The 144,179-nt window shown below is 45.1% G+C and overlaps 1 protein-coding gene across 2 annotated transcripts; it reads left to right on the top strand.

Moving 5' to 3' along the window:
* Positions 1 to 2,169: 2,169 nt before the first annotated feature.
* RPL7L1 (ribosomal protein L7 like 1) lies at positions 2,170 to 84,375 on the top strand. 2 transcript variants are annotated; one of them, XR_003941388.1, is made up of 8 exons: positions 2,170 to 2,257; positions 2,999 to 3,107; positions 22,919 to 23,082; positions 43,495 to 43,632; positions 56,628 to 56,737; positions 63,737 to 63,946; positions 84,072 to 84,131; positions 84,168 to 84,375. XR_003941388.1 is itself a non-coding variant. In XM_030195678.1 (7 exons), exons 1-6 carry the CDS (start codon positions 2,244 to 2,246, stop codon positions 63,943 to 63,945), a joined length of 744 nt encoding a protein of 247 aa, XP_030051538.1. In that variant the 5' UTR covers positions 2,170 to 2,243; the 3' UTR covers position 63,946; positions 84,072 to 84,375. The 2 variants fall into 2 exon arrangements, 1 of the variants encoding a protein (XP_030051538.1); XM_030195678.1 differs by having other exon boundaries at positions 84,072 to 84,375.
* The last annotated feature ends 59,804 nt before the right edge of the window (positions 84,376 to 144,179 follow it).

A 144,179-nucleotide genomic window follows, 5' to 3' on the forward strand; every position in this document is an offset into this window, starting at 1 on the left:
TTAGGCTCACTTCCACTCCTGTCTATTAAACCTCCTTGCAGCAGCTCATAGGTTTGCTTGCTTTGTTTTGAGTGTACTAGATATGACGGCTACACGGGAGAGTGGAAACAGAGATTAGGCTCACTTCCACTCCTGTCTATTAAACCTCCTTGCAGCAGCTCATAGGTTTGCTTTCTTTGTTTTGAGTGAATGGCAATGATGGCTGCGAGGAGGCGTGGAAACAGAGAATAACCAAATTGGCTTCCTTGCTTACAGTGGGCTAGATAGGCTCACTTCCACTCCTGTCTATTAAACCTCCTGGCTGCAGCTCATAGGTTTGCTTGCTTTGTTTTGAGTGAATGGCAATGATGGCTGCGAGGGGGAGTGGAAACAGAGAATAACCAAAGTGGCTTCCTTGCTTACAGTGGACTAGATAGGCTCACTTCCACTCCTGTCTATTAAACCTCCTGGCAGCAGCTCATAGGTTTGCTTGCTTTGTTTTGAGTGTGCTAGATATGACGGCTACACGGGAGAGTGGAAACAGAGATTAGGCTCACTTCCACTCCTGTCTATTAAACCTCCTTGCAGCAGTTAATAGCTTTGCATGCTTTGTTTTGAGTGTATAGAAATGACGGCTGCGTGGGGGAGTAGAAACGGAGATTAACCAAAGTGGCTTCCTTGCTTACAGTGGACTAGATAGGCTCACTTCCACTCCTGTCTATTAAACCTCCTGGCAGCAGCTCATAGTTTGGCATGCTTTGTTTTGAGTGTACTGGATGACGGCTGCATGGGGGAGTGGAAACAGAGATTAACCAAATTGGCTTCCTTGCCTACAGTGGAGTAGATAGGCTCACTTCCACTCCTGTCTATTAAACCTCCTGGCAGCAGCTCATAGTTTGGCATGCTTTGTTTTGAGTGTACTGGATGACGGCTGCATGGGGGAGTGGAAACAGAGATTAACCAAATTGGCTTCCTTGCCTACAGTGGAGTAGATAGGCTCACTTCCACTCCTGTCTATTAAACTTCCTTGCAGCAGCTCCTAGGTTTGCTTGCTTTGTTTTGAGTGTACTAGATATGACGGCTACACGGGAGAGTGGAAACAGAGATTAGGCTCACTTCCACTCCTGCCTATTAAACCTCCTTGCACCAGCTCATAGGTTTGCTTGCTTTGTTTTGAGTGAATGGCAATGATGGCTGCGAGGGGGAGTGGAAACAGAGATTAACCAAATTGGCTTCCTTGCTTAAAGTGGACTAGATAGGCTCACTTCCACTCCTGTCTATTAAACCTCCTGGCTGCAGCTCATAGGTTTGCTTGCTTTGTTTTGAGTGTACTAGATATGACGGCTACACGGGAGAGTGGAAACAGAGATTAGGCTCACTTCCACTCCTGCCTATTAAACCTCCTTGCAGCAGCTCATTGGTTTGCTTGCTTTGTTTTGAGTGTACTAGATATGACGGCTACACGGGAGAGTGGAAACAGAGATTAGGCTCACTTCCACTCCTGTCTATTAAACCTCCTTGCAGCAGCTCATAGGTTTGCTTGCTTTGTTTTGAGTGTACTAGATATGACGGCTACACGGGAGAGTGGAAACAGAGATTAGGCTCACTTCCACTCCTGTCTATTAAACCTCCTTGCAGCAGCTCATAGGTTTGCTTGCTTTGTTTTGAGTGTACTAGATATGACGGCTACACGGGAGAGTGGAAACAGAGATTAGGCTCACTTCCACTCCTGTCTATTAAACCTCCTTTCAGCAGCTCATAGGTTTGCTTTCTTTGTTTTGAGTGAATGGCAATGATGGCTGCGAGGAGGCGTGGAAACAGAGAATAACCAAATTGGCTTCCTTGCTTACAGTGGGCTAGATAGGCTCACTTCCACTCCTGTCTATTAAACCTCCTGGCTGCAGCTCATAGGTTTGCTTGCTTTGTTTTGAGTGAATGGCAATGATGGCTGCGAGGGGGAGTGGAAACAGAGAATAACCAAAGTGGCTTCCTTGCTTACAGTGGACTAGATAGGCTCACTTCCACTCCTGTCTATTAAACCTCCTGGCAGCAGCTCATAGGTTTGCTTGCTTTGTTTTGAGTGTACTAGATATGACGGCTACACGGGAGAGTGGAAACAGAGATTAGGCTCACTTCCACTCCTGCCTATTAAACCTCCTGGCTCCTTCATCTGCGCTTTGAAAACCCTCTCGCGGCACCGGAAGTGAAACCTGTGCTATTCTTCCTGTCCTGAGTCTGCGCACTGTCCTGGTGACGTAAGCAAGATGGAGGAACACGAGTAAGTATGGCGAGTTGGGTCAGCTCCAGGGCAGCGTTTTTAGTTCCAGGCAGTCTGTCTTCTGCCGCGAGCCGGGTGAGAAGTGGGCTGAGAAGTGGGCTGGAGGCTCGGAGTTATTCATGTAAAATGTTTGTAAACGGGAAAAACGAAGCTCTGGTAGAAAGTCAATGGGTTGAAATCCGTTTGCAGACATTTGTATTGTGATCTTTGGGAGGAAATAATGGTATTTTTCGGGAATTGTCCCGTTCAAAAGGAGAGATGGTGCAGGGTCAGAAGTCCCTACCTGCTTCTTTACTTCTATGGGAGGAGGTGGTAAGTATACAAAGTTTTGGATAGACAATCACCACTCCTCCGTCCGAACTACTTCTACTCCGTTTCACAGTCTAAAATCTTGTTTGTAGCCTAGTAATTAGGACAAGCAGCCGAGAACAGGGGAGGCCCTGTTCAAATCCCACTGTGGCTCCTTGTCACCTTGGGCAAGTCACTTAGTCCTTCATTGCCTTGGTTACAAGCTTACATTGTAAGCCCTCTGGGGATAGGGAAAATACTTACTGTACCTTCATATCTCACCTTGTGCTACAACTGAAAAAATCATGAGCTAAATATAAATTAAAATAGAGCTACATTCAAAATCCTTCCTGTGGTTAAGCACTCCACTTGGGGAGGTAATTTAAAAATCCCTTTAGCCCCCAGCAACTAAAAAGAGCAGCTCCCTTCTTTCAATGTGATGTTTATTTGCAGATCCAGAAGAAAGATTGTGTTGGTTCCTGAGAACCTGCTAAAGAAGAGGAAGACTTATCAGGCTATCAAAGCTACTCAAGCAAGACAGGCGCTGCTGGAAAAGAGAAAGGTAGGGTGTCCAGAAGATTTATGTGTAATTTGGCCTCTGAGACAGGACTTGCATAGCTGAAAGTTTAGGAGCACTGTTAGGAAAGAGGAATCATTCTGTCCTGAAACAGAGGGTGTGTGATGTGGTCACACTATCTGTGAGAAGGCAATGCTGAGATTGGGACAGGAAGATCCCTGGGTGAACAAGAGGTGGGGAGCTGCCTCCATTCATGTTAATAATAAATATTAGGCCTTAGCTTGGAGAACAGACAGCTGACGGGAGACATGATAGAGGTATATAAAATATTGAGTGGAGTGGAACAGGTGGATGTGAAGCATCTGTTCACGCTTTCCAAAAATACTAGGACTAGGGGGCATGCGATGAAACTACAGTGTAGTAAATTTAAAACAAATCGGAGAAACATTTTCTTCACCCAACGCGTAATTAACTCTGGAATTCATTGCCGGAGAACGTGGTGAAGGCGGTTAGCTTAGCAGAGTTTAAAAAGGGGTTAGACGGTTTCCTAAAGGACAAGTCCATAAACCGCTACTAAATGGACTTGGGAAAAATCCACAATTCCAGGAATAACATGTATAGAATGTTTGTACGTTTGGGAAGCTTGCCAGGTGCCCTTGGCCTGGATTGGCCGCTGTCATGGACAGGATGCTGGGCTTGATGGACCTTTGGTCTTTTCCCAGTGTGGCATTACTTATGTAATGTACATTTCTGAAGTAGACTGTGGAAAGTGTAAGGCTGTTTATAGCTATTCTGCATGCTGTTTTGGATTTTTTTAGTTTGTATTTCTTATCCATTACTTTTTATTCTTTAATTTTTTAGGGCTACATTTTAATTAAAATTTATAATCATGATTACTCACACGATTGATCGCATAATTAATGGTATGTTATGTACTTATTTTTGTTCCCACTACAGCTTCTTGTGAATCTGGCCAGTGGAGGGTTAAGTGACTTGCTCAGAGTCACAAGGAGCTGCAGTGGGAGCAAAAATAAACAAACAGCATACCTTTAATTGCGATTAAAATTTTAATTGAAATGTAGCCTTAATAAATATAAGCCATGCTGAATCGGACTGAAGTCCATTAAGCCCAATCTCCAACAGTGGCCAGTTCAGGTTCCACGTACTCAGCAGATCTAAAAAAGCAAATCCATTTCTTCTACTACTCCTACTTATCATTTTATAGCGCTCTTAGACGAACGCAGTGCTGTACGTTAAACATATATGAGACAGTCTCTGCTCAACAGAACTTACAATCTATTGTAGACAAACGGGACAAATTAGGGATTAGGGAATGATTAAAACAGACATGAGTACTGAACAAGTGAATAGGAGTTAAGAGTTAAAAGCAGCTTCAAAATGTTGGCTTTTAGCCTAGATTTGAATATGGTCAGAGAGAGAGCTTGACGTACCGACTCATATGTTCCACCATGATAAAAGGAACAGAGTCTGGATTTGGCAGTGGTGGAGAAGGGTACAGATAAGAGAGATTTACCTGATGAACAAAGTTCCCAGGGAGGAGTGTAGGGAGAGATACTGAGGAGCTGCTGAATGAACGTACTTGTATCTACTACTACTACTACTATTTAGCATTTCTATAGCGCTACAAGCCGTACGCAGCGCTGCACAAACATAGAAGAAAGACAGTTCCTGCTCAAAGAGCTTACAATCTAATAGACAAAAAAATAAAGTAATCAAATCAATTAATGTGAACGGGAAGGAAGAGAGGAGGGTAGGTGGAGGCGAGTGGTTACAAGTGGTTACGAGTCAAAAGCAATGTTAAAGAGGTGGGCTTTCAGTCTAGATTTAAAGGTGGCCAAGGATGGGGCAAGACGTAGGGGCTCAGGAAGTTTATTCCAGGCGTAGGGTGCAGCGAGACAGAAGGCGTGAAGTCTGGAGTTGGCAGTAGTATAGAAGGGAACAGATAAGAAAGATTTATCCATGGAGCGGAGTGCACAGGAAGGGGGGTGTAGGGAAGGACAAGTGTGGAGAGATACTGGGGAGCAGCAGAGTGAGTACATTTATAGGTTAGTAGAAGAAGTTTGAATAGGGAGCCAGTGAAGCGACTTGAGGAGAGGGGTAGTATGAGTAAAGCGACCCTGGCGGAAGACGAGACGGGCAGCAGAGTTTTGAACCGATTGGAGAGGGGAGAGGTGACTAAGTGGGAGGCCAGCAAGAAGCAGATTGCAGTAGTCTAAACGAGAGGTGACAAGCGTGTGGACGAGGGTTTTGGTAGAGTGCTCAAAGAAAGGGGCGGATTTTACGGATGTTGTAAAGAAAGAAACGACAGGTCTTGGCGATCTGCTGGATATGAGCAGAGAAGGAGAGAGAAGAGTCAAAGATGACCCCAAGGTTTCGAGCTGAGGAGACAGGGAGAATGAGAGAGCCATCAACAGAAATAGAAAACGGGGGGAGTGGGGAGGTGGGTTTGGGGGAGAAAATGAGAAGCTCGGTTTTGGTCATATTTAATTTCAGGTGGCGTTGAGACATCCAGACAGCAATGTCAGACAAGCACGCTGAAACTTTCGTTTGGATGCAAGGTGAGATATCAGGGGTAGAAAGGTAGATTTGGGAGTCATCAGCATAGAGATGGTAGGAAAAGCAATGGGATGAGATTAATGAACCAAGGGAAGAAGTGTAGATAGAAAAGAGGAGGGGACCAAGAACAGAACCCTGAGGTACGCCGACAGGGTTTGTTTACTCCTTCAAAGAATTGAAGTAAATTGGTCAGGCAAGATTTCCCCACACAAAGCCGTAAGCCCTCTTGGCCTTCTTTATCTGCGCCTTGCATTTGCTTTGACACTCCTTATGCTGCTTCTTGTTATTTTCAGACGGTTCCTTCTTCCATTTTCTGAAGGCGTTTCTTTTAGCCCTAATAGCTTCATTCACCTCACTTTCAACCAGGCCGGCTGTCTTTTGGAGTTCCGTCTTTCTTTTCTAATTAGTGGAAGCCAAGTTTTCTTTTCCTGTGGGAATGGTATAGAAAACAGTCTTGGTAAATCAGGCCCTACAGGAGCTGTGGCAAAGGAGAGATTTCAACACAATGAAGGCAGTATGCACACAGATCTCTCATATGAACATTCATTAGGACATGCTAAAACCTGACCTGTTTCTGACCCTCAGATTCAACTTGTGCATCCATGCTATAATGTCTACAGCAGTGGTTACATAAGTATTGCCATAATGGGACAGATCAAAGGTCCATCAAGCCCAGTACCCTGTTTCCAGTAGTGGCCAATCCAGGTTACAAGTACCTGGCAAAATCCCAGAACAGCAAATTTTATGCTGCTTATCCTAGAATATGCAGTGGATTTTCCCAAGTCCATCTTAATAATGGCTTATTTTATTTATTGCATTTGTATCCCACATTTTCCCACCTATTTGCAGGCTCAATGTGGCTTATCCTAGAATATGCAGTGGATTTTCCCAAGTCCATCTTAATAATGGCTTATTTTATTTATTGCATTTGTATCCCACATTTTCCCACCTATTTGCAGGCTCAATGTGGCTTATAGAGTTTGGTTATGACATAATCATTCCATGATATCAGATACAATTAGTAATGTACAAAGATTAAGTGAGGGAGGAAAAAGGAAGGTGTTAGGCAGGATAGAAGGTGGACTTTAATAACTGGGTGGGTTGGTGAGGTAATTTTGTAAGGCTATGGGTTCTCTTTGTAGGCCTTGTTGAAGAGATGTGTCTTCAAAGCTTTGCGGAAGTTGGTTATTTCGTCAATAGCTTTCAGGGCTGTAGGTAGTGCATTCCACAACTGCGTGTTCATGAGAAGGTGGTGGCATGTATCAACTTGTATTTTAGTCCTTTACAGCTGGGGAAATGCAGATTGAGAAATTTGCGGGATGGTCTTATGGCGTTTCTGGGAGGCAAGTCCACGAGGTTTAGCATGTAGATTGGGGGGTCTGCGTGGATGATTTTGTGTACAATCGTGCATATCTTGAACGCAACGCGTTCCTTGAGTGGGAGCCAGTGAAGTTTCTCTCTTAGGGGTTTTGCACTTTCATATTGACTTTTTCGAAATATGAATCTGGCGGCGGTATTCTGGGCTGTTTGGAGTTTTTTGATAGTCTGTTCTTTGCAGCCAGCGTATAGTGCGTTACAGTAGTCGCAGGTGACTTATTACCATTGACTGCACTAGGGTACGGAAGATATATCTTGGGAAGAAAGGTTTTACTCTTTTGAGTTTCCACATAGAGTGGAACATCTTTTTCGTTGTGTTCTTCACGTGAGCATCGAGTGTGAGGTTTCGGTCAATGGTAACTCCAAGAATTTTTAGATTTTGTGCGATGGGGAGAGAACAGTATGGTGTGGTTATGGTGGAGTAGTTGTTTTTGCTGTGTTGTGAGGTGAGTACAAGACATTGTGTTTTCTCTGCGTTGAGTTTTAGCTGGAATGCATCCGCCCAGGAGTGCATGATTTGGAGGCTTTGGTTGATCTCGTTGGTGATTTCGTTTAGATCATGTTTGAATGGGATGTAAATCGTGACATCGTCAGCATATATGTAGGGATTAAGGTTTTGATTGGCTAAAAGTTTGGCTAAAGGTATCATCATTAGGTTGAAGAGAGTTGGTGATAGGGGGGAATCTTTGGGAACTCCACATTCAGTTATCCATGGGGGTGATATGTCCGCTACTGGGCGGTAGTTGGTTAGGTCCATTGTGCTTTTCTTAGCATCTTTTGGCTTATGATCAGTTTGGAGAAAAGCACATCTGTTTGTTCAGCATTTTCTCTGAACTGATCACTCCGTGACTCTGTTTGTTGCTTGGTGTCCATTTCTGAACACTATTGTGACCCCTGAGGTAGGCCTTCTTTAACGCCGAAATACAGACTATGTCGGGTCCTTTATGTCCAAGTAGCGAATAAAGCATCTTTTAAAGCACCACCTCCTGTGTTGGATTGTCCTTTGGCCAGCCTCTACTCCTTTGCTGAGGTACTGAGGAGCAGCAGAGTGAATGCACTTGTAAGTCAATAAGAGGAGTTTGAAGTGTATGTGGAAATGGATAGGGAGCCAATGAAGTGACTTGAGAGGGCTAATATGAGCATAGCGACATTGGCGGAATATAAGTCGTGCAGCAGCGTTTTTTTTGGGGTAATTTTTTATTGAAAGCAAGAAAACAAGTCAAATTCACTTACACCATATCATAACCTGTCACTACACTCCAGAAAGAATTGACATACGTATTATGAACCCCTCCCTGGACCCCATCCCTCCCCTTCCGCCCTATCCCGGTGGTAGTTATTCTTGATCATGTATCTGTTCATATAACTGCCAGACTTTAGTGAAAGACATCATGGAGCCTCTCCGCTGTTAATTTCGACATTTGGTGTAGGAAGTCAACTTTCTGTGTCACCATACGCATTTCTTGCGGTTCTAATTGCTTCCACGCGTGTGCCAGTGCTAATTTCGCTGCAACAAAGTACTGGGTTGCCAGCCTGTGGCGCCAGCTTGGTATTGAAGCAGGCCGGAAATGGAGAAGACAGTGCTCTGCCCCAAACGGGTAAGTCTGCTGCAATACTGTATTTTATTTTATTTTTTGTTACATTTGTACCCCGCGCTTTCCCACTCATGGCAGGCTCAATGCGGCTTACATATTGTATACAGGTACTTATTTGTACCTGGGGCAATGGAGGGTTAAGTGACTTGCCTAGAGTCACAAGGAGCTGCCTGTGCCTGAAGTGGGAATTGAACTCAGTTCCCCAGGACCAAAGTCCACCATCCAAACCACTAGACCACTCCTCCACAACTTTAGTCCAGTATATTTTCACTTTGGGACACTCCCACCAGATATGGAAGAATGTCTCCCTGTGGCCACACTCCCGCCAACATTGGCCAGAAATTCCCGGGTACATCTTTTGCAACCTTTCAGGGGTGTAATACCACCAGTATAACATTTTATACCCATTTTCATTTACAGTTTGCGCTAGAGAAGGTTTAAGCAAGTATTTGTAATTCCTAGACCATATTGTTCTAGTATATGTAGTCTGTAGTACCTCCTCCCACCTTGCAAGGCTTGCTGAAGCTAAGGACACTCTGTGCTCCAATTATTCCCCTTCTATCTCGGAGATGATGAGAAGGGAGGCATGCATGGCACCAGAAGTTACCATTTCCAAGGTCACAAAGAAAAAAAAAACAAGAACTCTTCTTGCCCATGCACAGGACGGTACAAGAGGATAATTGGTATCACCTGACCGAGAGGCGCTGGAAGAACGGGAAGAGTTGGGGAGTTAGTTAGTCGGAATCCTTGGAAGAAGGTGGAGGTGGAAAGAAGACCAGTGACCTAAGAAGGTCCACCAACTGATTGAAGAGTACCGTGTGGTTCAGCTACCTACAAGGTGACCTGTGCCTTTGCTGACTGCTGCAGAGTGCCGGTCGTGGCTCTGACGAAGACTCGTTGATCTCTCAGCTTGAGTCTGGGAAGTAACCTGTGCTACTCGTGAGAGGCGTCCCCGGAGGTTGCCTGGTGAGAGACACAGTGATCTATCTCCTATTAGTCTGGGTTAGCGAGTGGTGATTACCTGAGCATAAGGCTGGTGTTAGTCATAACCTTGAGCGGGAAAGAAGCTGCTAATTACCATACTACCTCGTAACATAGTTATTGCATTCTAATCAGTTGTGCAAGTTTACCTAGCAACCAGTAAGAAATGTGGGTAGTGTGAGAATATAGTTGTAAGAATTACTGCCAGTATTTTTGTTCAGCCAAAGCTTTGCCAAATTTCTATTTTGTATATTTTTTTTATATTATCCATAATAAAGCTAATATATATATCAGCCTGATTTCTCAGCTCTCTCTCTGACCGAAATAGTGGCATGTAGGGCCATAGCCAAGGTTTTCCCTCTTCCCCTAGACAGAGAACAGAATATTTTGCTTGCGGATAGTTCTGTTGGAAAACCTTGTTTCAGGTAATTTATTATCTGGGAAATCCGCCTACATACCACATAAATTAGAGAACCAAGAGGTGAAAATATCCCACCCGGACATGTCTAATAGGCCCTTGTAAGTGTCTGCACCAATATGAGTAACAGCTAACATGTCTTGTACAGCATTAACTACAATCTCAGACTTAAAATTAAAAAGGGTACAACATGTGGAAGAATTAATCACGCCACATACGACTCCCCGTGTGCACAAGGAGCAGATCTACCATGAAGTGTGTGTCAGTAACATATTGAATGATATATATATATATTTTTTTTTTTTGTACCCCGCGCTTTCCCACTCATGGCAGGCTCAATGCGGCTTACATGGGGCAATGGAGGGTTAAGTGACTTGCCCAGAGTCACAAGGAGCTGCCTGTGCCGGGAATCGAACTCAGTTCCTCAGTTCCCCAGGACCAAAGTCCACCACCCTAACCACTAGGCCACTCCTCCACTCATTAATTTGGGTTTGAAAAGCCAGAAAGGCCTTACTCTGGTGCGCATTGATTTCTACCACAGCCTGCAAATGCCTAATAGCTGCACCATATTCAGCAGTACATTCAGGGTCCAAATGGCAGCCAGGCTGTGGGAGAAATTACATCATGAACTTGTTTAGACAATGGGGAAGTAGTGTTTACATACTTGTTCAAGGGTAAGGGATACTTTCCTATCCTCAGCGGAGGGCATAGCTGAAGGAATGTATCTGCGCACTCTGGCATGAACAGGAATTGGATTAATCTTGGTGTATGAAACAAACGGAAGGAGTTGGGCCAAATAGCAAGTACCTTTCCATTTCGGGGGTAAGGCCTGGTAGGCCCAAGAACCACAAACCCAATAGTGGCCCACTAAAGCCTCTAATCCCTCCGGGAAGGGGAGATGGGGATCATAACCTAGCGTGTGCATTAGCTACATAGACAATGCAACAGATGTGCATTCATTCCAGAATCTACAGAATAAAGTGCAAGGACTGCTGGAGGAGGTATAGAGCAGGCCTCCAGTATTGGACCATAGAAAGGCCAGGGGTTACCAGTATGGACATTGTGCATATTAGAGGCTGCCAAGCAGGCAGTGAGGGGGGTCTAGATAACTGGAAAAGAAAGCAGAGTGATTAAGAGATGGCTGGGACTGCCACGTACCATTAGGAAGAAGGTGCATCAGACAGACAGAAGTATCAGTATTGCCCAGAGCAGGGCCCAAACCATAGTTGGTAAAGCAGAAAAGAGTGGGGGTAGTTGGATCAAAAAAAGAAGCAAAAGAGAACAAATTAAAGGAAGACCAGAACTGAGCATGTTCATACACAGAACCACTATGACATGAGATAGAATGTAAGTAGGAAAAACATCTGTAGAGAGAAACCAAGTTAAATTACTAGAGATGGACTAGGAGACAGGGGGATAGCCAAATTAGAACTAGGCACTAAGGGTGCACAGCCCACACAATCAGAGAGATGTGCAGAACTGGCCAGGCATGGGATATACAGGTCATTTTTTTTCTCCAAAAGTAGGGCAACAAAAAGGATAGCAAAGGGAAAGATAAAGGTGAGAATACATGACAGGGGTAGAGGGACGAGCCCCCAGGATAACTTGCATTTTTTTCTCACATTAGATGTAATACAAAAGGGCAATGATAATTTGAATAAGTCCATTAAGTCCACAAAGAGCAAATAACATTCTGCAGGAGTAGCGTATAGATGTTCAAAGCGTAAGATCAGTCTGGTGCAGGCTGTGCAGCGTGGAAAGGTAGTAGCAAGCATCAGAGTTCTGGACAGCAAAAGGTGTGGACTTGCAGACTTTCAGTGGACTCTTAAATCAAGGCTAGTTCATAGGCGGGATCGGTGGTTTCTCAGGTAGGCCTGATCCGCAAGTTGGTAGGGACAAATTGGCACCAATGGCAATTCTGGTTCTGGGTATTATTGAGAAATAAAGAGACACCATCAGTATTCTTGGAGACAGATTGAGAAAAGGTGGGGCAAAGATATCCTCCAGGTAAAAGGTAGTATCAGATACAGGTATACTTTGGAAAGGGAGAGGCCTTTTCTGTGCAGAGTGTGGGAAAGAAAATATTACACCCTGCCTGTGTTCACTAAAACTGTTGATTAGTGACAGAACACAAGTAGTTAATGAGTTTAGTGGGGCATTAGTAGAGAACACTTTTGTTAAATTTCACACGCAACCAATATGTACTCAGGAGAGAAACTATTTCTATATACTGATTGTGCTACCCACAAAATTAAAAGATCAGAAATGTCACTTATACTGAATGTATCTGATGGGTCCCACAAAACACACACACAAACAGACAAAAGACAAAGTTTGAGGAGGCCATATATCAGATCTGTCTTGTTGGATTCGGGAGTGGACTTAATCTGCAAGTAAACACAGTTTTCTCCGAGGACAAGCAGGCTGATTGTTCTCACTGATGGGTGACGTCCACGGCAGCCCCTCCAATCGGAAACTTCACTAGCAAAGGCCTTTGCTAGTCCTCGCGCGCCCATGCACGGCCGTCTTCCCGGCCGAACCGGCTCGTGTTCGTCAGTCTTCTTTTGTCCGCGCTTGGTACGGTCGTGTTTGCGCCGTTCGTGCCCCTTAAGTTGACCCTCGCGCGTCTTTTGACTTTTTTGCTCTTAAAAAAATAAATAAAGGGATTTCGGAGAAGGACCTTACGGTCTTTTTCCCTTCCCCGTATTTCTAGTTTTTGGCCCCGATAAGTTTTCTTTCGTTTCGGGGTAGGCCCCTTTGAGGCCTCGGGTCGAGTTTTTTTCTCCCCCTCTTTTTGGTGCCTTACCGCAGTTACGAGTTTTGATTTCGCCGGCATGATTTTTCCGCCCATGTCATCGAAGTCTCCCAGCGGCTTCAAGAAGTGCACCCAGTGCGCCCGGGTAATCTCGCTCACTGATAGGCACATGTCGTGTCTTCAGTGTCTGGGGGCTGGGCACCGCCCGCAGGCCTGTAGTCTTTGCGCCCTTTTACAGAAAAGGACTCAGGTAGCGAGATTGGCCCAGTGGAACGTTTTGTTCTCGGGCTCTTCGTCGGCATCGGCACCGGGAGCATCGAGTGCGTCAACGTCGACAGCGTCAAGACCTCCGCCCTCGGCCACGACTGTATCGATTGCATCGAGGCATCGACCCTCTGCATCGTCGGGGCCGAGACATCGGAAGGCTGCGTCGGTGGTACCGGGACCTCCACTAGTGCTGATGCCTTCGGGTGGGTCTCCCCCTACCCTGAGGGCTCCTGCGGTACTGCCCCCCCGAGACCGACCTTCGGCCTCGGCCCCGAGGAAGCGACGGCTGGATTCTACGTCCTCCTCGTCGGTACCGGGAAGCTCCTGTGACATGCTTCGTTTGAAAAAGTCAAAGAAGCATCGACACCGGTCTCCTTCCCGCGTCGGTACCGAGAGCTCTGGGTCGCCGAGGGAGTCGGCACCCAGCAGGCATCGGCACCGGGAGGACCGCTCACCCTCTGTTCAGGAGGTGTCGATGCGCTCCACCTTGGACAGCCCGGAACAGCCTCCATGCCCGGAACAGACTCCGACTCCTGCATCGGCTTCCATGTCTTTCTCCACAGCCGCCCTGCACGAGAGTCTTCGGGCCATTCTCCCAGAGATCCTGGGAGAGCTGTTGCGCCCTTCCCCTCCGGTACCGGGGGTGCTTGCGCCACCGGTACCGTCGAGTGAGGCGCCGGCTGGCCCCTTGCCCGGGGTGAGGTCTCCGACATCGGTGCCGCTTGCGGTACCGACTGTGGTCGCCTCCCAGGAAGGCTCCCCGACGACATCGGCGGAGGGAGCTTCGCTGGTGCGGGCGAGGGAGTCTACCTCTCGACGCTCCCACCGTGGCCGTGGTTCCACGGAGTCGAGCCGGGCACGGCTTCAGACACAGGTTCGTGAACTTGTGTCTGATACCGATGGTGAGGCCTCGTGGGAGGAGGAGGAGGACATCAGATATTTCTCTGACGAGGAGTCTGATGGCCTTCCTTCTGATCCCACTCCCTCCCCTGAAAGGCAACTTTCTCCTCCCGAGAGTCTGTCTTTCGCGGCCTTTGTCCGGGAGATGTCTACGGCCATCCCTTTCCTGGTGGTTGTGGAGGACGAGCCCAGGGCTGAAATGTTTGAGCTCCTGGACTATCCTTCTCCACCTAAGGAAGCGTCCACAGTACCCATGCATCATGTCCTGATGTTGTGGATTTGGCCCTAAAGAAGGCTAAGAGTTCTAGAGAGCAAGCTTCGGCGCCCCCGGGCAAAGACTCTAGAACCTTAGACTCCTTTGGGAGGAAGGCCTACCATTCCTCTATGCTCGTGCCCAAAATTCAGTCTTACCAGCTCTACACGAGCATACACATGCGGAACAATGTGCGGCAGTTGGCGGGCTTGGTGGACAAGCTCCCTCCTGAGCAAGCCAAGCCATTTCAGGAGGTGGTCAGGCAGCTGAAGGCGTGCAGAAAATTCCTGGCCAGAGGGGTGTATGACATCTTTGATGTTGCGTCCAGGGCCGCTGCTCAAGGTGTGGTGATGCGCAGACTCTCATGGCTGCGTGCCTCCGACCTGGAGAATAGGATCCAGCAGCGGATTGCGGACTCGCCTTGCCGTGCGGATAATATTTTTGGAGAGAAGGTCGAACAGGTGGTAGAGCAGCTCCACCAGCGGGATACCGCTTTCGACAAGTTCTCCCGCCGGCAGCCTTCAGCTTCTACCTCCACAGGTAGACGTTTTTATGGGGGAAGGAAGACTGTTCCCTACTCTTCTGGTAAGCGTAGGTACAATCCTCCTTCTCGACAGCCTGCGGCCCAGGCTAAGCCCCAGCGCGCTCGCTCTCGTCAGCAGCGTGCGCCTCAGCAAGGCCCCTCGGCTCCCCAGCAAAAGCAAGGGACGAGCTTTTGACTGGCTCCAGCAGAGCATAGCCGACATCCAAGTGTCAGTGCCAGGCGATCTGCCGGTCGGAGGGAGGTTGAAAGGTTTTCACCAAAGGTGGCCTCTCATAACCTCCGATCAGTGGGTTCTTCAAATAGTCCGGCAAGGATACACCCTCAATTTGGCCTCAAAACCTCCAAATTGTCCACCGGGAGCTCAGTCTTACAGCTTCCAGCACAAGCAGGTACTTGCAGAGGAACTCTCCGCCCTTCTCAACGCCAATGCGGTCGAGCCCGTGCCATCCGGACAGGAAGGGCTGGGATTCTATTCCAGGTACTTGTGGAAAAGAAAACAGGGGGGATGCGTCCCATCCTAGACCTAAGGGCCCTGAACAAATATCTGGTCAAGGAAAAGTTCAGGATGCTTTCCCAGTGCACCCTTCTCCCCATGATTCAGGAAAACGATTGGCTATGCTCTCTGGACTTGAAGGACGCCTACACGCACATCCCGATACTGCCAGCTCACAGACAGTATCTGCGATTTCAGCTGGGCACACGTCACTTCAAGTACTGTGTGCTACCCTTTGGGCTCGCCTCTGCGCCCAGAGTGTTCACGAAGTGCTTGGCTGTAGTAGCAGTGGCACTTCGCAGGCTGGGGGTACACGTGTTCCCATATCTCGACGATTGGCTGGTGAAGAACACATCCGAGGCAGGAGCTGTACAGTCCATGCAGATGACTATTCGCCTCCTGGAGCTCCTGGGGTTTGTGATAAATTATCCAAAGTCCCATCTTCTCCCAGTGCAGAGACTAGAATTCATAGGAGCTCTGCTGGATTCTCGGACGGCTCGTGCCTATCTCCCAGAGGCGAGAGCCAACAACTTGTTGTCCCTCGTCTCGCGGGTGTGAGCGTCCCAGCAGATCACAGCTCGGCAGATGTTGAGATTGCTGGGCCACATGGCCCGCCTTCACATGAGATCTGCTCAATGGACCCTAGCTTCCCAGTGGTTTCAGGCTGCTGGGGATCTAGAAGACGTGATCCACCTGTCCACGAGTTTTCTCAAATCCCTGTATTGGTGGACGATTTGGTCCAATTTGACTCTGGGACGTCCTTTCCAAATTCCTCAGCCACAAAAAGTGCTGACTACAGATGCGTCTCTCCTGGGGTGGGGAGCTCATGTCGATGGGCTTCACACCCAGGGAAGCTGGTCCCTCCAGGAACCCGATCTGCAGATCAATCTTCTGGAGTTGCGAGCGGTCTGGAACGCTCTGAAGGCTTTCAGAGATCGGCTGTCCCACCAAATTGTCCAAATTCAGACAGACAACCAGGTTGCCATGTATTACATCAACAAGCAGGGGGGCACCGGATCTCGCCCCCTGTGTCAGGAAGCCGTCAGCATGTGGCTCTGGGCTCGCCGTCACGGCATGGTGCTCCAAGCCACATATCTGGCAGGCGTAAACAACAGTCTGGCCGACAGATTGAGCAGGATTATGCAACCTCACGAGTGGTCGCTCAATTCCCGAGTAGTGCGCCAGATCTTCCAGGTGTGGGGCACCCCCTTGGTAGATCTCTTTGCATCTCGAGCCAACCACAAAGTCCCTCAGTTCTGTTCCAGGCTTCAGGCCCACGGCAGACTGGCATCGGATGCCTTCCTCCTGGACTGGGGGGAGGGTCTGCTGTATGCTTATCCTCCCATACCTCTGGTGGGGAAGACTTTGTTGAAACTCAAGCAAGACCGAGGCACCATGATTCTGATTGCTCCTTTTTGGCCGCGTCAGATCTGGTTCCCTCTTCTTCTGGAGTTGTCCTCCGAAGAACCGTGGAGCTTGGAGTGTTTTCCGACCCTCATCACACAGGACGAAGGGGCGCTTCTGCATCCCAACCTCCAGTCTCTGGCTCTCACGGCCTGGATGTTGAGAGCGTAGACTTTGCCTCTTTGGGTCTGTCAGAGGGTGTCTCCCGCATCTTGCTTGCTTCCAGGAAAGATTCCACTAAGAGGAGTTACTTCTTTCTATGGAGGAGGTTTGCCGTCTGGTGTGACAGCAAGGCCCTAGATCCTCACTCTTGTCCTACACAGACCCTGCTTGAATACCTTCTGCACTTGTCTGAGTCTGGTCTCAAGACCAACTCTGTAAGGGTTCACCTTAGTGCAATCAGTGCTTACCATTACCGTGTGGAAGGTAAGCCGATCTCAGGACAGCCTTTAGTTGTTTGCTTCATGAGAGGTTTGCTTTTGTCAAAGCCCCCTGTCAAACCTCCTACAGTGTCATGGGATCTCAATGTCGTTCTCACCCAGCTGATGAAACCTCCTTTTGAGCCACTGAACTCCTGCCATCTGAAGTTCTTGACCTGGAAGGTTATTTTCTTGGTGGCAGTTACTTCAGCTCATAGAGTCAGTGAGCTTCAGGCCCTGGTAGCCCAGGCCCCTTACACCAAATTTCATCATAACAGAGTAGTCCTCCGCACTCACCCTAAGTTCTTGCCAAAGGTTGTGTCGGAGTTCCATCTGAACCAGTCAATTGTCTTGCCAACATTACTACTACTACTATTACTATTTAGCATTTCTATAGCGCTACAAGGCATACGCAACATTCTTTCCCCGTCCTCATTCCTGCCCTGCTGAACGTCAGCTGCACACATTGGACTGCAAGAGAGCATTGGCCTTCTATCTGGAGCGGACACAGCCCAACAGAGAGTCCGCCCAATTGTTTGTTTCTTTTGATCCCAACAGGAGGGGAGTGGCTGTGGGGAAACGCACCATATCCAATTGGCTAGCTGATTGCATTTCCTTCACTTACGCCCAGGCTGGGCTGGCTCTTGAGGGTCATGTCACGGCTCATAATGTTAGAGCCATGGCAGCATCGGTAGCCCACTTGAAGTCAGCCACTATTGAAGAGATTTGCAAAGCTGCGACGTGGTCATCTGTCCACACATTCACATCTCATTACTGCCTGCAGCAGGATACCCGATGCGACAGTCAGTTTGGGCAGTCAGTGCTTCAGAATCTGTTCGGGGTTTAGGATCCAACTCCACCCCCCCCCCCCCCAGGCCCATGTTTTATTCTGTTCCAGGCTACACTCTCAGTTAGTTGAAAAATTGTTAGGTCAATCTCAGTTATGTCCTCGCCGTTGCGAGGCCCAATTGACCATGTTTGTTGTTTTGAGTGAGCCTGGGGGCTAGGGATACCCCATCAGTGAGAACAAGCAGCCTGCTTGTCCTCGGAGAAAGCGAATGCTACATACCTGTAGAAGGTATTCTCCGAGGACAGCAGGCTGATTGTTCTCACAAACCCGCCCGCCTCCCCTTTGGAGTTTTGTCTTCCCTTGTTTTGTCTTGCTACATATGGGACTGACGAACACGAGCCGGTTCGGGCGGGAAGACGGCCACGCATGGACGCGCGAGGACTAGCAAAGGCCTGTGCTAGTGAAGTTTCCGATTGGAGGGGCTGCCGTGGACGTCACCCATCAGTGAGAACAATCAGCCTGCTGTCCTCGGAGAATACCTTCTACAGGTATGTAGCATTCGCTTTATACAAAATAAAAATTAGGTATGGTATCCAGGTGGATACCAAGACAGTTTTTGTGAGCTCATATGTGCACAAATGAACAAATGCATAGCATAGCCATTCCAGAAATAGAAAAGGTACATTTTTAAATGGTCTTAAATGCTCTTTAGAGAATCTTTTACCTCTGTAGCTGGTAAGAGAAGCTCTTTGGAGCGCATTCAAATAAAATTAAAAGACAGAAAATATTTCTTTATATTAAAATTATCTGGATGGCAATTATGAATGAAACCCTGATTCCATAAAAAAAACTCCTAAATTTGTAATTTGAAGTCTGAAAGAGAAAAAAGACTCGGAAATTAATTCACAAGGAGGCATATTTTCAAAGCACTTAGCCTTAGCCTTAGGTTTCTATGGAACTTTGGAAGGCTAAGTGCTTTGAAAATATGCCTCTAATTATAGTCACATATCTCCACTGTTATGGCTATTTCATTCTTAAGACACTCATTCACAGATTTCTTCATACTTTCTCTGATCAAACAGGGGGAAACCACCATTTCTTCCAAAGTTAGTATATGAACAGCAGTATGCAAAAAATCCCTGTGAATCAGAAATAAAAAAACAAGCCGCACAAGTCTGATGACTGAGCAACAAATTATTCAGTGGGTTCCCCTTAGTTTTTTTTTTTTTTTTAAGTACCTCTGTCTGTAGTCAGAAACTTTTTATCATAGGATACCAGATGCCTCTGCACACAAATAATAAACTTTAACAAGGTAGGTACCAGTAAAAGACACAAAACCTGCCTGACAGAGGCAACAATAAATACAAAATTTAGCTGAAATGTAGCATAAACCTTTCCAGTTTCCCAGCTCTGTTGGCATTTAACACTCTTTTAACATATAAGTGGCAGGGCTGCTTGCTATATGCAAAACTCTACAGAACTTAATTTGTTTTTAGGAAAGCGCTTAGTACCAATTAATTCTTTTATCCTGTTAGTCTAATTTTAAAACTAAAAAAACTCCCTATAAAAGGGATGGAACCACATATTTTCTATCAATCTTGCAAAAACAAACTTAATCATACTGGAATGTGGACCAATTAATTTCCTAATAGCTTAAATACATTCTGAAAGTGACACTTAAGAATCCTTAAGCCTATCATGAAACAAAATTTTATCTAGAAACCGTATACACAAAGGGACAAAGTGACATCAAATAAACAGCAGATTTGACTAAGACACACTGTTTAGCTGTTCAGGGGGGCAGAGCAAATCCTGTCCCTGTCACTAATAAAAGAAACTTTTACAACAAAGTCTCAAAATACATATGGGCTGCACAAAGGTAAACAGAACAAAGAGGAATTCTCCTACTGCTTCAGTTCAAAGGTGTAACCAATATTTAAACTTCACAAAACAAACTGTTTCCTGTAGTGTTTTTCCTAATATTAAAAAAAAAGGGGGGCACACATAATGTCTTACATAATGTCTGAGGTATTATACAAATCATTTAACCCAATATTCAAGGGGAGTTTACGGCCAATAAGGCATGCGTTTAGCCAAAACGTCAATAACATATGCAAAGTCACAAAAAAACATTAACAGCTGGTACTGATAATTTGGGATACTAAAGGGTGCTCCTGAATCATTTAGTAATGCCAGCAGGATCTGCAGGTCTCTCTACCAGTTCTGACTCATTACTTTCTTGTCCCTGATTACCACTCTGTTCCCCGACCCTGTCCTGCTGCTCCTCCTCTTCATCTTCCTCACTCCCATCATCTTCATCTCCCTCCTTATTTACCTTCCTCTTTCACCCACTATTCTACATACTTACCATCACTAAGGGTCCCCATAATCCTGTAAGATTCAGGAACCCACATGCCCTTGTCCTCATACTATTGCCCTCATCTGTGTTGGGATAATTAATAGGCACCTGCATTGCTGCTCTTTTAGGGGGATTAGGGTAAGTTCCCAGATCACACTGAGCTGCCTCTCCTAATGTTATGGGTACAGAGGCAGTGGGAACCGGGGCTGCTTGCCTTATAGATGGCTGCATCTCCAGCATTTCTCTAGGCTGTGCTGGCAATTCCTTTTCAGACCCGTCTATAGCTGGGGCAGAGGGTGTTATACAATTAAACTTTTTATCCCCCATATCCAACATAAATTCAGCTTATACAGCCACCACCTATTCCTTCCATTACCCCCTCCCCCCCCACCCAATGACCAAAAATAACATGCTCCATTCTCCCATGGAGTCATGTTCCTTGGAGGACTGGCTCAAATTGCCAAATATATTACCAGCCTGCTAAGTTCGTCTGGCCATCTGTCCATTGCTGAAAGTGTCCATCGATAGCCATTTTCATAGCTGTAATCCACCTGTTTGTATTCCATTGGGGAGCGCTAGCTCAGAAGCCTTTATCTGCTGCTATTAAGCGCCCTGACGCTTGTCTTCTCAGGTGTCCTCGCCCCTGCGACACTCACTGCCATTTTGATTTGTTAGTCTTGGAGGAGGTAGCTGCAGCTCGAGATTGGGAGGGTTCTGCAGACGCCTCCGGCCCTAAAAACTCCTGGGCCTCATCCATCGATACCACCCGATGTTGTTACCCTCCTTATAGAATGCCAACGCAAACGGGTGCTGCCATTTATATTTGATGCCTTATGCCCTTAGCCGCTCAGTTAACGGGCGCAGTGCCCCTCTTCGCCTCAGAGTCGTGGCTGACAGGTCTTGAAAGAGCTCAATGGGATAGGGCTGATTGCTCTTGCTTTGCGCATCACTTCCTCCTTTAACTTTATACTCGGAGAAGCACGCCACTATATCTTTAGGCACATTAGCCCTGCGGGATCCTAGTGCCCGATGCGCACATTCTATCCGGATAGTAGCTGGAGCGACTGTGTGCTCTGATGTGGAGAGGAGATGCGCTGCCAATTCCTGTACCACCTGTTCACAATTAGTGAACTCCGGAAGTTCCGGTAGGCCTCGAATCCTGATATTCGATCGCCTACTCCGATTTTCAAGGTCTTCCACCTTCTCTGTGAGAAACTTCACCTCCGATTGATGTTCCGTCATTTGTTTTTCAAGCGTGCTTACAGTTTCCGCATGCTCTTCCAATCCCGCCTCTGTTTCATTAACTCGGTTCCCCAGCTCCGTCACTTCCCCTCTCAAGTCTCCAGCCAGCAGAGCAAAGTCTTGGCGCATCTCCTTAATGTCTGATTTTATCCTGGAACCATATTCGAAACTGTTCCCATTTGTCCTGTTGTTCCTCGTGCTCGCTGTCATCTCTTTCCTCTCTGCCATTTTCTACTGACCGTGGCTGCGTGGCGCTCTCCCCCATCTCCTTTTCGCCTGCCTTCATGTCTGGTGCCGGCTCCCGTTGGCGATATGCAAATGCCACTAAATCAGTTGTTTTAGGCTTCGAGTTTGACATCGTTAGGAGCGCTTTCTCTTCACTGCACTTTTGCGCTTCCCCAATCCGCCCGATGGCTTGCAGCAGCATTTTGAACAGGTTGAAGGGGAGAAAGATAGTTCAGTGTGAGACCTGTGAGAAGCAAATTGCAGTAGTCTAAGCGAGAGGTGATAAACTCGATATGATGCGATATCCACAATCTTATCTTCTTGGGCAGACTGGATGGACCATACAAGTCTTTATCTGCCCTCATGGACGATGTTACTATGCTGTGCAGAATTCTGTGAAGCTGCCAACATTGGGTGTCTCTCCCCAGCCCCTGCAGCAATCACACAGAAGAAGGAGGAGGAAATAAATCCCTCACATTGGTTCACATACACAATTGGATTTAAGCCAGCAGAGGAGGAGGAAATGATTTGATGTGCAGTGGTTCACTTCCTCCCATTCTTGCCATTTGATTATTGCAGGGGAGGGGGAAAGACCCAATGCTAGGAATTGTGCCTTGGTGAGGGGAGGGTAGAGTAAGGTAGGTGTGCATTGAGGAAGGGAGGGAGGGAGGGGGAAGAGGGCAGAACAAGATGAGTGTGCTTTGTGGGTGGATAAGAGGGCAGAGCAAAGTGAGGAGGGGGTAGAGCAAGATGAGTATGCCTTGATGGGGGGGGGGGGGAAGCAAGGTGTGTGCCATAAGAAAGGTAAGGGGAGGCAGGTCAAGGTGAATGTGCTGTGGGGAAGTTGCAGGGCAAGGTGTGTGCCATGGGGAGGGTGAGAGAATGATAGCTGGGGGAGGAAGAGAAATGAGAGGTTGGGGGTGTGTAGTTGGGGGGAGGGAGAATGAGAGGTCTTGCTGGTAGTTAGAGGGCGAGAGAACTGTAGTTTGAGTGAGAGATGTAACTGGGGAGACTGGAGCTCGAGGAGGGAAAGGGCAGGAGGGAATTTCAAGCCTTATGATGGGAAAATATGATCGTATCACCCAGTGGTGTAATACTGTGTTCTAAGCTGAGGTTTCCTAAAAAATTTACATTTTGGGACTGCCTCTCTAGTTGTTGGAAGAGCGTTTTTTTCTAATTATGTTTGTGAAGTGACATAATCTCACATGTAAATGTTATCTGTTGTTGTTCGTACTAACTAGACATTTTCTTCTTTAGCTACAGAAGGGGAAGCAAATCCATTTTAAGCGTCTTGAGACATTTGTACGTCATTCTCGGAAGAAACTCCGGGATGAGGTGCGACTTCATCGCCTTGAGAGGAAACCTGGGGGTGTTCTTGTTCCTGAAGGACAGAAGTTGGCCTTTGCTGTCCGGATTGCAGAGTGAGGATATTTTTTAATCATTGTTTTCTTTTAATATTTTTCTCATTAATGGAATAATTCTGCCTACACATGTTTTCCTGTTCTCCTTTTTTCATCCCTGCCCTCCTAGACTCCGTGATCTATAGCAACTGGTTGTTCAAAGGCCTCTTGCATGTCTGCTGCTTAGCTATGTGTTGGTGATATTGGCCACCATGTTCCACAACCTTCTCTCTCCCTATGCCCCCCAGTAATGCATCCTAAAAATAGGCAAATCTTATTTCCTTAGAGTCCTCACCAGACCTGTCCAGAACCTGGGGAGTTGTGTCCATCAACCAGTGGATGGAGAGAAATTTATTTTATTTTATTAAAACATTTCTATTCTACCTACAATAGTTCTGTATGATTCGCCACTTAACAGCACCATGCAGCCTTAGCTACTCAGTACTTTTCTCCAGCAGATGGTGATAGGCAGACTGTGCAGATTTCAGACTAGTTACCGAGGCTGCTCCTGCGCCACTTGGCGAACTGGGCATATGTTGAGTAGCAGGGTACCTTAATTGAGGTTTTAAGTGCCAAAAAAAAAAAAAAAGAATAAATCATTTGAATTGAACCTGGAACAGGGAGGAGTCCGATTTCTTCCCCCCCACACCCCTTGTTCCAAGTTTAATGAGAATTTACTATCCTGCCCATCAAATACGATTTGTCTGAGTGGCTTTCAAAGCTAATATAGGGTAGAGTAAGATAGATTCAACATCACTGACTAGAGAGAATAGGAGAGGATGAACTACAATATTTGATAGGACAGAGGAACGAGTCGGCACAATAGGAATCGGCTATGTCCTTCAGACCTACACTGGCAACTTGAGTGGGAAAAAAACCTAATTTTATGTAAAAGCATCAGTAAAAAGGAACGTCTTAAGATTTGCTCTAAACTGTTTTTGGGAGGTTTGTAATTTGAAGTGCTGTGGCAACACATTCTAGTGTTCTGTGCCTTTAACTGAAAAAAAAAAAATGGAACGTTGTGCGCTTGTGATCCTCAACAATCTCCCTGAGTGAGGGAACAAGCAAACGATTTTTCTGAGAAGATCAAAGAGATCTTGATGGGACAGTAAGGTACTTGCGACCTGGCTTGGCCACTGTTTGAAAAGCATGATACTGGGCTAGATGGACCATTGGTCTGACCCAGTATGGCTACTCTTATGTTCTTATGGACCAAAAAGGGCAAAAGATAGTGGATCAGCAGTTTGAACAACTTTAAAGGTCAGAAGCAAGGTTTTGTAAGTAATATGATGGATTACTGGTAGCCAATTGGCTGCTTTCTGGAGTGGGGTTTCATGATCGTATTTTTTTGCACCTACAATTAATTTGATAGCAGTGTTCTGTACTAATCGTAATCTCCAGAGGTCTTTTACTCGAAGTCCTTTGTAAACAGCTTTACAGTAATTAATGAGCTAATAATCAAGGAATGAACCATGATATTTAGGGCTGATGGTTGTAATATATATTTTTTGTTTTGTTTTGTTACATTTGTACCCCGCGCTTTCCCACTCATGGCAGGCTCAATGCGACTTACATGGGGCAATGGAGGGTTAAGTGACTTGCCCAGAGTCACAAGGAGCTGCCTGTGCCTGAAGTGGGAATCGAACTCAGTTCCTCAGTTCCCCAGGACCACTAGGCCACTCCTCCATGGCTTCTTTTCCCTTGGAAAGGGTTTAACTAATTGGACAGGAAGTTGCTTCCTCATCTCAAAACATTAGAACAATTACAGTTATAGAACTTATAGGCCACCAATCCCATAAATCTGGTTCTATGCAGCAAATAACCAAGAAGCAGAGATTAAAAATGGGTTTCGTAGCGTCCCTCCGGACCGGACCTGGATTGGACTGATGGGTTGTGCTCGCCTACCAGCAGGTGGAGACTGAGAAAAACTCTAACTCTAGAGAGTCAATAGGAGCCCTGGCCATGTGACCTTAGCCTCAGTATTTTCTCAGTCTCCCAGCAGGTAGGAAGCGAGCCCTTTTAGTCTCTTTCTTTCTCTCTCTCTTTTAGAGGCTAATAATAAAAACAATATTGCTACTTCTCCTTCTGTGCCTAGGAATTCTCTATTAGACGCTGGACAGATAAGGTTTTCTTTTCTTTCTTTTACAGCCTCTGGGGGTGTTACACTCGGGTGCCCCGAATCCCTCCCTCCTATCCTCCCCATCTCCCATACTTAGCTGGGAAGGACTACCCTTTGGTTACAAGGTGTATGGTCTTTGGGAGAGGCAGCCATTTTAGGAGGTTTCAAGTATTTTCTTTCCCCAGCTTTTTAACGAGCAGACTTAGCTGTTTAAAAAAAAAAAAAAGACAATCCCCAGTTTTCTACCGGGCAGACAGCTCTGGGTTATTCTTTTGTTCTTGAGTGTTTTTTCTTTGCTACTTTAGCTGTGTAAAAAAAAAAAAAAAAAAACAACAAGAGGGGGGAGGAAATGGAAGAAAATAATGTTGACGGGGCCTTTAACGAGCCACTTTCTTTCTCAGAATTTCTCCCTCCGTTCCCTCGCGTTTGGACAGCGGGCGCAGGCTTATAAAAAAAAAATTGGGGCGCGACAAGTTTTTTTTTTTTTCGGGTGGCGAGAGTATCGCCAGTCAGGGGAAGCTGCAGCCGGTTTTTCGCAGCGCCGGACTGTAAACGCTCTCGGCTCCTTCAAGTTTTCTGCGAATACCTGTGTCTTTCGAGTTTCTTCATTTGGCGCTGTCAGCAATTTTGTTCTTTTATTTTGGCGCGGAAGGCCGCCTTTTTAGGCTGCAGCTGCAGTTTCTCTATTACGGAGTTCTGTTTTATTCGGATTCTCTGTTTTCTCCGGTTTTTCGCGGCATAGTTCACTGGCTGTTATTTATTTTTCCTTTCTTGACGTTCCGCCCTATTCCGCTTGTTACGGAGGTGTCAGGCGCGCTTTCGGGAACCGCCACTGTGTAAATGGTGCGAATGGCGCCCATTTTTATTCACCCTCCATTTTTTTCTCAGTCCAGAACTTTGATCTCTGTTGCAGGCTATGCTGCATATCAAAGTGTAGCTCACCTTCAAACTGTTTTTTTCCTAATCATCTGTCTCCACACGTGTGTGAGGTAAACAGGACTCTAACACCCACATCATATAAGCTGGCAATATTTGGATTAAAGGGTCTCTTTCATATATAGATATCTCTCACGGTTTTCTGGCTTTAGGTTTTAAATTTATAACTTGGCTATTAGCTCTGGTATTCGTAGTACACAATTTTATGGTTGTTTTGTTTTTTGTGTCCTTTTCATTACCTGGTGCAAAGTGCAGCATTGTCTTTAATAGTCAATTGACTGGGACTCTACAAATCTTGCCATAATAACTTCATTCCTTTCAAGAATCACTCTCAATGGCTGTAGTGTTAAACAGTGTTTTCTTTTTCAGACTTTAAGAAGCCTTCTCTATAGGCATACAGTAGATTGTTCAGATGCCATGGGGATATATCAGCTCTCTCATATTCTTTGAGGGACAGTCCTGTGTACCAAGCTCCCAATCACTCAGCTGCCTTAGCAGGCATGCTTTATTCATGTCTTCCCTTCTTTTCCAACTGCCTTGAAGCCTCTCATATTTCATTTTAGCTTTCTTCTGGTACTTACAGGACATATGGTCACTTAGAGAATAAGGTCATCCTTTCATTTTGCATATTTCCCACTTAAAGATAGTGGAAGGTCCTCAAACCATCTACTTGTGTTTGTCTCTATCAGTTCAGCATTGGCAGATTATAAACATCCTGGTTTGGTCCAGTATGCCTATACATACTATCTGCTATCTCTTCCTCTTCCTTAGAGACCTTATGTTGTCTCAAGCTTCCTTGAATTCAGATACAGTCTTGTCTACACTGCCTTCACCAAGTGGCTGGGGTACAACTTCACTTTTTTCGTTACAGGTATTTTCCAAGTTTGTCCTTTTTCATTTTCATTCTATGCGCCTTCACTCCAGAGTTTTCTTTGGAAGGGGATTCACTCACTTCCTGTGTATTTATGCTGGGAAAGGCCTAAAGTCCATCAAGTCCAGCATTCATATCTAATGGGTATAGGTACATAAGTTTTGCCATACTGGAAAAGCTCAAAGGTCCACCTTTCTACAATCAGAACAGCATTTAAAAAAAAAAAAAAACCTCTCACGAGAGTGTCGAACAGAAACCTCTGCTCCAAAAGCAAGGCTTTTTAGTAATTCTGCAAACTAACACATACAATATTTGCCATGGCTGACCACCACTAGGAACACCGGGGACCCTGAGCCTAGGTTCTGTGTTTTAACCTGAAACAAGCTCAATATTCATATCTATTGGGTGTGAGTCTGGTACATCTCAGTGAGGGAGGAAGCATGACCGTGGTACGTGGATTAGGGAGATCCAAGAAATTACAGGCCGGTGAATCAGACGTTCATACTGGGACAATTGTTTCTGTCCGGAGCGTACTACCATAGCTGGTGGACTCCTATATTCGGAACTTACCCAACTATGGAACGCCACAGAGATAGGGCTGGGGTTTGTAGCCCTATTTAACTGGTGTCCTTGGTCACCCTTCCTCTTCTCCTCAGGTCCCAGAGCATGGCTAGTTTTTTGCTTATGCATTAACCGGTCATTTTCAGCAGTACTCTCCCTTCCGTTCTATTATAGATCTAAGAGGATGTTCATTGCGCTCTCAGGGTCATTTCATCCTTACCTAGACGACTGCCTAATTGGAGAAAGTCTTATCAGCAGAGTTCTCAGGTCACGCACCGGGTGTTGCATTTCTTACAGTCTGTAGGTTGGGTGGTGATTGTAGCCAGGCCTCTCATTTGATCTCTCATCAGATATCTCTGATTTTCTCTTTGTTTAGTCAGGTTGGCGCACAGTCTTTTGTCTCCTCTGCAAACATCCCAGTTTATATTTTTCTTGGTGACCTTGGGCCTTCGGCCATTTCCTCGCTCTGTTCTGCAGAATGCAATTTTACTTTCTAATTCCCAAGAAGGAATTTTCCTTCATCCTATTGCAAATCTCAGAGTCATCAATCGCGCTATTTAAGTGTCATCTAGTTATCACAAGAACCTTAGTTCTGTCATAGGGATGCTTCGTGCAGTACACTTTTTGGCAGAAGCTTGTTTGTATATATTTTTTTCTGGGGGACCACAGCAATTCGTCTACTTTCGGGTGAATTTTGTTTTCCCTACTGACAAACAAGGCGGAGAGAGCTATTTTGGTCTTTGCCATGGCAATGGGTTATGTCATCCGCCAAGGAGGAGTTAAGAGTATACTCTTGAGTTTGTAGTCATTTTTTCTTAGTTGTCTCACCCTGCATTCAGGTGAATGGACTCTCATCTTTTCAGCCTTACTTCCTCACTGCGACACTTCAGGGCTATCTCTTTTTGCCTTCAGGCTCACGAACATTTCTTGCTTCTTCTGTTCAGCAACAGTCTTGATGGAGACGGGACAGACGCCATCGTCCAGCAGGGGTTTTTCAACCTTCTATATGCGTTTCTTCCGTCAACTCACTAGGTGTTGGCTTATAGTTTAAAAAAAAAAAAAGAAAAGAAAAATTCCATCTTTCTTCCATATCAGGCTTTATTTGGTCATCGGTTTTGGCTCTGCTTCAGTAGTTCTTTCTATGCGGCGGTTCATTTTTTGTTGGTTTTCATAAAGGATTACTCTCTTTTCTCTTCTCCTGCAGTTTGCAGTTTTTTCCTGTTTCTGAGGTCCGATACGGCCTCGTCTTTTTGGAAGTTCTCGTTTACTTTAAGGTTCTTAGTCTCCTTCGCCCGACAGGCCGAAATCCTCTTCAAATCACAATCTTAATCTTTCAGCTCTCGTAGGTCCTCTTTTTGGGCTGTTTTTTCTTCTGGTGTTCTTTAAGGTTTTTCCTCTTAAAGCTCTCTTTTCTAGTAGCCATTGGTTTTTTCTTTAAGTTCTTTCTCTTAAACCACTGTTTTCTAGTAGCCATAACTTTTTTTATAAAGTTTTCCTCTTCAAGCAGTGTTTCCTAGTAGCCATTGCAGCAAGTAGATCTATGTGTGGAATACTTCTACGGTTGGTAACTTCTTTTTGGTCTGCTGTAGTTTAGAGTTTTCACCTTTCCCAATCGGTTTTTTTCTTATTGGTTTTGTCCTTCTAGCCAGTAGGCATAAGGGTTTGATTGTTTCTAACCCGCTATATCTCGACGGATCAAGGAAATGAGAATGTCTATTTCTCTTCTCACTGAGAGGGCAGTTCCACAGCGTATTACAACATATTCCACAACTTCAGAAGCGGGCTCTATTCTTACTACAGCGATTTTTGGTGCTCTCGGTGCACATTGGTAAGGTGGCAAACAGTCCTAGTTTCATTTTATTTTGCTCATTGGGACACACTACATGTTAGTTGTCGCCAGGTGGCCTATGCAGCATGAATATTTCTCTGCAGTTTTCATAGGGGCCCTCCCTTCAGATTACTGCTTTGGTACTTCCCATCAGTCCAGTCCTGGTCCGGTCCGGTCCGGAGGGACACTAAGGAAGGAGAAATTAGATCTTACCTGCTAATTTGCTTTCCTTTAGTCCCTCCGGACCGGACCAGGCCCCTCCCATGTTCTCTCAACTCTTTAGCTTCTTTTATTAAGTAGGAAGTGTATTCATTCGTTTACAATTCGTGGAACAATACTATATATATACAAAACTTTACGTGGTCCATACCACTTCTCTGGTGGTTGCTGGTGAGCTCAGTTGCTGGAATCTATATATAAAACCTTAAATACGCCATACCACTTTTCTGAACTGTCACTGAGCTCAGTTGCTGGAATATCTATAAAACCTTAAATATGACTTACCACTTTTCTGGTGAGAGTTGCTGGTGAGCTCAGTTGATGGAATATATATAAAATCTTAAGTGGGCCATACCACTTCTCTGGTGAGAGTTGCTGGTGAGCTATAAGACAAGTGAGCCATACCACTTCTCTGGGGAGAGTTGCTGGTGAGCTATATTATAAGTGAGCCATACCACTTCTCTGGGGAGAGTTGCTGGTGAGCTATAGTACAAGTGAGCCATACCACTTCTCTGGTGAGAGTTGCTGGTGAGCTGTAATACAAATCGAGCCATACCAGTTCTCTGGTGAGAGTTGCTGGTGAGCTGTAATACAAATCGAGCCATACCAGTTCTCTGGTGAGAGTTGCTGGTGAGCTATAGTACAAGTGAGCCATACCACTTCTCTGGTGAGAGTTGCTGGTGAGCTGTAATACAAATCGAGCCATACCACTTCTCTGGTGAGAGTTGCTGGTGAGCTCTGATACTTGGCATTGTCGAGTGCTTTGTGGCTGCTAGGATTCCATACGGCACAGAAGGTCTTTCTTTCTTTCCTGCTTTGTTATTCAAATACTGAGGCTAAGGTCACATGGCCAAGGCTCCTATTGGCTCTCTAGAGAGAGTTTTTCTCAGTTTCCGCCTGCTGGTAGGCGAGCACAACCCATCAGTCCAATCCGGGTCCGGTCCGAAGGGACTAAAGGAAAGCAAATTAGCAGGTAAGATCTAATTTCTCCTTAGACAGTTTCCTAAAGAACAAGTCCATAAACCACTACTAAATGGACTTGGGGAAAAATCTACAATTCCAGGAATAACATGTATAGAATGTTTGTATGTTTGGGAAGCTCGCCAGGTGCCCTTGGCCTGGATTGGCCACTGTCGTGGACAGGATGCTGGGCTCGATGGACCCTTGGTCTTTTCCCAGTGTGGTATTACTTATGTACTTATGTAAGCATCATAAAACCATGTACAACAATTTGATATAATCAAGTTACAAAAAATAAAACATAAGCTCTTTATATTATAGACAGTAAATATTATTTTTCCTACTTCAAGAATTTCTGAAATAAATTATTTTACATGTTTATGAAACAAAACATAAGTAGGCAATTGTTTAACATATATAATAGGATCGAAGTCCAATTTCAAGCTACCTGATAGGAAAAAGAGGGTATTGGAACAAAGATCTTGTGTATGCTTTTTACTATAGGGTTCATGGGGAGATCTTTGGTGGAAGCCGGGCCTTTGTTTAATCTGCTAGAGAGACAGGTATATTGGAGAGTAAAACATGATAACCCCTCAGTCTAACTGAAGGCAGTAAGTATGCCCTCATAGTCTTGAAGATTGTTGGAGGGGGGTGGGAAAACTGGTTAGAAAAAGACTAATGGCTGCTCTATTAAAGCAATGTATTGTGTGTTACTTGCTATACATTATTGAAACTGTTGCGATGTTCATTACGCTGTACTATCAATAAAAAATAGTTGAAACATAAATCCATCAACCATACCGGAGAATCTCAATTAATAATTTAAAAAACAAAACAAGATATATGTTTAAATCTATTTTATTGACGATAAGATCAATACAAACCATTACGAGTATGTACATAGAATATATCATAGTACAAAAGCCCATCAACTGACATTCCCGTAAACGTCAATGAATTTTTCTTTTTCTCTCCCCTCCCGCATACCCACTCCCTCCCTTATGTTATACAAAGGAAGGGATAACAACTCACATAAGTACGCCCCTATCAGAAACATCCCCTGCTTTAAGAACCAGCCCCCCACCCCAATATTCTTCCAGAGACCTTTATAGATCAGAAATTACACCCGCTCAGTGAGTTCAGCATAGAAAGCACACCGGTCTGTTCTTGACAATTTACAGTCTGACGCACCAACTACAAGGGGGTTGTCTTGACTCTTATGACATCCCCGGTTATTTGCCATGGATAGCTGGCAAGGTCCAAGTTCATCCACCCCTCCTTCCACGCAATGACTCCGTGCCCCATTCCTAAAGCGATCAAGTCATACCCGATCTTCGTACAGCGCATGCGACCGGGGCCCTCCCCCCACTCTCTCCAAGTCTTCCCATGACCTCTGCCCCTCCATACAGGTAATCCCGCTAAAAGGCATTTAAAACTAAACTACGGGCTCTTTGAGGCAGAGACTGGAGATATTTATCCCATGTGGCCAAAAACATTTGCTTCCGTTTGTATGAAGAACGCGCATATTTCTGTTCTAGTAACAACAGATTATGAAATCTTTTTCCTCCATTGCCAATAAGAAGGTCCTTGATCGCCGACCCATATTCCCAGGATAGTACGTTTACCCAACATCCCTGCTTTGCGAATCAGTAATTTGAAATAGCGATCTTGTACACCTAAACTTAAGGAAATTATTAAAAACCCACCTCTTCAAAAAAGCATATCCCACCGATCCAGCATAAACCCCCACACCCAGCAACACAATATAATCAATGATCGTACTGGACAATTTACTATCCTCCTTCTCCTTTACCCCTAACCTCTGATTCACTTCACTTCTTTTTTTTTTTTTTTTTTGTTAAATTTAGATTTTTTTAATTGAGTATTTTAACATTTGGAACAATCAAACCATTAAATACAAGAGCTTATGTTTCCGCCTCTTTACATTGTCTCAACATACAGTCTTTCCAACTAACTGTTGCAACTAGAGATCATCACAACCCGTTAATTCCAAACTATTCACTTTAATCTATTCCCTCTAACCATGTTCCCCCCTGTGTTAACCCCAGCTTAACTATTCGCTTATCTACCCCATGTGGTACAATCAACATTGCCCCCAATACCCCTCCCCCCCATCCTCCCTCCCACTCCATACATCCCCTTGGTCCCCTTATACAACCTCCCTTCCTCCTCCTCTACCCGTCCCCCCTGGAATGTATCCCAGCCCCCTCTATAGTCTGCCAATTCTTTAATCACAGCAGTCACCAAGAAGACCACTCTCCTGGTAGAGGGTGGCACGGCGCTTAAGGACCCTCAGGATCATAAGTTAGAGGCATCTCTGAAGCTCTCCTTTGAAGTTGCAACCCTTAGTCTCCAGGCTTCAGTGTGGGGCTCCTATGCAGCACGGCCATTCCTGTTGTGGGTGCAGAAAGCCTCCTCTTGGAACTGGTCACCTTTCTGCTGGCCTTGGAGTCCAACTTGGCTTTCCTCACTGATCTCTTGAGGGCTTCGGCTAAAGGTGTTTCCCTTGTGGTCACCGCGGGCTGTTGTCTTTGGTTGTGGCTTGGGCCGCAGACGTGGCTTCTAAGTCGCGGCTGGAAAAGCTCCCTTTCAGGGGAAAGCTTATTTTTGGGGCAGACCTCTAAGATTGTGAAGGACCTGGGTCACTCTAAGGGCCAGCGCCTCCCTGAGGAGAAGTCTAAGTCAGTTCGACCGGCAGGGTCTAGGCCTAAGTTTTTCGAGATACCTGGCATTACTGTCCAGGTCGCAGGGCCTCCTTTCAGAGGGCCCGTTTCGCTCGGAGGCCTCAGCCCTTTTGTAGTGACGGCGGGCCCCACTCACTGGTTCCAGAAGCCAACCTGCGGCCAGGTCCTCCCGATGAAGTGGCCCTGGTCCTTCTCCTGTCGATCATCGGGGGCAGGCTGTCCCTTTCCCTGGCAGAGTGGACCAGGGTGTCATCCAACGAATGGGTCTTGGAAGTCATCCGAGACGGCTACAAATTGGAATTTGCTTGGCTTCTAACAGACTCCTTTCTGGAGTCTCCTTGCAAATGCCCCGCGAAAGTGCGGGCAGTTCGACATACCCTATTCAACTTTCAGCACCTGGGAATGGTCCAGTGGGTGCCTCCTGCAGGAAAAGGGTGCGTTCATAAGTACATAAGTAATGCCACACTGGGAAAAGACCAAAGGCCCATCGAGCTCAGCATCCTGTCCCCTCAACCGTCTCTTCTCCAAGCTGAAAAGCCCTAGCCTCCTTAGTCTTTCTTCATAGGGAAGTCGTCTCATCCCCGCTATCATTTTCGTTGCCCTTTGCTGCACCTTTTCCAATTCCACTATATCTTTCTTGAGATGCGGCGACCAGAATTGGACACAATACTCAAGGTGCGGTCGCACCATGGAGCAATACAATGGCATTATAACATCTTCACATCTGTTTTCCATACCTTTCCTAATAATACCCAACATTCTATTTGCTTTCCTAGCCGCAGAAGGTTTCAGTTTATTATCAACGACGACACCCAGATCCCTTTCTTGGTCTGTAACTTCTAACGCGGAACCCTGCGTGACGTAGCTATAATTCGGGTTCTTTTTTCCCCACATGCATCACCTTGTACTTGCTCACATTAAACGTCATCTGCCATCTAGCCGCCCAGTCTCATAAGGTCCTCCTGTAATTTTTCACAATCCTGTCGCGAGTTAACGACTTTGAATAACTTTGTGTCATCAGCAAATTTAATTACCTCGATAGTTACTCCCATCTCTAAATCATTTATAAATATATTAAAGAGCAGCAGTCCTAGCACTGTCCCCTGAGGAAGCCCACTAACTACCCTTCTCCATTGTGAATACTGCCCATTTAACCCCACTCTCTGTTTCCTAGCCTTCAATCAGTTTTTAATCCACAATAGGACATTTCCTTCTATCCCATGACCCTCCAATTGCCTCTGTAGCCTTTCATATGAGGTACCTTGTCAAATGCCTTTTGAAAATCCAGATACACAATATCAACTGGCTCCCCTTTGTCCACATGCTTGTTTACTCCTTCAAAGAATTGAAGTAAATTGGTCAGGCAAGATTTCCTCACACAAAAGCCGTGCTGACTTGGTCTCAGTAATCCATGTCCTCAGATGTGCTCTGTAATTTTGTTTTTAATAATAGCCTCTACCATTTTCCCCGGCACCGATGTCAGACTCACCGGTCTATAATTTCCCGGATCTCCCCTGGAACCTTTTTAAAAAATCGGCGTTACATTGGCCACCCTCCAATCATCTGGTACCACGCTCGATTTTAAGGATACATTGCATATCACTAACAGTAGCTCCGCAAGTTCATTTTTCAGTTCTATCAGTACTCTAGGATGAATACCATCCGGTCCAGGTGATTTGCTACTCTTCAGTTTGCTGAACTGCCCCATTACGTCCTCCAGGTTTACCGTGAATTCGGTAAGTTTCTCCATCTCGTCCGCTTGAAATACCATTTCCGACACCGGTATCCCACCCAAATCTTCCTCAGTGAAAACCGAAGCAAAGAATTCATTTAATCTCTCCGCTACGTCTTTGTCTTCCTTAATCGCCCCTTTTACCCCTCGGTTATCCAGCGTACCAACCGATTCTTTTGCTGGCTTCCTGCTTTTAATATACCCCAAAAATTTTTTACTATGTTTTTTTGCCTGTAATGCTATCTTTTTTCGTAATCCCTCTTGGCCTTCTTTATCTGCGCCTTTCATTTGCTTTGACACTCCTTATGCTGCTTCTTGTTATTTTCAGACGGTTCCTTCCATTTTCTGAAGGCGTTTCTTTTAGCCCAAATAGCTTCCTTCACCTCACTTTTTAACCAGGCCGGCTGTCTATTGGACTTCCGTCTTTCTTTTCTAATTTGCGGAATATGTTTGGTCTGGGCCTCCAGGATGGTATTTTTGAACAGCATCCACGCCTGTTGTACAGTTTTTACCCTCTCAGTTGCCCCTCTAAGTTTTTTTTTTCACCGTTTCCTTTTCCCTTTCTCTTTTCTACATGGAATTTCAACCCACAATGATTCAAAGATGTGATTTGTGTCGTGCTGAATTTGTCATCTATCTGAGTCAAGGCTCTCATTAATATACAATGCTACCCCTCCACCAGTCCGGTCCACCCTATCACTACGATATACTTTGTACCCCGGTATTACAGTGTCCCGCTGGTTATCCTCCTTTCACCAGGTCTCAGTAATGCCTGTTGTATCCAATTTTTCATTTTGTGCAATATATTCCAACTCTCCCATCTTATTTCTTAGACTCCTAGCATTTGCATATAGACATTTCAGAGTATGTTTGTTGTTCCTATTTGCACGATGCTTAGTGCTTAACACTATTGATTTGCCATCTTTTGTTTGATCTTTAGATGTATTTAAGGGCACCTGGCCTTCCACGGTCTCTTGTGCAACCTCACTATCCAGAAACCCTATCTTCCCTGCTTGTGGGGTATCCTTGCAAGATACCTTATCCCGAACCATGCGCTGTTGTGCGACTGTTGGCCTTTCCCCCATATCTAGTTTAAAAGCTGCTCTATCTCTTTTTTGAATGCCGATGCCAGCAGCCTGGTCCCACTCTGGTTAAGATGGAGCCCATCGTTTCGGAATAGGCTCCCCCTTTCCCAGAATGTTGCTCAGCTCCTAACAAATCTAAAACCCTCCTCCATGCACCATCGTCTCATTCATGCATTGAGACTCCGGAGCTCTGCCTGCCTCTTGGGCCCTGCGCATGGAACAGGTAGTATTTCAGAAATTGCCACCCTAGAGGATCTGGATTTGAGCTTTCTTCCTAAAAGCCTAAATTTGGCTTCCAGAACCTCTCTCCCACATTTTCCTACGTCATTGGTACCCATATGTACCAAGACAACCGGCTTCTCCCCAGCACTATCTAAAATCCTATCTAGGTGACACGTGAGGTCTGCCACCTTCGCACCAGGCGATCCTCCCGTCCACCAGCCACCCAGCTATCTACTTTACTAATGATTGAATCGCCAAGTATGACAGCTGTTCTAACCTTTTCCTCCCGGTCAGCCATTGGAGATTTATCCTCGGTGCAAGAGGATAGTACATCTTCTGGTGGGTAGGTCCTGGCTACAGGAGTACTTCCTACTTCACCTTCTGGGAGACCTCCCTCCTCCAAGGTAGCACAGAGGCTACCTGACTGGAAGTGGGACCTCTCTACAACATCCCTGTAGGTCTCCTCTATGTATTTCTCTATCTCCCTCATCTCTACCAAATCTGCTACTGTAGCCTCGATTCTCCATTTATTTTGTGGTTCTATAGAAAGGTGGTTCTTGGAGGCAGGTCCTAGATCTCAAATACGTCAACAGATCTTTATGGGTACAACATTTCTGCATGGAAACCCTCTGATCGGTTGTCGCAGCGGTACAGCCAGGAGAGTTTTTGACGTCCCTCGATCTCAAAGATTTGGCCTCCCCACAGACGTTTCCTTCGGTTTGCGGTGCTTGGACGTCATTTTCAGTTCAAGGCTATGCCCTTCGGCCTTGCTGCAGCTCCTCAAACCTTTTCCAAGGTCCTAGTAGTGGTGGTGGCGGCCTTCCTCAGAAAAGAAGGGATTCAGGTTCATCCCTACCTGGAGGAGTGGCTCGTGTGGACGTCTTCGTACGAGGAGAACCGGTGGGCAACCGACAGAGTGGTCAGTTTGCTGCAGACTTGGTTGGGTGATCAACTTCCCAAAGTGCAACCTGTAGCCTTCCCAGACCCTGGAGTATTTAGGGGTGTGCTTCGACACCCAGAGGGGGTATAGTTTCTCTTCCTCTTGCTCAGGCGTGGTGGTTACAGGATCAGTTGCGAGCTCTGTTTTGAATTCTGACCCCACGCGCATCGGATTATGTACAGGTTCTGGGATCCATGATGTCCACCTTGGACGTGGTAACATAGGCCAGGGGTCACATGCACCCGCTGCAGTGGCACCTGCTCAGTCGCTGGTCTCCTCTCTCTGAGGATTATACAATCCGGGTGCCGTGGTTGTCCCGTCTCCAAGCAGATATGCGCTGGTGATTAATTCAGGGAAATTTGTTAAGGAGTGTTCCTCTGGCACCCCGGAGTGGAGGATCATGACTATGGAATGCGTTGCTTTCCGGCTGGAGTGCACACTGCCTGCAGCAGATGGCCCAGGGTGCTTGGTCTCCGACGGAGGCATCTTGGTCCATCAACCAACTGGAGTTATGGGCGATTCGCCTGGCCCTCCGGGAGTTTCTGGCTCTGCTATGCGTCTGCCCCGTTCGAGTTCTCTCAGACAATGCGACCACAGTTGCGTGTGTGAACAGGCAGGGGGGCACCAGGAGTTGCTCCCCTAGCGCGCGAGGCAGCCCTGCTCTGCTGATGGGCAGAAGCCCATCTTTCTTTCTTGATGGCGGCTCACATAGCGGGGTCACAGAATGTTCAAGTGGACTTTCTCAGTCTCCACAAGCTGGATCCAGTCAGATAGCAGCTCATTTGGGGGCTCCCAGTGATGTACTTAATGGCGTCCAGGCACAATGCCAAAGTGCCCCACTTTTTCAGCAGGGGACGGGAACTGGGCTTGGAGGGTATTGATGCCCTCCTTCAGCCTTGGCCCTGGGGCCTTCTCTATGCCTTTCCCCCTTGGCCAATGGTGGGTAGGTTGCTGACTTGCATCGCAAGTCACTCCGGGCGAGTGATTCTAGTGGCTCCGGCCAAGACGTCCCTGGTATGCAGATCTGGTCCAGCTTCTTTTCAATCGCCCTCAACTGTCAGCACAGGACGGCTTTTTTCAGGGGCCGATCGCGATGGAGGATCCCTCCCCCTTTGGTCTTACGGCCTGGCCCTTGAATGGCGCGGTTGAGAAGGAAAGGGTATCGGAATGCGGTTATTGCCATGATGCTTCAGGCTCAGAAACGCTCCACCTCGATAGCTTACGCTAGGGCAGTGATGGCGAACCTTTCAGAGACTGAGTGCCCAAACAGCAACCCAAAATCTAATTACTCATCGCGAAGTGCCAGTACTCATTATGGGCGGGGTCACCACATATGACTCCACCCCTATGATAGCCACACCCCCTTACACCAGCCATGGCGCATATAAACAGACATCATTGAAAATATTATACTAGTATAGGAGAAAAAAATAACATGATTTTCTTTCATTATAAATCATTTCTGTAAGTTATTACAGCTCCAGTATACCCAGTGCAAAATAAGACAGCAGATGTAAATTCTCAAATTGGACGTATTCCAAACACTAAAATGAAAATAAAATGATTTTTTCTACCTTTGTTGTCTGGTGATTTTGTTTTTCTATCCATTGTTGGTCCTAGTCGCTGATTCTGCTGCTCTCTATCTGTTCTCTTAACTCCGTTTCCAGGGCTTCCTTTCCATTTATTTCTTTACTTTCCTCCTTTCTTCTTCATTTCTTGCCCTCCATCCATGTCCAGCAACCCTCCTCTCCCCTCCAGCCACAAATGTCCAGCCACCCTCCTCTCCCCTCCAGCCACAAATGTCCAGCCACCCTCCTCTCCCCTCCAGCCACCCATGTCCAGCCACCCTCCTCTCCCCTCCAGCCGCCCATGTCCAGCCACCCTCCTCTCTCCCCTACCCCACCCTCCAGCCACCCTCCTCTCCCCCCTGCTCTCCCAGCGGCAGGCCTCCCTCCCTCCCTCCCACCCAATCACCAGGCCATGCACCCACCCAGCACTCCCACCCAAGCCTCCGTCCCTCCCACCCAGCACCAGGCCATGCACCCACCCAGCACTCCCACCCAAGCACCAGGCCTCCCACCCAAGCCTCCCTCCCTCCCACCCAGCACCAGGCACCAGGCCATCCACCCACCCAAGCACCAGGACACCCACCCACCCAAGCACCAGGCAGGCCTCCCACCCACCCACCCACCTAACAGGAAATGAGGGCGGGACCAGAGAGCTTGAGAGACGGAAGGCTGAAGACGCGCCGAACCAGCAGCACGCTTTTCGCTGCTACTGCTGATGCTGACGCCGCTTACTCGGACAAGGGAAGACTTTTAAATTTCTTCAGGTTCCAGAGAAAGGGAGGGATGGCGGGCTGGTGCCGGGTGGGAGGAAGGAAGGAATGCTTGACGCCGGGTGGGTGGGAGGGCTGAAAGTCTCAGGTGAGGCGACCGGCGGCACGCGTGCCAACAGAGAGGGCTCCACATGCCCTCTCTGGCACGCGTGCCATAGGTTCGCCATCACCGCGCTAAGGTGTGGTGCACCATTGACTCATGGTGTGCAAGTTTGGGATTGTCTGCGACTTCGGCCTCGGTGTCGGTTAGTCTCGCTTTCCTTCAGGAAGGTGTACAGAAGTCACTCTCTTTGCTAAAAGTGCAGGTAGCTGCTCTGGCCTGCTTCAGGAGGCGTCCATCACCTCCCATCCTGATGTGGTTTGCTTCTTGAGGGGCGTGAACCATTTGCGCCCACCTCACGCGCCAGTAGTACTAGCCTGGAATCTTAACCTGGTCCTCCAAGCTCTGCAGTGTCCTCCCTTCGAACCTTTGTCTGTGATTACTGTAAATGATCTCACCCTGAAGGTGTTTTTTCTGGTAGCCATCACTGGCTAGGAGAATTTCAGAGTTACAGGCCCTTTCTTTCAGAGACCCTTTTTTGTGATTCACGGAGGCGGGGGTGACTGTTAGGACAGTTCCTTCCTTCTTGCCCAAAGTGATTTCTCGCTTCCATTTGAGTCAGTCACTACATTTGCCAGCCTTTCACCGGGAGGATTATCCTGAGCACTTTTAAGAGCTTCGCTGCTTGGATGTGAGAAGTTCTTCTCAGGTATTTGGAGGTAACATAGTAACATAGTAGATGACGGCAGAAAAAGACCTGCACGGTCCATCCAGTCTGCCCAACAAGATAACTCATATTGCTGCTTTTTGTGTATACCCTACTTTGATTTGTACCTGTGCTCTTCAGGGCACAGACCGTATAAGTCTGCCCAGCACTATCCCCGCCTCCCAACCACCAGCCCCACCTCCCAACCACCGGCTCTGGCACAGGCACAGACCGTATAAGTCTGCCCAGCACTATCCTCACCTCCCAACCACCAGCCCTGCCTCCCAACCACCGGCTCTGGCACAGACCGTACAAGTCTGTCCAGCACTATCCCCGCCTCCCAACCACCAGTCCCGCTTCCCACCACCGGCTCTGGCACAGACCGTATAAGTCTGCCCAGCCCTATCCCCACCTCCCAACCACCAGCCCCGCCTCCCGATCTTGACTAAGCTCCTGAGGATCCATTCCTTCGGCACAGGATTCCTTTATGCTTATCCCACGCATGTTTGAATTCCGTTACCGTTTTCATTTCCACCACTTCCCGTGGGAGGGCATTCCAAGCATCCACTACTCTCTCCGTGAAAAAATACTTCCTGACATTTTTCTTGAGTCTGCCCCCCTTCAATCTCATTTCATGTCCTCTCGTTCTACCACCTTCCCATCTCCGGAAAAGGTTCGTTTGCGGATTAATACCTTTCAAATATTTGAACGTCTGTATCATATCACCCCTGTTTCTCCTTTCCTCCAGAGTATACATGTTTAGTTCAGCAAGTCTCTCCTCATACGTCTTGTAACGCAAATCCCATACCATTCTCGTAGCTTTTCTTTGCACCGCTTCAATTCTTTTTACATCCTTAACAAGATACGGCCTCCAAAACTGAACGCAATACTCCAGGTGGGGCCTCACCAACGACTTATACAGGGGCATCAACGCTCCCTTTCTTCTGCTGGTCACACCTTTCTTTATACAGCCTAACAACCTTCTAGCTACAGCCACCGCCTTGTCACACTGTTTCGTCGCCTTCAAATCCTCAGATACTATCACCCCAAGATCCCTCTCTCCGCCCGTACCTATCAGACTCTCCCCGCCTAACACATACGTCTCCCATGGATTTCTACTTCCTAAGTGCATCACTTTGCATTTCTTCGCATTGAATTTTAATTGCCAAACCTTAGACCATTCTTTTAGCTTCCGTAGGTCCTTTTTCATGTTTTCCATTCCCTCCGGGGTGTCCACTCTGTTACAGATCTTAGTATCATCCGCAAATAGGCAAACTTTACCTTCTAACCCTTCGGCAATGTCACTCACAAATATATTGAACAGAATCGGCCCCAGCACAGATCCTTGAGGCACTCCACTACTTACCTTTCGCTCCTCCGAGCGAATTCCATTCACCACCACCTTCTGGCGTCTGTCCGTCAACCAGTTCCTAATCCAGTTCACCACTTCGGGTCCTATCTTCAGCCCATCCAGTTTATTTAAGAGCCTCCTGTGGGGAACCGTGTCAAAAGCTTTGCTGAAATCTAAGTAGATTACGTCCATAGCTCGTCCCTGATTCAATTCTCCTGTCACCCAAAGAACTCAATGAGGTTCGTTTGGCACGATTTCCCTTTGGTAAATCCATGTTGCCTCGGATCTTGCAACTAACGAATGAGTTTCATCTTTTGGATCACCTCTTTGTGCTCTTTGGGGGTTGCAAAAAGGGCAACATGGTGTCCAAGGCCACCATAGCCCGTTGGTTGCAAGAGGCTATAAGTTTGCCATATGTGGCCTACGGCAGGCCAGCTCCAAGTGCATTCTACACGGGCTCAAGTTTCCTCCTAAGCAGAGTCCTGTTTAGTTTCTTTGGAAGATATCTGCAGAGCCGCTACATGGGCATCGACCCATACCTTCACTCATCGTTATCAGGTGGATGTCGCAGCCCGGCAGGAAGCGGTGTTTGGGACGTCGGTGATTTTCTGGGTTGTGGTTGTCCCGCCCTACTTGAGGACTGCTTGGGCACCTCCCACAAGTCTCTGGATTGAAATGTGGGATGCTATGGAAGGAAAAATTAGTTCTCACCTGATAATTTTCTTTCCATTAGTCCCAACAGATCAATTCAGAGTCCCACCCTAGACTTAGTATCTGGTGCATAATTTCAGTTTTGTTTTGTTTTTCTCAGGTTCGACTGTTGGGAATGTTTCCTTTCTGTGATTATTAAAAAAAAAAAAAAAAAAGAGTGACAGAAGTATGATAGAAAAGTTTGTTTGCAAGAGGCAGGAGAGTTTTATTTGATGGCTGCACAGCACCACATATTGCAAACCTCGGAGGTTCTCTCTATCTCCACCTGCTGGTAGAAGGACATAACCCACAAGTCTCTGGATTGATCTGTTGGGACTAATGGGAAGAAAATTATCAGGTGAGTACTAATTTTTCCTTAGCGGGTACGTGCAAGGGGGATGTGAACTTAGGCTGGTCGTCGGTGTGTCTCTGGAGTATGTGCATAACTTCACTTCAGGGTACAATTATAACTACCATTGACTTGGTGTAACTGTGGGCATCTAACTTTAGATAAACCAGTCCACTTATGCTTGTGTTCGATTTTAGCATCTTGGAGTCAAGAAGCCGTTATAAAATTGATGCTAAGAGCATGACATTGGAGTGCCTAAATCTTGGCACCAGTTTATAGACTTTCCACCAATGACCCCCTTCCCCAAAATATGTGTAGCACTATATATTTGTCCACATTAAATGGCAAATAACATTTGAACACTGAAGAGTTGTAAGGTCCTCCTACCCCTGTAATCGCTTGTGATTTACAGCTTTCAGTAATTTTTCTCTTTTCTGCAAATGTCATCTTGATGGTTGCTTTCATATGTGAAGAAAGTCAGACGCTTTTAAACAAATTACAGCAATTCTGGGTTTTTTTTTAATTTGGAAAAGAATTCGGAGTACATTTTTTCTATACACATGAAGTACATGGTACGATTCGTTTACCATGTTTAACGGTTCCTACTTTCTATTCTCAAAGCCCTTATTTTACATTAGTGTGTATTGTGTCCGATGTATTGTTACTCAAAATTGTTTCCCATTTCTTTAAGGGGGGGGGGAGTTTACTTTGAGAAATCTACTTCTTTATGGTGTATCCCATATTTTCCTTCTGAAACCATTTGTTCTGATTTTTCCCTCAGGATTAAGGGAGTGAGCCCCAAGGTACGGAGCGTGATTGAATCACTGCGTTTGCAAAAGGTGTTCACTGGAGTTTTTGTGAAGCTCAGTGAAACCGCAGTAAAGATGCTGCAGACAGTGGAACCTTACGTGGCCTGGGGGTGAGTCTGTTTCTGTGCTACCGGGTTATCAGGTCATGGAAAGGGGCAACATTCTTTTGGTGCTACCAGAATACATAATGATAGAAAAGGTCAAGTGTTTTCCCCTGTCGGGAGGTTCACAGTCCTGGTTGTTTGGATTTTACTGTGTAACCCAGGGTATATGCATTTTCCTTGTTTTGATTGGGTTTTGCATTTATTAATGAAGATTGTTAAATTTGAGTATATATTTTTGAAGGATTTGCCAGTATGTGCATGCTGACTTTCAGGAGAACTATTCTGTAATAGAAATTATGTGAAATTGTAAAGCATGAATAGTTTTTTTTTTAATGTTAGAGAGGGGGGGGTCTGTCTATTTAGATACATTTTAATAAGTATTTTTTCTGGATCTTCTGTGATTTGTGGGCTGGACCATCAGAACATGGGGGAGGGTGAAGTTTCCACAACCCATGGTGTCCAGGAGTATATATATATATTAGTATAAAAGGCCCGTTTCTGACACACATGAAACGGGTGCTAGCAAGGTTTTTCTCGGCGTGTGTATGTTTGAGAGAGAGAGATTGAATGTGCGAGTGAGTGTGGGTGCGAGTGTGTCTGTGAGAGAGTGTGTGTGCGAGAATGAGTGTGTGCGAGTGCGTATGTGAGAGAGAGTGTTTCACACAGATACAGTGTGTGTGAGAGAGAGAGTGTGTGTGAGAGACAGAGTGTGAGAGTATGTGTGCGATACACAGACCCTCTGTGAGATCGAGAGAGTGTATAAGATCGAGAGAGTGTTCAAGAGTGACTGTGTGACACATAGAGAGTGAATGTGATACAGTGTGAGACATAGTGTGTGTGAGAGACAGTGTGTGAGAGTGAGAGAAAGACACTGACTGTGTGAGAGAGAGAGAGCAAGAGAGAGAGTGTGTGTGTGTGATAGACCCCCTCCCCCCTTCCCTCTCTGGTCTCAGGACCCCCTCCTCCCTTTCTTTCTCCACATCCATTCAGCCATCTCCCCCTTTCTCTCCCCATCCTTCCATCGTGTCTTTCTCTCCCTATCCTACCATCTGTTTTCCCTCTTTCTCTCCCCATCCTTCCATCTGTTTTCCCTCTTTCTCTCCCCATCCTTCTATCCGTCTACCCCCCCTCTCCCGATTCTTCCATCCAGACTTCTCTCTCTCTATCCCCTTCTTTCCATCCAGCCCCTCCACCCCCTCCAGGTTGCCGCCGCTTCCCCCCTCCGTCCGCCCAGCCACTTTCCCTCCAGGCCCGCCCACCCAACAGACCTGCCAATTCTCCCGCGAAACACGTGGCGCCAGCTCCTATTTCCGGCCACTGCTGCTTCTCCTGTTGAGCAGCAGCAGCCGCTACAAAAACAACTGTTTTTAGGAAGCAAGTGCAGCACCGCAGGCAGCCATCAGGCATTGGCTGTTGGCTCTGCAGCCGCTCCTCTCACGTCGCTGTGCTCCTCTGGGGTTCTACTCCAGGGGGCAGCGACGTGAGAGGCGAGAGGAGCGGCTGCAGAGCCGACAACCAATGCCTGATGGCTGCCTGCAGTGCCACGCTTGCTTTCTAAAAATAGCTGTTTTTATAGTGGCCACTGCTGCTCAACAGGAGAAGCAGCAGTGGCCGGAAATGGGAGCTGGCGCCGCGTGTTTCGTGGGAGACTTGGCTGGTCTGTTGGGTGGGCGGGCCTTGAGGGAAAGTGGCTGGGCGGACGGAGAGGGGAGCGGCGGCGGCAGCGACCTGGGTGGAGATGTTGGTGCGTATGGAGGAAGGGCTGAAGCTGCTCCTGCAACGTTCCAATGTCTCTATTCATGACGTCAGGAGATGGTTACGGACACAGGTAGCCTCATTGGAATGTTGGAGGAGCAAATTATTATATTAGATATGTGTGTATGTATGTGTATATATATATATATGTGTGTGTGTGTAAATTCTGAATCCAATTGTGTATATGTATCTTTTTTTTAATCTTTTGTTCAGAAAAGCTGTTCTAAGCCACTTAGAAAGCTTCATGTTGCCTTCAAGGTATAGTGATATATGCATCATATCAGCAACACAGGAATAGAGTATTCCTCACATAGGCCAGGAACCTTAAAACTCCTGAGCACGGGCCAGCCTTCCCATGTATGCTGGCACTCCTCCCCTCCAGTCAGTTTGGCCACTTAGTGCATCTGTTGGAGTTTGCTCCTGTCTTAAAATTTTATGGCAGTGATCCTGTATTTACAGTCTTGCTGTCACTGTTTGCTCTAAGCTGAGCAGAGGGGAGTGAAGGTTTTAATATTGTGTTTTCAATAGATAGGGATAGGCAGGCTACCTGAAGTCCTGCAGAGCTTGCCTGTCCATAAAAGGAAGCAGGAAACAAACCCCTACCATAACTCTAAGGACCACAGGTGAAAGCAAGGGATAACCAAATGACTTCCAGCCAACAGATTGATAAAATGAGTTTTTATTAAGCAAGCACCAGGACCGTGTTTAGCGAAAAGACCCCCTGCCTCAGAAAACTTGTGCAGACAAATATAAATTACAAAATACATCCTAAGTAGAGGAGTGTGGTAGCTGTGTTAGTCCACTCTTAAGGTTATCAATAGAAATCAAACAAAATAAAACATGGAAAAGAAAATAAGATGATACCTTTTTTATTGGACATAACTTAATACATTTCTTGATTAGCTTTCGAAGGTTGCCCTTCTTCCTCAGATCGGAAATAACATCCTAAATACATCCTAAAACAGAAATACCAAATGAATATAATGCAGATAAAACCAATTGCAACTAGATGTACACAAAATCTAGATTAAAGAAGAGAAACAACCTGAAAGCATTGCATATTTAAAGTGTCACAGCTAATATGTAAAAATCAAATCAAACATCTATCCTGAAAATGTATAGTGACTATGTGTGAAGTAGACAACCTATCAATATAGTACAATTGTGGCACATAGGACAGAAAGAACCATGAAAGGTCGCTACCAACCTGTGTAGCATAGAATCTAACAAAAATGCAGACGAACAAGGACTTCGCAGAGAAAGTCACACTTGGGAGATAGCGAAGGTGACAGAATGAGACGCTGATGCTGTGTGGTTGTGAAGATTTATTGAACAGCACTACGGCTTGACTCGGCCATGTTTCGGACCATTGGCCTGCCTCAGGAGTCTTCCTGTGTTGTGTAGATAAGTCTCTCTGTGTCCCTTCCTGCCCCCCTTTTTTTTGTGTACTACCTCAGTTTTGATACATTCCATCATAACAAGAGACACATATAGACTTATCTACACTACACAGGAAGACTCCTGAGGAAGGCCACTGGGCTGAAACACGGCCATGTCGAGTCAAGTTATAGTACTGTTGTTATAAATCTTCTAGACCACACAGCATTATTTATTTATTTATTTATTTGTAGCATTTGTATCCCACATTTTCCCACCAATTTGCAGGCTCAATGTGGCTTACATTTGCCGTAATGGCGGTTGCCATTTCCGGGTAACAGAATTACAAACAGTATTGCGTTAAGGTGCATACATACATGGAACATAATATATATGGAACAGATCATGGTGTATATATATACCATGTGCATACATACATGATAAAGAAGAGTACATTATGGTATTGCATGAAGGTTCCTGAGTAATAAATTGGATTGTAACATACATTAGGTCATCGACTATAGAGAGACCCTATTCGACATAAGGTTTAAAGTGGTAGTGCTTGATTATTAATAGCAAAGAGGTTAAGCAGTCATGCGATAACAGTTCGGTTTTGAATAGATCATGTATAATGTTATTATTTAGTATTTAAGATGGATGTTTATGGTATACCTTCTTGAAAAGATCTGTTTTCAGTAGCCTTCGGAAGATGGTTAGGTCTTGCGTTGTTTTTATGGCCTTCGGTAGTGTGTTCCATAACTGCGTGCAGATGTATGAGAAACTGGTTGCGTATGTGGATTTATATTTTAGCCCTTTACAGTTAGGATAGTAGAGATTGGGGACTGTGCATGATGATCTTTTTGCTTTCCTAATAGACAAGCCTATAAGGTCTGACATGTAGGTCGGGGCTTCCCCGTAGACGATTTTGTGGACCAGGGTGCAAACTTTGAATGCAATTCGTTCTTTTAGTGGGAGCCAGTGTAGTTTTTCTTTTAGGGGTTTGGCGTTTTCGTATTTTGCTTTCCCAAATATGAGTCTGGCTGCTGTGTTTTGAGTGGTTTGAAGCTTCTTAATGATTTGTTCTTTGCATCCGTTATAAATGGCACTGCAGTAGTCTAGATGACTTAGCACCATTGATTGAACTAGGCTGTGGAATACTTCCCTTGGGAAGAAAGGTTTGATTCTTTTAAGTTTCCACATTTTCTTTGCTGTATTTTTCGCATGGTCTTCGAGTTTGAGATTTCGGTCAATTGTGACTCCCAGAATTTTCAGGCTGTCTGAGACCAGAAGTGTGTAGTCTGGGGTGTTTATCGTCTCATTGTGTCTCCTGAGCATAGATGCTAAGGGCATGGGACACTAACGATCCAAAATTAGAGGTGCAAGTAATGGAGGAACAGTGCTCCAGCGCAAGATGTCATAACATCACATCGTTTTTTTCCCTTCTTTACTCTTAAGGGGAGGCATTTATATAATACTACTAAAAGAAGCCCATTTCAGAGCAAATGAAACGGGCGCTAGCAAGGTTTTCGTCACCAACACCCCCCTCCCTCCCTCCCTGGCCAACCCCTTCGTTGTTCTGGCATTGCTCCGCCGCCAACGTCATGACGCGAGGGCGGGGCCCGGGATTTTCCTCCCTGCCTCCCTCCCTGCCAACCCCTTGGTTGTTCTGCCATTGCTCCGCCCGGAGCGATTTCCCACCCCCCACCTCCCTGCCTCCCTCCCTGCAAACCCCTTCGTTGTTCTGCCATTGCTCCGCCCTCGAGGGCGTGGCCCGGAGCGATTTCCCCCCCCCCCCGGCTCCCTCCCTCCCTGCCAACCCCTTCGTTGTTCTGCCATTGCTCCGCCCTCGAGGGCGGGGCCCGGAACGATTTTGGTGGCTTCACCACCACGAACCTCCGAACCTTTTTGAAGGAAGTCAGAGCTTGGCTTCACTGACGTCAGTGTCCTCAGAACGTTGAGGTGAGTTTTATTATAGTAGATATTATTTTTTTACATTTTCTACACATGTTCCCTTTTATCATATTTAATCTCTGCATCACTTATACATTCTTTTATGTCTTCGATGGTGTGTTCCTTAGTGTAATTAATAAGTGGATACTTTTGTGTTTATATTTCACTGTCTTATATTTTTTGCATTGGTTACATTTGCTTATGTAACTCCACCTTCATTGATGATGTTGCTGTTACATTATGCATGAAGGGCTTTTTAAATCGGACTGTGCGATAACGCAACTTCTTTCATTGCTCCCGCACCATGCTGGCAGCAGCGTCATTTGGATATCCATTCGCTAAGAGCCTTTTCGGAGTTCCCTTCCCCTTTTGGCTGTTGTGGTGCTTGTTTCCTTGTGCTCTTGTTGCTTGCTCACGGTGACCCAACTTTCCCCACCATTAGTTGATTATTGCTCAGTTTTTCCAGTGGTTTTTGTCACTTTGAAAATTCAGTCAGGGCCTTTCTCAGCGGGAATAGTGTATAAACAATCCTATGTTGTTCAGTTTATAAGGGCCTCCTGCTTATTCCAGGTTTTTCATTCATTTTTGGCCCCTACATTTCAGAGTGCAACAGTAGTTTTATGAACTTTGGGAATGATGCCTATGTCCTTTTTTTGTGTGTGTGTTCTTTTGCAGGGACCTTTTTCCTCAGTTTTGAGGTTTGTTCTTGCTTCTTTATTGCATAAGTACATAAGTACATAAGTAGTGCCATACTGGGAAAGACCAAAGGTCCATCTAGCCCAGCATCCTGTCACCGACAGTGGCCAATCCAGGTCAAGGGCACCTGGCACACTCCCCAAACGTAAAAACATTCCAGACAAGTTATACCTATTGCGTGTCCTATTTTAAATCTTTTGTTGATTGTATTGAAATGTGGTCTTCCTTTCCTGTGACTGTCGCTTTTTCTGACATTCTGTTTTTTGTTTGATTGTGATATGCTCATATTACATCTTGCGTTGGAGCACTATTATTCCATTACTTGCACCTCTATTTTGAATCTTTATTGTCTCATGCCATTAGTTTCTATACTACACAGGTTGGTAGCAACCTTTCATGGTTCTTTCTGTCCTATGTGCCACAATTGTACTACATTGATAGGTTGTCTACTTCACACATAGTTACTATACATTTTCATGATAGATGTTTGATTTGATTTTGCATATTAGTTGCTGAAATAGTTTGTAATTAAATATGCAATACCATCAAGTTGTTTCTCTTCTTTAATCTAGATTTTGTGTACATCTAGTTGCAGTTCATTTTATCTGCATTAAATTCATTTGATATTTCTGTTTTAGGATGTATTTTGTATTTTGTAATTTATATTTTGTTTGCATAAGTTTTCTGTATGAGATGTAGATTATCATTTTGTTTTACTAGACTATTTACATATGCTTTTTAAAATATATTTCCTTGTCATCAAGCAGATGCAGCCATTACAGATGGGTTGTGTCCATCAACCAGCAGAGGGAGATAGAGAGCACACTTTTTTCAGTGCCTCATACCAGCTTGCTCCACTGCCTCTCTTCAGTATTCTCTATCTCCCCTAGCAGAGTGGCTGCAGCTTCTTCGAGCTCCATCTAAAATCTGCCTGGAGGTTGCTCCTGTGCTTTTGCCAGTTGTTAGCAGGGGTGTTGGAGGCTATAGCAGCTTCACTTTAAAGGCACAAAGGTTCGCCCTTTCCCTGCCTTACCCTGCCTTACCCATACCTCCGTGGATGTGGACACATTGCTTAGCTTTCCCTGTCCTTCCCCACCAACAGTGGATGCAGGCACATAGGTTCGCCCTTTCCCTGCCTTTCCTACTCACCTGAGCCTCCGGAGTTCTATTTACCTCTGCTTTCCTCACAGCGTTAAAAAAAAAAAAAAAGTTGCGTCGCGCTTTGGCGCTTAGACGCTGGAACAGAGGTTTTTCCTTGCCTTTTTCTGTGGGACTGGAGCTGTGATACTCGGTCCAGTGAGGTAAGAGTGTTTTCTGACTCCTCCGGGGTGGGACCGCGATCGGGACGATTTTGGCGGCAACCGCCATTTTGAATTTTACCGCCGTTTTCGGCGATGGCTGCAGAGACAGTAAAGCGCTGTTCCAAGTGTGGCAAGCGCAGATCAGCAGCGGGGCTCTGTAAATCGTGCTGTACAGACGTTAGAGCCGGCCCGAGCATGGCGAGCGACGATTCTTCGCGCTCAGAGCTGGCAGCGGACGCCATTTTGAATTTACCACATGGCGCGACCTCCGCTGAGACGGAGAGTCCTGAGCCCGGGGGGAGACGTCGGAGTGAGGCTGATATGGGAGCTACTAGCCCCGGCAGAGATCTGGGTGCCCAGGGTGAGTTTTTTTTCTCCCCTGATTTTGTCTTATTAATGCTTAAAAGAGCTCTCCCACAAAGCCCGACACGGGCCTCTTCTAATGCCCCCCCCCCGGTGGATTCTAGCCTGGGTATGCCCTCTGAGGCGTTATTCCCTGATAATTGGCAGAATATGAAGCGCAGAAGGGCTCATTCCCCTTCAGAGAGTGCTGCACCTCCTTCCCCCCCCCCCCCCCCCCCCCCCCCCCCCCCCCCCCCCCCCCGTGGTCGGGCTGCGAGGTTTCGGAGGACTCTGGCAGGCCTTCATGGTCTGAAGAGCCAGAGTCTGGTGCAGAAGTGACTCAGGATCTGGACGATCCCTCCGCGGTGAGGATTTTCCACCGTGATGAGCTGCCAGCGCTTATTTCTGATGCCCTGCAGGCTCTCTCTATTGAGGACCCTGCCAGTGGCACAGCCTCCTCTGTAAATCCTAGGATGGCTAGTACCAAAAAGCCTGCTCGAGCCTTTCCTTTGCATGACTCCATCCGAGGGACCTTTGAAAGTTTCTAGGGCTATGGGGCAATTATACCCTCTGAGTGAGGAGCATACGGCTCGCTTTGTTATGCCTGGTACAGACCTCCCTGCCTATCTTCAAGTCCTTACTCAAAGCCCATCTCTTCTCCCTTGCTTTTGGCGCCTAACCACCTTCCCCATTCATGCTACCTACACTGACTACAGAGTTTGTAACCTCTAGATTGTAAGCTACCTACACTGACTACATAAGTTGTAAGTTACCTACACTGACTACAGAGTTTGTAACCTTTAGATTGTAAGCTCTCTTGAGCAGGGACTATCCTTCCCCATGTTAAACTTGTACAGCGCTGCGTAACCCTGGCAGCGCTATAGAAATGCTAAGTAGTAGTAAAGTGGATGCCCTAGTCACAGCTGTGACGAAGAGAACTACCCTCCCGGTTGAAGGAGGTGTTGCCCTGAAGGATATTCAAGACCGTAGACTGGAATCAGCACTTAAACGGTCATTTGAAATTGCAGGTCTCACTATTCGGGCGTCTGCATGCAGTTGTTATGCTGCTAGAGCCTGCCTGGCTTGGTTGCAACAGGCAGTGGAACAGCCTGGTGATGGAGCGGAGCCCTTTTCAGATGTGGCTCCGCGGATGGAGTCGGCCTTGTCCTTTCTTGCTGACGCCCTTTATGATATTGTCAGAGCTTCGGCTAAACACATGGCAGTAGCAGTGGTGGCTCGCCGTCTTCTTTGGCTACGGCATTGGGCAGCGGACATGGCCTCTAAGCAAAGGTTGGTGAAGTTGCCCTTTCAAGGCCTTCCCTGTTTGGTGAGGAGTTGGAGAAAATTGTGAAGGGCCTGGGTGAGGCTAAACCCCAGCGCTTGCCCGAAGATAGGCCTTGGCCTTCCTCTAAGGGTGCGGCGGTCCACTCCTCTTACAGACCTCGCTTCCGTGAAGCTCGAAGGTACCGCCCGGGGCGTTCTGCTGGGTTCACTTCTCGTGCCCGTTTTCAGCAGAGGAACTCCTTTCGCTCGGACAAATGTTCCACAGCCACTGGCTCAAGGCCTGGTGTTCAGGGGCGACCCTCTCAATGATGGTGCGCCGGCCCTCTCCTCGAGTCCTGTCATCGGAGGACGTCTTTCCCTCTTTGCCGAGGAGTGGGCCAACATTTCCTCAGATCAGTGGGTCTTGGACCTGATCAGAGACGGTTACAGAATAGAATTCGACGCCCCTGTAAGAGACGTGTTTGTGGAGTCCCGATGCGGTTCTGCCGCCAAACGGGCGGCGGTAGAGGAGACTTTACAAGGTCTGATTCAGATAGGGGCCGTGTCCCCGGTACCTGCCGCCGAACACGGCTGCGGCCGCTACTCCATCTACTTTGTGGTGCCGCGAAAAGGAGGGTCTTTTCGCCCTATTCTGGACTTAAAAGAATTAAACAAGTCCCTGAGAGTGCGGCATTTTCACATGGAAACCCTGCGCTCCGTCATTGCGGCGGTACAGCCAGGAGAGTTTCTTACGTCTCTGGACCTGAGAGAAGCTTACTTGCACATTCCAATTTGGCCCCCACACCAGATGTTTCTTAGGTTTGCGGTGATGGGAAAGCATTTCCGGTTCCGGGCCTTGCCTTTTGGCCTCGCCACAGCTCCCTGCACCTTTTCGAAGGTTATGGTGGTAGTAGCTGCCTTTCTAAGGCGAGAGGGTATTCGGGTTTACCCGTACCTGGACGACTGGCTCATTCGAGCAAACTCTGCTGCAGAGAGTCAGCATGTAACAGCCAGAGTGGTCTCAGTACTTCAATCTCTGGGCTGGGTCGTCAATTTGGCCAAAAGTCACCTGACCCCCTCGCAGTCTCTAGAATATTTGGGGGCCAGGTTCGACAGGTATGTGTACCTACCCGAGCAAAGGCGGTGCAAGCTTCAGAATCAGGTCTGTCTGCTCCTGAGGATGCCCGCCCGCAAGCTTGGGACATTGTCCAGTTGCTTGGATCGATGACGGCCACCATGGAACTGGTGCCCTGGGCGAGAGCGCAACTGAGACCTCTACAGTATGCTCTACTCCAAAGATGGTCTCCAGTTTCTCAGGATTACCAATGCAGACTCTCTTGGCTCCCTGCGGCCCGACTCAGCATGGAGTGGTGGCTCTCAGACAGCATGCTGCGGCGAGGAATGCTGCTGGCGCTCCCCGATTGGTGCCTAGTGGTGACAGATGCCAGTCTGAAAGGCTGGGGTGCACATTGCAAGGGGAAGCATGCCCAGGGTCTATGGACACCCGAGGAGTCTGAGTGGTCCATCAACCGCCTAGAGTTGAAAGCTTTGTTTCAGGCGCTTCTGGCCTTTCAAGTGACCCTGGAAGGATTGGCTGTCAGAGTGATGTCGGACAACACGACAGCAGTGGCCTACATAAATCGACAAGGCGGCACTCAGTGCAGAGCTCTAGCCGCGCAGGCCAAACAAATTTGCCACTGGGCCGAGCTGCATCTACAGTTTCTGTCAGCAGCTCACATTGCAGGTCAGAGCAACGTGCAAGCCGATTATCTAAGCAGGCATCAGATCGATCCAGTGGAGTAGGAACTAGCAGACGAAGTGTTCCTGCAGATATGTGCCAAGTGGGGCAAGCCCGTGATGGATCTAATGGCAACAAGCTCCAATGCCAAAGTCCCGTGCTTCTTCAGCAGACGGAGAGATCCTCGCGCGGCAGGGTTGGATGCCTTGGCTCAACCCTGGCCTCCGGGCCTACTGTATGTGTTCCCTCCGTGGCCCTTGATAGGGTGAGTGCTCCTGCGGATTTGGCTGCATCCAGGAGAAGTGGTTCTCGTCGCCCCGGATTGGCCCAGGAGGCCTTGGTATGCGGACCTCCGACAGATGCTTGTGGAAGATCCCCTTCAGTTACCTCTGGTTCCCAACCTGTTGTCACAGGATCCGGTGACCATGGAGGACGCCAGCCAATTTGGTCTTATGGCCTGGCGATTGAGAGGGCGCAATTGAGAGGCAGAGGCTATTCCAATAAAGTAATTACCACTCTCCTGCAAGCCCGCAAGCGTTCCACTTCCGTGGCTTATGCCAGGATTTGGCGCCAGTTTGAAGTCTGGTGTGCTTCCAGAGAGATCACACCCCTGTGGGCTCCTGTCTCGCCAATTCTGGACTTTTTGCAGGATGGTGTACAAAAAGGCTTGGCCTATAATTCCCTGCGGGTGCAAGTGGCAGCATTGGCCTCCCTGCGTGGCAAGGTTGAAGGCGTGTCTTTAGCTGCTCATCCGGATGTGGCACGGTTTCTTAGAGGGGTGCTTCGGCTCCGTCCTCCCGTGCATGCACCTTGTCCAGCTTGGAACCTGGGGCTAGTGCTGAAGGCCCTTCAGGGTGCTCCCTTTGAACCGCTTCGGCATGCTTCAGAGAAAGATTTGACACTGAAGGCCGTCTTGTTAGTGGCCATTACTTCGGCGAGACGGGTGTCAGAGCTCCAGGCGCTGTCCTGTACAGACCCTTTTCTGCAGTTTTCAGAGTCCGGGGTCACGGTTCGGACCGTGCCTTCCTTCTTGCCTAAGGTGGTTTCAGCGTTTCACGTAAACCAGCCTATTTTCTTGCCCTCCTTTGTCGAGGAGGAGTTTCCAGAATCTTTTGGGCAATTGCACCTGTTGGACGTGCGCAGGACTCTGCTGCAGTATCTGCGAGTTACTAACTCTTTCAGGACCTCTGATCATCTGTTTGTTTTGCTATCAGGTCCTCGCAGAGGGTCTCCAGCGTCTAAAGCCACTATTGCCCGCTGGCTTAAAGAATCTATCTTTTCAGCTTATTTGCTTGCCGACCGGCCTCCGTCTGATGCCTTTAAGGCGCATTCCACTAGAGGAATTTCCTCTTCTTGGGCTGAAACTGGAGCACTCTCTCTTCAAGAGATTTGTAGTGCAGCAACATGGGCTTCTAAGCTCTCTTTTGCCCGACATTACAGGCTGGATGTGGCTGCTAGGAGGGACGCACATTTTGGAGCGCAAGTGCTGGCGCGTGGTGTGGCTTGTTCCCACCCTATCTAGGGATTGCTTTGATACATCCCATCTGTAATGGCTGCATCTGCTTGATGACAAGGAAGGGAAAATTAGGTTCTTACCGTGATAATTTTCTTTCCTTTAGTCATAGCAGATGCAGCCATGATCCCTCCCTGTCTGATGCTATGTGCTGTAAATCTGTTTCAGGTTCTGTTTGTGTTTCCTGGAGATTCCGTCCTTGGGAGAAAGTCGGAAAACAGTCTTCAGGATTCTTGTTCAATTAAAGGAGGATGACTTAATTCCCTCCAGTTTCATGTTTTGGAGGATGAGTTTATTCCCTCCGGGAGGATGAGTTTATTCCCTCCAGTTATGTCTCAGTGGAGGATGAGTTTATGCCCTCCGGGAGGATGTTTCATTCCCTCCATTCTGAGTTAATGCCCTTTGTTGTAGGGCCATCGTTTGCTGTGAGGAAAGCTTATGTTATTCCCATTGCGGTTTGCCATACTGCTTTGGAAGCTTCAAATACTGAAGAGAGGCAGTGGAGCAAGCTGGTATGAGGCACTGAAAAAAGTGTGCTCTCTATCTCCCTCTGCTGGTTGATGGACACAACCCATCTGTAATGGCTGCATCTGCTATGACTAAAGGAAAGAAAATTATCACGGTAAGAACCTAATTTTCACTTATAGATTGTTTCTTTTTCTTTTATTTTTACATAGTGTTTGTGACCCCTGAGGCAGGGGTTCTGTCTGCCAAAACACAGTCGTGTGTCAGGTCCACTTTATGGTGTTTGTTTGATAAAATGTTAGTTTTTATCAGTCTGTTGGCTGAAAGTCATTTAATCATTCCTTGCTTTCTCCTTTGGAGCTTGCCTGCCCTTCACAGTTAAAAACAGCAATTCCCACCCCCCACCCCCCCAGCAGGACTGTAGGTGGAGAACTCATGCTCAGCTTGGACAGACAGTGGTTTCTGTCCTTTTCAGTCTCCTTGTTAATATATTTTTTTTAATGGGATTTGTGGTAAAAGTGGAGAAGAGCTACATTACCTTTTGGCAAATAGAGAAAGTCACTGTGTGTAATTTTGAAGGAATTTCCTCCTGTCTATACAGATATCCAAATTTGAAGTCCATCAGAGAGCTGATCCTGAAACGTGGACAAGCGGTGATCAACAAGAAGGCAGTTCCCTTAACAGACAACTCACTGATTGAAGAACATCTAGGTAACACAAATGGGGCAGAAGGATATAATACCCTGTTTCCTTGTCATCAAGCAGATGAAGCCATTACATAGTAACATAGTAAATGACGGCAGAAAAAGACCTGCATGGTCCATCCAGTCTGCCCAACAAGATAAACTCATATGTGCTACTTTTTGTGTATGCCCTACTTTGATTTGTACCTGTCCTCTTCAGGGCACAGACCGTATAAGTCTGCCCAGCACTATCCCCGCCTTCCAACCACCAGCCCCGCCTCCCACCACCGGCTCTGGCACAGACCGTATAAGTCTGCCCAGCACTATCCCCGCCTCCCGCCACCGGCTCTGCCACCCAATCTCGGCTAAGCTCCTTAGGATCCATTCCTTCTGAACAGGATTCCTTTATGTTTATCCCACGCGTGTTTGAATTCCGTTACCGTTTTCATTTCCACCACCTCCCGCGGGAGGGCATTCCAAGCATCCACTACTCTCTCCGTGAAAAAATACTTCCTGACATTTTTCTTGAGTCTGCCCCCCTTCAATCTCATTTCATGTCCTCTCGTTCTACCACCTTCCCATCTCCGGAAAAGGTTTGTTTGCGGATTAATACTTTTCAAATATTTGAACGTCTGTATCATATCACCCCTGTTTCTCCTTTCTTCCAGAGTATACATGTTCAGGTCATCAAGTCTCTCCTCATACGTCTTACCATTCTCGTAGCTTTTCTTTGCACCGCTTCAATTCTTTTTACATCCTTCGCAAGGTACGGCCTCCAAAACTGAACACAATACTCTAGGTGGGGCCTCACCAAAGACTTATACAGGGGCATCAACACCTCCTTTCTTCTGCTGGTCACACCTCTCTCTATACAGCCTAACAACCTTCTAGCTACGGCCACCGCCTTGTCACACTGTTTTGTTGCCTTCAGATCCTCAGATACTATCACCCCAAGATCCCTCTCCCCGTCCGTACCTATCAGATTCTCCCCGCCTAACACATACATCTCCTGATGATTTCTATTCCCTAAGTGCATCACTTTGCATTTCTTCGCATTGAATTTTAATTGCCAAACCTTAGACCATTCTTCTAGCTTCCTCAGATCCTTTTTCATGTTTTCCACCCCCTCCGGGGTGTCCACTCTGTTACAGATCTTAGTATCATCCGCAAATAGGCAAACTTACCTTCTAACCCTTCGGCAATGTCACTCACAAATATATTGAACAGAATCGGTCCCAGCACCGATCCCTTAGGCACACCACTACTCACCTTTCCCTCTGAGCGAATTCCATTCACTACCACCCTCTGGCTTCTGTCCGTCAACCAGTTCCTAATCCAGTTCACCACTTCGGAACCTATCTTCAGCCCATCGAGTTTATTTAAGAGCCTCCTGTGGGGAACCGTGTCAAAAGCTTTGCTAAAATCTAGTAGATTACTTCTATAGTACGTCGATGATTCAATTCTCCAGTTACCCAATCAAAGAATTCAATGAGATTCGTTTGGCACGATTTCCCTCTGGTAAAACCATGTTGCCTCGGATCTTGCAACTTATTGGCTTCCAGGAAATTCACTATCCTTTCCTTCAGCATCGCTTCCATTACTTTTCCAATAACCGAAGTGAGGCTTACCGGCCTGTAGTTTCCAGCTTCTTCCCTATCACCACTTTTGTGAAGAGGGACCACATCCGCCGTTCTCCAATCCCTCGGAACCTCTCTCGTCTCCAAGGATTTATTAAACAAATCTTTAAGAGGACCCGCCAGAACCTCTCTCAGCTCCCTCAATATCCTGGAGTGGATCCCGTCCGGTCCCATGGCTTTATCCACCTTTAGCTTTCCAAGTTGTTGATACACACTCTCTTCCATGAATGGTGCTCTATCCACTCCATTCTCAGGTGTACTTTTGCCAGTCCCTTGTGGTCCTTCTCCAGGATTTTCTTCAGTGAAAACAGAACAAAAGTATCTATTTAGCAAATTTGCTTTTTCTTCATCATTATCCACATAGCGGTTCGCAGTATCTTTTAGTCTCACAATTCCCTTTTTAGTCATTCTCCTTTCACTTATATACCTGAAGAAATTTTTGTCACCCCTCCTTACATTTCTAGCCATTTGTTCTTCCGCTTGCACTTTTGCCAGACGTATCTCTCTCTTGGCTTCTTTCAGTTTCATCCTGTATTCCTCCTTGTGTTCTTTTTCTTTCGTTTTTGTATATTTCTGGAACGCCAACTCTTTAGCCTTTATTTTCTCAGCCACTTGCTTGGAGAACCATATCGGTTTCCTTTTTCTCTTGCTTTTATTTAGTTTCCTTACATAAAGGTTTGTGGCCCTATTTATAGCTTCTTTCAGCCTGGACCACTGTCCTTCCACTTCTCGTATTTCCTCCCAGCCCATCATCTCCTTCCTCAGGTATTCCCCCATTTTACTAAAGTCAGCACGCTTGAAATCCAGAACTTTGAGTTTTGAGTGGCCGCTCTCCACTTTAGCTGTAATATCAAACCAAACCGTTTGATGGTCACTGCTGCCCAGGTGGGCACCCACTCGGATATTTGACACACTATCCCCATTTGTGAGCACCAGATCCAGTGTCGCTCCCTCCCTCGTGGGTTCCGTCACCATTTGTCTGAGCAAACCGCTTTGTAAAGCATCCACGATCTCTCTACTTCTTTCCGATTCCGCAGACGGAACCTTCCAATCTACATCCGGCAGATTGAAATCTCCCATCAACCAGCAGGGGGAGATAGCACTCAACTTTTCACATTGCCTCATGGCCAGCCATCTCCACTGCCTCTTCAGTATTCTCTATCTCCCCAAGCAGGGTGGCTGCAGCTTCTTCGAGCTCCATCAAAAATCTGCCTGGGGGTGGCTTCTGGCTTGCCAGTTGTTAGCCGGGGTGTTAGAGGCTATAGCAGCTGTGAGGAAAGCAGAGGTAATAAGAACTCCGGAGGCTCAGATGAGTGGGAAAGGCAGGGAAAGGCGAACCAATGTGCCTGCATCCACTGAGTGGGAAAGGACAGGAAAAAGCAAGCTAATATGTCCCATGGCTTTGTCCACCTTTAGCTTTCCAAGTTGTTGATACACACTCTCTTCCATGAACGGTGCTATATCCATTCCATTCTCAGGTGTACTTTTGCCAGTCCCTCGCGGTCCTTCTCCAGGATTTTCTTCAGTGAAAACTGAACAAAAGTATCTATTTAGTAAATTGGCTTTTTCTTCATCATTATCTACATAGTGGTTCGCTGTATCTTTTAGTCTCACAATTCCCTTTTTAGTCCTTCTTCTTTCACTAATATACCTGAAGAAATTTTTGTCGCCCCTCCTTACATTTCTAGCCATTTGTTCTTCCGCTTGCGCCTTTGCCAGACGTACCTCTCTTTTGGCTTCTTTCAGTTTCATCCGGTATTCCTCCCCGTGTTCCTCTTCTTGAAATTTTCTATATTTCTGGAACGCCAACTCTTTAGCCTTTATTTTCTCAGCCACTTGCTTGGAGAACCATATCGGTTTCCTTTTCCTCCTGCTTTTATTTACTCTCCTTACATAAAGGTCTGTGGCCCTATTTATTGCTTCTTTCAGCCTGGACCACTGCCCTTCCACTTCCTGTTCGTCCTCCCAGCCCATCATCTCCTTCCTCAGGTATTTCCCCATTTTACTAAAGTCAGCACGCTTGAAATCCAGGACTTTGAGTTTAGAGTGGCCGCCCTCCACTTCAGCTGTTATATCAAACCAAACCGTTTGATGGTCACTGTTTCCCAGATGTGCACACACTCGCACATTTGACACACTGTCTTTCTTCTATGTTTGTGCAGCGCTGCGTACGCCTTGTAGCGCTATAGAAATGCTAAATAGTAGTAGTAGTAGTAGTAAACATGTGGACAAAGGTGGGCCGGTTGATATTGTGTATCTGGATTTTCAAAAGGCGTTTGACAAGGTACCTCATGAAAGGCTACAGAGGAAATTGGAGGGTCATGGGATAGGAGAAAATGTCCTATTGTGGATTAAAAACTGGTTGAAGGATAGGAAACAGAGAGTGGGGTTAAATGGGCAGTATTCACAATGGAGAAGGGTAGTTAGTCGGGTTCCTCAGGAGTCTGTGCTAGGACCGCTGCTTTTTAATATATTTATAAATGATTTAGAGATGGGAGTAACTAGCGAGGTAATTCAATTTGCTGATGACACAAAGTTATTCAAAGTCGTTAACTCGCGAGAGGATTGTGAAAAATTACAGAAGGACCTTACGAGACTGGGAGACTGGGCGGCTAAATGGCAGATGACGTTTAATGTGAGCAAGTGCAAGATGATGCGTGTGGGGAAAAAAGAACCTGAATTATAGCTACGTCATGCAAGGTTCCATGTTAGGAGTTACGGATCAAGAAAGGGATCTGGGTGTTGTCGTCGATAATACACTGAAACCTTCTGCTCAGTGTGCTAGGAAAGCGAATAGAATGTTGGGTATTATTAGGAAAGGTATGGAAAACAGGTGTGAGGATGTTATAATGCCGTTAGATCGCTCCATAGTGCGACCGCACCTTGAGTAATATGTCCAATTCTGGTCGCCACATCTCAAGAAAGATATAGTGGAATTGGAAAAGGTGCAGCGAAGGGCGACTAAAATGATAGCGGGGATGGGATGACTTCCCTATGAAGAAAGACTAAGGAGGCTAGGGCTTTTCAGCTTGGAGAAGAGATGACTGAGGGGAGACATGATAGAGGTATATAAAATAATGAGTGGAGTGGAACAGGTGGATGTGAAGCGTCTGTTCACGCTTTCCAAAAATACTAGGACTAGGGGGCATGCGATGAAACTACAGTGTAGTAAATTTAAAACAAATCGGAGAAAATGTTTCTTCACCCAACGCGTAATTAAACTCTGGAATTCGTTGCCAGAGAACGTGGTGAAGACGGTTAGCTTGGCAGAGTTTAAAAAGGGGTTAGACGGTTTCCTAAAGGACAAGTCCATAAACCACTACTAAATGGATTTGGGAAAAATCCACAATTCCAGGAATAACATGTATAGAATGTTTGTACGTTTGGGAAGCTCGCCAGGTGCCCTTGGCCTGGATTGGCCGCTGTCGTGGACAGGATGCTGGGCTCAATGGACCCTTGGTCTTTTCCCAGTGTGGCATTACTTATGTACTTATGCACTCCACAGATGAGGAGGAGAATGCAGGCACATTCCATGGTGACGGAGCCATATGTGCCGGAGTTCTTCTGCAGCTCAGAGAAGTCTAAATGTTTACCTCTGAGCATGTGCAGGGGTTCCTGTGCTACCTTGGTTGCCCCTCCCTCTTCAGTCTTCCTTGGGACGTGCCATCAGCTCTCCTCCGTACCTCCTCTGTTTCCTCAGACATATTCTAAAATTTTAACTGCTAATTTTAAACACCTCTTCTCCCTTAGAGTTTTATGTTCACTTTCTCCTCATGGTGATTGTCTCTTTGGTTTACTTATACTGGCCCAGGTCTCCAGCAGTCTTCCCCTTCATCTGCTGGGCATGCTTTCTGTTACCTTGTAGAAATAATAATACTTACCTTTGGCTCTATCCTCTCTCATCCCCCTGCTCTTGCTGATCACCCTCTTTCCTCCTTCCTACCCTGTCTTCTCTCAGTATCCTCCTTTCCCTCTTTAACTCATCTCTTTCTCAGTCCCTCATCTCTAATCCCTGTTCCTCCTACTCTCAGTGCAACAGTCTCCTGTCTCAACCCTCCTAGTCCCTTCTTCACCTCTCCCCAGCAGAATTATATGCCCCCACTTTCACCTTGCTGGCCAGTGCAAAAGGGGATCCTCTTTCATATGTGCAGCATGACTCTGCTCTGATTTAGACCTATGCAATGCAGAACCTCTCAAGCTGGTCTCTTAGTATCAAACTTTGTGAGATTTGAGACTTTGAGAGAAGCACGAGAGTTCCTGCTCCACACAGCTCAAACTTGAGCTGAGTTGTTCAGTACAAACAGAAGATGATCCCTGCTTCAGCAGTGGTAACAAAAAAAAAACCCAACAACAACAAAAAACAAAACATGGGGGCAAGAGATCTTGGGCATGAAGGTGTAATTTTTCTTTTATTTTTTTTAAATTTTATTGTTAGAATGCACAGTTACATCATCATGGTGCGACTTCACCTTGTGTTCAGTTCTGGTCATCGTATCTCAAAAACGATATTGCAGAATTAGAAAAGGTTCAAAGAAGAGCAAACAAAATGATAAAGGGGATGAACTCTCGTAAGAGGAAAGGCTAAAGAGGTTAGGGCTCTTCAGCTTGGAAATGAGACTGATGAGGGGAGATATGATTGAGGTCTACAAAATTCTGAGTGGTGTAGAACGAGTAGAAGTAAATCGATTTTTAACTCGTTCCAAAAGTACAAAGACTAGGGGACACTTGAAGTTACATTGAAATACTTTTAAAACAAATGGGAGGAAATATTTTTTCAGTCAATGAATAATTAAGCTCCGGAACTGTTTGCCAGAGGATGTAATAACAGCGGTTAGCATATCTGGGTTTAAAAAAGGTTTGGACAATTTCCTGGAGGAAACGTCCATAGTCTGCTATTGAGACAGACATAGAGGAAGCCACTGCTTGCCCTGGGATTGGTAGTATGGAGTGTTACCACGATTTGGGTTTCTGCCAGGTACTTGTGACCTGGATTGGAAACTTGGAAGCAGGATACTGGGCTAGATGGACCATTGGTCTGACCCAGTAAGGCTACTCTTATGCTCTTATCATACATCATCATAATAATCAACGTTCTTTAAATACTTTCCTCCTACATATTGTTTTCCTCCACCCCCCCCCCCCAGTCAAAAAAATAATGTAAGAGTAGCCATAACTGTAACAGCTTCCATAACAGCCCATCACAACCATGCCAGCCTGAGTGGTGCACCCTCCCTCCCTCCCTTCCCTCTCCAATACCCAATAGTCCTCTTCTGTCTCATTTTGATAAGGTGCAATTTCTAGACAACCCAGCTGCCTTGAATTAATATATGTGCGTGTTAGATTAATTTTCTCTAGTGTTAGTCTGATTTGTGCTATTCTCTGCTTCTTAGGAAAGTTTGGCATAATCTGTCTTGAGGATCTGATTCATGAAGTTTATTCAGCTGGGAAGAATTTCAAGGATGTTGTAAATTTTCTGTGGCCCTTCCAGCTGTCTGTTGCTCGACATGCTTTTCGCAACAGGCTGGGATTTCAGAAGGAGATTGGTGCCCCTGGAAACCGAGGCAAAGCCATCAACCAACTCATCCGCCAGCTCAACTAGGGTAAAGCAAACGACCTGTACTTTGTTTCCTTTGTGACTAATTGTTTCAGAATGATGGAGTCCCAGTCCGCTTACATTTATGTTAGTATAGTAGAAACACTTTTGTGCAGCCAACAGCAGCAGACGACATCAGAGTCCTATGGAGGCTGCTATCTCCGCCCACGCCCCTCTTCCCTCCACCCAATTTGGCTGCAAATATAAGGATTTAGAAACACATTCTATCAACAATACCCCATCTTATATTTGGGCCACAAATTCTGTAATGAGAAAGATCTCACACGTTTGGAGAAGTACCCAAAGCAGCAGCTGTGTGCCGTGCTAAGTGGACCTGTAGCAGTGCTGCCTGTTCATATCCATCTCCCAGTAAAGCTTCATAGAGTGACTTAAACGCAGGACTCACATGTTCAGTGGAAGTAATCCATTTGCCCCTCCATCCCAAGTCTCTCTAGTGATAATGTTTCTGAATGATTTACTTCTGAGCATACTATGTAAAGAAATATCTCCCATATACCCTGCCTTATGAGAGAGACTGTTCTGTTTCTCTTCAAATTTACTTTGTGCCAAAGAGGGCTTTTCTTCTGCCGTTTTTCAGATGTGATGTATAGAAACCTATCAGTGTATGCTTAGAAGTTCTTTTAATCAGGCCAGTGGAATCCAATACAATCGGAACAACTTCTGTAGCTTGCTACCCCATTTTCTTGGTTTCTGATTGCAATCCAGCAGTGAAATGGGGGCTATCCAGTCTTTTGCACAGAGTGTCTCTCAGGTGTTGAGAGGTCATATGAGTACACTTGATGCAGAGGGTGAGTCAGATCTATAAAGCTTAGAATAGCAGACTTGAAGGAGCTCAGGCAGAGAGAGAGATAGAGGTTAAAATAAATAGAGAAGACCTTCAGGGACATAGCAGTTCCATATTGAGTCTGGCAACTTGGGAGGAGAAAGGTCAATTGAAAGGAGAACATCACCTCTGTGTGGCAGGAAGTGATCCTCTAGCTGGGACCTGTCCTTCGAGTGATGCAGTATCCTCTCCAGGGCCCTATGTCCGGGGGCGGATGGAGGTTAGGACACCTGTTGTAGTTAGTGATGAACTTATTAGGAATATAGATAGCTAGCTGGTTACTGATCATGAGGATCATTTAGTGACTTGCTTGCCAGATATGAAGGTGGTGGACCTTACCTAGATAAGATCTTAGACAGTACCATGAAGGAGTCAGCTATCTTGGCACATGTGAATAGCAACAACAAAGGAAATTGTGGGAGAGAGTCTCTGGAAGCCAAATGTAGACATTTAGGGGCCATTTTACTAAGCCACATAAGTGTCTACATGCGCCCAACGTATGCCAAAATGGAGTTACCGCCCGACTACTGTGTGGCTCTTGCGGTAATTTCATTTTTGGCACGCATCTGAAAAATATTTCTTCTTTTTGGCTGCGCGTATCGGACGCGCATCAAGTGGCATTTCATGCGCGCGAGTCTTTAGCCCGCTAGGTTAATGGCTGGCAGTAAGGTCTCAGACCCAAAATGGATACGTGGCAGTTTTCATTTTGCTGTACGTCCATTTTCTGCAAAAATTTTAAAAAGTCCTTATTTACAGATGTGCTAAAAAATGGATTGCAAACCATTTTTCAGCACGCAGAGCCGACAGCCAATGCCTGATGGCTGCCTGCGGTGCCACGCTTACTTCCTAAAAACTTGTTCACATCTTCATTTTCTTGTTCCTGTTGGCCACTCCCAGACATCTTTATTATTAAGCTCCCCGTTCACAGCGACCTCTTCTTTCAGATAATGCTGCTCAAAGTCTGTTCATTGCTTTCAAATTGTTTCCTTTCGGATATTGTCAGCCAGTTTCACCCAACTGTTTCTGGAAGTACTGAAACATGGTTGAAGGAAGGAGAATTTTCATACCTTGGCTTGAACAATCCTGTCCACCATCTTATTTGGCATTCTTCTGTAATCGTCTTGACTTTTGCTTCAGGACTTAGCCTTTGAGCTAAATAAAACCAATAAAACCACACATCAAGCTGGACACTGCTTGGATCTCTCAGCAGTAAGGGATTTTCCCTCTTCAGATGAACAAGTTCTTCCATTATGTAGCTTCCAACTGTTCCAGATCCTGTGGGATAGTTGCATCCATCAACCAGCTGAGACACATCTCTCTTGGCATCCAGTCCAGCTCCTCCAGAAGGTGGATGAACACACTTTTCAGCCTCTGGTTCTGATGATTTGCTCCTGGTCTAGTTGGTCAGCTGGTTCCCAGTTGAGCTTTGTGGGTGGCTTGAGCTTGCAGAGTCATATCTGGAGGTTTTCTGATCCTTGTCTCAGGTGCCCTGCGATTTTATTTCTTCCCTCCCTTCTCCTCTCCCCTTATTCCTGTGGAGTTCTCCATTTCCAGCACAGCAACCTTAAAAAAAAAATATACAAGGAAAAGAGGTTTACTGCAGAGTGTGGGACAGAGTATTGGTCCTGATTCTTTTTCATCTGGGGTAAGAATTGTGGAGGCTGTGAACTTAGGGGGAGAAGCCGGCAGTGGTAAATCACACTAAACTTTGACTCAGAACCGCTTGGAGGGCTTAAAGTTCTACTTGGGACTGCATTGTGCTGCGCTTGTGCCTGCTGGGGTGAATGGCAACTCCTGCAGAGACAGTTAAGCGGTTTTTCTGCCGTGGGACCCACTGGCTGGCATTGGGGCATTGCTGTGTGTGCAAGCCAGGAATCCCATAATGTGGGGGAACAGTTGCTGGCAGCACATCTTTGAAGTTGGCACAGCATCCGAATATACTGGGGACTTTAGGCTTTCTGGCAGGGCCGGTGTGCAGTTGGAGGCAGGAGAGTGTGCTAATGGGCGCCATTTTGTCAGGAACAACTGGCAATAGCCTTTGTCTGATCACGCATGGAGCACAGCCACCATTTTACAACCTCGGGGCCTGACAAAGCATTTAGCTGCATCAGGATCTTTGTTTCTCCGAGGACAAGCAGGCTGCTTATTCTCACATGTGGGTCGACGTCTGCGTCGGCCTGGGAACCGGCATTTTGCCATAGCAAAAACAAAAAAAGTTTTACTAGAGTCTTCTGGCACGCATGCGCGGACTGACTTTCCACCCGCTGCACTAGTGCGTACCTCAGTTCTCTTTTTTCCGCGACGAGGTGCAGCAGGTTCCTCCTGTGCTCCTTGTTTTGGCCTGGGAAAGAGTCTTATTTCTGTGAATTTTTGCAACCTTTTTTGCGTTCTTCTCTTTGTTTTCGTAGTTTAAAAAAAAAAAAAACAGTAGTTCAGACCCCTTTTGAAAAAGAATCCTCAGGTTTTTTTCCACAAGTTTTAAGTTTTCTTTCTTTTTGACGCGACCGCTTTTCTTCCCCTTTTTGTGCCCCATTTTTCTTGGCACAATCGAGTCTAATTTCGCCGAAGCTGTTTTTCCTTCCATGTCATCGAGGACACCCAGCAGCTTCAAACGTTGTACTCTGTGCAACTGGACCATCTCAGGCACCGATACCCATTCCTGGTATATCCAGTGCCCTGGGCCCGACCACAGCCCAGCTGCTTGTAATCTGTGTCTTTGTATGAAGAAACGGACCCAAGTAGCTGAAGAAGCCCAACAAGAGAAACTTTTTGGGGCTCTGTCCGGTCCTTTGATGTCTGCATCGACATCAGTACCAAGGGTGGCGGCGTCAACATCGAGGGATACATTAACAGGAGCAGATACAATGGCTGCTGAGAGACCAAGTCACACTGGGAGCAGTGAGATATCGAGTGGGTCTCCACCTGTCTCGAGGCCTCCTGCTTTGCAGGCCCCCTGGGACCAACCATCGTTGGACCCGACCCCAAGGAGATGTGAGGATTCCATGTCGTCCTCATCGGCACCAAGGAGCCTTGGTGACGGACATCAAGCGAAGGCGAAGAAGCACCATCACCAATCTCCTTTGACACATGGTGCTGGGAGCTCCAGGGCATCGAGGGATTCAGCACCCAAGAAGCATCAGTGCCAAGAGGATCACTTCCCTTCCTAGCAGCCCGATACCTGCACCTGAGCCTCAGCAGATTCTGCCACCGGCTGTTCCATCGACCCCGCAGCTTTCTTCGATGGCGGCTCTCAACGAACTCATCTGGGCCCTGCTTCCAGAGATGGAAGGACTGCTGCACCAGTCTGCTTCAGTTGGGGGTGCTTGCGCCATCCATGCCGTCTGCTGCAGCGCCGTCTGGCCCTTCACCTGCGGTGCGGTCCCTGTCCTGGGCACCAGTGTCGGCTGCCACCCAGGTCGACTCCCCTTTGATGTCGCGGAGGAAGCTTGGCCGCAGTCCATGTGGGCGTTGGCCTCTTGACATTGCCATTGAGGACGTCGATCCTCAGTGTTGAGGCAGGCTCAGAGTTTCCTAAGAGAGGTACTGTCCGATACTGAAGAGGAGCGTTCGTGGGAGTCAGAGGGAGATCACAGATACTTTTCTTCCGATGAGTCCTATGGGATTCCCTCTGAACCTTTCCCTCCACCTGAAAGTCTTTCCTTTACATCTTATGTCCGTGAAATGGCTACAGCTATTCCTTTCCCTATGGAGGTGGAGGATGAGCCCAGGACTGAGAAGCTCAAGGTCCTGGACTATCCCTCTCTACCTGTGACGGCTCCTCTACATATGGTACTGAAGGAAGTCCTTATGTGGGACTGGTTGTTCCCTCTGTCTGGTCCCGTGATCCCGAAGAAAGCTGATTCCCAGTATTGGGTCCACAGTGAACCTGGGTTGATGAGGTCTCAGTTACCCCACAATTTCATGGCTGTGGACTCCGCCCTCAAAAGAGCCATGAGTATTAGAGACTATGCCTCGACACCCCCAGGCAGAGAAGCTAGAACCTTGGATACTTTTGGGAGGAAGACATGTCAGGCCGCTATGCTCACTGCCCGTATCCAGTCCTACCAGCTCTTCACGAGCGTACAGTTGCGGAACTCGGTAAGACAGCTGTCTACCTTGGTCGATGCCCTCCCTCCAGATCAGGCCGAGCCTTTTCGCCAGGTGGTCAGGCCTCAGAAGGCGTGTCGTAAATTCCTGGCCAGGGGTGCTTACGACTCTTTTGATGTGGCATCCGGATGCGCAGACTCTCATGGCTGCGTGTTTCTGACCTGGATCATTTGGTTCAGCAGCCGATGGCGGATGTACCTCGCCGGGGGGGGGGGGGGGGGGGACGGGACGGGACAGGTTTTTTTAAATGAAAAAATAGAGGATCTTGTTGACCAGATCAAGAAGCATAATGAAGCTATGGATTCTCTCTCCCGCCGGGCGCCTTCTGCTACAACCTCCTCATCTAGGAGGTATTTTTGGGGGGAAGAGGACTGCTCCCTATTCCTATGCTAGGCGTAGGTACACTCCGTCTTCTCGACAGCCTAGTCAGGCTCAGCCCCAGCCCGCTCGTTCTCATCAACAGCGTTCGCCTAAGGCCCCTGCTGCTCCCCAGCAAAAGCAAGGGACGAGCTTTTGACTGGCTCCAGTTAAGCACAGCCACAGTAAAAGTGTCCGTTGGCGGGAGGTTAATGTTTTTTCACCAAAGATGGACTCTCATAACCTCCAACCGGTGGGTTCTTCAAGTAGTCCGGTTAGGAATCTGGAATCCAAACCTCCAAATTGCCCACCAGAAGATCATTCTTACAGCTCCCAGCACAGGCAGGTACTTGCAGAGGAACTCTCCGCCCTTCTAAAGGCCCATGCAGTTGAACCCGTTCCACCAGGGGAAGAAGGGCTGGATTCTATTCCAGGTACTTCCTTGTGCAAAAGAAAACAGAGGGGATGTGTCCCATCCTAGACCTAAAGGCCCCAAACAAATTCCTAGTCTGAGAAAAGTTCAGGATGGTTTCCCTGGGCACCCTTCTTCCCATGACTCAGGCAAATGACTGGCTATGCTCTCTGGACTTAAAGGATGCTTACACACACATCTTGATACTTCCAGCTCACAGGAAGTATCTTCGATTTCGGCTGGGAGCACAGCACTTTCAGTACTGTGTACTGCCCTTTGGCCTGGCTTCTGCGCCCAGAGTGTTTTCAAAGTGTGTAGCGATAGTCGCAACATCGCTATGCAGACTGGGAGTGCATGTGTTTCCTTATCTCGTCAATTGGCTGATGAAGAGCACCTCGGAGGAGGGTGCTCTGGAGTCCATGTGAATGACTATTCAGGTGCTAGAGCTACTGGGGTTCGTAATAAATTACTCCAAGTTCCATCTCACTCCTGTCCAAAAATTGGAGTTAATTGGAGCACTGCTGGACACGAAAACAGCTCAGGCTTATCTTCCTGAGACGAGCAGATAACCTCCTGTCCCTGGTGTCCACAGTTCGAGCGTCTCAGCAGATCACAGCTCGGCAGATGTTGAAACTTCTGGGTCACATGGCCTGCACAGTTCATGTAACACCCATGACATGTCTACATATGAGATCAGTGGTATCAAGCTGCAGGGGATCTAGAGGATGTGATCCAACTGTCCACCGACTTTCGGAAGTCCCTTCAGTGGTGGACGATCTGATCCAATTTGACCATGGGATGTCCTTTCCAAATTCCTCAGCCTCAAAAAGTGCTGATGACAGATGCATCCCTCCTGGAGTGGGGAGCTCATGTAGATGGGCTTCACACACATAGTAACATAGTAGATGACGGCAGAAAAAGACCTGCACGGTCCATCCAGTCTGCCCAACAAGATAACTCATATGTGCTACTTTTTGTGTATACCTTACCTTGATTTGTATCTGTCTTTTTCAGGGCACAGACCGTATAAGTCTACCCAGCACTAGCCCCGCCTCCCAACCACCAGCCCCTTGATTTGTATCTGTCTTTTTCAGGGCACAGACCGTATAAGTCTGCCCAGCACTAACCCCACCCCCCAACCACCAGCCCCGCCTCTGCCATCCAATCTCCACTAAGCTCCTGAGGATCCCTTCTTTCCGAACAGGATTCCTTTATGTTTATCCCACGCATGTTTGAATTCCGTTACCGTTTTCATCTCCACCACCTCCCGCGGGAGGGCATTCCAAGCATCCACCACTCTCTCCGTGAAGAAATACTTCCTGACATTTTTCTTGAGTCTGCCCCCCTTCAATCTCATTTCATGTCCTCTAGTTCTATCGCCTTCCCATCTCTGGAAAAGGTTCGTTTGTGGATTAATACCTTTCAAATATTTGAACGTCTGTATCATATCACCCCTGTTTCTCCTTTCCTCCAGGGTATACATGTTCAGGTCAGCAAGTCTCTCCTCATACGTCTTGTAACGCAAATCCCATACCATTCTCGTAGCTTTTCTTTGCACCGCTTCAACTCTTTTTACATCCTTAGCAAGATACGGTCTCCAAAACTGAATACAATACTCCAGGTGGGGCCTCACCAACGACTTATACAGGGGCATTAAAACCTCTTTTCTTCTGCTGGTCACACCTCTCTCTATACAGCCTAGCAACTTTCTAGTTATGGCCACCGCCTTGTCACACTGTTTTGTCGCCTTCAGATCCTCAGATACTATCACCCCAAGATCCCTCTCCCCGTCCGTACCTGTCAGACTCTCACCGCCTAACACATACGTCTCCTGTGGATTTCTACTCCCTAAGTGCATCACTTTGCATTTCTTCGCATTGAATTTTAATTGCCAAACCTTAGACCATTCTGCTAGCTTCCTGAGATCCTTTTTCATGTTTTCCACTCCCTCCCGGGTGTCCACTCTGTTACAGATCTTAGTATCATCCGCAAATAGGCAAACTTTACCTTCTAATCCTTCAGCAATGTCACTCACAAATATATTTATTTTATTTTATTTTTGTTACATTTGTACCCCGCGCTTTCCCACTCATGGCAGGCTCAATGCGGCGGGCAATGGAGGGTTAAGTGACTTGCCCAGAGTCACAAGGAGCTGCCTGTGCCGGGAATCAAACTCAGTTCCCCAGGACCAAAGTCCACCACCCTAACCACTAGGCCACTCCTCCACTCCATATTGAACAGAATCGGCCCCAGCACCGATCCCTGAGGCACTCCACTACTCACCTTTCCCTCATCCGAGCGAATTCCATTAACCACCACCCTCTGGCGTCTGTCCGTCAACCAGTTCCTAATCCAGTTCACCACTTCGGGTCTGTTAATATATGTTGTAGCCAGAGCCCCCTTCACTGGAATAGTGGTGGGCTCTGTCATGAAGCCTAGGCCCTGAGAGAAACTGGCTAGGCCAGTAAAACTGAGATAAGACTTGACACTGGGCACTTGCTGAAGCAGTGTCTAGTTGGCAAGACAAATCAGGATCTGGCCTAACAAGCAAATGCAGTTTTAAAGCTTAAATGAAGAATTAGATAACCTGAATTGACAAGTTAGGTTAGGCTAAGATGGAATCCTTTTTTAAGATGGATGCCTATGAAGATAGGAAAAGAGAGAAAAAAAATTGTTTATCACAAGAAGGTATTGCAGAGGATTGGGAAATGTGTAAGGTGGGAGATTTGTGCTTCCGATCTAGCTTGTGGTTAGCTTGTGGTCAGCTACTGTAAGAAAACAAGATTTGCATATAATTATACAGTTTTAATGAAGGAATAATGAGGAAAAAAGGGTATATAGGAAAGGTGAATCTGGGAGGAGTTTGGATTCGATCCCCCAACTCTCCAGAGATGTAAAGCTACGGACGGATGTCCTAAGACCCTGTGATGAGCGTACCAGACTGATGTAAGAAATAAAAGTTTCTACATATCTGAACTTTCAGCTGTATCTTGGTATTACTCAAAGTTTCACTCCTTTTATTTCCTACAGTGATAGAATAATTTCTTTCACAAATCTACTCTTCACTAAATACCATTCACCAGACACATTATGGGGAAAAGAATTCACACACTGATATCCATAAGTGACAGGAGTCAGGTAATAGAGGTCCTATTGGTGGGATATATTCCAAGCCTTCTGAAAGACCCTCTTCACCCTCCTGGACCGGTGTCCGGCAAGGGTCAAGGGGGGGGGCTCCCTAAGGGGGATCTTAATAGGTCCTATCTTCAGCTTGTCCAGTTTATTTAAGAGCCTCCTGTGGGGAACCGTGTCAAAAGCTTTGCTGAAATCTAAGTAGATTATGTCTATAGCTCGTCCTTGATTCAGTTCTCCGGTCACCCAATCAAAGAACTCAATGAGATTTGTTTGGTACGATTTCCCTTTGGTAAAACCATGTTGTCTTGGATCTTGCAACTTATTGGTTTCCAGGAAATTCACTATCCTTTCCTTCAGCATCGCTTCCATTACTTTTCCAATAACCGAGGTGAGGCTTACCGGCCTGTAGTTTCCAGCTTCTTCCCTGTCGCCACTTTTGTGAAAAGGGACCACATCCGCCGTCCTCCAATCCCTCGGAACCTCTCCCGTCTGCAAGGATTTATTAAACAAATCTTTAAGAGGACCCGCCAGAACCTCTCTGAGCTCTCTCAATATCCTGGGGTGGATCCCGTCCGGTCCCATGGCTTTGTCCACCTTTAGCTTTCCAAGTTGTTGATACACACTCTCTTCCTTGAGCGGTGCTATATCCACTCCATTCTCATTTGTACTTTTGCCAGTCCATTGCGGTCCTTCTCCAGGGTTTTCTTCAGTGAAAACAGAACAAAAGTATCTATTTAGCAAATTTGCTTTTTCTTCATCATTATCCACATAGCGGCTCGCAGTATCTTTTAGTCTCACAATTCCCTTTTTAGTCATTCTCCTTTCACTAATATACCTGAAGAAATTTTTGGCACCCCCCTTACATTTCTAGCCATTTGTTCTTCCGCTTGCGCTTTTGCCAAACGTATCTCTCTCTTGGCTTCTTTCAGCTTCATCCGGTATTCATCCCCGTGTTCTTCTTCTTGAGTTTTTCTGTATATCTGGTACGCTAACTCTTTAGCCTTTATTTTCTCAGCCACTTGCTTGGAGAACCATATCGGTTTCCTTTTTCTCTTGCTTTTATTTACTTTCCTTACATAAAGATTTGTGGCCCTATTTATAGCTTCTTTCAGCCTGGACCACTGTCCTTCCACTTTTTGTATGTCCTCCCAGCCCATCAGCTCCTTTCTTAGGTATTCACTCATTTTACTAAAGTCAGCATGCTTGAAGTCCAGGACTTTGAGTTTAGAGTGGCCGCCCTCCACTTCAGCTGTCATATCAAACCAAACCGTTTGATGGTCACTGCTGCTGAGGTGGGAACCCACTCGGACATTTGACACGCTATCCCCATTTGTGAGCACCAGATCCAGCGTCACTCCCTCCCTTGTAGGTTCCGTCACCATTTGTTTGAGCAGAGCACTTTGAAAAGCAACCACGATCTCTCTACTTCTTTCCGATTCCGCAGATGGAACCTTTCAATCTACATCCAGCAGATTGAAATCTCCCAGCAACAGCACCTCTCTCTTCTTTCCCAACTTTTGAATATCTGCAATCAGGTCTTTATCTAATTCTTCCAATTGTGTCGGAGGTCTGTAGACAACACCAATGTGGACAGAGGTTCTATTATCTCTTTTTAAGGTGATGCATATCGCTTCTTCCTTTCCCCAGGTCCCTGTCATTTCGGTCGCTGTGATATCATTTCTCACATATAGAGCTACTCCTCCACCCTTACGACCCTCTCTATCCTTCCTAAATAGATTATAGCCTGGTATGTTTGCATCCCATTCATGGGAACCATTGAGCCACGTCTCCGTGATTGCAACAACGTCTAAGTCTGCCTCCAACTTCAGGGCTTGACTGCGAGCATTTGTGGTCATCGCTTTCCATCTACATTTCCTGGTATGTGCTTCAACATTTGTGATTTGGGGGTATCTTTTCTCTTTGGGTACCTTCATATCCTTTTGTTCCAACTTTATTGCTTTCTCTTCTGCCTCAGTTCTATTTTCAGGATCATCACTGTGTTGTAATGGAGCAAAAGAATTCTCTAGGGGCAACACTTGTGAGGGCGGATGCTTTTTTGTCACATAACGAAGTCTGCCTGAGCCTACTGTGAACCATCTATTCTTAGGTGGTTTTATTCTTTGAGGCAGTGGTGAGACGTTGGTATGATTCTGTGCAGTTCTAGAAACTGCTTTAAGTGAATCCAATTCCTGCTTTACTTTACTGAGCTCCTGTTTTAAACTAGATTGCTGAAGACAGATAGGACAAGACTTAAGTCTCCAGATGATTGGCCTTGAAATTAAAGCACCACAATTGTTAGAGAATAAAAGTCATCCTGATTGGTTGAAATGGGTATGAGCAGGTGTACTATGTTGGGGTGAACAGTCTGTAAGATTGCCTGTGTATGACTGAGGAGTAAAGTTAATGAGTTCTGGCTTGTCTATAAATGTGTGGAAAACCCTGGGGTGGGTGGAATTATAAGTCCAGTGAGTAAGCTAAGTGCAGTATCAACGAGTTCTCTATGATAATCAGAATGGTAGAGTCTGGTCAAGGAATTTTCAGTTCAAGATTAAACTTTCAAATTCCCCTGGAATATAACTTCCCTTTTGTAAATAGATCTAAATATTCCCAATAAATTATAGCAGTTTCAACAATGTAAAATGCACCTTTATACTACAATGCAGTTTTACAAGCCTATCCTCTATCAGAGCTAAGCAGGAAAGGAAAGAGGGTTCACAGGACAAATTAATTATGCAATAAGCAATAAATTAAATAAGCCTTAAATTAAAGACAATATCAGGTATCTAAACCTCTAGACAAAAAGTTGAGGTTAGCATAAAATAATCAGAATTGACTTAGCAGTAATTTGGTTCAGGTCCAGCAGCACATGGAATGTACAAGCAATCCATCCACCCTATCAGATTAACTGTTCACTCGTCCTCTAGATTGTTCACTTGTCTTTAGATTGTTCTCTTGTCTTTTAGATTGTAAGCTCTTTGAGCAGGGACTGTCCTTCTATGTTTGAATTGTACAGCGCTGCGTAACCCTAGTAGCGCTTTAGAAATGGTTGTTGTTGTTGTCTATCCAGAGCCTAACCCACCTCCTGCTGTGCTGTGACTTCCTGCCAGTGAGTCAGCTAAGTGCAGTATCAATGAGAGTTCTATATGACAATCAGAATGATAGAGTCTGATCAAGGAATTTTCAGTTCAAGATTAAACTTTCAAATTCCCCTGGAATATGTTCAAATGATTTTTATTGATAGATACACCGTGTCCAAACATATAATGCAATAACACTATATATAAACATGTGACTGCAGCATTACTGTTCACAATCATAACTCCAACCATACAAATATAAGCCATGAATTTCACAGTGCATCTATACATTCTGTTTCCCCCTCTCCCTCCCCTCCCTATGATGCCTATTAATCCTCCCCCCCCCCCCCCCCCCCAGTCCCTTCCCCTTCCTTCTACATCCCCACCCCCCTTTACCCTAGTCCTGTGCTTCAGGAAATTATATCTCTGTTAAAAGTTCAACATAAGGCTGGGGGCAAAGTATTCCACATGGGTTCCCATTGCGCCCTAAATGCGAGACTTGGGGTGCTGTCCATATCGCTCACTCCACAGCGGTCTATTCGCATCTGCTGAATTAATTGTGATCTCCATGTTTGTTTAGATGGCTGTTGAGGTGATCTCCAGGAGAGCAGTATTGAAGTGATCCCAAAAAGGATTGACAGTCTGGTGAAACCCTTAAACCCCTTTGGAGGGTCAATTGAAAAAGTGTAGGAATTAAAAAGCATCAGTGGGTCTTTTACAAGTGTGCAATTCCACATTTTATCTGTCATTTCTAATACCTCCCCCCAAAATCTCTGAACCATTGGGCAATGCCAAAACATATGACCCAATGTAGCCATTGGTGCCCTACATTTAGGACATTCCCCGCAATCTGTAAAGTTTGCTAAAAAGGCTCTACGTGGTGATATATATACCCTCAAGATCCATTTGTACAACCTCTCCCTCTGCGGAATAGATAATCTCTGTGTGTACAAACATTTCACATATGTTCTACACATCTCGTGGGTCACCTTGCACCCCAGTTCTCTAGACCAGCCCAAAGCCAAGCGTTCATAATCTATCTCTGGGGAGGAATCTTTTAGTTGTTGGTGATGGAACCTCAACGGTATCGTTTGTGGTGCACCTAACGTAAAGGTCTCTGCTAGGACCTCTGTGACATCCTCTGTTAGATCCGTCCACGGCAAGGTTGCAATGTAGTGTTTTTTAATTGGAAATATTCAAACATATGTCCCTGTGGAATGTCGTATAGTGTGTGTAGCTCAGAATATGAATGCATTCTACCCTCCACTGTGACCACATGAGCTATATACACCATTCCTTTCTTTGCCCAGTTACTAAAAATGCTTTTTCCCTGTCCCGGTGGAAAGCTTAGGTTGTTACATATGGAAAGCCACGTCAAAATGGAAGCCAAAAAGTGATGTCTTCTGCACACCCATCTCCAGGTGGCCCTTAGTGACTGCAATAGGGGATGTCTCTTGAAGGCCTGCGGAGGCAACCTACCTGCGTGCAAAAGATGACTGAAATGTATCTCAGGAAATATGTTCATTTCTATCGCTGTTAGGGAGAAATCTGATGTACTTCGGTACCAATCATTGATATGACGCATTGCACTCGCTATTGTTAGGAATCTGATATTTAGCAGTTCCATCCCTCCCCCATCTCGTGGGGAAGCTATCACCTCTAGAGGTAACCTTGGTTTTTTTTCCCTCGCCATAGGTATATCTGTAAAAGTTTCGATAAGGTCTTTTCTTCTCTATGTTTTAGAAATATAGGTAGCTGTTGAAACAAGTATAGCCATTTTGGGGCTAGAATCATGTTAAATAGGACTATTCTTCCCCATACTGTCAACGGGAGCTCTCCCCATAATGCTATCTTGCATTTTGTTAGTTCTAGAAGTGGTGCTACGTTAGCATGATACAATTCTCTGAGGTCCTTAGTTAGATAGATCCCCAGATATTTTATCTTTGATTCCGCCCATCGTAAGGGAAATTGTCCTGCCCAGGTTTGTTTTATCTTGTCATCTAGCGGCATCGTGCAGGATTTGTGAAGGTTAAGGGTAAATCCTGCCATAGACCCATACCATCTGATCAATTCCAACGCCTTATCCAGGGACGCCTGAGGTTTTGTGAGCACCAACATAATATCATCTGCTTATGCTAGTGCTTTTACTTCTTGTGCTCCCATTCTTACTCCTTTAACTTCATTGTTACCATTAAGCAGTCTGAGCAACGGTTCCAATGCTACATCAAACAGTAATGGGGATAATGGGCATCCCTGCCTGGTACCCTTGGTGATCTTAAAACTTTGTGTGAGTCCCCCATTAATTGCTATCTGCGCCTCCGGGTCTTGATATAAGGTTTAAGGGCCTGCAGAAATTCCCCCGGTAGGCCTATCCAGTCAAGGACCTGGAACAAAAAGCCCCATCTCACTTGATCAAAAGCCTTAGCCGCGTCCAGGCTAACTATCATTGCGGGTTACTTTTGATGTTTACACTGAGCCATCGACAACAGTACTTTCCTGATATGTAAGACTAAGTGTCGCTTAGATATGAATCCCACCTGTGCTGGGTCAAGCAATTCAGGAAGGACAGTCCCTAGTCTGTCTGCTAGGATCTTTGCCAGCAACTTAATGTCCACATTGATTAGGGAAATAGGACGGTATGATTCTGGTTCTTCTATAGCTTTGTCAGGTTTCAGTAAAAGAACAATTCGGGCAGTATTCTCATATTTCGGGAAGCTCCCTTCTTCTATGACTGCTTGGTAATAATCAAACAACGGGCCTAAGATAGAATATTGAAGTATTTTATAGCATTCCCCAGAGAACCCATCTGCCCCGGGGGCCGACATAGATTTTAGCCCTTTTATAGCCCGCTGCAGCTCTTTTGGTTGTATAGGAATTCTTAATAACTCCAGTGCCATCTTATTGAAATGGGGCATCCCTGCTTTCTTTAGTAGCTCTTGTTCGGGGTTCGCTAGGCCTTGTTCTTTATATAGTTGCTTAAAGTGAGTGAGGAGCACCTCTTGTAGCTTATCCGGCCTGCTCTCTAGTCCTCCCTTCTTATTTTTCAATACCGAGATGGTCCGGTTCCCTCTGCTCTTATTTATGTAGGCGATATTTTTGGAATACTACATTCCGTTTCATGTGCTCATGGAGCAGTGAGTTCAGTGCTGTCTGTATAGAATGATAAGCTTCTTTGTGAGCCTCCGTCGGAGATGTTATGTATCTCCGTTTAGCCTTGTACAGTTGGTGATTTAAATGAATGACACTTGAGGCTATCCGCTTACATCTTGCTGCCATGTAGGCAATCAAGTCTCCTCTTAGAACTGCTTTTGCTGCACACCAGAATAACTGAGGATTGCTTTTATGGACTTTATTGTGTGCCACGTACGTTTCCCATTTCCCTTTCAAAAATTTTTGAAATTCTTTATTTTTTGCCAGATAGCTAGGAAATCTCCAACACGGGACAGGGAAAAAATGTCTAGTGGTGGAAAGCACCAGCCACACTGGGGCGTGATCTGATATCATTATTTCTTCCTGTCCTGCCTCCTCCACCTCTGCAAAAAGTTCTGATGTAATGAAAGTGTAATCTAAACGGGCCCATGTCCCGTGAACTCTGGACTGGTGTGAGAAATCCCTGTCGTTGGGGTGCAGGTGTCTCCATATATCCACCACCGAGAGAGAGGCCGCAAACTCTCGTAATATCTGTCCTTCGCTTTCTCCCTTATATCCAATATTTCGGGATCCCGTACAATCTATCTGCGGGTCCATGATTGTATTCATATCTCCCACCACTATTAGCCCTTTACCTTGAATAGGATTAAGGGTCCTCAGCAGTCCGGGGAAGAACCGCTTATCAAATGGGGTGGGGGCATAAACATTGAGTAAAAAGATCTCCCTGCCCTGCAACCATAATTTAGTCAGTATGTATCGTCCCTGCGGGTCTTTCATAATTGTTTCTGCAGTGTATGCTAAACATTTATGTATTAGAATTGCTACACCCCCTTTCCGTTCCTCCATTGAGGCATATAGAATTTGTCCCACCCAGCCTTGCTTGAGTTTTCATGTTCTTGATCTGTCAGCCTAGATTCCTGAAGGCAGGCAATATCTACCTTTAGGCGCTTTAGATGTGCTAGGATTTGGCAAAGTACCTCATGAAAGACTCCAGCGGAAATTGAAGAGTCATGGGATAGGAGGTAGTGTTCTATTGTGGATTAAAAACTGGTTAAAGGATAGAAAACAGAGAGTAGGGATAAATGGTCAGTATTCTCAATGGAGAAGGGTAGATAGTGGGGTTCCCCAGGGTTCTGTGCTGGGACCTCTGCTTTTAACATCTTTATAAATGATCTAGAGATGAGAGTAACTAGTGAGGTAATTAAAATTTGCTGATGACACAAAGTTATTCAAAGTTGTTAAATCGCGAGAGGATTGTGAAAAATTACAAGAGGACCTTACGAGACTGGGAGACTGGGCAACTAAATGGCAGATGAAGTTTAATGTGAGCAAGTGCTAAGTAATGCATTTTGGAAAGAGGAACCCAAATTATAGCTACGTAATGCAAGGTTCCACGTTAGGAGTCACCGACCGGGAAAGAGATATAGGCGTCATCGTTTATGATACATTGAAACTCTCTGCTCAGTGTGCAGCGGCAGCTAAGAAAGCAAAATAAAATGTTAGGTATTATTAGGAAAGGAATGGAAAACAAAAATTAGGACATTATAATGCCATTGTATTGCTCCATTGTGCAACCGCACCTCAAATATTGTGTACAATTCTGGTCACGGCATGTCAGAAAAGATATAGTGGAATTAGAAAAGGTGCAGAGAAGGGCAACGAAAATGATAAAGGGGATGGGACAACTTCTCTATGAGGAAAGGCTAAGTGACTAGGGCTCTTCAGCTTGGAGAAAAGATGGCTGAGGGGAGATATGATAGATGTCTATAAAATAACAAGTGGAGTGGAACAGGTAGACGTGAATCACTTGTTTATTCTTTCCAAAAATACTAGGACTGGGGAGCATGCAATGAAGCTACAAAGTAGTAAATTTAAAACGAATCAGAGAAAATATTTCTTCACTCAACGTGTAATTAAACTCTGGAATTTGTTGCCAGTTAGTTAGCGGAGTTTAAAAAAGGTTTGGCTAGCTTCCTAAAAGAAAAGTCCGTAAGCCATTAGTAAAATGGACTTGGGGAAAACCCACTGCTTATTTCTAGGGTAAGCAGCAGTGGTGTGCTGGTAAATGTTTAACAACAGGCTCTCTCCCCGGTCCCCCTCTGCGCCCCCCTCCAAATTGCAGAGCTGGCTATAGCCTGGGGGGGGGGGGGGGGTTGGCAATGCATTCCTCCAGGAAAAAAAAATTAAATGATCCCAGGTTCCAATCTAATTCATGTTTAATGTGCGATAAAATGCCATTAATAAGTAAATAAATATAAACTTTTAATGTTGAGCACCTGATTCTCAAAGTGAACATATTCCAAACACTATAATGAAAATAAAATGATTTTTTTTCTACCTTTGTTGTCTGGTGACTATTTTTCTGATCATGCTGGCCCAGTATCCGATTCTGCTGCTATCTGTCCTCTTAACTCCGTTTCCAAGGCTTCCTTTCCATTTATTTCTTTCCTTTCCTCCTTTCTTCTTCATTTCTTGTCCTCAGCTTCTGCCTATTTTCTTCATCCATGTGCAGTTTTTCTCCTCTCTTCCTTTCCCCTCATCTCATCTCCTTCCTCACTCTTTCCTCCCCTCCATCCATGTCCAGCATTTCTTCTCTCTCCCCTCCTCTCCCCTGCCCTCCATCCACCCATGTCCAGCAGTGACCCTCCCCTGCCTACATGCACCCATACCCAGCGACACTTCTCTCCCCTCCAGGCTCCATCCACCCATGCCCAGCGACTCCCGACTCCCTTCAGCAAATTCTCCTCCCTCCCTCCCTCCGGATCCGGTCCCTCACCGACTCCTTGTCCTTCTAATTCTTCGGGGCAGGCAGTCATGCCTGCCCGTTACCAGCGCTGACTCTCCCCTGCCGGTTCACACTTCAAAATGGCCGCCGAGACTTCAGCAGAAGTCTCGTGAGGCCACCTCTGGAAGTCTCGGCGGCCATTTTTAAAGCGCGAACCGGCAGGGGAGAGTCAGCGCTGGTAGCGGGCAGGCAAGACTGCTTGCCCCGAAGAATTAGAAGAGTCAGGTCGGTGACGTGAGGGACCGGATCGGGCAATTGATCGGGCGGGCGGGAGGGAGGAGAGCCGGCTCGCACTAGGGAACAACTGACTCGCAAGTCGGTACAAAATTTAACAACTGGCTTTTGTGAGCCGGCTCCAGCACACCACTGGTAAGCAGCATAAAATGTATTGTACAGGTACTTGTAACCTGGATTGGCCACTGTTAGAAACGGGATGCTGGACTTAGTGGACCTTCGGTCTGTCCCAGTATAGCAACACTTACTTTCTTTTGACCTCTTACATCCAAAGTGAGAATAATACCCCAAGATGAACAAACCACTAGGCTAGTGTGGTTTGTCCCAGCACCACTCAGGGCAGCTTGCAGCTTAATTCCTGACCTGCAGAGGCACCTTGTCTTTTTGACAGGGAAACAGGGTAAGCTGCTGTAAGAGAGTCATGGGGATTGGGCATCAGTAGGGCAGTTTCCACAGAGTGTTGCATAGTTGAAAGTACACAGATATTTTTTACTCCTTGTGCTTTACCTAACCTTTTGAACATATAGGCTGCCCCAATCTGTCTGACCTATCAGATTGACTGTACATTTGTCTTTTAGATTGTAAGCTTCTTGAGCAGGGACTGTCCTTCCATGTTAAATTGTACAGCGCTGCGTAACCCTAGTAGCGCTTTAGAAATGTTAAGTAGTAGTAGTGCTTTAGGGGATGACCGAATGACTTCCAGCCAAACAGATGGATGATAATGTAGCTTTATTTAGCATCAGTTTCTGCATGTATTATCCATGTGTTTGGCTGGAAGTCATTTGAACATCCCCTACTTCCTTGTGTGGTTTGGCTTACCATAGGGGTTTGTTTCCTGTTTGTTTTTTGTTTTTTTTGCCATGTATGGGTGCTGCTTTCCTCCCATGACCTAAATACACCCGTAAGAATGCTTGTCTTTAAGCTGCCCAAAGCTATTTGAGCATTGGAAGTATTTGCTCCCAGCTGAGTGGGTGGAAGTTGGGTGAGACTTGGGTGCATTTTTCAGACAGGCCAGTTTAGCCAGGGAATTTGCACGGAAAATTAAACTCTGAAAGTAAAATAGGTTTAAGATCACTGGGCACAAATTTCATTTCTTGCTGCCACTTACTTCAGACGACAAATAGCAAAATGCAGGTTTTCACAAGTTTATGAATGTTTGTTTTTATAGCATCTACTGATAATAGAAGTTACTTGAGTAAATCTTTTTTTTTTTTTAATTCAGGTGAGTTTATAGGGGTTACAAATGTTTTATTTCAAACCCCTTCATATCCTTGGACTGGATGTATGACTCGAGTACTGTACCTTGATTGTTTGGACTGTCATGGCTTTCAGGTGGATCTCTTCAAACAAGTTGTTAGGGGTTGTAGGATGAATTGATAAAAGATAGTATACTGGGGAAAATGCAAGAAGTTGCAGATTTCCAGAAACCCACACCAGATGGAGAGATGTACTAAGGGGTATCTCTCATTGTGTTTATTGTGCAAGCCTCTGTACGAGTTAAATAACCAAACTTTGAACAGTGTGGCAGCAAGAAGGTTGCACGGCATTCATCCTGGAAAGAAACTTTGCAGCCCTTTGGCCATTTCACTTTGGCTTGCCCTCCAGGGCTGTGGTCAGCCTTTCTTCCTCTGGCAGTTCAGAGGAGAAAATATTCCCCAACAACCCTTGTCAGGATTTCCTCCCCTCCCTCTAGACAGAACTCCGTGTAAGATCTGGGGCTTTGTCAACTAATGAAATAGAAGATTCTTATTTTTGTAAGTAGAATTCTACTTTTTTCTGTCTTTGCCTGTTTCTTTTGACTGTAGTCATAAGTGCCTTGGCTATTATGTATAATGGAGTTGCTGAACTGGAATTGACTATAAAGTGGATTAGGGGAAGCATAATTAAAGAATTGCTTTCCAGTTGTGAGGAAGTAAACTAGAATGCATAAGGGAAACCATTAATTTTGTAGGGTAAAAAAAAAGGGAGAAAAACTTAAATATATAAACCCTGTAGTGAAATGCCTTTGTGTTTGTTTTCCCTATTCCCTAGATGTCATGCAAAGGATTTCGCAAAGCCTGGAGTATGTTTGCTTCGTATGGTCTCTTCATCCATTGAAGCCACGTTTAGGAGATCAGTTGGCAGAGTCATCAGTTATTCCAAGTGCTGCTTGCAGAGACATGAGGCTGGCAGGCACCCCCATGCTACATCACTAACTGTTTTGCATCTGACAATTTTCTGCAAAATGAGAGCAGTGGTTCCTTGGTGAACCCACAACTACATAGCTTTTTAGGATAGCCGCAAGTAACAAATTCAGGAGCAGGGGAGCACATTTTTGTTTGGGGGACCCCCCCCCCCCCCCCCCCCCCCCCCCCCCCCCCCCCCCCCCCCCCCCCCGGTGGCATCCAGCATTTCTCTTCATCCCTCCCATGGTCTGTAGTATCTTCCTTCCACCCCCCGGTGAGGTATCCAGCGTCTCACCTCCCTTTCCTTGGGGTAGCAGAACTACAGTAAGCATATTGCAGAAGACGCATCACATCACAGCTTGCCGGTGTGGGGCTTTGAGCATCCATACATGCTGAAAGCCTGTCATCTCCTGCCCCCCACCAGACTTCCTGTTCGGAGGGGGCAGAAGTTGGCAGTCCTTGAGCATATGTGGATGCTTGGTGCCTTCTGCCAGCCAGCCATAATGCATGTTCTGTAATGCTGGCCTGGGGAAAGGCGACTAAGAAGCTAAATGCTTCCTGGTAGAGGGAAGTTAGGAAAATTTTAGTGGAACCATGGCACCCTGTTCCAACTGCTATAAGTAAATTTTGCATGTACACTCTATGCAGTTGATTTCATGCTGATCGACTATGGCTATCCTGACAAACTGAGTGGCAGTGGGGTCATACTGGTTTGTGAATCACTGGATTTAAAACTTGGGTAGAATTAACATTATATTTCTTATATATAGCATGAACCTTTTATTGGTCAGGGAGGATTCACTTGGGCATTACATCCTCCTACAATTTTTATATAAATTTCAAGGTTAAAAAGTGTATGTTGATAAACCTACAATGTACATATTTCTGGAATAGATGTTTCAGTGATTTTCAAAAGAGTACATTACAATGCTTCCTGTGGATATGAAAAGATTTTCTTTCAGCTCTGCCTTTGGATCCCCCTTATATTATGTGTGGACTGGATCTAATGCATAAGTGTTCTTTGAACTGGCATCGTGGGATAGTTAGAGCTTGTGCCCCACATCTTAGCAGTTGTAGCCTGTGGAAATCCCAGTTCTTTTAGATGATTGATTGGCTTATTCCAGCATTTAAGTGAAGATGCTCTTCAACCAAAGAATTTGTAATAAGGGATTACAGATATCAAGGCACTGTGCTGAATGTTTGCTGCATTTAACCCCATGGGTTAGAAGTTGATTGCAGAGCCCTGATTCTCTTCCATGCCACTTCCCTTCCCCCAGTGTGACTTTTCTCAATAAATGATTTTTTAGACTGTTAACTGGTTCTTGCTGATAATGGAGTGTTTGCTTCACTTTTCTGCAACTAGCAAAGAAATTTTCTCTGAGTCCTTACATATAGACAGCATCAGCTAGAGCACAGGCTGGAGAAAGTAAACAAAGCTGAAGGAGCTTTCTAGTGTGGTGCACTGCACATGTGCAGAAATTCTTGCACTAGCATTATCATGTGGGACCACCTGGGATTGTTTTTCTGTGGAGCGCAGTGGATGTCTGCTACATGAGATGCAGCTGTTGGAACATTTCTTTTAAAATGTGGAGGAGTAGCCTAATGGATAGCACAGTGGTCTGAGAACATGGGGAGCTGAGTTTGATTCCCACTGTGGCTCTTTGTGACCCTGAGCAAGTCACCTAACCCTCCATTTTCCCAGGTACAAAACGTAGATTGTGAGCCCACTAATGACAGAGAAAGTATCTATGTCTAATACATGTAAATTGCTTTGGTTGTGCCACAGAAGGGCAGTATATCAAATCCATGACCTTTTACCTCAGTTTCACTTTTCTCCTACTTTGAAAAATCTTAGGTTTTTTTTCTGTATATTTTTACAATTCCTTTGATTTGCACTGCTGTGGCCTTCGTTATCAGTACATCGAGCAGCATTGGTCATTTAATTTTGCATCGGCTATTTTTCTACCGATGTCCCAGAGGAAGAAGATTCTAGTGGTTGACACTCATGAATCGTGCTTTTGAATCTGAAAACAATGGGCCTGATGTTCAAAGCAATTTAAGCAAGCAGGAGAGGCTCAGCGGGCTGGAGCAACACTACCTGACTGGGCAGTGTGGCTAAATATTGGCTCTGTTTAGCCATTTCAAAAGTGGGAAGGAGAAGAGGGTTCCAGAGGCAGAATCGGAGATGAGCCAGAAGCAGTCTGGGTTTCTGCAATACTCTGTGCTGGTTGTCTCATAGCTATGTATCCAAATAGGACCTTGTAAAAGCAGTCATAACTTTGGTTACTTAGCTATGCAGGTGTTGGCCCTGAATATTGGCCAGCACCCATATAGCTCCCTCGTAGCTGCCAGTGTTGCATGTTCTCCCCTCCCTCTCCCACACCCACCATGATCAGAACCCCCTTGCCGATTGCAACCTACCAATCGAACCCATCCCCTAAGATCAATCCCTCCCCCAAAACCCAGTCCCCTGTCGGACCAGGTCTCCTAAAACCGCCCCCTTCCCCGGGTCTACCTGTATCCCTGGTGATCCGGTGGAGGGTCTTCTGGACAAGAGCGATTCCCCACTCTCCCCTAGTGGCTGCAGCGAGTTCCAGCAGTAGTCTTGTGGTACTACCAGTAGAGATCAGCCTTCCTTATAAGGGCTTCCTTTGTCTGTAAATGGAAGGCTGACCTCTAGTGGTAGTCCCATAAGACTACTGCTAGAGCTTGCTGCAGCCATCTGCTTTACACATTTTGTAATTAGGGGTATATCAAGCAGATCTGGGGGATCAAATTTAGGGCCTGATGTCCAAGCACTGATAACCCCAAATCACCCAGGAGGATATCCATTCTCTCTACCCCAAGTGTTGGAATTTGCAGTCTTCAATAAGCAGTTGGATAAGATGGTCCAGGAGATTCTGAACCACCGTCTGGTAGGGATCAATGCATCAGTACTGATGCGAGGGGAGATTTTGGATTTCAGATAACTTGTGTTTCCAAATACAAGTTCAAGACAAGTTACAAGTTCAGGTACACAATTGTAGACTGAGGCAATGGACGGCAGAATGCCCTCACTTGGATTCCAGGGCTCTGTCCTTTCCTGGTTCTCTTCCTACCTCTCCCTCCGCACCTTTAGTGTTCACTCTGGTGGATCCTCTTCTACTTCTATCCCTCTGCCTGTCGGTGTACCTCAGGGTTCTGTTCTTGGTCCCCTCCTCTTTTCTATCTACACTTCTTCCCTTGGCTCATTAATCTCATCCCATGGCTTTTCCTACCATCTCTATGCTGATGACTCCCAAATCTACCTTTCTACCCCTGATATCTCACCTTGCATTCAAACCAAAGTTTCAGCGTGCTTGTCTGACATCGCTGTCTGGATGTCTCAATGCCACCTGAAATTAAATATGACCAAAACCGAGCTTCTCATTTCCCCCCCCCCCCCAAACCCACCTCCCCGCTCCCCCCGTTTTCTATTTCTGTTGATGGCTCTCTCATTCTCCCTGTCTCCTCAGCTCGAAACCTTGGGATCATCTTTGACTTTTCTCTCTCCTTCTCTGCTCATATCCAGCAGATTGCCAAGACCTGTCGTTTCTTTCTTTACAACATCCGTAAAATCCGCCCCTTTCTTTCTGAGCACTCTACCAAAACCCTCATCCACACCCTAGTCACCTCTCGTTTAGACTACTGCAATCTGCTTCTTGCTGGCCTCCCACTTAGTCACCTCTCACCTCTCCAATCGGTTCAAAACTCTGCTGCCCATCTCATCTTCCGCCCGGGGTCGCTTTACTCATACTACCCCTCTCCTCAAGACCCTTCACTGGCTCCCTATCCGTTTTCGCATCCTGTTCAAACTTCTTCTACTGACCTATAAATGTATTCACTCTGCTGCTCCCCAGTATCTCTCCACACTCGTCCTTCCCTACACCCCTTCCCGTGCACTCCGCTCCATGGATAAATCCTTCTTATCTGTTCCCTTCTCCACTACTGCCAACTCCAGACTTCGCGCCTTCTGTCTCGCTGCACCCTACGCCTGGAATAAACTTCCTGAGCCCCTACGTCTTGCCCCATCCTTGGCAACCTTTAAATCTAGACTGAAAGCCCACCTCTTTAACATTACTTTTGACTCGTAACCACTCGCCTCCACCTACCCTCCTCTCTTCCTTCCCGTCCACATTAATTGATTTGATTTGCTTACTTTATTTTTTGTCTATTAGATTGTAAGCTCTTTGAGCAGGGACTGTCTTTCTTCTATGTTTGTGCAGCGCTGCGTATGCCTTGTAGCGCTATAGAAATGCTAAATAGTAGTAGTAGTAGAGGTCACAAGGATGCTCAGTGTGAGATGCTTTCCCTAGGTCTCAGTCTGCTACTCTAACCACTGTGCTAGTCTTCCACGCCTCAACAGCAATGCTAATACTCTGAAACCAATGGCTATATTCTGGTAAACTTTCCTTCCAAGATGACAATCGCTGATCATTATTCAGGTGGCAGCTGACCAAGATTAGGATTCATTATTGATCGTTCTTGATCTAATGTTGGCTTTTTGATATTATTGATCATATTCTTTTGTTGTGAATACTGTAATCTATTGGGTTGAGTCAGAGTGTATTTTGTTTAGTTGGAATTATTAGGACCCTGAAAATTCAACCCACTGTAGTTGATAGCCTGTAAACATTCTTGTTAGATTCATAGAAACATAGAAAAATGAAAGCAGATAATGACCATATGGTCTGTTCAGTCCTCTCATACATGCCATCTACTATCCCTTTTTCGCCCTTACAGGCTGTACTGTAATGATGGGCTACATCCTTCTGTGATAGGAAAAAAGGATCCTTGGGGGAAATTCAAACAGTATGTTTCTAGACATTGAAAGTAGAGGGTAAGGAAGCAAAGGAATTCAGAAAATTGCCCCCAGGAAAAACATGACAGCAGTGGGGAAAGGTAATGTTAATATAGAAAACCATCTAAACTCAATAACACATGGAAAGCAATGAGTACAAATACTCGTAGTCTTAAGTAAAAAGGTTCAAGATTTGCAAGCCCTGATGTTTGAGGAAGATTTGGATATTGTTATTACAGAGACATTGTTCATTTTCTTCACTCAACATGTAATGGAATTCATTGCCAGAGAATGTGGTAAAGGTGGTTAGCTTAGCAGGGTTTTTAAAAGGTCCTAGTATTTTTGGAAAGCAGCATAAAATGTATTGAGCTTTTTTGGGATCTTGCCAGGTATGTCTGACCTGGATTGCCACTGTTTGAAACAGGATGCTGGGCTTGATGGACCTTTGGTTTGTCCCAATGTGGCAATACTTATGTACTTATTGATTCCCATGAATAGGATTTGAACATACATACGGGATATAATCTTTTTATGAAGCATAGGGAGGGCCGAAGAGGTGGAGGAGTGACACTGTGTGAAAAATAATATCAGGACAGGTCCACCTTAGGAGTCAGGACTCAAGAAAAAGATCTAGGTGTCATTGTAGACAATATGCAGAAATCTTCTGCCCAGTGCACTGTGGAGGCCAAAATGATAAAGAAGATGGAACTCCTCTCGTATGAGGAAAGGCTAAAGAGATTAGGGCTCTTCAACTTGGAAAAGAGATGGCTTGTGGAAGATACAATTGAGGTCTACAAAATCTTGAGTAATGTAGAATGAGTAGAAGTGAATTGATGTTTTACTCTTTTAAAAAGTACAAAGACTAGGGGATACTCAATGAAGTTATATAGAAGTACCTTTAAGACAAATAAGAGGAAATATTTTTTCACTTAAAAAATGATTAAGCTCTGGAGGATGTAGTAACAGCAGTTAGCATATCTGGGTTTATAAAAGGGTTGGACAAGTTCCTGGAGGAAAAGTCCATAGTCTGCTATTGAGACAGATATGGGGAAGCAACTGCTTGTCCTGGGATTGATAGCATGGAATGTTGCTACTATTTGGGTTACTGTTCTGGGCTCTTGGCCACTATTGGAAACAGGATACTGGGCTATATGCACCCAGTATGCCTATTCTTATGTTCTTAGAAGGTAATGTCAAGGCTTATAATGATAGAACCTTGCTGAGTTATGCCTCCTTGGAAGAGATGTGCAAAGCTGCAACATGGACATCTATTGACACATTTACATCCTATTACTTCTTGGAAACAGTATCCGAAAGCGATGGTAGATTGGTTAGTCTGTCCTGTAGAACCTCTACTGTTTTCATTCACTCCATTCTGATAAGGCTCATTTTTATTATTTCTAGGTTGCCTTCATAAAATATAGAAACATACATATACAAATACAAAAAGGCCTGTTGCCAACAGTCTGTTTATTACCCATCGGTATTCTGTGTTTTTGTTAAAGACAACTAATAGGTAGGAATTCCCAAGTATGAGAGCACTGATACCTTGCTTAGCCTCTGAGAGGGAAAAGTCAATTACCTGCAACAGGTGTTCTCCAAGGACAGCAGGATATTGCTGTCCTTGGACTCATCACTTCATTGTCTTCTCGGTCTGGAATGTGCTTCCACTTTACTTTAGAGAGACGTGGTAGCCATGTTAGTCCACTTTTAAAGGTAATCAATAGAAATAGAATAAAATAAAACATAGGAAAGAAAATAAGATGATACCTTTTTTATTGGACTAAGTACATTTTTTGAACGTGATGTCACACTGAGGAGCGGACATAAGTGAGAGGAGCTCCTGGGCCTTGATCCCATCCACCTATCAAAAATCATACAAACTCGAGCGAACAGACCTTAAAGTAGGCGGGAGAGGCGTGTGAGAAGTGCGAGTCGCTAAAAGTTGAGAGCAGCGAGCTTATGGCATCAAAATCTCTAAGAAAACAGTCGGAGAAACCAAGGGCGTCTGAGGCGCAAAAGATGGCAGAGGTGGAGGACGGCATATATGTCTCGGTGAGCTCGACCTGGGTCTCAGAAATAGTATCAGAGGTGACTCAGGCCATAGACTCCTCCTTGGATAAAAAATTTCAATGTGTTACTGATAAACTGGAGGTGATGGATGGGAGGATGGAATCGCTGAAGGGAGAGTTTGCGGCCTATTGCCAGAGAGTGTTGGATTTGGAAGACGCGTGCAACAAATACAGACAGAAAAGGATTCCCTGCAATCAAAAGTGGAGGAATTGGAAAATAAGATAGACGACATCGAAAACAGATCCAGAAGAGGTCATTTAAGACTAGTGGGATTGCCGGAGTCCATCTTGGAGACAGAGTTGTGAGGATTTTTGGAAGCATGGCTGGTCAAGTCACTGCAGCTGCGCTCGGATGCTGGTCCGCTGAGAATAGAAAGAGCACATAGGCTGGGTCCTAGGAGACAGCCAGAAGCCAAGCCCAGGGTGCTCATATTTAAAATGTTAAATTATGTGCACAAGACTCAGGTGTTGTGGGCAATAAGAGCTAGAGGTCCGCTGACATATGAGAACAAGACCATACTATGTTCTCAAAACTTTTCCTCGAGGGTCTCTCTGTTGCGGAGGGTGTATTCACCAATATGTTCAGAGCTGCATCAACAGCATATACAGTTTGCCCTCTTATATCCAGCACGTTTCAAAGATGGCAAGCCTAATTTTTTCGATACACCAGAGGCAGCTCATGCTTTTTTGAATCAACAGGTCTCTGCTGACTGATAGGACCAACATGCCTTAGCAGGATCCATCCTTAGGCAGATGAGCAACAGAGCTGGCAATATGAGCTCAGTCATTATAATATAGTGGATAGGTCTTTGAGGACTTATGGCCTTTTGCCCCCTCCCTGGTTCTCCCCCCCCCCCCCCCCCCCCCCACCTACTTATGTTTTTTTTGTTTTTATGTATACCTCTGTTTCTAAGCATTTTGGAGGATGACCATGTTTTTGGATCTGAGGATAATTGAAAGACATAAAGTGCCAATCCTCTGCAACTTCAGCTTTCAAAGAGTAGGGTTTGATCCAGGAATCTTATCTGGATACAAACTACAACGTAGCTGCACTGAGTTTCAGAGAGGCTGTTGGGAGCAGATGGGGCTTATCCAGATTAAACCATTTGGGTGAAATGGCGGAGCAGGGGTGCCACCACAGGAGGTGCAGCAGACAGCGCACTAAATGACTGGATATTTAATATGGCAGAGGAATTGGTTATGAAATATGGTCACCACAGAAATTTCAATACGGGGGTGGTTTGTAAGCTGCAGTGTACCATTCCCCCCCCCTATTTTTTATTTTTTTACACAGGAGTTTTTGATATGGTCTTGAGACTATGGACTGTCTATAGAGACATTATGAAAATGGGCTATCGTCATGCATAGGTTATTAGGCCAAGCTGGGTCATAGTGGATATTAAGAATACAAGATCACAAGTCTTGGCATTTGCCATGGAGTGCATACCAGATACTATATTGTTCGACGAAAATAGGAAGGGGATTTGCTTATACAATACTATTGTTTGACCCAGGACAGATGGGCATATATAGTTCCGATCTCCTTGATCAAGGTTATGGTTCTAGGGAGAATATAAAGGGGCATATGTCGTATGGGTAGGCATGTGGGTTTGTATAGGTACTTGTATCTGTGCATATGTAGCGATAAAGGTATGCTTAAAGAAATGAGTGAAAAGGGACAAGGGGAGGAGAGAGGAGGAAGCATAGAAAAACCTTTTTTTTCTTGGGGGGAGGGTAGAGGGTGGGGAAGATAGTATATTCGGATAAACAGTACTTACATATTTTTTTGTAGGTGGGGGAGGGAGGAGTCCTCTCATGGTGGCCTAATCTAGTGGTTTATGCTGAGAACTGAAGGCATGACTACGATCAGCCTCCTTGAAAGGCTAGTAAGATACTGGGCGGAGGGGGGATGTGCGAAGGGGGGGGGGGGGTAAAGGAGTTTGGGATTTTCTATCTGTTGTTATGTTTGGATCTGTTATGGGATGGGGGGTTAGAGGGATCTTTTCGATTCCGTGCAATTCTTAATGTGGATGAGAAGAGGGTATTGCATAGAAAGCAGTGCCGGCCCCTTGGGCTTCTTTTTGTCTCCTATTAGGAATAGAGGAGGGTGGGGCAACCCTCCCTTTTAAAGGTTAAGTCATGGGCCAGTGTATTTACTATTACAAGGTTGGTTTTGGATGCCACTTAAATTAATTTCTTGGAATGTAAATGGGGTGACCTCCCCCATCAAAAGACAAAAATTAGTGCAATGTTTGAATCGTCACCAAATGGACGTGGCTTTCTTACAGGAAACCCATCTTTCGGCTATGGAACATGCAAAATTTAAGAAGTGGTGGGTGGGACATCTTCTAGAAGCACCAGCAATAGGCCATAAGGCAGGGGTTGTGATCCTTTTCCGAAAGACGTTAGACATCCAAGTTCAAGGGTGTTGGAGAGCAGATTCTGGTAGATATATCTTGGCCAAGGTAATAATCAATAAACAGCCACTGCTTTTATGTAATTTATATGCTCCTAATGTGTATGATAAATTGTTTTTTCAGTCGCTGATCTATGCTCTAGGACAACACCAGGATATTCCGGTGATCATGGGAGGTGATTTTAATATAGTTCATGACCCGATCCTGGAGAGAAGTATGGGGCAAAAGAGAGAGGGTGGGTCTGCGCCTAAAGGGATTTCTTCACTTTGCTCAGCATTGGAACTTATAGATATATGGTGCACTTTACATCCCGGGGAAAGGGACTTTAATCATCTTTCTAGGGCTCATTCTTCTCAATCTAGAATAGACTATTGGTTGTTGTCGAAATCTCTCTTCGCTAGGGTTCAGGAAGCCAGGATAGGTCCATAAGGAGTTTCTGACCATGCTTTGATCTGGTGGTCAATGGATGTAGGTCACGATGGGGATAGATTGCCTAGGTGGCTGTTTCCTGCACACTTGTATTGGGATTCTGAGTTTAAGGAATATTTAGCACGTCAATGGGTAGAATACCAGGATACGAATGAAGCACATCGTGATGATCCGGTGCTTTTCTGGGAAGCTGCCAAGGCAGTACTTAGGGGGGCAATAATAGCTTATACTAGTTACAAAAAAAAAAGTCTAGAGACAAAGAGATTCTCCATTTGGAGCTTCAAGTGCAGGATGCACGACGTCGATTTGGCCAGTTTCCCAATCCACAACAAAAGACACATTTGATAGCAACCCAAGTGGCTCTCAATACTCTGCTTCATGCCCACATGGTTAAATGTTAAATCTTTGCAGTACTACAAATATAAACTCTTTGTACATGGCAACACGCATGGAAAGTTGTTGGCCAATCTAGTACAACAAAAGTTGGGCGCATAAATGATAATGCAGCTAGATAGAGGAGATGGTATCAGGGTACACACGGATAAGGAAATTGTAGAAGTGTTTCAGTCCTATTATCAACAACTTTATGCTCAGCCTCAGGGTGAGGACTTAGAATGCCGGATTTATTTGGAAGGCTGATCCTTACCAGTGATCACAGTACATTCCAGATCTAAACTAAATACACCCATATCTGAGGAGGAAGTGAGCCGGGCCATCCAGCAAGGGTCTCTTTATAAGGCTTCAGGACCGGAAGTGTTCCGATTTGAATGTTACAAGATTTTAAATTCAATGATTGTGCCGACTTTGTGGAAGTTGTTTACTTCCTTCGTGGAGAGGGGGCGGATGTCTGACTCGCTGTGTACTGCGCAGATGGTGGTGTTGCTGAAAATGGGACGAAATCCAGAGTTGCCTTCGTCATATAGGCCCATATCTTTATTGAACATGGAGGCTAAGATTTTGGCGAAACTTCTGGCGAATAAATTGGTGTATGTATTGCCCTCATTGATAGATGAGTCAGGTCGGCTTTGTACAAGGTTGTACGATTGCTAAGAGTATCCGCAAAGTGTTAGCATCAATGGAGTGTGTGGAACGGGCGAGGGTTCCTTCTCTGTTCATCAGCTGTGATGCGGAGAAGGCATTCGACAGAGTACATTGGGGGTTCCTGTTTGCAACTTTGGAAGCATATGGTTTTGATGGGTTTTTTTACCGCAGCGATTCAGGCATTGTATAGTTCACCTAGGGTAGCATTGTGGTTAAATGGGATAGTTTCAGCTCCCTTTGAGATTCAGAGGGGGACCCATCAAGGTTGCCCTTTGTCACCACTTCTTTTTATTTTACTACTACTTAACATTTCTAAAGTGCTACTAGAGTTAAGCAGCGCTGTACAATTTAACATAGAAGGACAGTCCCTGCTCAAAGAGCTTACAATCTAAAGGACACGTGAACAGTCAGTCTGATAGTTGGGTCTGCAGACTGGAACAGTCAAATTGGGGCAGTCTGGATTTCCTGAAAGGTAAGAGTTAGGTGCCGAACGCAGCATTGAAGAGGTGGGCTTTAAGCAAAGACTTGAAGATAGGCAGGGAAGGGGCTTGGCGTAAGGGCTCAGGAAGGTTGTTCCAAGCATAGGGTGAGGCGAGGCAGAATGAGCGGAGCCTGGAGTTGGCGGTGGTGGAGAAGGGTAATGAGAGGAGGGATTTGTCCTGTGAACGGAGGTTTCGGGCGGGAACGTAAGGGGAGATGAGGGTAGGGAGATGAGGGTAGTGAGGGGCAGCAGACTGGATCCGCTTATCTGTGAAATCCTAAGCAACCCAGATATACAGGGAGTCCGTAATGGTGTACAGGAATTTAAATTATCTGCTTTTGCGGATGATATACTGGTACACTTGGTCAATCCAGAGACATCCCTGACTGCTCTTATGGACAGTTTCACTGAGTATGGGGACTTTTCTGGCTTTAAATTGAATTTTGATAAATCTTTGGCTTTGCTGACACAATCTTCGGTGAGACGTAATTGGGAAGGTACTTTTCCCCTGAAATGGGCGTCTCGTTTCTTTACATATTTAGGTATAAAACTCCCTTATAAGACATTTCTGATATATGATCTATATGTTTCATCTCTTTTAGATTTTTCCAAGGAACGCTTCGCAAAGTGGATGTCATTTCCAATATCGGTGTATGGGAGGATTCAACTTTTCTGTATGGTCCTCTTCCCCCAATGGCTATATACCTTGCAGGTTTTGCCTGTAAGGTTGGTGGGTAGGGATTTGCTCGCTCTTCGCAAAATATTGCTGAATTTCTGCTGACAGGGGAGGAAGCCTTGGGTTCCTTTTAAATATCTCCGAGATTCCTGCAGAACGGGGGTCTGGGTCTACCAGATATGCAGAAATACATTATGGCATGTTTGCTCCGGTACCTGGGGGATTGGTTTTTAGAGGAACAAAACTTTACACCTAGGATTTATGAAATGGCATCATATCACCCATGGAACATTTTCTCTCTAATGCATTGTCCGGCGAGGCTTATACCTAAGGGTCTTAGAAACAGTATATTACTTAAATCTTTGTGAGTAACCTGGAGGTATTTGGTCACAGTACTGGGCGGTAATTATCAGGTCTCTGACCAGCTGCCAGTATTGGGTAGCATTCAGTTCCTCCCAGGGGAGGAGAATGCAAGTCTTCGCTGTTGGGCAGTTAAAGGGATCACTCATTTATTTAATCTTTTAGAGGATGAAGGGAAACTGCTTTCTTGGGAAACTTTATTAGAGAGAGGGTGGGCAGAACCACGTGATCTGTTTGCTTTTACACAGGTGAGTCACTATGTGGGAAGCCTGAATCCCTCAGTTCCTGGGTTCTTGTTGAGACATCATTTGTTAGCATTTTTTGAGCCTTTTCAGGAGGGAGGTTTGTCGGTGTCCAATCTGCACAAGGGGGTGTTGGTACCAATCCCAGACCGGAGGGAGCTTGGGATCCGATGGTGTCAAGATTTGGGAGTACCTGGAATCATTAGATGTTCTAAGGTTGGCATGTCGGATTCCCACTATATCAATTAAATCCAGGAATGTCAGTTTAGAATACTGCATAAGGCCTATTTTATCCAAGAAAGAGTTTTCAAGGCGGAGGGGGATGGAGTCTCCGATATGTCAGAAATGTCATCAGGAAATTAACTCCCTTTTTCATGCACTGTGGAATTGCAAGGTTATAAGATTTTTTTGGAAGCAAGTGATTCAGTATTTGGAGACATTGGGTGGAATGCCCATTCGAATGTCACCGTCGATCCTTCTGTTGGATAGATATGAGGATTTTGGTACACAGGATCGTTCTTTCAAACTATTGATTCATAAAGCTGGGATGATGGGTAAATGTACTATCCTGAGCGTATGGGTCAGCGACCAGGCCCCTTCTTATTGGCAGTGGAGGAGCAGATTTCATAACCTGATATTAGAACAACAATATGCACGTTCTTCCTACAAACGGAAGCAAATGTTTTTGGCCATTTGGGATAAATATCTCCAGTCCCTGCCTCATAGAGCCCGTAGTCTAGTATTAAATTCCTTTTAGTCATTTATGGTGACTTTCTTGGTGGTGGGTTAGGTCACGGAAGAAGACTTGAGGAGAGTGGGGGGAGGGGCCCGGACCGCATACGCTGTACAAGGATCGGGTATGACCCGATTGCTTTTGGAAATGTTTTTTTTTCTCCTTTTCTTCCTTCTACGGGAGGAGCACGGAGTCAGGCAGTACGGGGGGTATAGCTTGGGGAGGGGGGGTTGGTATGTGTGGAAGGGTGGGAGGATAGACCTGGATCTCATCAGTTGTATATGGCAAGCATAACAGAGGATGTCATAAGAGTCAAGACACCCCTTTGCAATTGGTGCGTCAGGTTGTAAGTTGCCATGGATAGTCTGGAGCGATTTCCATGCTTCTCACAGTGAGTAGATATAGTTCCGATTAATGTGGGTTTCCGGAAGAATAATGGGTGTGGTAGAACAGGGTGGGGTTTTGGTTTATTTAAGCATAAAGTAGATGTGCAGAGGATGTTTCTTTAGGGTGGTCCCCATGTTGGTTGGTGTCATCTTGGATATTATATTGGGGGGAGGGGGGAGAAAAAGAAAAATCATTGACGTTTATGGGAATGGTGGTTTTCTATGTTTTATTTTATTCTATTTCACTTGACATTAGAAAAAGGGGATTGTGAGACTAAAAGATACAGCAAAACGCTATGTAGAAAATGATGACGAAAAAGCCAATTTGCTAAATAGATACTTTTGTTCTGTTTTCACTGAAGAAAATCCTGGAGAAGGACCACGAGGGACTGGAAAAAGTACATTAGAGAATGGAGTGTATATAGCACCGTTCAAGGAAGAGAGTGTGTATGAACAACTTGGAAAGCTAAAGGTGGACAAAGCCATGGGGCCGGATGGGATCCACCCCAGAATACTGAGGGAGCTCAGAGAGGTTCTGGCGGGTCCTCTTAAAGATTTGTTTAATAAATCCTTGGAGACGGGAGAGGTTCCGAGGGATTGGAGAACGGCGGAGGTGGTCCCTCTTCACAAAAGTGGTGATAGGGAAGAAGCTGGAAACTACAGGCCGGTAAGCCTCACTTCGGTTATTGGAAAAGTAATGGAAGCCATGCTGAAGGAAAGGATAGTGAGGTAATTAAATTCGCCGATGACACAAAATTATTCAGGGTCGTCAAGTCGCAGGAGGAATGTGAACGATTACAGGAGGACCTTGCGAGACTGGGAGATTGGGCGTGCAAGTGGCAGATGAAGTTCAATGTTGACAAGTGCAAAGTGATGCATGTGGGTAAGAGGAACCCGAATTATAGCTACGTCTTGCAAGGTTCCGCGTTAGGAGTTACGGATCAAGAAAGGGATCTGGGTGTCGTCGTCGATGATACGCTGAAACCTTCTGCTCAGTGTGCTGCTGCGGCTAGGAAAGCAAATAGAATGTTGGGTGTTATTAGGAAGGGTATGGAGTCCAGGTGTGCGGATGTTATAATGCCGTTGTATCGCTCCATGGTGCGACCGCACCTGGAGTATTGTGTTCAGTACTGGTCTCCGTATCTCAAAAAAGATATAGTAGAATTGGAAAAGGTACAGCGAAGGGCGACGAAAATGATAGTGGGGATGGGACGACTTTCCTATGAAGAGAGGCTGAGAAGGCTAGGGCTTTTTAGCTTGGAGAAGAGACGGCTGAGGGGAGATATGATAGAAGTGTATAAAATAATGAGTGGAATGGATCGGGTGGATGTGAAGCGACTGTTCACGCTATCCAAAAATACTAGGACTAGAGGGCATGAGTTGAAGCTACAGTGTGGTAAATTTAAAACGAATCGGAGAAAATTTTTCTTCACCCAACGTGTAATTAGACTCTGGAATTCGTTGCCGGAGAACGTGGTACGGGCGGTTAGCTTGACGGAGTTTAAAAAGGGGTTAGATAGATTCCTAAAGGACAAGTCCATAGACCGCTATTAAATGGACTTGGAAAAATTCCGCATTTTTAGGTATAACTTGTCTGGAATGTTTTTACGTTTGGGGAGCGTGCCAGTTGCCCTTGACCTGGATTGGCCACTGTCGGTGACAGGATGCTGGGCTAGATGGACCTTTGGTCTTTCCCAGTATGGCACTACTTATGTACTTATGTACTTATAGTGAATTTCCTGGAAGCCAATAAGTTGCAAGATCCGAGACAACATGGTTTCACCAAAGGGAAATCGTGCCAAACGAATCTCATTGAATTCTTTGACTGGGTGACAGGAGAATTAAATCAAGGACGTGCTATGGACGTCATCTACTTAGATTTCAGCAAGGCTTTTGACACGGTTCCCCACAGGAGGCTCTTGAATAAACTAGACGGGCTGAAGATAGGACCCGAAGTGGTGAACTGGATTAGGAACTGGTTGACGGGCAGACGCCAGAGGGTGGTGGTAAATGGAGTTCGCTCGGAGGAGGGAAAGGTGAGTAGTGGAGTGCCTCAGGGATCGGTGCTGGGGCCCATTCTGTTCAATATATTTGTGAGTGACATTGCCGAAGGGTTACAAGGTAAAGTTTGCCTTTTTGCGGATGACACCAAGATTTGCAACAGAGTGGACACCCCGGAGGGAGTGGAAAACATGAAAAAAGATCTGAAGAAGCTGGAAGAATGGTCTAACATTTGGCAATTAAATTCAATGCGAAGAAATGCAAAGTGATGCACTTAGGGAGTAGAAATCCAAGGGAGGCGTATGTGTTAGGTGGGGAGAGCCTGATAGACACGGATGGGGAGAGGGATCTTGGGGTGATAGTATCTGAGGACCTGAAGGCGATAAAACAGTGCGACAAGGCAGTGGCCGTAGCGAGAAGGTTGCTAGGCTGTATAGAGATAGGTGTGACCAGCAGAAGAAAGGAGGTTTAATGCCCCTGTATAAGACGTTGGTGAGGCCCCACCTGGAGTATTGTGTTCAGTTTTGGAGGCCGTACCTTGCGAAGGATGTTAAAAAAATGGAAGCGGTACAAAGAAAAGCTACAAGGATGGTATGGGAGTTGCATTCCAAGACGTATGAAGAGAGACTTGCTGACCTGAACATGTATACTCTGGAGGAAAGGAGGAACAGGGGTGATATGATACAGACGTTCAAATATTTGAAAGGTATTAATCCGCAAACGAATCTTTTCCGGAGATGGGAAGGCGGTAGAACGAGAGGACATGAAATGAGATTGAAGGGGGGCAGACTCAGGAAAGATGTCAGGAAGTATTTCTTCACAGAGAGAGTGGTGAACGCTTGGAATGCCCTCCCGCGGGAGGTGATGGAGATGAAAACGGTAACGGAATTCAAACATGCGTGGGATAGGCATAAAGGAATCCTGTGCAGAAGGAATGGATCCACAGAAGCTTAGCTGAAATTGGGTGGCGGGGGGGAAGAGGGGTTGGTGGTTGAGAGGCTAGGATAGGGGAGGGCAGACTTATACGGGGTCTGTGCCAGAGCCGGTGATGGGAGGCGGGATTGGTGGTTGGGAGGCGGGAAATACTGCTGGACAGACTTATACGGTCTGTGCCCTGAAAAAGACAGGTACAAATCAAGGTAAGGTATACACACATGAGTTTATCGTGGGCAGACTAGATGGACCGTGCAGGTCTTTTTCTGCCGTCATCTACTATGTTACTAATCCTCTTTTCAGAAATGTAGTCTGCTCTAGACTCACCTTTTCACTTATGCCTTTCTGCAGCTCTTGTCTAATCCTCCCTATTTGAGTCTGGTCCATGTTTGCTCACAGTAATGTGACTTTGTTTGGAATTTTGAAACTTTACTCTCATGTTATGTTCCAATTGTTTGTCCTCCATTGTCCGGTTTGTATCAATAGGCTGTACATCAAATAAAAATGAACTTGATCTCAGTCCTCACAGATGTCCTCTCGGAACTGAGGTGTTTCCATTCAAAGATGCTAACCTGCATGATAGACTGCTCTAGAAGGCCCTGTGATATCCTGTCACTGGAGAATACCTGTGACTAGTGTGGGTGAATTTCTAATGTGGGTTGTGTACCTATGTAAAAAGCCTTAAGAGCTGCCATCTCTATGACAGTTTGTCAGGGGTATAGAAGAATCTGTTAGTTAACAGGTAAGTTATTTACAGGGTGGACTGGAAGAACTACCAGATAGGCAGTCGTGTAGGAATGTGGAGGGCAACACAGTAACTAGCAGCTCACACAGGCCAAAGCTGAGTGTCCATGGACAATTTACATCAAATGGGCACTAAAGGGTCCTTTTACAAAGGCAAATGCTAGCAACGCCAATAGAAATATATGGGTGAATCTAATGCCTTTGTAAAAGGAGCCCTAAATGATGCATTGAGCTGTAGGTTCTCATCCACCATGAATGTGGCTGAACTGTATACAGTATGTCTGCTTTTTATGTAGTGTAACAGATTTTGATTTTCAACACATTGCCACAGCCTTATTACTCCCGGGACAAATCTGCACAATTCTGAGCACAGTATTTTAAAATTTGCATAGTTTATTTTTCATAGAATGGCCCCATCACAAACCATTGTTGCTCCTTAGCCCAGGCCCGACACATCCACTAAATTACTCCCTCCTCAGGCTCAACCTCCCCCAGCAGTCTTACTCTCCAGGTTCTACGCTCCCCAACTTATCCTGAACCTACTCCCCTACACGATCTTCCACAGATTCAACTGGAAAAATCTGTGCCTGCACCAGTGCCTTTTCTCTTATTCTGCTTCCCTATACCCAGCAAGACCCCTGGACATCTTTCTGCCATCCCCAGTTCTCTCTCCATCCCAGCAAAACACTCTAAGCTCTCTTTGTCCTACTGTGCATTCTTTCCCCTCACATTGTTTGACCTGTCTCCCCCTCCTTTTTTTTTTTTTTTTTTTAAATGCTTCCATACTAGAGAGTTGCACGGGGACAGAAATTTCACCCGTCCCTGCCCATCCGTGCTAGAATCTAACCTGTCCCCACCAGTAATCTCCTCCATCCACCGCTTGTCCCCTGTATTAAAATAACCCAACCTATGCCATTGTTATGGAAATTAAAGATATCAGAGATAAACATTTCCCAAACCTGACATGGTCCAGTTGATAAATACAATATTTTTTTTTCCTTTGTATTCTGAGAATTGTATTTTTCCATTTAATTTTGTCCGTGTCTTCTGATTTTCTCTGGGGTTTTTTCCTGTCTTTCCAAGGTCTTCTATTTGCATTTCTTTGTTTTTTTGTCTGTTGTCCATCTTCCCTGTGTCCCTAGCTGTCCTCCCTAGTACCTCTCTTAAGTACATAAGTACATAAGTAGTGCCATACTGGGAAAGACCAAAGGTCCATCTAGCCCAGCATCCTGTCACCGACAGTGGCCAATCCAGGTCAAGGGCACCTGGCACGCTCCCCAAACGTAAAAACATTCCAGACAAGTTATACCTAAAAATGCGGAATTTTTCCAAGTCCATTTAATAGCGGTCTATGGACTTGTCCTTTAGGAATCTATCTAACCCCTTTTTAAACTCTGTCAAGCTAACCGCCCGTACCACGTTCTCCGGCAACGAATTCCAGAGTCTAATTACACGTTGGGTGAAGAAAAATTTTCTCCGATTCGTCCTAAATTTACCACTCTGTAGCTTCAACTCATGCCCTCTAGTCCTAGTATTTTTGGATAGCGTGAACAGTCGCTTCACATCCACCCGATCCATTCCACTCATTATTTTATACACTTCTATCATATCTCCCCTCAGCCGTCTCTTCTCCAAGCTGAAAAGCCCTAGCCTTCTCAGCCTCTCTTCATAGGAAAGTCGTCCCATCCCCACTATCATTTTCGTCGCCCTTCGCTGTACCTTTTCCAATTCCACTATATCTTTTTTGAGATACGGAGACCAGTACTGAACACAATACTCCAGGTGCGGTCGCACCATGGAGCGATACAACGGCATTATAACATCCGCACACCTGGACTCCATACCCTTCCTAATAACACCCAACATTCTATTTGCTTTCCTAGCCGCAGCAGCACACTGAGCAGAAGGTTTCAGCGTATCATCGACGACGACACCCAGATCCCTTTCTTGATCCGTAACTCCTAACGCGGAACCTTGCAAGACGTAGCTATAATTCGGGTTCCTCTTACCCACATGCATCACTTTGCACTTGTCAACATTGAACTTCATCTGCCACTTGCACGCCCATTCTCCCAGTCTCGCAAGGTCCTCCTGTAATCGTTCACATTCCTCCTGCGACTTGACGACCCTGAATAATTTTGTGTCATCGGCGAATTTAATTACCTCGCTAGTTATTCCCATCTCTAGGTCATTTATAAATACATTAAAAAGCAACGGACTCAGCACAGACCCCTGCGGGACCCCACTAACTACCCTCCTCCACTGAGAATACTGGCCACGCAATCCTACTCTCTGCTTCCTATCTTTCAACCAGTTCTTAATCCATAATAATACCCTACCTCCGATTCCATGACTCTGCAATTTCTTCAGGAGTCTTTCGTGCGGCACTTTGTCAAACGCCTTCTGAAAATCCAGATATACAATATCAACCGGCTCCCCATTGTCCACATGTTTGCTTACCCCCTCAAAAAAATGCATTAGATTGGTGAGGCAAGACTTCCCTTCACTAAATCCGTGCTGACTTTGTCTCATCAGTCCATGTTTTTGTATATGCTCTGCAATTTTATTCTTAATAATAGCCTCCACCATCTTGCCCGGCACCGACGTCAGACTCACCGGTCTATAATTTCCCGGATCTCCTCTGGAACCCTTCTTAAAAATCGGAGTAACATTGGCTACCCTCCAGTCTTCCGGTACTACACTCGATTTTAGGGACAGATTGCATATTTCTAACAGTAGCTCCCTTGTGTCCCTGTTCTGGTCTACTCCCCATGGGTCCAGCCCATCTTCTCCAGCTCTGCTTCCTCTCTCTAGGGTCCAGCCCATCTCCCTCCAGCCCCCTCTTCCCTTCCCCAGGTCCAGCCCATCTCCCTCATACGCCCATCCTCAGCTTACACCCAGCCTCTCACATGCCCCCCTCCCTGCCTTTGCCCAGTTTTCTATCATGCCCCCTCAGCTTTTACCTAATTTCTTTCATGCCCCCCCCCAAGTCTCTCTGCAGCCCTCTACATCCTTTCCACAATCTCTCTCGACCCACCTCCAGCTATTACAGCACTGCTTCAGACTCCTCCTCCTCTTCTGCATGGTGATCGGTTCTGCAGAGACTTTAGCCATGTGGTACAGGAAGTAACTTCCTGCTGCACAGATCAAGTCTCTGCAGAGTCCGATTGCCAAAGAGGAGGAGTTTGAGGCAGCACTGAGAATAGGGAGGTGGACTGGCTGGGCATTATACTACGCAGGATCTGCATCCATTCCCACAGAATTCCTGCGGACCTCAAGGGGATCCCCCTAGGGAGTCCCATGACCCTGGAGGAGATCCCTGCAAACCCTGTTCTGTGCAGCTCTCTTCCACACTCGCTCTCTAGCCCAAGCCCTATAACACCACCTTGTAATCTTTTGCCACCAGGGAACACAATATTGGTCTTCTCTTTGCTCTCCTACCACTCAGGGTACATAAGAACGGTCTACCCATCAAGCCCAGTGACCAATCTAAGAGATGCATTAAAAAAACGTTAGAGCCCTTCCCTATTCCCTTAGCGAATCGGTAAGGGCATGCATCAAGGTATAGGAATGCAAATGAGCTGCTCGTTGTAGCTCACTTGCATTCTCTATTCCTTTGGTAAAGTCAGCCAGTCGGCCGGTGGAGCATGCGCAGAGCAGCCAAGCGTTATGCTGGCTGCTCTACGCATGCCAAAGACGTCCAAAAAGGACGTCCTGACGAGCATTCAGCACCAGCCTTACTTTAAGCTCCACCCCAGACCCTGCTCCCTCAGCGGTCTTACCGTTCGAACAGCTGAACCAGCCCCACTGAACTTTGCAGGACGAACATATGAGAGAGAGAGAGACCTGATGTCCAAATCAAAACTTTTTGGACATCCCGCCCTCCCGGTCTCTCCTAGCCAATCACAGCGCGTTTAGCTGATACTGGTAACAGCTAAACGCGCTGTGATTGGCTAGGAGAGACCTGGAGTTGATCAGTTATGCTATTACTTGTTCTGGAATGCTGTATTTTGTTATGCTGTTTTGATAAATGTTCAATAAAGACTTCATACAACTTAAAAAAGTGGGGGGAAAATCCAAGTGCTCATCCCTTTTTTTTTTTAAGAAAACTCTTAGTGGGATTTGAACCCACCACCTCTGGATTACAAGACCGGTGCTCTAACCCCTCTGCCACAGCTCTACTTGCTTGGATGTCCCTCCCTTACTTTCAGGTCTCTCAGCTGAGTGAAGCACAGGCAAAAAGGATGTTTTTATTATTGGGGGGGGGGGGAGGGGGACGCACAAAATGCACGTGTTTTTTTAAGCGAAGCTTTATTTAAAAAAATCAAACAGGCTGTGATGATGCAGGCTCTTTTTTGGACATCATTCAACCCCAGAATAATAAAAACGTCCTTTTTGCCCGTGCTTTACTCAGCTGAGAAGTCTCTGAGCCAATCACAGCATGTTTAGCTCAGCTAAATGCGCTGGGATTGGCTCAGAGACTTCCAGGTATTCTTTTTTTTTACATTTTAATTTTTCAAATCCTGCCCAGCCACAATGAGCGGTACAGACCTCTCGTTAGATTTTTCAGCGTTAAGGCAATCGGGAAAAGGTTAGTGCATCTCACAATAGGGTTTCTACACGATTTGCTCATCTGCATTCTGTTTTTGTTAGCTGCTACCATCGTAGGGGGGGGGGGGGGGGGGAGTGTTTAGTGCATGCCAGGATTTACTGCTTGCTCATTAAGGGCTGGTTAAGTTTAATGCATCTGGCAGAAGCACCTGGCAGGAGATCATGTATATTGCGCTGCCTGTGCAGCATTCCCACAAGAGTAAGGGCCTTGCCTATGACTTTAAAAAAAAAAAATTTTTTAAGACATAATATATACAATAGAAGGATGGCCACAGCTGCAAGAAAAGGGTTTGCAAATAGTGTGTGTTAAGATGCATGTAGAGATCATTCTTACAATATGGTTTTATTTCAGACAGTATTATATGTTTCATACAAATGCTTCTATAATCCCATCTAAAAATACAGCACAATATTACAGCACAATTCAGAGAACAAAATGTAAGGAGGCACTGAGGAGCCAGCCACAAAGGAGAGCAAATAATCACATTACAAAAGTTCAGGTTAGGGTAATAGAGAAATACTTGAGGACCTAAAAGGAAGAAAATAAAGCAAAATATAGGTGAATTCAAAAAGAGAAACAGACCATGTACTGGGGCCTGGCAGAGAGCTGAGAGGAATAATACAAGCCAAGGAGTTACAAAGCAGAAAAACTGAAGTGAGAAGGTGTGGTTGAAAGGCCTGGTGAGAGGTGACAATGAGGGTCTCTGGAATGATGTCTCTTCAGCATTAATGTGTGTTCTGTTCCTAGACACTGGGAAGAGGATAAGCCTGAGAGAATGCTTTTGTGATTTGGGGTGTGGTGGAATGAATGAATACAATTTTGCGTTCTACATCCAACATTCCATCTAGTTTGTTTAGTAATTTAAAAGAATTGTGTTATGTGTAGTCTAAACCACAAACCACTATCTTTACACATAAAAAAACAACTCTAGCAGCAAAATATCACACAAACCTGTCAAGTATTGAAAATACAGTATTTTCTTTAGGACCAGGGGATAGGCTATATAGTATTCATATTAGCTCATTGTTTAGGCCTAGGGGCTGAAAGGATTTTTTAAAGGATAATATTGTAAATTAATATGGCAGTTACTTGCTGTAAGAACTGCCATTTTAGGTCAGCCAAAGGTCCTTCAAGCCCAGCATCTTGTCTTGATAGCCAGCCCAGTTCACAAATACCTGACAGGATCCCAAAGTGTGGGTGATTTTAGGGGCCAATATTAGTCAAAGCACAAGCAGTAAAGTTATCCATAACCAGGTTATTCAGCTGTAATTAGATTGTAAGTTCTGTTGAGCAGGGACTGTCTCTTCATGTTCAAGTGTACAGCGCTGCGTACGTCCAGTAGCGCTATAGAAATGATAAGTAGTAGTATTTATCCAGGTATGGTCATTGATGATGATTGAAGGTAAGTAAGGCAGCTAACCTATGACTGTGTCCCCAGAATGCCACAGATTATGCTGTGATTTGGCGAGTTAAATTTTATGCAGTTGTCCAGACAGAACATAACCATTGAGAGGGGGCTGAGTGCATTTTAAAGTCAAAGCTTTGTTGGTAACTGCAAATGTTGCCTGGACGAGTTATTTCAATAGTTTTCAGCTATTAAAATACAGCAATGCTATAGTGCTGAATCACAATTTTGAGCCATAGAGTTGTGTAAAATGGCTGTTTTATCAAAGAATATAATCACATGGAGTCTTTACAGAAGGTGGCTACTAAAACTGGTAGTGGTGTTCATTCTAAAGCATTGGTTCTCAACCCAGCTAGGGGTATCCTGAAAACTTTAGATATATTTGCATACAGTGGAGAGAGTGCATGCAAATGTATCTCATGTATATTTATTGTAGATATCCTGAAACCTGACTGGCTAGGTGTGTCCTGAAGATTGGGTTAAGAACCTGTGTCCTAGAGCAGTGGTTTTCCAGTTTCTGAAGACTGCTGATGGACCAGATTTTCAGGATATCACTAACGAACATTCATGAGGATTTTTGTACAATGACATGCAAATCTCTTTCATACTTATTCATTATGGGCATCCTGAAAACCAGACTCTTTTGCAGCCCTCAAGGACTGGCAGTGAAGACCAAAGCCCTAGAGGATATAACATAACATTTAAGTACCTCCACCATATAAATGCACATGGGATAGGACACTTTAAATGGAAAAGAAGCTCTTGACCAAAGGGTCATAGGATGAAGGTGAAAGGGGACAGATGCAGAAGCAATCTGAGGAAATATTTCTTTATGGAAAGGGTAGTGGTTGTGTGGAATGGCCTCCCACAGTCAAGGCAAGGACTGTATTTGATTTAAAAAAAAAAAAAAGCGACAAGCAGAGTAACTCTCCATCCATTTTATCTGGTTTTCATCATCACCATAGTACCGAAACCCTATTCATAGCATTACAAGATTTCATCCATTCTTTTGCACGTTGTTTAATTATTAGTTTCGATCTGTCATTGCTTTTGACCTAGTTGATCATACACTTTTGCTTCACCCTCTGGCTTCAATAGGGATCTTGGGGACTATTCTCACGTGGTTTGCTACCTATCTCTCCAATCGCACTTATCAGCTTTCCTTTAACCATCTTTCCACAACTTAATTTCCTTTGGCTTTGGGTGTTCCCTAGGGTACTATTCTTTCACCTGTCTTTTTCAATAGTTTTCTCTCATTGTTATTTACAATTATTCAAGATCACGGAAGCAGCCTTTTCTGTTATACAGACAACAGTCAAGTCATCTGCAAAAATTTCAAGCTCTGCCTCAATAACTCAGCTTAACTCTTGCCTTTCTCAGGTAGCCCTATGGCTTAAAGCCAATCTTCTTGTCTTGAATGAAACAAAATGCAAATCTATTCTCTTCCCATTCTCCCGTGATATTCACATTCCCCCCTCCTTCATTGGATAATCTTTCCCTTCAAAAGCACTATTAAAATCCTCTGATCTCTCATTCAAATCTCAAATTGATGCACTTCTTCGGGCTTCATTTTTTGCTCCTTTTAGAGTTTGGGTCATCCTTTTATTCCAGCTGCCTTTCTCTGTCCCTTGATCTTTAAACTAGTCATGTCTCATTTAGACTACTGTAACTCTCTTTATGCTGGTCTTGCTTTACAGACCTTTAACCGTTTACAGTTCAATCAAAAGCCATTAAACTTCTTTACAATGCACGTAGATTTGATTATGTTACACCTCTTCTTACTGTAGAACATTGGCTACCATATCAGCACAATTCAAAATTCTAATCCTGTATTCAAGTCAAAGCTTTTCTCTGCTCTTTCCTATCTATTTAATCTTCTTATCCCTTATGCACCTTTGCACTTTCTTCAATCAGCAAACAACAATCTTGTCACCCTCCCTCTCCTCCACCGATCCATTTAACATCTGCCCATGACAATACAAAATAACCTCCCCTCCAGTATCCATAATCGACCCTCTCTCCCAGGCTTTAAACGAGCCCTGAAGACCCATCTGTTTTCCCTGTCCTTTTCCCTCCAATTCATGATTTTTTTTCTTTTACTATATAAAGGTTATTTTATGTATAGTTTTTATTTTTTCTATTTTATACACTACCTTACACCTGTTTATTTTTGTAAACCACTTTAGGCGTGTTTGTCAGGCCACAGCAATATATCAAGTTTTATGAAAGAAATGGAACTGAATAGATGCCGTGGGTAGGTTGTACGAATGGTCTTCATTTTCGCTGTTTGTATGTCTGAAACCTGCCCTTCAATCTGGATAAAATTTTGTGAAGTCTTCCACAATAAGCGTACTATTAGCTACAGCTAGGGAAAGCAGTCCTAGTGATGTGTTTTGTACTGGATCTGAAAATAACATATATGAATTGCATTTTTTAGGTTATATATGTTATTTTCCTTACAAAATCTAACTGCCAACAGAGCAGGTGCAGACGTCCATGGCAAGTTTTGAAGGAGAAATATCTGTGAATTTTTGCTTTAAAAGCTGGTGCAAATTCTGTGGTAAAAAGTAAATTGAATTTTGCCCCAATGCAAACAGTATAAAAATTCAACCCTAACTCTCCCCTTAAAAGAAAGTTTGAAAACCTTTGTGAAGCCTTTGTATTTTGCACATTCATCACTTCTCCAGCTCTGCTTCAGGGTGGGTGGGTGGGATGCCTCATTTTCTCATCTCCGCTCCTCTTCATCTTTCTATTCCTGTCATGCCTTCTTCTAGAAGTCCATCACTTTTCTTTCTTCCCTCTATTTTATTTCTCTTATTCCTTCAGCAACACTTCTCCACCCCCCCACCCCCTCATATTCACTTGTCCACTATTACCATTTTTTTCACTGGGTACTGCAGTAGTTGCTCCTGTCTTTCCATATTACTGTTTTGAGGAAGGCAAACCGCATCTACTGTTGTGTAGTACTGCAGTTCAGAGTTTGAGAACCCCTCCGTTACGAGTGATTAACACATCCGCAGCTAGCTTATGGTAATGTACCCTGCCACCAAGAGCTGTTTTATAGCCTATCCTCCTGACCACACGCAGAATGGGTTACACATATTCATAATAAAATTAATATTCTATAGTCTGGTGGCCAGCTAAAAAGCACACATGATGTTCTCTGAGGTGAGGATGGACTATATCCGTAAAACCCTGCACCAAGATGGAAGGGAAACAAGGAGTATAAGGAGGAGAGATCATAGTATATGCCCCTGCACCAGCAAGTGGAGGGAAGAATGAGGCCAGATCATTGCTATAAGACCCTTCCTCACTGACAGATGATGAACCTAAGATGCTGCATAACAGTTGATCCTTAACACCAGGGTATCAACAAAGATGGTTTTGCATTGCCTAAAATCCAGCGTCCTCTATTTCAAAGAATTTGGGAGTGCTATGTCAGCCGCATTGAACCTGCCATGAGTGGGAAAGTGCGTGGTACAAATGTAACAAAAACAAACCTTGAGGGTGAGAGTAGGAGAATGCAAATTAATAGTACTGTTGTGGCTACTCCCAATATACCACGTCAATCGGTCTGCTGTAACACTTATAGGCAGACTCCTGCTAGCTGTTTAATCTTACAACACAAAGCTTAGTTGGTTTTGAAAATGTGGTGCTAGCATAGAGATTCAGTAGACTGGTCGTGTGCAAGCAATAATGATGAGGATTGCGGAATCCTTCGTTAAAGACCACCACTAGGGAAATGTAAAAAAAAAAAACCTTTCACCCACAGCTATCCTGGATGCAAGAAAATTGTTCAGCATTTATTCAGCTAGAGGTGTGCAGAAGGATGAATAGCAGATTGCTCCTAGACTGAGGGAAGAGGAGCAGAATGGACAGGTGTCTATACAAAAAGCAGTGCAAATCGCTGCTGGTACTTTTTCCCAGAACAGTTTTCAAAGGGAAAATATACTCATATAGTCCCTTTGAAACCTGGTGCAAAGCATGCAAGGAAAAGTACCTGCTAATTTTGCAACTATATGGGTAAATATGAAAATTGCCCCCTTCATCCTCCCCCCATGAATGTTACTTTGGGAACTGTGTGCAGTACATTGGTACCAGAAGCAGGACACACTGCACTTACTAAAGAAGAGAGAAGACTCTGAGAGAGGCGAGTCCCAGGTGTCATCTTTTTCCCTTGTTTTGATCTAAAGCAATTTCTCTCTCATGGCCACTCCAATTTTATGATGTACATGAAGTTGGCCATTTGCCAGGTTGGTAATTTTTTGAGCATTTAAATGAGTGTTGGTAGCTTGTGTGGTATAAGAGTTGGACAAGATTGTTAGTGCGCTGAGGGAGTCCCTGAGTTAGCCAAATCTGAGCAGATGATGTTCTAAGGTTTAGGTTAATAGGTTATTTAATGGGGATTACATATCCTTAAGAAAGGCCCTCTGATTCTTCAGCTGGCATGAAAGCCAGCTCGTCAGACGGTTGTTTCCCAGGGTTTGGATCTTCGTGGAAGTTGGGAAGCTGTAGGATTCTCATGAGTTGAAGTGATGTTCAGCTTCTGGAGTCCTGGAATTTCTTGCTCTGTTTCAACTAGGTGAAGGATTTCAGAAAAAGGAAGAGAACAATCTTCCACGCCAGAGTCAACAACCTCCCTTTTCTCTTTTACATCGAAATCTTGTTCGTGTTGCTCCTTGGCACTGACGGTATCTTCCTTGGTCTCTCGCTCTACACTCACTTGAGGCACTGATGATGATGCTTTATCTTCTGCTGGACTGGACTCTTTATCCTGCCTAACATCCCAGACAGGTGGAATCTTCTCTTCTGTGCCTTTTTCTTGACAAGCCATGGTTGACATTGGCCTGAGTTCAGAAATTCCTTTAGGCTTCCTGCTTTGTACTTGTATTGGTGAGATGATAGAACACTTCAAGGCCTCTCAGTCCCAGAGCTAGAGAAACAGGAAAGGAAAATGACACCCTTTACATCAATTACAGCTTCCATGCGCTTATAGAGCATATTTCAATTACAACATAAACCGAGTAGAACAAACAGCTACTTAGCCACTGCACTGATGACAGAGAAGACGGAGGTATTGGAGGAGCAGAGGAAGAGGTGAGGCAGAAAGGACAAAAGACCCAAGTGAGAAGGCAGAATAGTCAGGCCAGTGGCAAGGAATAGGGATGAATTAAGGAAAGCAAAGTCAATGGAGAGGCAAATGAGACAAGGGATGAGTCAGTGAGTGGATAAGCAGAGGAGGCAGCAGGTGGATGAATCAGGGAACAGGCAAAACTGACAGAGGAATTAGTAAGAAGCAGAGGGAACAGAATAGAGGCATTATCTAATTACACTCAGATTTGCATTGTAGAGCACTTGCTGTTCTTGAGGAGTTGTCTGGAATACGGAAGGTAAAGTACGGAACATTTAGAGTTGTAAAAAAAAGAAAAAAAAAGAATGTTGCCAAAACTATCACCTTAATATTAAATGGGCAACAACCCCCCCCCCCCCCCCACACACACACACAAATATTCTGTTGGCAGTGGTGCTGACCCCAGATATTCCATGCCAAGCCATATCTGGTGACCAATATTGAATATCCGGGTTCAGTTCTGTCCACAGCAACTTAACTGGTTAAGGGGCCTTTTACTAAGCTGCAGTAAAAAAAAAAAGTGGCCTGCAGCAGTGTAGGTGCACGTCTAAAACCGGCCTGAGCCCTAAACCCACCCACTGATCTAGCAGTAAGGGCTCACGTGCTACATGCGTGGTGACCGGTTGGTCTGCACCAACATTATAATCAGAAATGGTGCATGTGGGAGTAAATAAATCATCCAGGTGTTATAGGTGCATGCCAAATCTGAAATTACCACTAGTGGGGGGGGGGGGGGGGGGGTGCTGGTCTGCTGGCAGTCTCATTTGGGCGTACGCTGCACGCAAATAGAACCTACCGCGGTTTATTAAAAGGGCCCCTAACTGCTTAGTGTTTGACGATATGCTGCATAAATAGCAGGCCTAACTTAAGTGTTAAACGTAGCCGGTTAGCACTGAATAGCTATGTCGCACCACATAGCTGGTTTGTGGTATTCAGTGAAGATAACCAGCTGTCTCATGCTGAATATTAGCAGTTAGCCAGCTAAGCGCTATTCAACCAGTTAAATAGTGCTGAATATCAAGCCCATTGGCTCTATGATTACAGACGAAAAGGGATTGAGGGGGAGATGCACCAAAGTCCCTGGTAACATCTCGCTATTTCCACCTCAGGAAAAAAATTACCAAGATGAAAATAAGTGAGGGATGCTCAAAGCAAATTGCATGCAAATGAGCTGTACAGACTTTTACCATGCAGCTCAAGCCAGCGCATGTGCAGGGCAGACAATCACTAAGTGTGGCTGCCTTGTGCATGCCCAGAACAGCTCAACAAAGCATTCCCATGGCTTTTATACACGCATGCACGCTGTATGTATGAAAGCTGTATGGTTTTTTTTCAACATTTCTGGTCCATCATGTGTAGCATTTTAAAAAAATGTGAGATCCCCACCCTCAATCTGCTCCTGGTACACTTGAAAAGCTGTCCCCCAGCTCTCTAGATGGAGCTGCGATTGTGAGGGGCAAGGGTGAAACAGGAAAGAGCAGCAGAAGACCCTGAACGGCTGTGGAATACCCGCAATGATGAAGAACTGCCAGGACCGACAGCTCCAGACCTCCTGTTAAAATTTCCACAGTAAAGGTAGGGGCTGCTTCTCTGAATCACTCAGAAAACAGCTGTGCATTGCTCAGAATGCACACTTGAATGCTTAATGCCTCATTTAAATATATTAGCATAGGAGTCCCGTTCTCTGCTACCCCACATGGTGCAAAGCCCCTTTGTGCATCTCCCACTGAATAAGATACTCGCTAAACCAGCTGAATGTGGTCTAGAAAGCACGTTGCAAACTCAGTAAGTTTGATTTATCTCCCCATGAATTAGCACAAGAAATGGACAAAGAGCAGACATTGGCCAATAGCTGTCAGGGAGCAAGTGGTGCTCATCTATAGTGTGCAAAAGCATGCAGAGCCGCTCCTGATGATCACTAGTAGAATAGCTCGTGCTGTATCTGAAATTATGTGAGATGGAAGTGAGGGACATAATCCCAAGGAGTGAGGTAGAGGCGTCCTGACGACTACCCTATTTGAGAAGGTTGTCCAAATGTCCCACCCTTCCTTAATGTCTCCCACATGCGTTCAGTTTTAAACAATTATATGGCTCACAGATCAGTATAATTTTGCTATTAAGAAGTTGATTATATTAGAAAGGGTGGCCAGCAGAGGTCTCGGGTGCAGTTACTGCAATGGTTTCACTCATTTTTAACAGGGTCACAATGGCTTTGCAGTCCTCAGGCTCATGGTCGTAAGAGTATTGAATGCTACAAGGCTCAAACATTTACTTTGAACCAGAGGGGCAAATTATTAGCAAGTCATTGACATTCGAAAATCACCTCCTTTGAGATATAAGCCCAGTAGAAGCCGGACGTAGCCACAAGAGGTCCTGGGCTGGCATACACCCATCCACTTTAGCTTCAGCCTCTGCCAGCAGCCAGATGCACCAATCAGAGCTGGTGAAGATTCCTAACTTCCCCTTCCCCCCCAGCTAAGGAAATGTACAGCCACCCAGAGTCTAATAATCACAGTAGTCAGCAGCAATCACTGCAATCAGGAGCAAGCTCAGTTCTTACACATGCTTAGCTCATGTACGAGAACCGAGTATGCGGGTCAACATGCTGCTGCTGTGTGTGCTGCTCCAGATTTCTAGGATCCCCACCAGCTAAAATAAATTTTTTGGGGGGAAGACCGCAGGAAATGGAGTGCTTAGTGCCTGTGACCACCCAAAAATGTGTCTTTGGCTACAGTACTAGTAGAACCATTGAGATGCTTAAAATGCAAATCAAATGCTAAAAAATGTTTATGTTTATTAAATTTTTCTGAATCACTTTTTTTTAACAGGTAGGCACAGTGATGCACATTACAAACAAAAATTATCAATAAAAAAGAAACGCCAATGTTTAACAGTAATGAACACTCGCAATACAAGCTGTGTACCGGATTGCATGGTAATGTTCAGCCTTTCCTAATGTAAGATTCTGCACTAGAAGACACAATTAGGTTTTTTAAATGCTCTTGAATTTCTATTCTATTACAATTCTTCTATATCGATTTCATATATGCTCACAGCAGTTTACAGTAAGATTTAATAGATATGAATCACAAATCATTTAGTAAAACTTCAAACCTAATTCTACAAGTTAAACAGATAAGATTTTAAAATCCTATGAAAAAGGTTGTAATTAGATATCAATCTTATGGATAATGGTATTTTATTCTAAATTTTAGGACCTTGAAACGAAAAGAAACATTCCCAGATAGATTTTAAAGTCATTTCTTTTGTTGAGGGGATATTGTGTTAATTTCTTTGCACTTCTCAGCTGTCTTCTTATACATAAAGGAGATATTAGTTACCTTACCATGGATGCATTTATATCGTAAACACATTTAAATACTTGACACACTATTTTAAATTGAATAGGGGATTCCACTTTTAAGCAATCTGATTTTGCTAAATTTTCCTAAGCCATACATCAGGCGAGCAGCCGTATGCTGTAATAACTGAAGACATTACATTTGTTATTTATTAATATTTAGGTATACTGAGTTGCAATAATCCAATAAAGGAATAAGAATTGTCTGTGCAATAATTTTGAACCTTGATGGGCAATAATTTTGAACCTTGATGGGCTTAAAGATGATCTGATAGCACAAAGTTTATGTAAATGAAAAAAAAAAATTCTTACTAGGGCAGTCTGGAATTTATTAGTAAGATCAGTCTAAGGGACCCTTTTACAAAGCAGAGGTAAGCCCAACGCAGTCTTACCACACGCTAAAACTGAACTATCACCAGACCAATGCAGCCACTGGCTTCAGTAATAAAAATACCACTTTAGTAATTAAAAAAAGTATGTCCCAAGGTTTTCTGCAAAATTGTCATCAATATAAAATATAGTCTGTGATTGCAGGTATCTACTCAAATAAGATATTGTGAAAGTGGGGATCCCTGAGGGACTCCACAACCTGATCACCAGCTCTTAGATGTTTTCCCATTGTTCAAGACACTATAACGTCTTCTTCTCAGAAATGCTGAAAACCAATTCAAAATTGTTCTTCCAATACCCAATAATATGTCAAACTGTAAAAGTATAATCTGAGATCCCTTAACTAGATATCACTTCATTTCAGTTGTTAATAACAGCAGCAGTCTCAGTACTTTGCACAGGATGGAAACCATGTTGAGAAAAGATGCAAACTAGCAGAGTCCTCCAGAAAAGATGAACACTCAGATGTTACTACAAATTCCAAAAGCTTTGTTAACCACAGTATACTAGCAACTGGTCTAAAATTCTCTACTTTGGTAAGGTAGGTATAGGTGTCAGCATAATCAAATATATTTCTGTGTGGTAAATTCCCCTCTGTTAATATATTATTAATAAGTGAAGTAAGCCAGAACAATATTGATGAAGGAATAGATGTAAGATAAAAAGGTCAAATATCAAGAGGGCATCTTTTCTTCGCAATTCTTCCAATAATTTTTTTCAATCTGAGCAGGAGATACCATAGAAAATTCTTGCCAACTTCTGTTTGCTGAAGTCCTTCAGTTTCTTAAGGGATTGTTCCAACTTAATATCTAACGATAAGCTATTCCGTAAAAATGGGGCCATAAAAGTCACTTCTGTGTGCGACTTCCCAATAGGCCTGTCGGGGGGTTAGGGAGAACCAATCTAAAATCATTCAAAAAGTACAAACTGCCTATAGGAACATATGGAATAGTCAATAAGGGAATGGGACTGGAAATATACTGCTTTTATGTGGTTACAATCAAAGTGGTTATATATCATATACAGGTACTTATTCTGTACCTTGGGCAATGAAGGGTTAAGTGACTTGCCCAGAGTCAGAAGAAGATACAGTGGGAATTGAACCCAGTTCACCAGGACCAAAGTCTGCTGCACTAACCACTAGGCTATTCCTCCCCTGTAGAAGAGTGATAGATAGTCTGGTAAGCCAGTATGAATCACCTTGAAAGCTAGACTAAGAATTATATAGAATCCTAAAGCAAATTGGAAGCCAATCAAGTCTTTGAAAAGGAGGAGTAACGTGGTCTCTCCAGTTAGCTGAATAGAGTAACCATACCACGAAGGGAGGGTGGGGGGGATATAATCCAAGTGTGCTATTAATGCTGGATGGAATTTATTTATTTATTTATTGCATTTGTATCCCACATTTTCCCACCTATTTGCGGGCTCAGTGTGGCTTATCCCAAGAAACCAAGTTTGTAAACTGGGTGTGATCAGGGCCGCCGAGAGACTGGGCCGGGCCCGGGGCAAGGCCTCCCCCGGGGCCCAGCCCATGCCACCCCCCCCCCCAGGTCATCATCATTGCCGCCTCCTCCACTCGCCCCCCTCCGTCCACCACTGGGCCAAGCCCCCTGAATTCAAATCATAGCACCTCACCTCGAACTCGCTCCGTGTGAAAGAAGTGCAGCAGCGGCAGTCTGCAGATCGCCTCCCTTTGAGCCTTCCCTCCCTGTGTCCCGCCCTCGTCTGAAGTAACTTGCATGAGGGCGGCACACAGGGAGGGAAGGCCCAAAGGGAGGCGATCTGCAGACTGCCGCTGCTGCACTTTCACACGGAGCAAGGTCGAGGTGAGGCGCTATGATTTGAATTCAGGGGGCCCAGCCCGGTGGTGGACAGAGGAGGGGGGCAGGTGGAGGGGACTGTGGCACCGGGCCCCCCTTGGAGGCCCGGGCAATTTTGTCCCCCCTGCCCCCCCCCCCTCGCAGCAGCCCTGGGTGTGATCCTGGACTCCGTTCTAAAACTGAGCACTCATATTTCATCTCTGGATAAGAATATGTTTGTTGGATTAGTACAACAAATAAGAATATCCTTATGTAGGGAAATGCCAGAATGTGGTATAACTGGGATTTTGCCAGATATTTGTGATCTGGATTGGCCACTGAGGGAAGCAGGATACTGGGCTAGATGGACCATTAAGTCTGCCCCACTTTGGCTAGTCTTGGATTTTTATGAAGGATTTGAATGGTTTTCTTCATTTCTACATGATAAGTCATTTACAGTTCCTGTCTACTTCCTCTTCAGCACCATGACCAGGGCCGGTCAAACACGGTAAGCAGGGTAAGCACTGCAGGAGGGCGCATCCCTTCAAGGGCCTCACTTTGCAAGCAATCAACCTCTGCTGAGTATCTAATCTCTGCTGCTCATCTCAGTCTGGCTCCAAAGCTGTCAGCTCTCTGTCCCGTCCCCTCCCCCCCTCCTAAGCAGAGAAATACCCTCCTTGTGTTTGTCAGAGGACTTCACTGCTCCAACTGAATCTGGCTCTGAAATAACTTGTGCGAGCTCAACTAACCTCTGTCCTCTGCCCAGAGAGGGCTCAGACAGACAACACAGCAGAGCCTGGACCCTTGTTTTGTCAGAGACTGCTGTTTAGTGCTGCACCTGACCCACCCTTTTCCACCCCCACCCCCCCACCCCCAACACAGCAACTCACAGGACATGAGGGCTAGATGCCTGCTTTCAATTCCTAACCATCACCTATCTCTCATTCCCACTTCAGTAACTCCTGTTAGTCTGTCCAACTCAGATTGTAGAATATGTTAGTTTATGCTGATTAAGTCTGTCCTAGCTAGATCCTAAGCTGTACTCGATGGGAAGGCTATTGTGCTTAATGCAGAGTTTAACTTCTTAGGATTTCAGGTTAATTTTTGAAGAATTTGAAGAGGGGCTATCTCTGTTCTACATGTGTGACTGCAAGGCCAAGTGTCTGAATAGGGATCTGTTTGTTAGATTCTGAAATTTTGATAACAGATTGTTTTTCAGAGTTGGCAATACTGTCTGTTCGCCTAATTCCTGGTCTGTGTACTAAGTTATTTTTCTTCTATACTGGTGTAATATTTTCAATGATGCCATGGCTGGTAAAAGGGGTGTGTCTACTGTGGGGGCGGAGCCATAGTGATCCCACCTCTGGATGGGTAGGGGCGCTGACTAATAGACTGCAGGAGGGCGCTAGCAACCCTAGGGCCAGCCCTGACCATGACATCTGTTCTGTGCAGTTCCACGAAGTTCAGTACTGGCTGCTCTTCTATTCAGTATTTTTTATAAGCCCTCCAGCACTGCTTCTACAAAACCATGGTATCTCAGCTTTCTTTTATGCCAACCATTGCCTTATTCTGAATCATTCCAAGATTATGGCCACATGGATTAGAAGACACATTTTCTGTCCATTGCTAAGACCCACCATTTTTTTTGTTACATTTGTACCCCGCGCTTTCCTACTCATGGCAGGCTCAATGCGGCTTACATATTGTATACAGGTACTTATTTGTACCTGGGGCAATGGAGGGTTAAGTGACTTGCCCAGAGTCACAAGGAGCTGCCTGTGCCGGGAATCGAACTCAGTTCCTCAGTTTCCCAGGAACAAAGTCCACCACCCTAACCACTAGGCCACTCCTCCACTCCACTGATGGCATACCGATTAACATGACATCTCAGCTCAAATATCTGGATATATATCTAGATGAAAACCTTTGTTTTGAGACCTAAATTAGTTCAGTAGCAAAAAAATAAAAAAAATCTTTCTTTGCTCTTCAGAGTTTCTGTGCAGGCCAAAATTTCCTCGATGAAACTTCTCAAATGACTTCTATATTTTGTTGCATTTGTATCCCACATTTTCCCACCTATTTGCAGGCTCAATGTGGCTTACAATTTTCTGTCATGACTTATGTCATTTCAGAGTAAAGATACAATAGGTAATAGATATAGATTATGGATGATAAAGTGAACAATCAAGTAAAAATGGGAAAACATGACTCCCTCACAGAGGGTGGCGGATTCCAAGATGGCCGCACGTATGTAGCAACGCAGCAGACCGCGTTTTACCTCATTTTGCATTATGCCGAAACGGAGAGGGAAAACGTCGGTCCGAGCTCCCCCAACGCCTACCTCTATTTCTGTTGGTCCTATGGACAGATTTGCTCGGCCTGCGGGACAAAGCGCACAGGTTGGGAACGGTACCTTAGGAGACGCCACGGCTAAGGAGGGCATTATGGCGTCTCCAGGACTTGAAGTCACCTTAAGCCCCAACGAAAGGACTCCGCCCCCGCAACCTCAGCGGACGAGCTCCCCCTCCCTGGAATCGAGAGGCCCAGTACCGGAAGGTGAAAGAGAAATCTCTCTGAGTGAAGCTCCTATGGAACAGCAAGTGAGGGAGTCTGAGGATCAGAGTATACCCTCAAAGTAGCAGTCCGATTTTTTTCGAGATGGGGGACGCCACAGAGATGGAACGGGTCCTGGAACCAATCTCCGGATTGCCCCCTGGAACTTTGGTAAAGCCGGCAGAGGTAACCCTAAATTCATTGTGGGACCTAATGGTTCAGATGTCTCAAGCTTTTTTTTAAGCAAACTAACCTTATGTTACAGAAATCAGTTGAGACTGAAAAAACAAAAGTGGAGAGAAATGCCTCAGATTTAAAAACTCTTGAAAAACGTTGTGAAAAAATAGAACAGGAGGTCTCTAAAGTTGGAAATATTCAAGCTACTATTCTTAAAGATGTATCGAACCTTAGGAATAAGGGGGAGATATATGATAATTATATGCATAGACAATTTAAGATTTGTGAACTTTCCAATGGTGAATTTGATTAGTCCACTAGATATGCTCAAAAGATATATGAAAGAGATACTGGAAATACCGGAATCTAATTTTCCTCCACTTACTCAGTCCTACTATATTCCACAGAAAGAGAGAGTTGTACAAGAACAACAACCATCTTTGAATATAACAGATTTTCTTGAAACATCAATTACAGAGAAGACAACGACAGCAACTTTGGTTGCAGTTGTAGCCCTGCTACCAGACAAGCAGTGGATATTTAGACTTTTCTTTCGACATAAAGAAAAATTATTTTTGGGACATAGTATTATTGTTTCCTGATGTTGCAAGGGATACTCAAAGAAAGAGGAAGCAATTCCTTTTATTAAAACCAGCCGTTTTACATCTAGGAGGAACATTTTATTTAAAGTTCCCATGCAAATGCATTGTGAATTATAATTCCCTTATATATGTGTTCATGGACCCGAGCCAATTGTCAGCATTTGTGGCTTCAAAAAATGCAATTGGAGTTCAATGAGAATAGCTTTGCTACAAGCTTTATTTCCTTGATGTTTTTTCTTATTCTCCTACTTTAATCTTGGAATCCTATTAATGAGGACTTACGTGTTGTCACTTATTAATGATGATTACCTATCTATTTTTCTTTTTCTTAGAAGATTGTGAAGTTATAACACTTTCCTAGTCAAGTGTATTCTTGGAAATGTAATTTGAAATTATTAAATAAAAAGACATAAATAAATGGGAAAACATACAATAGGTATTACATATTGAACATGTATGACACAGTGAAATTAGACAAAACAATATAGGGAAGAAATAATCCGAAATTGTTAAGTGGTGGTAAATTATGGTTCAATTATGAGTCATTATGGTATGTCATGCTAAAGAGATGTGTCTTCAGTGCTTTATGGAAGTTATTTAGATTGTGAATTATTTTCGGGTCAAGTGGTAGAGCATTCCACGTTTGCGAACTCAAGTATGAAAAGCTGGACACTTGTATTAATCTATATTTTAACCCTTTACAGCTGGGGAAGTGAAGATTTAGGAATGTGCGTGCTGATCTTTTAGCATTCCTAGGTGGTATATCAATAAGGTCTAACATATAGGTCGGGCCATCACCGTGAATTATTTTATGCACCAGAGTGCAAATTTTGAAAGTTATACGTTCTTTAAGCGGAAGCCAATGTAAACTTTCTCTTAGGGGCTTAGCGCTTTCATATTTTGTTTTTCCAATATAAGTCTGGCTGCAGTGTTTTGGGCAGTTTGAAGTTTTTTGATGATTAGTACTTTACAGCCAGCTCGAAGACTATTACAATAGTCTAAGTGACTCAGCACCATAGATTGCCTTGATACTTTCCCAACTTGATTACTGTAATACATTCTATTCAGGGATTAATCACTCATCTGGCATCTTCAGTCTGTACAAGATACAGCCATCAAAATTCCATGACATGCAAAAAAAATAGGGTTATGTTACATTGCTGCTTCTTCGCCAACAAAGTTCCTCATGAGAGACACCTGAGAAAATTAAAAAGTCATGAGATAGGAGGCAATGTCCTTCTATGGATTAGAAATTGGGTAATGGACAGAAAACAGAATCAGAATGACAAGTGAGGTGATTAAACTTGTAGATGACAAATATTCAAAGTAGCCAAAACACATGCAGACTGTGAAAATTTTCAGGAAGACCTTAGGAAATTAGAAGACTGGGCATCCACATGGCAGATGAAATTTAATGTGGACAAATGCAAAGTGATGCACATTGGGAAGAATAATCTGAATCATAGTTACTTGATGCTAGGCTCCACCTTAGTAGTCAGCACCCAAGAAAAAGATCTAGGTGTAATCGCAGAGAATACACCGAAATCTTCTTTTCAGTGTGCGGCAGTGGCCAAAAAAAGCCAAACAGGATGCTAGGAATTATTAGGAAAAGGATGGAAAATAAGACCAAGACTATTATAATCACTTCATCGTGTGACATCACCTTGAGTATTGCATGTAATTCTGTCACCGTGTCTCAAAAAAGTTATAGCAGAATTAGAAAAGATTCAAAGATGGGTAACCAAAAAGATAAAGGGGATGGAACTCCTCTCATACGAGGAAAGGCTAAAGAGGTTGATGCTCTTCAGCTTGTAAAAGAGACAGCTGAGGGGGGATATGATACAGGGCCACAAAATCCTGAGTGGTGCAGAATGGGTGAAAGTGAATCAATTTTTTACTCTTTCATGAAGTACAAAGACTAGGGGACACTCAATAAAGTTACATGGAAATACTTTAAAAACGAATAGGAGGAAATATTTTTTCACTCAACAAATTGTTAAGTGCTGGGACTCATTGCCAGAGCATGTGGTTACAGCAGTTCACATATCTGGGTTTAAAAAAAAGGTTTGGACAAGTTCCTTGAGGAAAGTCCATAGGCTACTATTGGGATAGATATGGGGGAAGCCACTGCTTGCCCTGGGATCAGTAGAATGGAATCTTGCTACTATTTGGGATCCTGCCAGGTACTCGTGACCTCAGTTGTCCACTGTTTTAAACAAGATACTGGGTTGGATGGACCATTGTTCTGATCCAGTATGGCTATTCTTATGGAGTAGATATTGCACTGTTAACAGAAGAAAGTGTACGAACACCTGGAAAAAAAATGAAAGTGGACAAAGTCGTGAGACTGGATGAGATATATTCGAGGATATTGAAGGAGCTCAAGGAGGTTCTGGTGGGCCCTCTTAAAGATTATATAATAGATCCTTAGAAACAGGGGAAGTTCCATAGGACTGGAGAAAGGCAGATATGGTCCCTCTCTACAAAAACAGTGACAGAGAAGAAGTGGGAAACTACAGACTGGTAAGCCTCACTTTGGTGGTAGGAAACATTATGGTGGCTCTGTTGAAGAAAAGGATAGTACAATTCCTAGAATCCAATGGCTTGCAAGAACCGACACAACAAAGTTTTACCAAAGGTAAATAGTGTCAAACCAAATCTGATTGATTTCTTTGACTGGGTGAACAGCGAACTGGATTGATCTATTTGGACTTCAGCAAAGCCTTTGACACATAAATCACATAATGAACCACCGAGGGAGGGCTCATGGATTCATCTGCTATGACTAAAGGAAAGAAAATTACCAAGGTAAGAACCTAATTTTCCCTTCCTTGTCATCAAGCAGATGAATCCATTACGAATGGGATGTATCAAAGCAATCCCTAGATAGGGTGGGAACAAGCCACACCACGCGCCAGCACTTGTGCTCCAAAATGCGCGTCTCTCCTGGCAGCCACATCCAGCCTGTAATGTCGGGCAAACGAGAGCTTAGAAGCCCAAGTAGCTGCACTACATATCTCTTGAAGAGAGAGTGCTCCAGTTTCAGCCCAAGAAGAGGAAATCGCTCTTGTGGAATGTGCCTTACAGGCTTCAGGCGGAGGCCGGCCAGATAGCAGATATGCTGAAAAGATAGCTTCTTTGAGCCAACGGGCTATAGTGGCCTTAGACGCTGGAGACCCTCTGCGCAGACCTGACAAAAGAACAAAAAGATGGTCAGAGGTCCTGAAGGCATTTGACATGCGCAGATATTGCAACAGAGCCCTTCGCACATCCAGAAGGTGCAACTGCCCATAGGCTTCTGGAAACTCCTCTTTAGAAAAGGAAGGCAGGAAAATAGGCTGGTTTAGGTGAAATGCTGAAACCACCTTAGGCATGAAGGAAGGCACTGAAGGAAGTACTCCGGACTCTGAGAATTGCAGAAATGGGTCTCGACAGGACAGCACCTGGAGCTCAGATACCAATCTCGCCGATGTCACGGCCACCAAAAAGACTGTCTTTTAAGGTCACATCCTTCTCCAAAGCTCGCCTAAGCAGCTCGAAGGGCGAATACTGAAGGGCCTTTAAAACTAACCCCAAGTTCCAGGCCGGACACGGAGCCCGCACGGGAGGACGGAGCCGAAGCACCCCTCTAAGAAACCGTGTCACATCAGGGCAAGCAGCCAGAGAGGCCAGCGACCTTCCCTCGAAAACATGCTAAGGCTGCCACTTGAACACGCAGGGAATTATAGGTGAAGCCTTTTTGTAAACCATCCTGCAAAAAGTCAAGTATCGGTGAGACAGAAGCCCACATGGGTGTAATCGCTTTAGAAGCACACCAAGCCTCAAATTGGCACCAAATCCTGGCATAAGCCACGGAAGTGGAACGCTTGTGGGCCTGTAGGAGAGTGGAAATGACTTTACTGGGATATCCCTTGTCTCTCAATTGCGCCCTCTCAATAGCCATGCCGTAAGACCAAAGCGGCAGGATTCCTCCATGGTCACCGGGCCCTGTGACAACAGGTTCGGTACCAGAGGTAACGGCAGGGAATCCTCTACCAGCATCCGCCGGAGGTCCGCATACCCCTTGGTGGAGCCGAATCCGCAGGAGTACTCGCCCTAACAAGGGCCACGGAGGGAACACATACAGGAGGCCCTGAGACCAAGGTTGAGCCAAGGCATCCAACCCTGCCGAGTGAGGATCTCTCCGTCTGCTGCAGAAGCACGGGACTTTGGCATTTGTGCTTGACGCCATAAGATCCATTACGGGCTTTCCCCATTTGGCACATATCTGCAGGAATACTTCATCTGCAAGTTCCCACTCCGTTGGGTCAATCTGATTCCTGCTCAGATAATAGGCTTGCACGTTGCTCTGACCTGCAATATGAGCTGCTGACAGAAACTGCAGATGAAGCTCAGCCCAGTGGCAAATCTGTGCAGCCTGCGCTGCTAGTGCTATGCACTGAGTGCCTCCTTGGCGATTTATGTAGGCCACTGCTGTCGTGTTGTCCGACAGAACTCTGGCAGCCAATCCTTCCAATTATACCAATATGTTAGGTACAGTGAGTATTGTGAAGAGATTAAATAAGGGAAGAAAGGAGGAGGAAGGGACTTATTAGGTTAATTATAGGAGGTGGTCTTTCATAACTGAATGGGTTGGTTAAGTGGATTAGTGGGGTTGTAGGTTCTCATTGTAGGCCTTGTTGAAGAAATAAGTCTTCAGAGATTTGCGAAAGATATTTGTTTCGTTGATTGTTTTCAGGTCTCTGGGTAGTGCGTTCCATATCTGCATGCTCATGTAGGAGAAGGTGGTGGCGTGCATCAGCTTGTATTTTAGTCTTTTACAGCTGGGGAAGTGCAGGTTGAGAAGTTTGTGCGATGATCTTGTAGCATTTCTGGGAGGTAGGTTCACGAGGTTTAGCATGCAGGTTGGGGCGTCTGCGTGAATGATTTTGTGCACAATCGTGCAGATCTTGAATGCAATGCGTTCCTTAAGTGGGAGCCAGTGCAGTTTCTTTCTTAAGGGTTTTGCACTTTCATATTTAGTTTTTCCAAATATGAGTCTGGCGGCTGTATTCTGGGCAGTCGAGTTTTTTTGATAGTTTGTTCTTTGCAGCCGGCGTACAGTGCGTTGCAGTAGTCCAGATGACTTATTACCATTGACTGTACTAAGTTACGGAAGATGTATCTCAGGAAGAAAGGTTTTACTCTTTTGAGTTTCCACATGGAGTGGAACATCTTTTTCGTAGTATTTTTCACGTGGGCATCAAGAGTGAGGTTTCGATCAATGGTGACTCCGAGAATTTTCAAGTTTTGTGAGACAGGTAGAGAACAGAATGGTGTGGTTATGGAGGAGAAGTTTTTTGTGTTATATTGTGAGGTAAGTACAAGACATTGTGTTTTTTCTGCATTAAGTTTTAAGTGGAATGCATCTGCCCATGTGTGCATTATTTGGAGGCTTTGGTTGATCTCATTGGTAATTTCATTTAGATCATGTTTGAATGGGATGTAGATTGTGACATCATCTGCATATATGTAGGGGTTGAGGTTTTGATTGGCTAGAAGTTTGGCTAAAGGTATCATCATTAGGTTGAATAGAGTTGGTGAGAGGGGGGATCCTTGGGGAACTCCACATTCAGGTGTCCATGGGGGTGATCTGTCCGTGTTTGTTGTTACTTGGTATAATCTTGTGGTCAGGAATCCTTTGAACCATTTGAGAACTGTACCTCCTATTCCGAAGTATTCTAGTATATGTAGTAGTATTCCATGATTAACCATGTCAAAGGCACTGGACATGTCAAATTGTAGGAGGAGTATGTTGTTACCAGTTGCAATTGCTTGTTTAAATGAGTTCATTGCGGTCACTAGAACAGTTTCAGTGCTGTGACTTGACCGAAATCCTGATTGGGACTAGTGCAGGATTGCGTGTTTATTTAGGTATTCAGTAAGTTGTTTCATCGCTATGCCTTCCATGAGTTTGGTTATGAGTGGGATTGATGCTACTGGGCGATAGTTGGTTAGGTCCATTGTGCTTTTCTTAGCATCTTTCGGTAGCGGGGTAAGTAGGATATTTCCTTTATCCGCGGGGAAAAGAGCCCATTTTGGAGTCTGTAATTTATGTGGTTCGTGAGGTCTGTTTTGAATTGTTTGGGTGCGGATCTTATTAAACTATTAGGGCAGATGTCTAGTTTGCATTGCGATTTGGTGTATTTTCCGAGCCAATGTGAGATTTCATTTGATGAAAGTGTGTCAAAGTTGGTCCAAGATCGATCTGCTGGGTATTCCCCGGGTTTTGGGTCTAGACATTCCAGGATATTTGTGTCGTCCGTTATGTTGGTAGGTATCATGAATCGGAGCTTTATGATTTTCTCCTTAAAGTAATTTGCAAGAGTGGTTGCTGATGGGGTATCTGTGTTGTTGGGAGGTAATCGTATTAGTATTTAGGAGATTGTTTACGAGTGAGAAGAGTTTGTGTGTATCCTTGTAGTTTGGTCCTATTTTGGTTTTGTAATACGTCCTTTTAGTTTGTCTGATAGAGTATTTGTATTTTCTTTGTAGTTGTTTCCGTCTTTTTTCTTGCTCCATGCTCTTTCTAATCTTCTGATCTTTGTTTTTAGTTCTTTCAGTTCTTCGTTAAACCATGGTATTGAGTTTTTTCTATGTGAGGTTCTGATTTGAAGTGGTGCTATGTTGTCTAGTATTGTTCTGCATCTGTTTTCCCATTCTTGAAGAAATTGGGGTGAGTCTGTAGGTGTTGTCCATTCGTCGGTGTATAATTGTTGCCAGAATAGTAGTGGGTCTATTTTGCCTCTCATACTGTAGGTTTGTTGTTTTTGTTTTTGTTGTGTCTTTTTTGTTTTCCAGTAGACGGAAATGTTTGCACTGTAGTGATCGGACCATGGCCTGGCTATCCATTTTGTGTCTGTTAGTGTGAGATTTAGTACTGGTGAGAATTTGTGGGTGATGATATCTAGTGTATGTCCTTTGTTATGGGTATAATTGCCCCATAGCCCTGACGACTTTCAAAGGCCCCTCGGGGTCAGCCCATTGAGCCGTGATAAGCTCTTGGATGGAGTCATGCAAAGGAAAGGCTCGAGCACACTTCTTAGTACTTGCCATTCTCGGATTACCGGAGGAGGTCTCAGTACTCCCAGGGTCTTCTATAGAGAGGACCTGCAAGGCATCAGTAATAAGCGCTGGCAGATCATTGTGGTGGAAAATCCTCACCGCGGAAGGATCATCTGGATCCGGTGGCAATCCTGCACCATCTTCTGGCTCTCCAGACCACGAAGGCCTGCCAGAGTCCTCACATCCCGACCACGGGGGGGGGGGGGGGGCACTCTCTGAAGGGGAATCCACCCTTCTGCGCTTGTCTTGCGGCCATCTGTCACGGGAAAACGCACCTGACGGTAATCCAAGGCCAGACTCCACTGGAGGGGATACAGAAAGCTGGGCCGCAGAGGACCCCTGCGGAAGAGCTCTTTTTAACATGTATGCATTATGCAGCAATAAAACAAATTCAGGGGAAAATGGCTCACCCTGGCCTCCCGGTTCCAGTCCAGGGGATACAGCTCTTTTATTAGCCTCTACACGAGGCACCCCTCCAGGCTCAAACCCCTCCGCCTCAGCGGGGGTCGCGCCATGCTGTTCCAAAATGGCGCCGGCTGCCAGCTCCACGGAGCGGGAAGGAACATCGCTCGCCATGCTCGGGCTGGCTCTACCATCTGAAAAGTACACCTTACAGGGTCCCGCTGCAGATTTGCGCTTGCCACAAACGGAACAGCACTTTACTTTCTCAGCAGCCATCGCCGAAAGCAGCGGAAATTCAAAATGGCGGATTCGCGCCAAAATCGTCCCAAATGCGGGCCCTCCTTGGAGGAGCTACAAAATGCTCTTACCTCACCAGACCGAGTCTCCGAGCTTCAGTCACGCTGCAAAATCAGAAGAACAAAAAAAAAAAAAAAAAAAAGAGGTTAACGCTGTGACGAAAGTTTGAGGCAACAGCGAAAGAGGCAAATTTCCAACTCCGGAGGATCAGTAGCGTCAGAAAGGCAGGGAAAGGGCGAACCTATGTGCCTGCATCCACAGCGTGGGCAAAGACAGGGAAAGGGCTAACCTATTTGCCTTTAAAGTGGGCACCATCAGCCACAACACCCCTGCTACAACTGGCAAAAGAACAGGAGCCACCCCAGGCAGATTTTCTGAAGGAGATTGAACAAGCTGCAACCACCCTGCTGGGGAGATAGAAAATACTGAAGAGGCAGATGGAGCTAGCTGGCCGAGAGGCACTATGGTTTTTCAGTGCTCTCTATCTCCCCCTGCTGGATGATGGACACAACCCACTCGTAATGGATTCATCTGCTTGATGACAAGGAATGCCTTTGTACATGTCATTGGTGAGGCATCATTTGCAGTACTGTGTTCAGTTAAGGACATCAAAAGACTTGATGTGGACCAGAGGAAGGCAACAAAAATGATACAGGGCTTGTGTGAAAAGACGTATGAGAGAGACTTGAAGACTTCATTATGTGAAATCTACAGGAAAGGAGGGATAGAGGGATATGATACAGATGTTTTTGTACTGAAAAGGTATTAATATGTAAACTAATCTTTTTCAGATATGGGGAAGCAATAGAAATAGAGGTCATGAGTTGAGGTTGAAGGGTGGGAGACTTAGGATCAATGTCAGGAAACGCTTTTTCACAGAAAGGGTGGTGGATGCCTGGAATGCCCTCCTGCGAGAGATTGTGAAGATAGAAACAGTGATGTAATTCAAGAATGTGTGGGATAAACACAGAGGAACACCATATGGAAAAAGGATGGAATCCAATTAAAGCAAAACTTAAATGACCTCATAAGTGGAGTGAGCTTTGAAGGCAGTTTCAGAGATTGGGAGGTAAGACTAATGCTGGGCAGATTTCTATGGTCAGGGTCCTGTAAATGGCAAAAACAGATCAGGATCAAGGCTGGAGTGGGATTCAGCAACTCAAGTAGTTGGGAAGTAGGACTGGTGCTGGATAGACATCTACGATCTGTGCCCCAAAATTGGCAGGGAGAAACAGAGATTAAAGTATACCAGTTATTAACCATAAAAAAGTGAAACCTGTGCAAAGTGCCAGATTAAACTCTGGCCACCTGGATGTGCAGACTGGAGCTAATATTCAAAGTGAGGTAACCAGCCAGGAATGGCCACTGACGGGTTAACTTTTGTCTTGGTGGATAACTGGTCGCTTTCAGCAGCATTTAACTGGTTATTACCACTGAAAATGAGTTAGTGCTGAAAAAAAAAAGCCGGCAATGTTGGGGGCAATCCAGGAACTTAACCGGCCAGGCTTAGTGGGCAAATAAGTCTGCATAAAAAGCAGGTCTCCCACTATCTTTCCCCACTAAGCCATGGCTGGTTAACCGATCATTTATTATCCGGCATTGAAAAACATGTATATTCAAAATTAGATTGTAAGCTCTGTCGAGCAGGGACTGTCTCTTCATGTTCAAATGTACAGCACTGCGTACGTCTAGTAGCGCTTTAGAAATGATAAGTAGTAGTAGTAAAGCCAGTTGCCAGAAAAGGCCTGGCATTGGTCAGTCAAAGTGCTACCCGTCACCAGCTGAATATGTTACTATGTTATATCTCCCCTCTCCTGCCTTTCTTCTAAAGTGTACATTTTGAGGTCTTTAAATCTGTCCCTATACATTTTATGACGAAGACAACTGACCATTTTAGTAATTGCCCTTTAGACTAACTCCATTCGGCTTATATCTTTTAGAAGGTGTGGTCTGCAGAACTGTACACAGTATTCTAAATGAGGTCTCATTAGAGACTTATAAACAGGCATTATCACCTCCTTTTCTCTTGCTGGCCATTCCTCTCCCTAGGCACTAAAGCATCCTTCTGGCTTTTGCTGTTGCCTTTACATAAGAACATAAGAGTAGACATACTGGGTCAGACCAAAGGTCCACCTAGCCCAGTATCCTGTTTCCAACAATGGCCAATCCAGGTCACAAGTACTTGGTAGAAACTCAAATAGTAGCAACATTTCATGCTACCAATCCCAGGGAAAGCAGTAGCTTCCCCCATATCTATCTCAATAGCCGACTATGGACTTTTCCTCCAGGATCTTGTCCAAATCTTTTTTTAACCCAGATATGCTAACCTCTGTTACCACATTCTCTGGCAATGAGTTCCAGAACTTAACTATTCATTGAGTGAAAAATATTTCCTCCTATTTGTTAAAAAAAGTATTTCTATGTAACTTCATTGAGTGTCCTGTACTTGTTTGTCCACCTTAAGCTCTTCAGATACGACTACTTCCTAAGTTCCGTTCTTTCATACACAGAATACTTCACCCCCTATACTGTAACACTGTCTTTGGTGTCTGCAGTTCAAATGCATGACCCTGCATTTTTTAGCATTGCAAATTAGTTTCCAAATTCTAGAGCATTCTTCAAACTGCTAGATCCCTCCACATATTATCCACAGCATTAGGGTTGTCTACCTCATTGCAGACTTTGGTATCATCCAGAAAGAGGCAAACCTTACCAGACCTTCTGCAATATCGCTTACAAAAATATTAAGAAGCAATCTAGAAGTGATCCTTGTGGCACACCAGTTGTAAAGTCCCTTTCCTCAGAATGAACTCCATTTACCACTACCTTTTGTCATTTCCCATTCAACCAGTTTCTAACTCAGTCAGTCACTCTAGGGCCCATACTGTGTCAAAGGCTTTACTGAAATCTAAGTACACCACATCTATCATTCTCCCTTGATCCAACTCTGTAGTCACCCAATCAAAGAAATTAATCAGATTTTTATGACAAGACCTGACTTTGGGAAACCATGCTTCCTCAGAACCTGTAGTCCACTGGGATTCCAGAATCCCTACAATCCTCTGTCTTAGAAGCATTTCCATTAATTTAGTCACCACAGCGATCAGACTAACCAGCCTGTCGCCTCATCTGCCTCTCTCTAGTCCTTTAGGATCAGTCCCAACTCTAGAGGCTTTGAAAAGGTCAGCCCTATTGCTTTGTCCAACTTTAGTTTAGCTAGCTCCTCACGTACACCATCTTCTGAAAATTTTCAAGGTCTACCACACTTCCATTCCTAATTGTTTGTCTTCTGTAGTTGTACTCCTCGCCTTTCATCAGTGAACACAGAACAGAAATATTTTTTAAAGAAATTCCACCTTATCCTTATCAACTTCTGCATACATTCCTGCCCTCCACCCTTGACTGTCATGATGTCACTTTTGCATTTTCTCCTATCACTAACATATCTAAAAAATGTCTTGTCCCTTCATTTTACCATACTGGCAATTTTTTTTCTATTTGCATCTTTGCTTTCCTGACTAGCTGAACTGATTCGGTCAATGGACACTCAGTTCTACATCTATGCGGATGATGTGCAGCTACTCATAGCCATTGAACCTGACTTACCTACAGCCTTGAATAAACTGATTACTTGTCTAACATCAATTCAAGAATGGGCTAAACTCAACAAACTTTGCCTGAACCCAAGTAAAACCGAGCTTCTCTGGGTCCCTAACACAAGTTGATACATACCTGACATCAAAATAAGTATGAACTCCCCCTCAAATCACAAGTCAGGAACCTTGGAATACAGCTAGATTCAACACTTACTCTGATTCCCCAAATCAAAGCAACCTTCAAGAGCTGCTTCTACTATTTGCGACAGCTAGGCTGCCTCTCTCCTTACATCGAGAAGGTAAATCTTATCCCAGTTGTGTATGCCATGATAACATCAAGACTGGATTACTGCAATGCACTATACAATGGTCCGACTACAAAGGGCCTGCACCTGGAGACGGGAAGGCGGTAGAACTAGAGGACATATGAGGCGGGTGCATGCTGGAATAATATAACGTAGAATTCCTGTCTGTAGACTTAGAGTAGACCACGGTCTGAAACCCATGGTCCATTTTATCTATCTTCACATCCAAAAAAGTAATTCAAGAATGGTTGACTGAAACTTCAAATCGAATCATGGGATGACAGTATCAGTCCAAATACAAACTATATCATCTATGAAGCGGTTCCAACATTTTATATGTTGAAAAAACTCTGATGTATATCCCCATTTTTCCTCAAATGCCGACATAAAAAGATTAGCCACAGTTGGGGCAAAAGACGCCCCCCATAGCTATTCCTGATGTCTGCTGGTAATATCGTCCATCAAAAATGAAAATGTTGGAGCACATAGCTTCTTTACTTAGTGCAACCCAAAATTCTGATGGAACCATGTGTAGGCATGGACGTTGTTCAGCTGCTTCTAAAATAATATCCAATGCTTCACACTGTGGGATACAGGTATATAAGGAACACATGTCCATCGTCACCAGAGTCCATTGAGACAAAAAATTACCATTCATCTCATGCAATACTTGTAAAACGTGGGTGGTGTCCTTTAGATACGATTTTACACCTGCCAAACATGGCTGTAAGTGCTGATCAACAAATTTACATGACCATTCCAGCAGCGAGTCCCTGGCTGAAACTATTGGATAGCCGGGGGGGGGGGGGGGGAGGGTTCTCCAATCACTTATGTATTTTCGGCAACAAATAAAATACTGGAATTTTATGTTGCTCAAAATTCAGATATTTGAATCCTGCTATTTCTGATAATTAACTTCTGGGCTTGAGTGGCAATTTTGTAGTTAAATTTTAATGTCAAGAAGTGCAGAGTGATGCACTTGGGGTGCAGAAACCCAAAAGAGAAATACTAAATAGGAGGGGAGAGATTAGTAAGCTTAACTTAGGAGAGAGACCTTGGGGTGTTGGTGTCAGAGGATCTGAAGATGAAGAAACAATGTGACAAGGCGACAGCCGTGGCCAGAAGAATACTAGGCTGCATGGAGAGGGGTATAACCTGCAGAACAAAGGAGGTGTTGATGCCCCTCTACAAGTCGTTGGTGAGGCTCCACTTGGAGTACTTTGTTCAGTTTTGGAGGCCGTATCTTGCTAAACATGTAAAAAGTCTGGAAGTGGTGCAAAGAAAAGCTACAAAAATGTTATGGTATTTGCGTTGCAAACCGTATGAGGAGAGACTTGCCAACCTGAACATACCTTGGAGGAAAGGAGAAACAGGAGTGATACAATACAGATATTCAAATATCTGAAAGTTATTAATCCGTAAACAAACCTTTTCTGGAGACAGGAAGGCGGTAGAACTAGAGGACAAGAATTGAGGATGAAAGAGGGCAGACTCAGGAGTAATGTCAGGAAGTATTTTTTAACGGAAAGGGTGGTAGATACATTAAATGTCCTCCCGTGGGAGGTGGTGGAGATGAAAACGGTAATGGAATTCAAACATTCGTGGGATAAACACAAAGGAATCCTGTGTAGAAGGAACAGATCTACGGAATCTTAGTGGAGATTGGGTGGCAACACCGGTAATTGGGAAGCAAAACCAGTGCTGGGCAGACTTCTACGGTCTATGCCCTGATCATAACTGAACAGAAATGGATGGACTGGAGTGTAAATTTGAAGGGGCTTCGATGTTAGCTTCAGAACTTTTAGTACAAGAAGAGTGCTGGGCAGACTTCTACAGTCTGTGCCCTGAGAAAGGCAAGGACAAATCAAACTCAGGTATAAAGTATCACATACCATGTAAAATGAGTTTATCTTGTTGGGCAGACTGGATGGACCGTACAGGTCTTTATCTGCCATCATTTACTATGTTACTATTCAGTTCATTTTCAAAAGTGATCGCCGGCCATCTTCCGACATAAATCAGGAGATGGCCGGCGATCTCGGAAAAGCAGCGAAATCGGTATAATCGAAAGCTGCTTTTTTGACAGCATCGCCACTTTCCCATCACCTCGCCGGCGAAAGTTCAAAGGGGCGTGTCGCCGGTGAAGCAAAGGTGGGACATGGGTGGGCATAGGCGTGGCTACTAGATGGCCGGCTTTCGCGGAAAATGAAAAAAAAAAGCGGCGTTAAGCAGTATTTCACTGGCTTTACTTGGTCCTTTTATTATCACGACCAAGCCTCAAAAAGGTGCCCCAACTGACCAGATGACCACTGGAGGGAATGGGGGATGACCTCCCCGTAGTCCCCAAGTGGTCACCAACCCCCTCCCACATGAAAAAAATAAAAATAAAGCACTTTTTTGCCAGCCTGTATGCCAGCCTCAAATATCATACCCAGGTCCCTGACAGCAGTATGCAAGTCCCTGGAGCAGTTTTTAATGGGTGCAGTGCACTTCAGGCAGGCAGACCCAGGTCCCCCCATGTGGTGCTAAGTGTTGAGCCCTCCAACCCCCCCCCCCCCCAACACCCACTGTACCCACATGTAAGTGCCTCCCTTGATCCATAAGGGCTATGGTAATGGAGTAGAGGTGTGGGGAGTGGGTTTGGGGGACTCAGCACCCAAGGTAATGGAGCTATGCACCTGGGAGCTTTTTTTGTATTTTTTAAACATAGTAACATAGTAGATGACGGCAGAAAAAGACCTGCATGGTCCATCCAGTCTGCCCAACAAGATAACTCATATGTGCTAATTTTGTGTATACCCTACTTTGATTTGTACCTGTCCTTTTCAGGGCACAGACCGTATAAGTCTGCCCAACATTATCCCCGCCTCCCAACCACCAGTCCCGGCACAGACCATATAAGTCTGCCCAGCACTATCCCCACCTCCCAACCACCAGCCCTGCCTCCCACTACCGGCTAAGTCCCTGGTACAGTAATGCCAACAAAGCCCATTCACTTTGAATAGGCTTTGTCGGCATTGCCACACAGGAACCACTACAGGGGCTTGATAAAGGAGGCCCTTAGTTTGTGAGCAGTTAGCAAATCTTCTCGGGGGAAGCAGCTGCAGGTTCTTCAAGCTGGGAGGTTACTTTCTCCTCCTGTGTTACACTGCTTAATACAGTGACTTCTAATGGTTCAGATGCCCTCTGTTTCTAGGAGGATGAGCTGTAGGTAGCAGGATGGAAGGTACCATTTATTTTCTCATTCCCTAGTTAGAAGTGCCCCCTAGGGTGCCCTGGCATGTGAGGGGGACCAGTGCATTACAAATGCTGGCTCCTCCCACGACCAAATGCCTTGGATTTCGCCGGGTTTGAGATGGCCGGCATTTTTTCCCATTATCGCTGAAAAACAAAACTGGTGATCTGAAACTCGGTGAACTCTGGCATTTGGCCGGGCTAAACCGTATTATCGAAAAAAAGGTGGCCGGCCATCTTTTTCGATAATACGGTTCCGGCCAGCTGTTGCGTCGCTGCCAAAATAGATCGCCGGTGACATTCGATTATGCCCCTCCACGTTAATTTAAATGAATACCATTTAAAATATTTATAAACTTTCCATGAAATTTCATGTATTCCCACTTGTGATTATACATTTTACAAGTTAACTTAGTGCTACTGCTTATTCCTGATCCGATAGTAGGTGCGTCATATTCTGATATAACCTTTGCCCCACCATCTACTGTATCATTGCTGATGACTTTGAGGCATATTTTCAAAGCACTTTGGGAGGCTAAGTTCCATAGGTTTCTATGGAACTTTGGGAGGCTAAGTGCTTTGAAAATAAGCCTCATTATATGCAGGTACCTGGCAGAAACCCACTTAGCAGCAACATTCCATGTACATACGTATGCCATACTGGGGTAGACTGAAGGTCCACCAAGCCCAGCATCCTGTTTCCAACAGTGGCCAATCCAGGTTACAAGTACCTGGCAAGATCCCAAAATAGTACGTTACATTTTATGCTGCTTATCCTAGAAATAAGCAGTGGATTTTCCCCAAGTCGTCTTAGTAATGGCTTATGGACTTTTAGGAAATTATCCAAACCTGTTTTTAAACACCGCTAAGCTAACTGCTTTTACAATGTTTTCTGGCAAAGAATTCCAGAGTTTAATTACATGTTGAGTGAAGAAATATTTTATCTGATTCATTTTAAATTTACTATTTTGTAGCTTCATTGCATGCCCCCTAGTCCTAGTATTTTTGGAAAGAGTAAACAAGCGATTCACATCTACCCGTTCCACTCCACTCATTATTTTATAAACCTCTATCATAGCTCCCCTCAGAAGTCTTTTCTCCAAGCTGAAGAGCCCTAGCAGCTTTAGCCTTTCATCATAGGGAATTCGTCCCATCCCCTTTATCATTTTCATCACCCTTCTCTGTAACTTTTCTAATTTCACTATCTTTTTTTAGATCAGCGACCAGAATTACACACAGTATTCGAGGTGCAGTTGCACCATGGAGTGAAACAAAGGCATTATAATGTCCTCATTTTTGTTTTCCATTCCTTTCTTAATAATACCTAACATTCTTTTTGCTTTCTTAGCCACCACTGCACACTGAGAAGAGGGTTTCAACATATCATCAGTGATGACACCTAGATCCCTTTCCTGGTTGGTGACTCCTAACGTGGAACGTTGCATTGCGTAGCTATAGTTCAGGTTCCTCTTTCCCACACGCATCACTTTGTACTTGCTCACATTAAATGTCATCTGCCATTTGGATGCCCAGTCTCCCAAGGCCCTCTTGTAATTTTTCAAAATCCTCTTGTGATTTAACAGCTTTAAATACCTTACTAGTTACTCCCATATCTAGATCATTTATAAATATGTTAAAAATCAGCGGTCCCAGCACAGACTCCTGGGGAACCCCACTATCTACCATTCTCCATTGAGAATACTGAACTTTTAACCCTACTCTCTGTTTCTACCTTTTAACCAGTTTTTAATCCACAATGAAACACTTCCTCCTACCCCATGCTACCAATCCTAGGGGTAAGCAGTGGTTTTCACCATGTCCATCTCAATAAGACTATGGACTTTCCCTCCAGAAACTTGTCCAAACGTTTTTTAAACCCAGATACGCTAACCACTGGCAGAGTTCCAGAGCTTAACTATTCGTTGAGTGAAAAAAAATATTTCCTCCTATTTGTTTTAAAAGTATTTCCATATAACTTCCTTTAGTATCCCCTAGTCTTTGTACTTTTGGAACAAGTAAAATATTGATTTACTTCTATTCATTCTACACCACTCAAGATTTTGTAGACCTCAATCACATCTCCCCTCCTCCATCTGTTTTCCAAGCTGAAGAGTCATAACCTCTTTAGCCTTTCCTCATATGAGAGGAGTTCCATCCCCTTTATCATTTTGGTCGCTCTTCTTTGAACCTTTTCTAATTCCGCTATATCTTTTTTGAGATACGGCGACCAGAATTGAACGCAATACTCAAGGTGCAGACACACCATGGAATGATACAAAGGCATTATAGTATTTTCAGTCTTATTCACCATCCCTTTCCTAATAATTCCTAGCATCCTGTTTGCTTTTTTTGGCTGCCACCGCACACTGAACAGAAGATTTCAGCATATTATCTATAACGACTCCCAGATCTTTTTCTTGAGCGCTGACCCCCAAGGTGGACCCTAGCATCAGGTAACTATGATTCAGATTATTCTTTCCAATGTGCATCACCTTGCATTTGTCCACATTAAATTTCATCTGCCATTTGGATGTCCAGTCTTCCAATTTCCTAAGGTCTTCCTGCACATGTTTTGACAACTTTGAGTAGTTTTGTGTCATCTGCAAATTTAATCACCTAACTCATTGTTCCAATTTCCATATCATTTATAAATATGTTAAATAGCACTGGTCCCAGTACAGATCCCTGTGGCACTCCACTATTCACCCTCCTCCATTGAGAGAAATGACCATTGAACCCTACCCTTTGTTTTCTGTCCAATAACCAATTCCTAATCCACACCAGAACCTTCCTGCATTGTAAAGATGTTTGCCACTTCCTTTCTTCCTTCCCTTCAGTTGCTGATTTCTACATCTCTCTTACAAGGTTGTTTTCCATCATTGTTGAAATCTGCGTATGTCCTGCCCAAAGTTAAGAACCCAAAATTAGGCCTTACCATACTTGCCAACTTCTGATCTATAGTGCAATTGCCATTTACCTCGAAACCGGCAGAAAAAGTTGTGCTTCCTCAATTGATAGTAACATAGTAGATGACGGCACAAAAAGACCTGCATGGTCTATCCAGTCTGCCCAACAAGATAAACTCATATGTGCTACTTTTTGTGTATACCTTACCTTGATTTGTATCTGTCATTTTCAGGGCACAGACCGTATAAGTCTGCCCAGCACTATACCCGCCTCCCAACCACCAGTCCCGCCTCCCACCACCAGTTCTGGCACAGACCGTATAAGTCTGCCCAGTACCATCCCCGCCTCCCAACCACCAGCTATGCCACCCAATCTCAGCTATGCTTCTGATTAGATCTAATTAGATTGTAAGCTCTGTCGAGCAGACTGTCTCTTCATGTTCAAGTGTACAGCGCTGCATACGTCTAGTAGCGCTATAGAAATAATAAGTAGTAGTAGTAGATCCATTCCCTCGGAACAGGATTCCTTTATGTTTATCCCACACGTTTGAATTCTGTTACTGTTTTCCTCTCCACCGCCTCCCATGGGAGGGCATTCCAAGCATCCACCACTCTCTCTGTGAAAAAATACTTCCTGACATTTTTCTTGAGTCTGCCCCTCTTCAATCTCATTTCATGCCCTCTAGTTCTACCTCCTTCCCATCTCCGGAAAAGGTTCGTTTGCGGATTAATACCTTTCAAATATTTGAACGTCTGTATCATATCACCCCTGTTTCTCCTTTCCTCCAGGGTATACATGTTCAGGTCAGCAAGTCTCTCCTCATATGTCTTGTAACCCAAATCCCATACCATTCTCGTAGTTTTTCTTTGCACCGCTTCAATTCTTTTTACATCCTTAGCAAGATACGGCCTCCAGAACTGAACACAATACTCCAGGTGGGGCCTCACCAACGACTTATACAGGGGCATCAACACCCCCTTTCTTCTGCTGGTCACTCCCCTCTCTAAACAGCCTAGCAACCTTCGTTTGGCATGATTTCCCTCTGGTAAAACCATGTTGCCTCGGATCTTGCAACTTATTGGCTTCCAGGAAATTCACTATCCTTTCCTTCAGCATCGCTTCCATTACTTTTCCAATAATTGAAGTGAGGCTTACCGGCCTGTAGTTTCCAGCTTCTTCCCTATCACCACTTTTGTGAAGAGGGACCACATCCGCCGTTCCCCAATCCCACGGAACCTCTCCCGTTTCCAATGATTTATTAAACAAACCTTTAAGAGGACCCGCCAGAACCTCTCTGAGCTCCTTTAATATCCTGGGGTGGATCCCGTCCGGTCCCACGGCTTTGTCCACCTTTAGCTTTTCAAGTTGTTTATACACAATTTATGTTTTATATAGATCACTCAACTTCCTCACCCACACCAAACAGAGTTCCGGTGTTCACACAACACTTCTGACTGCACTTTTGAGTTTCTCATCCATCATTCTGGGCAATATGACTCAACAGAAAACTACTACCCTTATCTCATTGGATCTAACAGTGGCTTTTGATCTGATAGATCGTAATCTCCCTCTCCGCTGTCTCACAGCTCTTGGTCTTACTCACTCTGTCTTGGTGTGGTTTACTTCCTACTTAAGTGGCAAATCATTCATTGTTCAGTGGCAAGACAATGATTCAGATTCATATCCAATGTCCTGTGGAGTATCCCAGGGGTCAGTTCTCGCTCGCCCCTACATGATCTCATACAACCCCTTGGTCTGATACTGTATGCATATGCGGACAACGTTCAGATAGTTGCCACGTTGCCTGAACTACATTCACTTAATTTTAAACTATCATGCATAGCTGACTAGCTCTCATCACCTTAAGCTTAATCCAGAGAAATCTAGGCTTTTAATGTTCAGTTATTCTGAACATTCCTGTCTTTCTCCTCCTCTCTCAATCCATCTTGTGCAGTCTGCAAGAGAATTAAGTGTGGTGTTTGATTCCTTGATGTCTTTTCAAGATCATATCAGCGTAGTTGTGAAATCTTGTTTCCATAAACTACATTTGATCTATCTGGTCCACTGTATCCTAACTCCTTCTGCTCTTTGAATTCTATTTCACTTTCTGATAATATCACGTCTAGACTACTGTAATTCTCTCTGATAGAATCTTAGCATAAGAGCTTCACTGACTCCAGCAGGTGCAAAACTCTGCACTTTCTCTCATTACTGGTCTCATAAATATTACCATATTTATTACTCACTTTTATTGCTCTGAGCACTGGATGCCAATTTTTTTTTTATTATTGTACTTACAAAACACTTTGCCTGATCTTTAAAATATGGACAACAGGTGCCCCTATTTATCTTGCCCAGTACTTTTGACTCCCTGCCTTCCTAATCACCCTCTTCGGTCATCTCGACATAATCAGCTTGTAGTGCTTTCTCACACATAGCAATTTTTTGGCACTACAGGCCCTTAGCTTTGCATCTTCAACTGGAATTATTGTTGGATAAGTTTAAGACAGGGTTAAGAACATAAGAGTAGCCATACTGGGTCAGAACAATAGTCCATCTAGCCCAGTATCCTCTTTTCCAACAGTGGCCAATTCAGGTCACAAGTACCTGACAGAAACCCAAATAGTAACAACATTCCATGCTACCAATCCCGGAGCAAGCAGTGGCTTCCATCATCTCCATCTCTATAATAGACTATGGCCTTTTCCTCCAGGAACTTGTCTAAACCTTTTTTTAAACCCAGATACGCTAACTGCTGTTGGACCTTTGGAGGCATATTTTCAAAGCACTTTGGGAGGCTAAGTTCCATAGGTTTCTATGGAACTTTGGGAGGCTAAGTGCTTTGAAAATGAGCCTGTAAGTCTGTCCCAGTATGGCAACACTTATGTTCTTATGTACTTAGACTAATTTTAAGGAAAAAGAATAGAACAGCATCATATCAATAGGAAAGCAAACAGACATATAGCGACATATAGTCTTACAAATATTAAAATTATCCTTAGCTGACAGAATAAGAAAAGGCTATGGAAGGAAGGGGATTCCCCTCAGAACTTCCTTTCAGCTAAGGATTCAAATTCTCCTTTGGTAATTTAAACAAAAAAGATGCAGCCACTCGTGTGTCTTTGCTTCTATTAACCCCCCCCCCCCCCCTCACTGCCTCTAACCTCAACTTTATAATGTTGTTCCTGAACTCCTCCGTTCCCCCATTTTAAATTAAGCAGTCTTCTGTACTACCTGTGTCCTCATAACTCAAACCTGCTTTTGCTACAGGTGAGGCAACTCTTAAGCTACCCCCACCTGCCATGAGGCCCCTCATTCCACCTCTGCCTACCCAGGGCTTTACAAAAGTCACCTACCCTGCAGCTGAAGCTAATATCATAACCAGAGCCAGCAAATTTGCCACTTCAGTCCACGTTCCTTGAGCTAGCAAAATAAGATTCCCACATGATCAGTGCTAATTAGAGTTCTGAATGGGAATGGGGTTAGCGGGAATCCAGCAGGGACCCCTTCCATGTACACGGGGCTCCTGAGAGAATGGACACAGGTTTCCTGAGTCAGTACGTCAAGCTCCATCTCTGGCCATCTTCAAATCTAGGCTAAAAACCCACCTGTTTTTATCATTCCCACATTAGTAATTCCCTTATCTGTCCTGTCTGTCTGTCCTGATTGGATTGTAAGCTCTTTCGAGCAGGGACTGTCTCTTGCATGTTCAGTGTACTGCGCTATAGAAATGATAAGTATTAATAGTAAGTCCTCTGGAGTTACCGCAGAAGTGTAGTGCCAGGCCAGCCTACCTGTCCTTTCCTTGTGCCATGGCAATCATAAAAGCACTAAAAAGTGAATGGATATGGTTGATAACATTGAAATCCCCACTGAGAGGGGATGGGTGAGGATGGAGGAAATTACTTGCAGGGATGGGTGCGGATAGGTGGGGACAGGTGAAATTTCTGTCCCCATGCAACTCTCTAGAGCTAATGCTGGGGTTCATCTCTCCCCCAGGGGCAGCCTGACCATTCGGGCAACCAAGCAGTGCCCCAGAGGCTCTGCCCAGATGCCCGCTGCTCTCCCCACTCCCACACAATACCCTCCTGCTGTGGCCACCCCTGCTGCTGCTGTTACTAACAACTGTAATTTGGCAAATAAATTTTCCCTTTTATCTTCTTAGGAACCTTCAAACCTCAAAATTTACAATCTTATTAGGATCCTAAATACCATCACACGCCTTCAACTTTGTCCATAAATCATCATCATAATTCTTGTACCTCTTCACATTTTTGCCTCAGCGGTGCCCATTTCCTATCTTTATTCAAGATTGGAAATGCATACATGCACCAAATTCTTCATTGGCGATTAATATCGCTATAATTTCATCACCTTTTTTATATATATTTTAATAATATTGTAAAAATCCTCCTTAAGGGACTTATCTTAACAGATAATCGGACCAGGGGTTCTAAAGTGTCCGACATTCATGTTTCGCCAAGGACTGCCCCCTTCGCTGCTTTTAGTGCCAGCCTTGCAATGTTTACTCATGGGATTCCCCCTGCTGTTGTTACAGCATTGGCGACAAAAACAGAAAAAAAGATCACAGCCATAGTGTTCCTGCTTGTGGCTGCCAGTCCTGCCTTCTGACACTTTCCTGTTCCGGGGCAGAGCCGGTCAGCTGAGAGTGGGAACAGTGTGGTCCTGTGATCTTTTTTTTTTCTATTTTTGCCACCACTGCTGAAACAGCAGCAGGGCAGCAGCAGTGATGGCTGCGGCAGGG

This window comes from Microcaecilia unicolor, chromosome 3 (assembly GCF_901765095.1).
Source record: "Microcaecilia unicolor chromosome 3, aMicUni1.1, whole genome shotgun sequence".
In the NCBI taxonomy this organism is placed as follows: Eukaryota; Metazoa; Chordata; class Amphibia; order Gymnophiona; family Siphonopidae; genus Microcaecilia; species Microcaecilia unicolor.

Bases quoted from the DNA above. Each gene is read 5' to 3' on its own strand.
- RPL7L1 (XM_030195678.1), top strand. The intron at 43,633-56,627 runs GTGAGTCTGTTT...CTGTCTATACAG, and splicing joins GAACCTTACGTGGCCTGGGG to ATATCCAAATTTGAAGTCCA. The intron at 56,738-63,736 runs GTAACACAAATG...TCTGCTTCTTAG, and splicing joins ACTGATTGAAGAACATCTAG to GAAAGTTTGGCATAATCTGT.